The 102777-nt window shown below is 36.3% G+C and overlaps 3 protein-coding genes across 7 annotated transcripts; 1 reads left to right on the top strand and 2 right to left on the bottom strand.

Moving 5' to 3' along the window:
• Nucleotides 1-876: 876 nt before the first annotated feature.
• LOC113494632 (innexin shaking-B) lies at nt 877-56797 on the bottom strand. 5 transcript variants are annotated; one of them, XM_026873069.1, is made up of 5 exons: nt 56618-56797; nt 25804-26492; nt 5726-5945; nt 3431-3554; nt 877-3340 (listed from the first exon to the last, which is right to left on the bottom strand). In XM_026873069.1, exons 2-5 carry the CDS (start codon nt 26173-26175, stop codon nt 2935-2937), a joined length of 1122 nt encoding a protein of 373 aa, XP_026728870.1. In that variant the 5' UTR covers nt 26176-26492; nt 56618-56797; the 3' UTR covers nt 877-2934. The 5 variants fall into 5 exon arrangements, with proteins under 5 accessions (XP_026728870.1, XP_026728869.1, XP_026728867.1 ...); XM_026873068.1 differs by having other exon boundaries at nt 25804-26482; nt 56513-56797; XM_026873066.1 differs by having other exon boundaries at nt 25804-26482; nt 56416-56797.
• A 7956-nt stretch (nt 56798-64753) lies between these two features.
• Nucleotides 64754-67892, bottom strand: LOC113494052 (innexin shaking-B-like). Its single transcript, XM_026872188.1, has 4 exons — nt 67851-67892; nt 66504-66640; nt 65136-65316; nt 64754-64855 (listed from the first exon to the last, which is right to left on the bottom strand). The coding sequence occupies exons 1-4, from the start codon at nt 67890-67892 to the stop codon at nt 64754-64756; spliced, it is 462 nt and encodes a 153-aa protein (XP_026727989.1).
• A 5560-nt stretch (nt 67893-73452) lies between these two features.
• Nucleotides 73453-78252, top strand: LOC113494634. Its single transcript, XM_026873070.1, has 6 exons — nt 73453-74294; nt 76034-76188; nt 76674-76764; nt 77088-77234; nt 77512-77631; nt 77942-78252. The coding sequence occupies exons 1-6, from the start codon at nt 74232-74234 to the stop codon at nt 78170-78172; spliced, it is 807 nt and encodes a 268-aa protein (XP_026728871.1). The 5' UTR covers nt 73453-74231; the 3' UTR covers nt 78173-78252.
• Nucleotides 78253-102777: the final 24525 nt, after the last annotated feature.

The following is a 102777-nucleotide window of genomic DNA, read 5'->3' on the forward strand; positions in this document are numbered from 1 at the left end:
GGGTCACACTAATAGTTGTTCAACGCGGTGATCGTGGTGACCTACTGCACTTGACTAATCAATGCAGGCGACAATTTCAATTAAAAGAAATCTGCAATAACTAATACCTGTTATTTAAACATGGCAAAAAATACCTCAATACGTACGGAATCCTTCCACATTGGCACACACCTGACTGAGCAAAAACAACATTCACTTAGTTTATCAGAGTTTCTGGGTGATCGCATTAAATGTATTGTGGACGTCAATACAGGAGCATCATTGTACCACGCTATGTAAACGAAACATTGGTTCGTTCTCTTACGAGATTATTTGACGAACGTAAAATCACTCTTTTTCTTACTTTCTGATATTATTGCATTAAATTATTCAGTCGTAGAATGAGGCAGCTTTACACCGTGTGTCACGCTAGAACGGGAATAATATTAATTTAGGATGCGGTGGTGCTTGTCCTAAGTCTATTTGACTTTGTGCATGTGACTTGAATTTTTGTGAAACCTCTCGCGACACAAGGATTAATTTCCCTAATGCGGGATTCGTTTTTTTTAATGAATGAAAAGAAAAGAAGTTTGAGCAGCCGTGACAGATTCTTGAAGACTTTGTGAAGAAAAAAATTAATGAATACTTTTATTTCTCTAAGTATTAAAAAATCTTATAAACTGAACAGTTTATCTGTGAGATCATTGAGTCTCTAAATTTAGTCATATCATCTTGCGAATCAACTGGGACCTCATGATCAATGTCCCTTTACTTAAATATCTGAACCGGCGGCCATAAAAACTTATACCTACACAATTTCCTCTTATCCTGAAAATACAACGAGGAACGAGAATATGACAGCTACAGGATAAGTTAAGGTAAAAGATAAACTCATAATAATTTTCAATATTATTTATTCGATATCTCCCATGGTAACTCTCGTCTGTCGTAACATTTCGCTATAAATAATTACGTTTTGGCACAATATTTGGCATAGTTCACTAAGTACCGAGGTCAGTTGTTACTGTAGCCCGTATTCAGCGAAACTGTTGCAAGGAACGAGGATTTTCTAATCCTTAATAATTTACGATTTTGCGTCTTAATACAAATTGGATAAGGTAGATTTACGTTATACGTAGGTAATAAAGTGGTAAGTTACTAAAGTATTGGGATACAATACGATACGAGGATCGGAAACTGAATACGGGCGAAGTAGGTACGCTTCATAATGAAAAATGCAGCCACTCGCGGCTTCGACAACTTATTGGCAAATATAATACAACTTTACAATCAAACAACCTTTTTACATGTACAATATTTAAGTGTCTACTTAAGATGCGATCTCCACAAATGTTCAATAATAATAAAATGCTCTGATTATAATTTTAACAACGACCTGTCAGATGACATTTTCAATCATGTAAAAAATTATTTCTCGCAAGATTAAAAACATTTTATATCTAACCGTTATATATATAACCGTACCTATATACCAGTTTAATCATAAGAATTATGTTCAAAAAATACCAAACAACTTGGATTATATTTGATTTAATAAATAAAACTGAAAATAGAATTAATATTTGTGGAGATAAACATCTTAGATCAGCGAAGCCGAAACGATTTTCTAATTTCTCACGAACACAAAGAATGATTGTAACAATTATTAAACAATTTAGCCTAATTCTAGGCAAATTAATTTCTCTAAATATTAACAAGCTTGCAAGATTACAGAAACCTCTATCAGTTTGAACAAGTAATGTTTTTGTAAATCTGCAAGCAAGCAAATTATGTTTTAATTACAAAATTAAACCAGGATTTTAAAGTTTAAATCATATTAGACCTCTAAAATTCTAGTTTAATTTCTAAAATTAAAATATTAATAAGTTTTAACAATCGAAAAATCATAAGAATTCAGTCGCCTCATTATAAACTCAAGTCCGAGACACAAATAACATTTAATTACAATCTGTGAACAGTCGCGTCATTCCCCATGGGCACGTGTGGCAGTGTGGCAGTGTGGTTCATGTCATAACATTGTTTCATTTGAGCGCTACGTAGGTGTGGCCATCGTTCGTTTACTAGGAAACCGTCAGATTCATGTATTTTTAATTTTCAGCCAATGAAGAAATGTAACCTAGTCACTATTCCATGACTTGCAAATAGAGATTAAAGTAGTATTGCGTCCAATGCAATATAAAGGAAATGGCTATTCATTATTGTCGCTAATGTATAGTATTGTAAATAAAAGTTATTAAGAATGATTACGTTTAAAATGTTCTATATTTCGTTCGTTAATGTCTTTTGACACGCAAAAGCTACGTCATTGTCAAGTGGTGGTCCTCGCGGCGGCGGCAGCGCGCTCGCGGCTGACCGGACATACACCGATATTACTCGATCCCCCTAAAGAACAGATCGTTCCAACTAGTTAAATATCTCAATTACAACTACACTATAATACTTAATTGCTTTATTAATTATTGCTTTAATTTTTTTGGTCTGTTAAATCCTTGGCGAGTGAATCGTGTAAAAATGTATGTATAAAGTGTGCTCACCGAGTGCTTACCATCAGTATCTTACAACAGCTAAAGTAAAAAAAAACGAAGCGTCGATTAACAGATTACTACGAGCAGCGAAACTATGAGTAAAATAGATCTAAAAAGTATACTAGTACTAACGGGGTAGCCGTCGATGTTAACTATTAGAAGGCCTTCGATAGGATTCGTCCTGAGATCACGTTCTTAAAGATTAAGTACAAACTATTATTGCATGTTTAGAATTGCACTGTTACGATTTCGATCAAAAAGTATCGATAAAAGTAGTCTTTACACTGGTTAGTATTGTCCTGGTGGGGGTACTGCAGCGGGCGGCCACGCGGGCGGCTCACACGGGCGGCTCCATGTCGCGCTGCAGCGACGTCAGTCACGTGTGGAACACCCAGCCCGGCACCGGAGGTCACGCGTCCGGCACGCCGTGGATGTGGTGCTGGTAGTTGTGGTTCAGCTTGTTCGCGAACTCGTGCATGATGTCGCGGAAGATCACCGAGTCCAGGTTCTCGCCGAGGATGTACAGCAGGTACCAGTCGCCCATCTTGCTGCGCCGCACGATCGTGTCGACGTTGTCGCGCCGCACGAGCCGGAAGCGCATGCGCATCATGTACACGCGCATGCGCGGCGAGAAGATGATGACGACCCGGTAGATGAGGGTGACGAACGTGAGGATGCCGAGGATAACGAACCAGAACCACAGGAACACGTATATCTTCTCGTTGACCACGTTGAGCGGCAAGATGCAGAGCGCGTCGTGCCGCTCCACCTCGCCCGACGACCCGAACTTGTTGAACAGCGTGCACTTCACCATCCTGCAGAGAACGAAATCATAAATAATATCATACATTTGCATGCATCTCTCAACAAGATTCTCTATGTTAAGAATGTTCTATGTTTGTTACCTTGGAAATATGTAAATCATAGGATCTATGCGGTCCTCCTGATCTGACTCCATGTAGGCGATGACGTCCAGCCCGAAGGTCAGGAACTCTCCGTCGAAGAAACGGTTCATCAGGAACATTTGCCCTGGAAACAAATATAAACATACTTTAATTTTCTAAATATCATTTATGAGGCAAAAACGAAAATTCGAAATCTCAGACTATTAAAATTCGTTTTAGTACAAGATTTGCAGAGATAAAAAAATCACAAACTTTAAATAATGCTTTCAAATTTCAAACTCAAATTGTGTTACATCCAACCAAAAACAGTCTCACTGTATCATTACCATCAAAAACTACATCACATAATCAATAAATCTCTCAAGCAACAATTCTAAACATAAGACACCTACGTATAACGTAATACCATCAATATTGTACGCCGGGTCAAAAGAGCCACGCGACTTTATTTTTTATAGCAGCCTGTGCACAGGTCAAGTGTACACGGGCGCGCGGACGCCGGGGATATAAAACCGGCATTGTGCTGTAAACCTTAGTTTATGTCCGTTTTAATTCAATATGTTATGATTTACAATCGGTGCGGCAGGACCGCGCGTCACACGACAAGCCATTACAGAAGAACTGCTCATAGCAACACTTTTTTGATACCTATTTACTATTATTTGTTTAAATTTTTTATTGTAAGTAACTTGACTAGAGGGTCAAGACGATGTAAAAGCGCTTTAGCAGCGCTACAGTCACGAGTGGGAAATTTCAAAAATATGTATGGAAATGTAATTTCTAAGTTCATTCGATAAATGACTTGGCTCTGGTTTGTTACTTCAGTACGTTTTAGCGATTTAACCTATATTTCGGATGTGTAAAAACAAGCTATTGATGTGGTTCTTAAATTAATTACATAATTTAATAGTCGCTTCTTAAAAGTTAGGCACAAGGCACGTAACATTCTCAGTCAATAATATTATTTTGGTCAAAACAGATAATATTCAAATATCAGTGTTTTCGTTTACGATTTTAGTAATATTAAAGTGTGTGAGCCTTCTGCGGTATAATGACAGTGTGTCATTGTGGTCGGTTCGCGATTCAGATCGTGCGCGCCACAGATGCGCGCCTGATATATCAGTTAGGACATGTTTAGGTCCCACGGGGGCCCCGAAACTAGTGGTACTTGACCATACACATGAATATATATGATTTTGAGACTTACAAAAACATACACGCGCATACACCTACGCAATTCATAGGTGTTGCCTGTTATCAAAAAGTAAATTGATAATAACGATTGAACTCACACATTTTTTGTGCTTACATTGCAAACGCTGACTGATTTCTACAAGATAGATAGAAGGCAGATAGATAGATAGACAGGTATAAATTATAACTTATATCTTCTAACCACGCGGGCGAAGTCGCGGGCAACATCTAGTTATTGATATTCCTTCTTGCGACTATCAATGAGATCAGCGATAAGTGATAGCAGCGCCACGTCAACACTACTTGTTGTTGTTGAGGTTCAGAAACGTCACTGGCCGTCATCACCGTGTATTTTATATCTTCGTCTTATATGAAGTTTTATTTAGTCGATAGTCGAGACTGGCAGCACTGTAGTTTTACATTAAAACAGCTCATCTTTGACATTGAATTTAGTTAACGAAGGACAATCACTGTTCAATTGTTTATATTATACTTTGACCACTGCTTGTCTGACCCTTTTAATCTCCGACTGTCTGGCCCCACACGGGGAGACCGCGCGCACAGCATTATTTCCCTTGCGGCCTACTTAGTTTTTGTTATTGGAAACGCGACAGGAAGCGAAAGTTAATAGCTGTTATAAGTTTAGAATTACAACTAATCTTAAAATTAAAAAGTCGTCTGTGTTTTTAACGGAGTGTCGACTTAAAAAGTTTATTATACTGTGAAATAGAATAACGTACATATCTCATTTCATTTAATAAAAATATCTAACAATATTATTTATTTAATGTATCTTATTTATAACACAAATGGGGGAGTACTCAAGAATGGCGCCCAACAGGGGCCACCCTGTAACACTAAAAAAATAAACTATATTTAAACTGTAATAAATACGTAATTTTAACAAAATTTATTATACTTTTAACCGAGTTAAATAGTTGTAAAGGCTGAGTGACTCAGAAGACATTCTGAAGTAAACTTGTCGTTCTTCAGCGCGACGCCATCGCATTACGAGTTTCAGAGCTAGAAAGTCTTTACTTACGGTCCCTACGAATCTACGAACAACATTCACTTATCGATAGCATTTCGTGTAGCACTCACCTATAACATTGACAAGAGCAAGGCCTTCGCAGAGGTAGTACCGGTACGCCCACCAGTTGTGGTACCTCAGGTTCTCCCACAGGTAGTCCAGGATCAGCTTCTTCTTCGTCTTCTTCTCGATCTCGGTGCAGACTCCCACATCCAGGTCCATCATCAGAGCCCGGATCTTGCCCCCCTCCCACGACTTCCAAAGCCAACGGGGAGCGTAGAATAACATTGCCTGAAACAAATGCAGCATGTTAGACCTTTTTGTTTTTCGGAAGGCCCGTGAGATCACTATTTCGTCGTGCTTTCGTAGTTTCGGATTTCATCGGAGTCCGTCCCGCCAGGCTATGAGAGTAAGGAAAGTAAGAGTGCATCTGTGTTGGCGCAAAAGGATATGCTATGTAATATGTCCTGCAGAGATGGCTAGTGTCCAATACAGCAGCCACCGTGGCCAAAATCGGTCAGGAGGACATTACTGCCATTATTGTTAATACTTTGACCATGCTGCTGTGGTGTGGACAACATAAATTAAAAGAGCCAAAGTAAGTGAACCAGAGTACTATTGTACGTTCACATTCGCTACTTGGAAAAATAATTCTTCCGTATCATAATCAACAAACAAACTAGTGAATGCAGCCTCCTTCGTTAGATAAGGCCTTAAAAAGAAGTCAGCCAAACAAAATCAGTATAAGAGATATTTTTCTCCATTTCAACAAAAATATTACTTATCTAACAGATCGACATCAAGTTATCATAACAGAGAGAAACAAACTGACAATACCAATTTCAATATCATTCGAACTAGCTAAGTTCTAAAACACGACGTTTACAACTACTTTCAAATTTTACAACCAACTTAATTAACTGAAACGGTAGATCAATTTAAACTTTACTGTTTAGAACTTAGAGTTTAAACTTTCGAAGTTAGGAACGATAAGGCGTGAGTCACAATGAGTACAATCTTTTAAATGTATGGCAATAAAAGTGTGTATAAATGGAAGCTAAAACGAGCAGACGTTAGAATGTTCGTATCAACCTGTAGTATGGTGGAGCAATGTTTAGTGCTGCTGCCGTAATAAATGCAATTGCAAAAATACATATCGGAATGTTCTGTTAGGGCTGTCGCTGTTCTAAAATCTTAATATTTTAGGAATAGAAAATTGTATTAATTATATTTTGTTTACGACCATGACATCTCATCATCGGCCTAGCCTTTTCCCTACTATATTGGGGTCGGCTTCCAGTCTAACCGGATTCAGCTAGGTACCAGTGTTTTACAAGGAGCGACTGTCTATCTGACCTCTTCAACCCAGTTAACTAGGCAACACGATACCCCTTGGTTAGACTGGTTATCAGACTTTTTCAAGCTTCTGACTACCTCTAACGACTGTCAAAGATGTAGGAATAGCAACCGGGACCTACAATTTAACGTGCCCTCCGAAACACGGAGGAACTCGTTATGACAGAGATGTTCACCCATCTGCGGACCAACCGCGGCAAGCATAGCTTTTCCTGTGGTCGATTCACTTATGCGGTTATAGCTTAGCCACGAGCTCCTCGACAATGTACGCAAATTTAGAAAAGGAGCAAAAAAAATACACCTTTACAAATCATTTTGCAACTGCATATTCATCAAAATCTTTACTTCGAAGTGTCCATTGCATATTACAAAATTGACTTTTAAGTATTCTAAAACTATTAAAAACTTAATCTAATAACTTTCAGTGGGCAGCCCTGGACATACGTCAATAAATTCATCTGGCTAGACAGTATCGTAAATGGTTTATAGCCATCAGATATTATAGCTTTCAACGCAACTCCGCTCCCGCGAGACGCCGCACTGACAGATCTCATAACACTCATGTTTATATAAATAACAGATTGACGTTTATCGGGTGACGAACTAGATGGCGCTAGTAGATGCACTACAACTATTTAATATATTAGTACTACTAGTTTCAGCTGCCCGCTGGTGTCACGTAGAACATAAATTCGATGTGTTTCAATACATGGTTTGGAAAGCCTTTGCTTCGTTACTAATGCAATGCGATCGTGTCTACTAGCTTTTTAAGGAAAACACATTTAATGTGAGAGTAAGGGTTCTGTGAACCACTTATGGATTTGAGATCTGTGTTAAGATATGCTGCAGGTATTCGTTGTGATAGGTGACCATTTATCAGATCTAGCTCACGCAGTTCATACATTTATGTAGATGATTCTGTACATAAATAGCACCTACTCAAAATTTAAGTAGCTCATATTTAGACGCTTTGTATTTTACTGCACATACAGACGATACGATTTACGGGTAATCTCATGACCGTATCACCTACAAAAGCATAGATTTCGATCTCGTCGTAAACCGCGTATCGCGCACTCCGTTAAGCTAATTAACTTGATCGAAAACATCGTACTACTCAAAGCGGATACTTCGAAAACAATCAACAAGGCGTAAACGTAACTTGCATAAATTGCATTGCAGTGTCGTGTGCTAGTGCAGAGTGCAGACTAGTTGAGAAGCGTTCGTCCTGCATAATGCAGGGTTACGATCCTGTGTGCACGTAGCACATAAATTGGACATGTTCGATACTCGCCCAGCCTCCGTATTATCTATTCAATGGCCGCTCCCGAAATAAGTGAGCTTTGAGGTGTTTGCTGCGAGCCTCTGTAGCACGCTGTCGATGTAGTTTGTAAATGTTAATGGCGTGATAAATGTCGTTTATTTGGCTGTTTTTTTAATTTGTTTCCGCATTAGCATGTTTTTAGCTTTGCCTGGTTTTAAGACAAATGTTGCCATGTGAAATATTCGTGGTAATTGGGTTGCAAAACATTCAGGCTGTATTGAGAACCTCTTTCTGTTTTATTTCGATATCGTTTGGAAAACATTAAAATTACACTTATTTAGAGCATGTAGAATGAATACCAGATTAAAATACGGCATCTTTCTAAAGTAAGTATTACCCATGTAGAAAATACAAAATTCACTTATAAGCTCATAACAATTGTTTGCATGAATAAAACTGGCAGAAAAATTGCTCTATAAATCTTAAACGGTCCTTAACTGGAATACTCTCGTTCACGTCCAGTGTCCGAATAATTTACGGTAACACCGGGCCGCGATATCGCCAGTGTGTTTATGACCTAACGATTGACCACGCGCCCATTCGTCGTGCGGAATCGCCCGCAAATCGCCGCAGTGTGCCCCTGGCTTTACTGTCGTTATAAATGGCACGCCCAATTTATGAGTGTCGTTCACAATTGAAAGATTTTTTTCAATAAAATTTTGACTATTTTATTTATGTTGAAACATATGTCGGGCTTTTATTACTGGATTTAAGTATCTAGTTATTCGTTGATATGTAAAGTAGTCAATTACAATGAATGTGATTTAGACAGGTATTATTCACATTGTTGAAATGTGTACCAACAGGAGTTATTCAAGTATTTTTATCGAATTTTTAACATCTTTCTCAGTTCGCCGATAGGGTATCACAGTTCGAAAGGGGCTGAGCAGATATGTATGAGGAGGATTTTAAGGTTATCCCTACCATCAGATATTTTAATATCGTAAATATTTTGATTGAAAGTTTTATTTGCCGACCCTAACATAGTCCGTAAATGGCTTGGCAGGTGACTGTTTGAGACTTTATGGTTATCTCTACAAGCTTTATCTATAGATGCCTGTTTATGGAAAAACTTAAATATATTCTCTCAAACTGTTATTTCTGTAGTTCATACTAAGCTTGTCCAAGAGTCCGAGTGTACCTAATACCTACCATTGTCTTTCGAACGACATTTACACTCGACATGTGTGTTGCTCATCACTACAGAAGTACAAGTGAGAACAATATACGCAGTATACGCATGTCATTAACGTGTGCCGGATATCTAAAGCCAGGAAGACGTAACTCACTCGCGCGGTCATTACGCTTATTATAATTACTTGGAGAGGGAATAGTGATTTTTCGGACTTCATTTCCGATGCTTCTATGTATCCGATGTTCTTTTTTTAGGAGTGTTCAGTCTTGCTGTTGCGGTGGTTTTGCAAATATTAAAATTTAAGTGATATGCACAAAGAAGCGTCAGACTCAAAAGAAGCCTACATCACATATATAATTTTTTCTCCCATATGAAGTTCGAATTGTGTTTTTCCTTTTTTGTTTTAGTTTCCAGATAGTACAATAATTATAATCAAATAGAAAATAAATTAAAGAGGAAACTAAAATAAAATAAGCCGATCAAAAGTATATTCAAAAAATAATATAGCAAATGATACCTAATACGTCACTCTAACCATTTTTACTCTATGCCATATACCTATACTTTAAATTATTTAAGTTTGGAAACGTGCCTGAAGAATCAGATGTTTTCTTTCGCATTAGCTAGAATTTTAGTTATTTTTTCGACGAGTGGTCAACCACAAAGTGTGCCGGTCCAGATACAAATTGCTAGTTTTATTGTCTCGGCGCTAACGTGCGTTCCTGCGTTCAGAATGTGCGGATATAATGTTTGCCAGTTATGTAAAGATTTAGAGTAAATTAAAATTACCTACATTTATATCTCAAACTGTTGTGTTTAGTTCAACTTATCAGCTAAGTATGTCCATAAATGGTTTTATATTGTAACACACTTTCCTTCCATACCAAAAAGGCCAGGCATGTAAGGACTATCAGACGATTCCTCTTTCAAGTTAAACAATCACAATAAGACAAGATTTAACTCTTTAACATCATCATCACCAGTCTAGCTTTTCCCCAACCATTTTGCGGCCGTCCTCCAGTCAAAAAGAAAACTGCCACCTAAGTGCTAGTGTTTGAGTATCTGCCTTTCGAAACACGGAGGAACTCTTAATGGCGTAGATAGTCACCCATCCGTGGACCGACCGTACCAAGTGTAGCTCGATCTGTGATCTATCAACTTGTGTAGTTGTAGCATACCCACTATATTTAAGTATGTCACTTATAATGTTATTTAATTCTTATTATTTTCAGTTCTCTTAAACATTTTCTCGGGTAAGTACTTCAGCTGCGATGTTCAGTGAAGTGGTCTCAATTTAAAGCTTAAGATGTAGCCCGCGCCGTGTTCCTGGGCTAGCGCTTATCTCTATCGCCACAGACGAGTGCGCGCGCGCGTGATCAGCTGTGAACAGATTGGCATATAATACTTGTTGCGTTATGTTCTACACCTTTTAAATGTCTTAGACTTTTATTTTGGTATAGAGATGTGTATTAATTGATGTTTGTTGGGAAGTCGTTGTAAGTTAGGAGGTATTTTTTGGATGGGGAATCGTAAAATCTCTTCTTCAGCTTTGGGTTGCACGGAAGGGAAAGCCAGGCTTTTTCTGACTTAAACCCACTTTCAGGTCTCCTTCGTAAACAGGGTTTATATAAGAGATGAAAACTTTCGTAAAATTCTAGAAAAATATTTTAGAATGATACACCATATAAGGCAGTAATGTTGGAAAAGATGTTCCTCTTTATCATCCAAATCCTTCCGTATTTAACTTGCAATTTCTAGCTACATGAGTTCCGAAAATAGGACGAGCACTTAAAAACATAACAAGTTAAATTAAAACACAAGATTGAAACAAAACAAAGACAATCCTTCAACGCAAATCACACGTAATACTAATTCGTAGCCCTTTCAGCAAGAGTAAACACTCCGAGAACAAGATTGTTATAACACTTCATAATTAGCTCGGGTTACAACAGATTAGGGTTTAGCGAAGACAGACAGGTCCAAGATCACAGCTGAGTCACTTGGCACGCGGTGACAGCGCGCAAGTCAGCGGCGGAACGAGATTCCCATAATATGTAAGATGTTTGAAACCAGCAGAAATTATTAATTAAGCCCGATAATGAATAAAAATATATTAAGCGATTCAGTGTAAGTGATTACTTAAGGATTTGTCTGACTGTTTAAAGACTCTTTAAAGTACCTAAGTCTGTTGCAGTGGTTGAAGCGGACGGGACACTACATATTGTAGAGCAGCGTTTTCATAAGGTTCCGACCCAGGAAACAGAACTTTATAACTGAGGCATCGCTGTCTGTCGGTGTCAGTTCTATGCCTTATGAACCGTTGCTAGCTAGACAGTTGACATTATATGTATTTCTGTTGCCGCTTCTGTTGGACGGAGGCAGGTTATTGAATTAATAAAAATAAATCGCGCATAGGTTAAAATTTTTAACGATTACTGAATAAATCGCGTTGTATGAAATCCCAAAGGATTACAGAATTTTTTTCTGACATAGTTGTTTGGCACAACAAACGTTCCAATTTCAATAAAGCTTTAAAATGTGAACACAAATCAGCAAATAGTTAAACACACTACAACGGAAACAATTGCTAATTAAGATTTAAAAATAAATTCATTGCATTGTTTGTAAACTAAACAAATAATCAAACTAGTTGCCAAATTATTTCCGCTAGTATTTCATGGCTTGTGCCTGTTTCCCACGGCGGGCATACGTAGTTCGGTCGTGACTATTCCACGGTCACAAACAAAATGGCTTATGAAATATATTACCCATTAATGACTACAACACTATAGTTTCATTTGACTGTTAAACGTGTTATTTTGAATTTTCAACCGCCAAAACACATGAGTCCATTTCTTGAATGTTGGTAATGAATTTTGTTAAAACCTTGACAGCCATGTTAAACACGTTTGAATTTCAAATTCATATTTAACTTTTTTAATATTGTAAAGCGTGTATCTTGACAACTTTTGTTTTTACGTCATCACTGGGATTTGTTAAAAGATTTATTGCTTAATTTATTATTAAAGTAATATCACACCCACGCTCCGATTGTTACAAAAATATTAGAGTTTTAAGAGTTAATAAATAATCTTGAATAGGTTCAAAATTATGTTGTTGCCATTATATAAAGGCAAAGAGAATGAATATATAGTCCCATTTATATGAAATTAAAGGGAGATTTTTTATTTCCCTTAGAAATATCGTCAAACCGATAAATTCACGTTTAAATCTAGAATGTAAATCAAGCGATATTGGTTTCATCTTGACGATACGTTTACACGAGGGATTTGTTTAAAAATTAAGTCATGCTTCTCAACAGAAATATATTGTAAAGTTAAGCAGACTAGAACAAAAAATCAATAAATAGTTAAGGGCCTAAAGGCCTCTTACAAAAAAAACTGTAAGTAAGGCAAATACAATTATTATGAAATCAAAGAGGTAAAAACAAAAACGTTTTTAATCAAACATTTTTCCACAAATGAGAATACGTTAAATCCTAAATAGATTTGTGATGCATCGATCATCGCGGCTACACACAGGCAGGCTATCGCGACCGACACGCGTGATTTATGCCGCTGGCTGTACGCTGTCCAGTTGTCTCCCGCTTCCGCACTGACAGCGCGGGAAAAAAATATAAATGTCATTTATGTCATGACACCATTTTCTTTTTGTTAACTTGATAACTATTGTTTTGTTTTGTGTTTATTTTATTATGTTATGTGTAACTATAAGTGTAAAGCGTCTTCTTTTAGTCACTAGTAGCTAGTGCTTTCAAAAAGTGGGTAAGGTTGTCATTGAATTCTAGTAGAGAGAGAAGAATTCTATGTTTTTTTAATATTAAAAAAGAAAAGAGAAGGAAGAGGAAATCTATCCTTGTCCTGCGACATAAGGATTAATTTATTGAAAAGTACTTGATGTGTATTACTACCTATATTTCTCTTTTGTAAGTTTTCAACCGAACATAGTTAGCCCTCACACAAGCGCAGTTCCCACGAACAAACGCTAACCAGTAACAAATAATATTGTTTATCGCTTCATTACAATTTGGCTCCGCACGACTACTACGTTACTATGTTAACCAAACTCTTGCATAATTACTATTCGGTAAGACTTGGAACAATGCTTTTTAGGCAAGCGGGCAGCGTAAGGTAAATAAGGTCTGACCTGAGTTCCGCGCGGCTTTCTAAATTAGATGCAGTAAATAGGCTAATTTAATTAGCAATGTTTGCGTGCGTGAAGGGACGTTAGCTCTCGTTACAAATCGTGAATGAATCGTATCATTGTGGTATTGGCAACGTTGTTTTATTGCCCGTGATATAGATGTATTGTATTTGAAGTCAATAATAACAGATCTATTTCATTGATGATTGTATTTATAAGATTTTTGTGGTATAAAGATTGATGCCTAAATATCATAAAAGTTGACATAAGTCTTCGTAAAACGGTGATACATAAATTGTACGCCTTACGTAAGAAGATCTCAAAACTCGCATAAAATACATTACAATATGTGTACAAAACAAATTAAAGAAATACAAAAACCGGACGAGGATTCTGTTATCATTAAAATATCGCAAAATAAATATCAGGTACATTTCAACACTGGCAACACATAATTTAAACCACGCCCACCGCACACGACTGCTCAGCCATCAATAAGTAAAATAATGTTTGAAAAGTTTAAATAAACAAATACATATATTTTTATCGTAATTGCAAACAAACTGACAATAATATAATCAGAAACAATAAATCTGACTTGTGGAGTAAACGTTGCGAGCGGACGGATGCACCGAGGATGTTATACAAACAGCGCGTAATCATTATGTATTTGTGGTGCTTTTACGAGATATTCTGCGACTAATGTGTTGATGGGTGGGCGACGTAGTAAACTTTTAATCTGTACAAAAATAAAGCTAACTGACATGCCACCGTATTTAGGAAACTAAAGGGGTCAGAAACATACATTTTGAACGAGGGGTCTTTTTACAAAACTAGGGAAATGTTTATTGCATATACACCCTTAAATGGGGGTAAAGTAAGTATTAAGTTTGTTTGATTTTTTAAGTCATACCAATGAATCTTTATGGTTGGTATTCATCTTCCCATCGAAGAAGGATAAAACTAACCATGCTAATACCTATATTTAAATTATAAGTATTTTATAAAATGGGTAAACGCCTTTTAAAAAGCTGCAACCTTTACTTAACGTGCAGCCGACTCTGTCATTAGAAATAGTCGGAAAAATCCAGTTTACCGGTTTCAAAATAAGGCTGTGTGGATAATTGTGTGACCTACCTTGGATTGGCTCTCTAATCAGCTAAAACACGACACGGCGGCTTTTAAGCTTTCTTTATTTTTGACACGTAGTCAAACGGGAAAATAGACAATTTGATGATTCAAATGCTTTAAATTTCTTGCGAAAAACAAACTAGCGAATTAATATTTAGCGAAAACATGCTCTAAAGTATAATTAGGAGCGATATTACATAAAATAATCTTCAACATTATGTAAAGTTGTCATAATGCCTGTGGATTACAATAACATTTGCCTCGAGCGGGGTCGAATCCGTGACCCTTTTTAGAAGGTCAAATACTAAGACACGGAGCCAATTGGGTCGAATCACAACATGTGACAAATGACTACGTTTGTTTTTAATGAATTGAGAACTTTTTAGAACGTTTCACAGCTTCTTGTCGGTACCCTAGCCTCTGAGAGGTAACCTATACAGTATTATAAAATAAAAACATTATAAGTATTCATAGTCACTTGATTAATTTCGTTTAATTTAATAAACGCGGTATAGATTGCTGGCTCGCCACACGCCGTACATACATGTGTAGATGTGAGCGCTGCAGTTTATTACGTCCATTAGAAAACCAACATAAATAACGTCGCACACGAGACTAGAATCCAATTATTTAGCAGCATTATCGCGATTCTAGCCAAACCTCGCCGCATTGGCAACAATATACTCCATATTTTAGCCATCATGCCCCAGTATGATAGCAGCGGTGCCCGCGGGACCGGGTTCTAATCCGGGGAGTGCTCATGCATTATGCGGACGATTGCGCGTATCGCCTGCAAGGTTTCCTGCATTAAAAGCTTCTTATCTGTAGTAATAAACAGACGTTTTGATTAGTTTCAGAGTTTAAGTGATATTGTTCGGTTTGGGAGTGAGCTATATTAGGCAGGGCTTAGCAGGGCTTGTGTGGCCTGCGTTCAAACGTGAACTAATGATTAGTCACGGCCATTGGTCATGATTCATTGCGAGCTCGAAATACTAATATGCTTCATCGATTTGACAAAGTCCTCCTTAACTAAGTAGCATTTAAAAATGGCAAGTCTATTCCACGTTACTTATTGAAGTCAATTTTGTTCATTTAAACGCTTTCTATCATTTTTAATGTTTGTAGAAAATACACTAGTCTAAGATTGCCGCTTATTTCAAACGTCCTTTTAGAAGTTATACATGACATAACGGTTTACTACGGCGATCCCGCCGCCGACACATCAACTCTTCATTAAGGTCTCGTTGTGTTTAAAAAACCGACTTCAAATTTGTTTCAGTATTGCGTTTTTTGTAAAACTTTGTAAGTGCCCTTGAACATTTTTTTTTTCGAAATAGTTTTTATAACCTTTGTAGTGAGTACAGGCGTGATAATATGTTGTGTGATGACGTAAACAATGCTTAGATATGCTATAGCAACAATTGCGGTTAATCTGCTGTTATTTATTGAAGAGTTCCCCCGATTTCTACAAGATCCAGTAACTGTCAGGCCCTTGCCTCAAGCGCACGCTTGTTTGTTTAAAGAGATAATTCCAGTTGCAATTTAAAACTTTTCGATCATGTTCACTTGCGCTAGTTGTGGTTCCGAGCACACCGACGGCCCGATCTGTAGTGGCTGCAATCAACACTATGACTATCAATGCGCTGGAGTCACTGAAGTTGGTTACCGAAGACTCGGTGATAGTAGGAAGAACGCTTGGCGCTGCCCAAAATGTAAGTCAACATCCCCTTCTCTGCCTGTATCTCCCCAGCCTAGCCAGCTCGACAAAATGCAGGAACAGCTCAACAAGATTGCCCTTGACCTGGCTCCATTGGCTGCGTTGGTTGCAGACGTGAAATCCATCAAACTGGAGCTCTCCGGGCTCAAGGACTCCATTGAGATGGCCCACGACTCAATAAACGGTTTCTCCGAAAAAGTAAAGTCTCTCGAGTCAAAGGTAATCACGATGGAGAAAATGGCGGGTCAAATACCAATACTCCAGGAGGGAATTGACAGGTTAAACCGAGAATCGCGTGACAGAGACCAATGGGCAAGAGCTAATAATGCCGAGATCAAAGGAATACCGCAGAAAAAAGATGAAAATTTGTATGATATAGCACAGAAGATCGGAAACCTTTGCAACATCTCTATACGAAGGGAGGACATAAATTATATTGCACGTATACCAACTCGCATCTCCAACGTAGATAAGCCGATCGTAGTTGCTTTTAACAGTCGCTATACCAAGGAGGAATTCGTGGCTTCTGCGCGCAATAGTAAATTGCTGAACATATCCAATCTAGGATTTTCTTCGGCTGCCAACTTCTACGTCAATGACCATTTAACTCCCAGCAATAAGTCACTTCTAAACAAGGCAAAAGCCCTTGCGAAAGAAAATAATTTTAAATATATTTGGGTAAAACACTGCAAGATCATGGCAAAAAGGTCGGACACTGCGTCTACATTTTTTATAAAATGCGAGGAAGACCTTTTAAAAATTGCAAATCATCAACTGTAGTCATCTCACATCTATTTAGAACACTTGTGCACAGTTTGAGAACCATGTTTAACCTCTTTATAACTTTTAATATTCACCTTTACTTAACGTTTCGAGTGATTCACAACAGATTAGTCGAACAACCATTTGACCGTAGTCATCTACTGCAGCGCACGCAATTTACCACTCACTCGCGCGTATTGTACCGCGACATAGGTGCCATTGTTGCTTGCGCCCGCGTCACCGCAAACTCGAGCCGCTTATCTGGCGAATGTATTTTACTATTTACCGTCGTTTTTAAAAGTTATTGTTCGGTTCGTGTAGCAACTTATTTAATTCTACCTTTCTTGCGCATACTTTTTCTAATGCTTACGTTAATTATTGGTTGTGGTGTTATATTTAAATTATATCGTTATTTAGAACGTCATTCTAGCATAATTACTCACTACTCCTCTCTCGGGGCGATTTCTATCAATCTATACATAATTGCGCGTAGGCTTACAATCCTTTTATTAGCTTTTAATCTTTTAAATTTTTTCGTCTATAAAAATGGCCTCATTTGAATTATATTATCAAAATACGCGGGGTTTGCGAACAAAGACAAATATATTCAAACGTAATGTATTCTTAAATTCTTATGACATCATCGCGATAACAGAAACCTGGTTATTGGACAGTATAAGCGACTCTGAACTGATTGGTAGTGAGTACTATGTCCGTATGGATTGAGGAGCCACTTTCGATTTAAAAAGGAAGCTCGCCCCCTTATTTAGTAGGAAAGTAAATAATTTTGTAGACCGAATTCTGAAATTTGTAGTATAATATGTCTAAAGTTATGTAACTGTGAATGTGGCTCCTCAATCCAAACATCTGAATTGAGGAGCCACCTGAAACACGGAAAGTATTCCATGTATATTTTTGAAAATTTTGTATCATTTAGTAGCAATTGTGTATAGTGTCTACTAAAAATTTGAGCCCAGTACTGTTTATATTCAAGAATATAAAAATTAAATTTCAAAAATGAATCATCCTAGTTTAATTCATATAACATGGTCACCCTAAATAGCGAATTCGTAAGGAATATTTAGAAGTGATTTGTTTTTCAGATACCGAACATATACAATGTTGATCTGTGCATATGTATTTAGTAGACCGTTTATACTAAATGTTAGTGTCTCTGGTATTTTATTCCGTTTTGATCTCAGGTAGGTACAGTCAATTATTTATTATGCAGACGTCACGATTGAGGAGCCAAATGAAATGCATTTATTTATTAAATTCGCTCAGTCTACTACTTTGTCCATATACTACAAATTCGAACACACTTACTACTAAATGTCTTTAGAGTGGAATATAAATTGACCAATAACTTTCATGGCAATTCATGCTCTTGTGTATAGATCGAGGAGCCACATTTAAAAGTATTGTATATTCTTGAATATAAACAGTACTGGGCTCAAATTTTTAGTAGACACTATACACAATTGCTACTAAATGATACAAAATTTTCAAAAATATACATGGAATACTTTCCGTGTTTCAGGTGGCTCCTCAATTCAGATGTTTGGATTGAGGAGCCACATTCACAGTTACATAACTTTAGACATATTATACTACAAATTTCAGAATTCGGTCTACAAAATTATTGATTTCCCTACTAAATAAGGGGGCGAGCTTCCTTTTTAAATCGAAAGTGGCTCCTCAATCCATACGGACATGTGAGTACTTAGTTTGGCGTAGGGACAGAGATTACAGTAAAACTAAACAAACCTTAGGAGGTGGTGTGATGGTGGCCGTGCGACGAGAACTATCGGCTGAAGTTCGTTCCGACTGGTCGTCACCAGCCGAAGATCTCTGGGTTACAATTAGTTTAAAAAAGAAGAACCGCACTGTACATAAGATAAACATTTGTGTTATTTACCTTTGCAAGCAAAATTTGGGGAACACCTACGAGACACAACTGCGATCCTTTTCTGATAGTCTCTCACTTATTGTTAACTCAAACCCCGATGACACCTTCATAGTACTAGGGGATTTTAATATGCCCAATGTAGAATGGTCAAGTATTGGTAACTGTTTACAACCCTCAGGTATAACGGGTGAATCCCAAACATACTTTTTTGACATTCTTTCTGAGTGCAACTTAATTCAGTACAATAATTGTTGTAACAAATCCAAGGGAAGAATTTTGGACTTAGTTTTATCAAATGTTAATTTAAGTATTAGTGCCTGTCCCAGCCCTTTTGTTCCGGAAGATGACCATCATAAATCTCTTGATATCGTACTGAGACACCACTTTGAGTTACCATTAAAACCTTATCCCCGATTGAAATGGTATTATGAATCTGGGGACTACGACCGTATTAATACGTTACTGGACGAGCACTCATGGGAAGACAACTTGCTTGGCAACTCTCTAGACGATGCAGTTGATTTATTTTATAAATACCTTCAGAGTTTAATTACTAAGTATATACCTCACAAAACTATTTATCCTTCAAGCTACCCACCATGGTATAACTCAAGTTTGAAAAAAATACTTAAGGAAAAATACAAATACCTTCGTAAATACCGCATTTATGGCAACACATCAGACTACAATTCTTATATACTACTTCGCGCCAGAGCTAAAGCAATTGAGGAAGATTGCTATATGTTGTACATAACCAGAACTGAAGCCTCCATTATAAAAAATCCAAAAATGTTTTGGTCCTTCATAAAATCCAACAAAAAGGGCGCTAACACTATCCCCTCCAATATGTCTTTTGAGGGTCGTTGTTGTAACACAAATGATGAAGTTGGTGACGCTTTTGCGTCCTACTTCCAGTCCAACTTCCTTTCCGCTTCAGACCGAAATTTTTCTACCCCGTATCCAGTCAATGCATATACTGACTCTGCACTAAACATAGGCAAAATCACAATAGATCCAAATCACCTGCTTAGGCACTTAGAATCTTTAGATCTCACAAAAGGCGCCGGTCCCGACAACGTACCGCCACTATTTATCGTCAAGTGTGCCAAAGCACTAGTTAAGCCTCTGACGATTATTTTCACGCGCTCTGTTACGGAAGGAACTGTCCCCAGTATATGGAAGTTTGCGTATGTAACACCTGTATACAAGAATGGAATTAAGAGTGACATCAAAAACTACAGACCTATATCCAAACTGTGCCTCTTTGGTAAAATACTTGAACGCATCATTTACACGCAAGTTTACAGCACTTTTTCTGCAACATTTATTCCGCAACAGCACGGCTTTCTTAAAAACCGTTCGACTACTACCAACCTGCTGTCCTTTATCGACTTCACTACAGCAAGTATGGACGATGGAGGACAGGTGGATTGTGTTTTCACAGACTACAGTAAATGCTTTGACCGTATTGACCATAATATTCTTTTACAAAAAATTCTCTGCGCAGGTATTCATGGTAATTTATATCGTTGGATAACATCTTATATAAAAAATCGTTCCCAGGCTGTTGTGGTCAATGGCGTTGTGTCGAAGCGGTATTGTGTCCCCTCAGGAGTACCCCAAGGATCGCTTCTCGGTCCCTTGTTGTTTAACATCTTTATAAATGACATCCACACTTGCTTTCAGAATTCATTATTCCTGCTTTACGCAGACGACATGAAGATTTTTAAACGCATAGATAATGTCGGAGACTGTTACTATTTACAACAGGATCTTAAGAGACTAGAAAATTATTGTAAGATAAACAATTTGGAACTCAACGTGTCTAAATGTTACACAATCTCATTTACTCGCAAAGCCAACATCACGACCCACATATATTCTTTAAAGAATGACCAGCTGAAAAGAGTAGACTATATACGAGATTTAGGTGTTATACATGATTCCAAACTGACCTATGAGAAGCACATAGATCAGATAGTAAATAAAGCTTACAAGGCCATGGGGTTCTTAAAAAGGTCTTGTTCTCAGTTTAAAGATCCCAAAATAATTAAAATATTATATTGCTCCTTTGTTCGTAGCTCACTTGAGTACAGTTCGCAGGTTTGGAATCCAATGTATGACATCTATACCTCTAGACTGGAATCTGATCAACGAAACTTTACGCGATACTTGCAGCACAAGTGCAAAACCTATGACCCTAATTATGAGTTGAGATGCAAAAGATACCATTTACTACCTCTTGAGGAGAGAAGAAAAATATCAGACATCTCTCTCCTCGTCAAATTAGCACAATCTTATATCGACGCCCCGCAACTTATCTCCAAGATTAACTTACGCGCTCCTACTAGATCTGCTAGAACACCCTTCCTGCTTCTTAGCGTACCCCGTTGCTACACGAACTACAGACAGAATTCGTTCTTTGTAAGATGCGCAAAGTCTTATAATAAGCTCATCAACTTTTCTGAACTGGACTTATTCGTTACTAAGCCTCATGTATTTAATCGATTTCTAACAAAACATTGGTTCGACAACTGTTGTATCTTGCGCTAGTAATATCATAGTGTAAATGTTTATTGTTTTTTATGTACTAAAATACTAAATAAGTTTATAGTTTATATCCTTTTCTCTTTCAAGCATGCTCTTTATAGATACTTAAATGCGAAAACATGTAATTGGTTAATAGTTCCCTAATTTGTTGTTTTTGTAAGCTGTTAAAACTGTATGTTTTCCAAACCTAATAAAATAAAATAATAAAATAAAAAAATCCCATCATCAGATATTGAAATGGGACCACACGGGAAGCACAAGCTTTCAAATAAAAAAAAAATCATCATCATCATCATCATTTGAGTATAAACTTGCCTCATGAAAAGTACTAAAAAATATAGTTTTAGAGGTAGAGGCTCGTGAAAACACAGCATGTGAGTGTAGCGAGTAAGTCAGGTATTTTAATTAACATTATAACGTAGTGGTGGCCGCGACATCGTTAAGACGTGACCCCACATAATGAGACCCACTCGGTGATAAGCTAGGAGCACCTCTCCGATACAAGTACTTACTCAAGTTATAGACTCTATCTAGATAATTTGGACAGATTTCATTATTTACACTAGAAAGGAATTATGAAGACAATTGTATCATCTTTTCACAGTTGCTAAATATAGTTAAGAAGTAAGTTTTCACAGAGGATTGCAACTTGCTTTTAATACATATATTAAGATACATATGATGCCTTCTTAATTAACACTAGAATAAACATTATTATTAATTAAAGATCTTTCTCTAAGAGTAGGGAAAGAAAAATTCTTTTTTTTAACAAATTATACAAGAATTTAACTTTAGATTTTTTCGTCTGCCGTGTCGTTTTTTAATACATCAACCGTATGAAAGAAGTCGAATTCAACGTAGGCAACTTTCTATAAATACGTACAACGCTATAAAATCAAAGTAGAATAAAATATTTTGACGAACTAATAAATAATTTGATGGACATGTGTAGTACACACGTCTGGTAAGTCTGGTATGTTTCTGGTTTAGTATAAATATTCTGAGCATTGCTCTACGCGTCACAATATTAGCGATACCGGCAATACTTGGAAACTTTTCTTATTTCAACGATGATACCTGCTTCGTTATGACGTCATAAAGCTGTTCTTCCAAGTTTTACTAATAAATGGTGATATAATTGTGGAGACTAATTCACTCTGTTTTACCAAAACAATTTCTCAAGCCAAGACTACTTAGTAGCCTATTTTACAAGCTTTTTGGAAGATTCCAATTATTTTACAAAGTAATTATTAAGATTAACAGCAGCAGTGTAGCATTTGACTTGTATTTATAAATAATAATAAATAAATAAATAAATAAATAAATGCGGACAACATCACATACATTGTTCTGAACCCAAAGTAAGTTGCTAAAGCACTTGTGTTATGGAATTCAGATACAACGAAGGTACCACAAACACCCAGACCCGAGAAAATGTACAAATGTGAATTTTTACATTGACCCGACCGGGGATCGAACCCGGGACCTCAAGCTAGCGACACCTTGAAACCGGTGCGTACGCCACTCGACCACGGAGGTCGTCGATACAACATTAACTTTCATAAAACTTTAAATTTATGCTAACTTTAATAAGTAGTTTAATAAATAACGTACCCAACACAGACCAACAGTAAAAACGTTAGTCCTAAATACAGGCCTTATCGCGTTACATTTCAAAAGTTCCCAAATAGTGCAGAACTCGCTTCCATTCGGATAAACATGCCATTATTTAGCTTAATAAAGTGAAAATTAGGTCGGTCTGGTGGAGGGGGGCCGAGGGTTCAAGGAGAGGGGGGGTAATGTCTGTGTCGGGATGATAATCAACCGATATTAACAGCTACTTGAGTGAGCTCTTACATTTTTATTCTGATGATCTGTTTAGGGGGCTGTTTCGGTGCTGCGATTAATCGTCGAGATTTGTCGCGGCAAGCATCTATGATGATAAGAATAGCACGTTTATATTAAGTAGTGTAAATGCTAATACCTACTGTCTCCCGATCGTATCATTGCGCATGTCGTAGTTATGCGCAAAACCCGTAACTGCAGCCTCGCTGTCTGCTGGCAGGTCGGTTGACCTTCGGTCTGTCCATCACACACCAGTTGGTATCTTATGAACTGTTATAGCTAGGTAGATTATATTTTGACAGGTGATGTGCTGTCATAACAAAAGATACTAAAAATCACAATCGAGGGTCAGCAATACTTAGTATAATCATGAATTTGGTGGGTGAAACTGTTTTTCCTTAAATTATTTTACCGGAACACTCATTGTTTTAATTTAGGATTCAAAATTGTTTTTAGTGAATCACTTATTTAATTAAAAAGCATCGCGACAAGTCGCAACAGTGAAACTATAGGGTTGTCGCGAGTCGCTGGCGACATTACCATGTTGCTGATATTTGCATACATTAGCTGTCCATTCGAGCCAGCCCTAATAAAAACACAGCGATTTGCCAACGTTACACAATACTCCCCCAGACCTCTCGATATTTAATGTACACAGTTATATTTTACTAAATATTTGTTTGTTTTACTAAAGATACTTGTATTAGGTTTTAAACCCAATGGAATATTGAATTACTAGGGTTTCTTTTCGGATTGATATACCTATATACAGTTAGCGTGGCGCAGGCTTTTGCTGACTCATATGACCTTTAATAATATTATGAGCTGAAGATTTTAAGTCTCATTAACTACTGTTCCAATTTCAAAAATTCTTTCAATTTTAGGTAGCTCCTTTACTGCGAAAGTAGGATATAATATTGTCATGCTAAGATTAAAAGGAGCAGAACAGCAAGGAAATATCCAATCTAAAACTATTTTTCCGATCTACGTTTTCATAGCCAGGCGGACGAAGTCGCGCCCAACAGCTAGTAATTTAAATATATTGCTTTTCAGTAAACTAACAACTATTAATTCGTAATACAGTGATATAAATCTCAAATCACAAGGACAACCTTTTGCCGTACATATATTGGAACCTGCAACCTTAAGTACGCAAATCCGTCCAGAAAATTGCTGCGCCGCTTCTACCCTACCCCATGATCTCGGTCAGTGTAACTCGGTTAGTTATTTAAGGTGTATTTGAACCCAGTTTAGAGCCAAACGTCCGAGTTATCTAACTAAAGCCATAATTACCTACGGAAGGATTAAAAGATTAAACTCCCTGTCAAAGATTATGTAGATTAACTTAACAAGCACATGATAATGGCCCGGTTAATTATTACCGTCATAGTTAACTCCTAGTTTATAATGTTAACATAAATATAATTTATTATGAGAGATAAGTGTCTACCTCAAAATCTTAACTTTAAAATCTAATGGTTATGTTATAATCTTAAATAAAGTTTATGTTTTTTATCGTCTATTAAAGTGTATTTTTCTTAGCCCTTAATGGCAGACGGTGAAATATTGTACAAACAACCGACAAGCTTGCCTTGTTGTAGAAAATAAAATATTACAAACTGCTCTTCACAGTTATTATAAAAAGAGAGCGCTCTATGCACCTCGGAAATTAAACGGAATGATAATAATAAATATTAAAGACATAATGGCAATGCGATATGCGTGTCATGTAAAAGTTAAAGAAAGACAATTCTATTGTTTAAGCTAGTAGATTTTTCGTTAGCCGCACTATACAAGTACGAACACATATCATTAAAAGTAAATAAAACAAAGCCTGACCGACGGATCCGTTGTACGACCACACAAGTATGACAGACAGTGTATAAATTATCCAAAATATTTTCATTACTCCGAATTCCGGATTAGTGATTAACGACCGGGTTTAAACGCTCGTTAAACACCAAAAAATAATAAAGAATAAATATATTGTGAAACGGGTCGCTGGCAACATTAACAGTGTGCTCTACTAATTATAGTGTGCTTGTTTTGCTTGTGCTTTGTTTATGCGCTTGCGCATCTACGTGTTGCGACATCGATACACCGACAGGTTTTCTACATCAAATCGAATCGCTGAACGATTTAGTAATCCCAAATTATGAAATGCTGCAGTAACTTGTGTAGTGGTAGAATATGAATACATTTTTTGAAATCAGTCAGAAGTAAGTATGATATAACTTCACTAATTCTTAGACTCACCTGAAAAAATAGGCAAAAACACACCCATTGGTAGTACTTGTATATTTTCCTGTCACTCATGTCTTCCTTGCCCTTCTCCCTGCTGTTGCCGATGCCGGGGTAGGGCACCTCCACGCCCACCTTCTTGTTGAAGAAGCTCTTGAGCGTGTAGGTGGAGTGGATCCAGCAGTACGTGTTGAGCACGTCCTCGGGGATGTCCTTGGTGTGGATGCAGTCGATGGGGTTGCCCACGTACTGCCTCGTCGTCACTATCAGGCTAAACGAGATTAGCAAGATGACGGTGATGGAGTAGTGCAATCGAAATACCGGCGAGTCGATGTGTACATAGTTCACTTTAATGAGATTCTTCAATCCGCGAAAAACGTCTAACATTTTAAACGCTTGACCTTATCGTCCGTGTGTCTGTGTTCACTAACATTATTTATTGTTTCGAAGCACCAAGATTCACTATTTATAACGTAAGGCACTGGTTAGTGTGGCAGTGTGATGTCCTCGCGGCCAGTCATGCCACTGCGAGTGTCCTCTCACGTTGGGATAACTTTTTTGGTATTTTGATGAACTTGAGCAGTGACAGCGCTTGGCTCATGTTTTCTTCGTTTCATGGTATGTGCAGTCAGCGTGCGCGCGCTCTCCGAGCCGGGCCTCGCGCTGCGCTCATCTAGTCCCGGTGATGCCGGAGCTGCGTAACGCTTGGGAAATTAATCTCCGAGGAATTAACGTAAACTAGATTATCAGGTCAGATGCTCTCGCATAAATTTATGAGTTCACACGTCGGCGATCCGGCCGAAGCACCCGCGCTGCGTAGCGGTGTGTACGATAAACTAATTGGTGTAGGAAACTGATGAAAAATATTTAAACTATGAGCTTAAATAGAACTAGTGTATTCCCTGCAGCTTAATTTATGTCCTATGACTCAACATTGGAGGTACGGCGGCCAAGCCGGCGGGAGTGACTAACGGCAATATTATGATAACAGTTGGATAAACTTGCCCGACACCTGATGTGAGTTACATGAACATTTATATATTTATTAGCGTTGGCAATACCCGGCGTAAACTCTCGTGTTATATTTGCTCGAGCCCGAATTTCATCAGAACGGTCGCGGCGCTTATTTCAACAATTCTAGAGATATTCTTATTTCGTGATCTTACAACAATGACAGTCTTGGAGGGAGTGAATGTTTCTAAGAAGTCTATTTGTTGAGTCCGCCCGATTTATGGGCCAGCCTCGGTTCAAGGCTCGGTTTGTCACAAACTGGGTCTCGTCAGAGATGTTTGTCTTAAATGATAATATTTACACGTAAAATTTTAAGAGCTCCTTTGAAATATTATATTTAGTAGCCATTGTTCTAAGATGATTCAGTTCCGTCTCACGGCCACTGAAATTTCGGACCGGACGGGCACACAAAGTGACATTCCTACGTGCATCATTGCCTTAATTCTCAATGTATGTAATTAAAAGTATTTTCAGACTTTATCAAAAGAAATGATTAATAAATGTTAAATTGGCAACATTAAAAACAAGCTTACGTAACGTCACTTTGACAGATGATTGCGCGCGAAAACACATACGTCATTTAATTGTTTCATAACCTTAAATCTTTTAATACGTGCGTTACATTTAATGATGGCTTTATTTTATATTACGATGTCCATAACACTGAATAGATATTGTTGAAAGAACAAAGCGAAGCTCGATGCTTAAAAGCTTTACAAGAGCACATCAAAGGATTAGAGAGCTGCGGTTTTAAGTGTGATTTATTGATTTTTTACAAATGTCTTTATTGTATCTGTCTATTCTAATACGCTTATAGCATAAACATTATTAATGATTGTGTATGAAGGTTTTATGTTGATAGAACGTGTTACTGATGTCGTGTTAGTTCTCGATGCGGTGTTGTCCACACGTAGTTGCATCGTGTACCGTCTGCATTGCCGTGCAAATAAACCGGGTTTGCTGAAACTATAATATGCGCACTATATTTTATATGGGCTTTAAACATGTGCTTATGCGTGTGTATGTAGGTACTACTTATGATTACAAAAACTATAATTTTAACACTGAAATGTTAGTTCCATAGATTATCAGATTTAGAAAGGTATTATTGAAAAAAATACAAGACAAAATAAGGTATAGGTTGACGTGTAGATAAATATAGATGCTCAACTCGTAAATCAGTAATTAGGAGCCGCGCTCCCAAACAGATGATTATCATAAAATCTCCCAAGCATATTTAATACCCCATATTCGCAAATCGGACTTCATACAATAATACAGATGGCGGTGAGTCGTTCAAAAACAAATTAATTCACCTCATTAAATTCGTTTAACAGTTAGCAGACGGATATAATGACTGTGATTTATCGATCGCTAATCTGTGCAACATAAAATAATATTGCCATTATAAATAATAATTCAAGGACCATCTATTTGTCAAAATTAAGTGGTCAAAATCTGGCAATCTTGTAGGGTTGCCAGTGTTATTCGGGAAATCGTAATTTATGTATTACACACTGCATCCTTAGCAGTTTGGCAAAGTCACGAAATGTTACAAATTTGCTGAAATATTTCTAGTGCTGCGTGTTCTCCTGACATCCGTGCGGTTCCTTGCGCGGCTAATGTGAAAAGAATTATACAAGCAACACTGAATTCTGTTCCGAATGCATTCTGTTGTGGCATTTTCTTTTGCAATTTTTAAAAGTGTTTGTTTTTTGTAATTACGCTGCTCGTGGTTAAACTTCCTCGAGTTTGTATTCGCCATTTGGGTTATTTTTCGAGTAATTTATTTTAATTAGAAGCTTATCTAAATGGTAATTGGCATTGTTCTGACATCAATTAATAAAGACAGACAAACAATTGAAACACGAGTGCTAACATTTTAAAATTACGTTCGATATTCCGAAATGAGAGAAATAAAGTGCGGCACGGAACATAAATCAGATCAATTTATACTTCCAGTAAAGAGGCAATATATATTTGTTTAATAGTTTTTTGATGTGTGTAAGTAATTGATACAGGCATATTAAAGCGTATTCGAATGGTACTCTTATTCAAAAGTATTGGTGGCTAGCCCTAACCGCTCCGTTAACGATCTTCCTAATTTACGGCGAGCTCTTCAAAGGGAACGACGTCTTCCGTTCAGTAATATATATTTTTTTAATTTTCTTCTGTCATAGTTTATGGTTCATCGTATATTTTTGTGTAATCAACGGTTTCGGGTCAAGGCCGAGTCTAAATCGGGCAGGAAACAGACGCGGGCGCACAATCACTTCGGCAAACTTCGTCAACGCTCGGCTGATGCACGCCGGTAATAATATGTGTCATTTGTGACATGTAACAGATTTTTTTCGAAGGCGGAAATTCCGCTCTTCTTGTTTTCCATGTAGACAATACCAGTTTTTTAGTTACAAATATATAAATAGCATTTGTTAACGTATGCTTTAATTTATGATTTTCAAACAATTTTGTAAGGTTCGGTTATAGATTTTGGATCGGAATACGATGTAGTAAACGCGTGTGTAAACCACAAATTAACTCTATTTGATAATCTAAACCGTTATGTTAAACTTTAATTTTTAAATCCCTGTTTCATATACGCTTCATTTGATTTTGCTCCACTATGTTTGGCATTACTTAAAGCTTCCGTTGATGTTTCCGCTGCGTAAACTTTGATAATGTCGTTGTACAAAACTTGCTTATCAAAAGCTAACAAAAACTGCTGGTTGAAAAATAAAGGAATGAAATGAGTGCTGGCAATATTTGTATATTTTCTCCATTGCCTCGAGGCTTGTCGCTCCGGAACCGGGTCCCGGTGAAGACGAGCAAAGATCAGCTAATTAGCAAAGCTTCACATCTTTGGAGAAAAGTTCACAACTGGGGAACTTGGGTTCCGTAGTTATTGTCATGAATGAACATTTGACCTTCGTACATGTTTTGTATCGAGTTTCAAAAATAAATGTGAATAAAATCTTTTTGCGAGTGAAAGACTTTCGGATTAACTGTTTGGGTTTGTAAGTTCTTGTTATTTTCGAGATGTATAGACCATGATTGTTAGAAAGTGATTACTATTAATTTATATGTATATAATTAGGTAGAAAGAGTGTAAACATACGAGACGATATACGTAAGAGTCGCATTAACTGGTCTTCAACAATTAACAATTTAATTATTATTATTAAATAAACTCGTTAATAATACAGTAAGTCAGAATTTACACTATCATAAATCCATAATCGTGAAGTCGGTATATCTTTTATTATCTACCCAAAACAATATAAAAAAACAACTGATTTATAACATAGTTATGACAATCTTTTTAACAAAGCCGATACAAATAGTTCCGCTGTATTTATCCGCCGCATGTAATGTGACATCGTGTTGGCAGCGCGTGCGCACCACACATTTATACGTGTATTATTCATTCACAAGCACTGTATATTTAGTGCTACGTTTGGGTACAGTCAGCAATCGCGATTGATCAAGTGTCAGTAATTTTATGAAAAAAACAGTGTGTCTTAGACTTTCGAAACTCAGGATGCCATACTATAAAAAAAGAAATTTGTTAAAACCATATTCCATATAGTCTAGCTATAGCTGTTCATGAGAAACAGCTTGGCGACGGATGGTCAAACAGCGGAGCCTTAGTTTTGTGTGAAAATATGTTTTTGACTAGGCCAAGTGTTAGACTCAGTCTTATTGTATTTTATTGTATGCGTTTAACATTGAAATGAAATGTAATTAGCTTCTCCTCAAGAAATATGATTGTAGTTGTGAAAGCAAGACCGCACTAGGTACGTACGTAGGTACGGCGTCTTCCTTTTACAATAGGGATGACGACTGGGTATAAAAGGAAAAAATCTAAGTAGTCCCTCAGTTAGATAATTGAAAAGTATGAGACACGCATTTTTTCCTTTTTCAGAAAAACTAGAATTGACAAAGATTAACTGCTTTGAAGTTTAGGAGAGGGAGCTTGTGACGTAACGATATGGTAAAATTTATACACAATCGTGACGTCACGCGTAAATTTCATTCACTGTAATTTGGTCAATTTTTGTTTGCGGGACAAATAAAAAAATACGTATCCATTATTATACAGAAGTCTACAAAACTACTGCAAAAAAAATTGTCGTCATCCCTAATGGAACTAAATAACTTTAAGAGATAATGTTAATAAAGACCTGTAGTTCTTGTTATAATCTGACTTTGTTATCGGACTTCTGTATCTGACTGTACGTACTTACTGTCACGTGGGTGTAAGCCGACGGTGCGTACGATTTATTTTGTGCGTTTGTCAAATGAGCATGCGTAAGCGCACATGTATTTCTTAAATACTAATGGGAGATTCGTGTGTCTGTTTTTCTTTTGATATGTTTTCTACTAGTGATAGGTGTGACAAATCAGGGCAAAATGTAGATTGTAAAAGATTTAACATAAATAAAGTACTTAAGGATTAGAAGATTTTGTTTTAATTTCACGTTCACGAATCGAGAGTATATACCTATATTTTATACGTAGTGCAATGTTTAAAGTCCAATAAAAGTGCATTGAGCCATCTTAAAAAGTTTAACAAACTCAAAACTTCATAGACGGCATCCATCACGAGACAAAAGCTTTCCTTTCGCCATCGATTCCAACTCGGTTCAAAGGGAAAACTCTACAATATTTCACAAAACAACTATGGAGGTAGTAATTTTACATTTGTATTGCCATAAAATGCTATCTCCATACTTTTTCTACGTCTGACGTCCGGTGTCAACGACATTGAAACAGGAATAAATTCTTTTTCATTGAATTGTTTCGGGAGTTCGATTTTTGAATCATATTTTTTCTCGTCTGAATAGCTTTTCGGGTTTTGAAATACGAATTTATTATGCCAGTGGTTATTGAACAGAATTTTTTTGCTTATTAATATTCACTATAGGTAGGTATTTTCGTAAATTTCGTTTTTTTCGTAGTATTTTCGTTTTTCTTAAGTTACCTACAGATTTAAACGAAAATTATTCTGACTACCCAATTCTCTTTAGCCTCTAACACATTTTAATAACCTAACGGACTTTAACGCAACATGTTACTTTTTTAACTTATCGATTGACTTTAAAATACATTAGGAGAAACTTTAAAGTATTCTAATACCCAAATGGCCCCTTTCCCCCCCTCCCTCTCACATCAATGTTCGATTGCTCACAAATGTTCGGTCCGCGTTGCTCCCATCGAGTCTTTGCACTTTCAGTTTATTTACGTCCGCATGCTGCACAAATGGCAGATAAAAGTGTTCGTTGCTATTATTTTGATGTTTATGGCGCATTCCCATTGTTTATGTCGATAACGTACGAGGAGAAATAAATTATGAATTATTTTTTGGTATTTTCAATTTAAGCTGCGTTCAAATTGAACTGAGTTGATGTATATAGCATTGTGTGATTTTACTGCTTCTTGTAAATGTTAATAATAATTATCGTTGCTTTTCTGCCACTTCATCAAGTTTTTGAGTAGGTAGTTCAGAAAACATTGCAGTGTAAATATAAAATAGAGGAATCACAATTTATTTTGGTAATCCAGAAATAAATATTATTTTAAAAGCACTCACTTCTTCACACATTTTAAATTTCGAAGTAGGTTACTAATTCAAACCTCAAACCACTTCACCTAATTTAAAAAAGTAATAATCATAGACTAAACTGCTTATTTCTTTGGCGCCATAATCGTCAATAAAACCACTTTTATTTGATATCACATCCGGAAACCTTAGCAATACTCATTAGAATTCAGCTCTCTACATATTTTTAATATGTTACAACTTCCTTCGCACGCGATTAAACTTTTATTATACCGATGCGATGTGTAAGTGTTATAAAAGTTATGTTTTGATACACACTCGGTGTTTGATCAAAACAGTTGTTAATGAAAACTTCTTTGAATTTTACTCTTTGGCGGGAATTTCCTCGAATTTCGTTATTAGAAGTAGATTTGCAAATGTGGCATTAATTATGACGGCTTCAATGTTTATTTTTTTTGCTTATTGCTGAATTCATAACGAGAACGAATACAAAATTCAATGAACTTGTTGAGGTATGATGATCTAAGTAATATTTATTTTATTAGTGTTCAGAAAGGTAAGTCATTTTCACATTTGGGTATACGACTATCACCAGTAAGTTGCAAGTTACTAAACTGTGCCTACGTCTTTACCGACAGATGATGTTATTGGCCCATACTTCCATAAAATTAACCGTATTTTATTCACAACCAACGTTTTTTAAAGTAGGAGATATACAATCAACTCTATTCAATTTTGTCATATTGATACTCACGTATTGATACGACAATAAAGTACTGTAAGCTAAATAAATGAAAAACAATTATCCCGTTACCTTGTAATACTAAAAGTAATGTCCGTTACCACACAGATGATTGATCAGAATATTTTTTCAGCAAACTACACCCTCGGGACCGAAATACAGCGGTTTTATGAAATTATTACTGCTCTGGTTTTTACCGAATTATTTAGTGTTATTGTCATACTCCTGGTTTAATGGGTAATGGATATGTAATGTTCTTTTTACCGCAATACGTTTTACCAGTAAATGTAAATTACCAAACTTTAATGTAACTTGTCGTAAGGTGTAATTCACTTTTTGGTAAGTTTGTGTAACTGAAATTTATTGTTCATTTTTTTGTGTACATAAATACAAAGTACGTGACGTGACGACCACGACCACTCTGGCAAGAGTGTAACGACAAGAAAGAAGAAGAAGAAATACAAAGTATGTGTGTCGTTTATTAATTTAATAAAGTTTGATCGCCTGACAAGCTGCCCAAACGATCTGACGCGGCTAGGTCGAATTGAACCGATATTTTATCCTAACTAATATAAATGTGAAAGTGTGGATTAAATCTTATTTATCTGATTTAATCTTAATCACGCAAAAACGGCTGAACGGATGTGGATGTAATTTGGCATGCATTTAACCTTTGATCTGAAAAAGAACATAGGCTACCTTTTATCTCGATTTCTTAAGTAGTTAAAAGGAGAAAATTTAAAAGATGTGTAAAACAAAAATAAGTCTATATTATCTTTTAACCACGCGGATGAAGTCGCGGGCAACAAATAGTACTTAAATCATTATGTGAAACCAAAGTTGCTATATTAATTTATCACTTCATGCTATAAGGTTTCAACTAAACTTAAATGTTAGCCATATTTACTTGTATGATGATACAAACACGACATCGCCGTGTATCAGTGGGCACGCGCGCCGCGGCTCGGGTATAAATATTTATTGTATTGATTCTGTACTGTTATACTCTAGACTGTTACACCGATCATTTCGGATGTAAATCATATCAGTACCAAACTTTGAGTTCAGTAATAATATCAATTAACTTATATTGGGATATTGTTGGGATATCATTTAGAGCGAGACCCGTTAAACGTAACAGTTTGCTGGCTTGTGTTTTAAAGAGCTTCTTACGGGATTTAAAACAACCATGGTGCAAAGTTGTATCCTTCAAAATATACCAACAATTTTCTGGCTCTTATATAGTATACAATACCAACAATCTTTGATTGCTATCAGCGAATACCTCGTTTACAACAACTTTTTGCTAAATGACGTTCTTGATGACGTCTATTAGTCCGTTCATTAAAAACTACAGGTTTCTAAAACAATTGACATCAATAAAATCGTTCAAGTATTTGTAGTACATAACAATTCTCCCTACCCCTCCCTACTTCTATCATTTATAAACGTACCAAAGTTCAAATTTATACCTACTTATCGATACTCCTTGCTACTATGTCACCACTAATGACAAAATAAGGCGGCTCTCGTCATGCGGAAACTTTCGCCCACATTTTCGTCCAGGAACGAGTCCAAGGCCAAAATAAAACAATCCCCGTTCCCAAATGTGATGCGATGTTTATTGACAGTTAGTTTTTATGACGCGTCACCCGGGGGCCAGCGATATAAGTGATTAGATGTGACGATAATTAGATAAAATGTTGGCTTGTCAACAAATCTTTATGTAAACGGGAGTGTACAAATTGAGAGTTAATGGCAGCGGGATGTTTGCGGAGGGAAAACAGGCTTACTGATAATAAATGCAGCTACTTTAAGTATTTATCAGCCTTTTTACTTGTTTATCTGATGAGCTTGTCAAGGCTTATAAAGTTATGTAAAATTTCATTACAATTTTAATTTTAACTCAATAAGACATCGTTCGTAAAAGTAAGGATTCCCCGTTTTAGTAGTTATTCTTTTTTATGTTTTCTCTTTTTAATGGCCCGCATTGTCAGAAAATAATAATTTTTGTATCATATACTATCTATAGCTATCACTAACCACCACTTTCTATAGCTTGTTACTCGGTCTAGTTCACAGGTCGTTGTTCTCTAATATTACTGTCAGTGATTGACTGCTGAATGATTCCGTGTTCAGACATGTTGCGACTGCTCCTGTCACCTGTCAGTCACGGGAACTTGGCACTTGGCTGGTTGCGACTTGTCTTGTCTGTTACACCAGTGTATCAGTTACTGTACCTTCGACAAATGAGTAGTTGACGGATGATGTGCCGCCATGCCGGTAGCGTGGAATGGTGAGACTTGGTGTTATTTTAAATGAGTTTGTTGAGAGTTCAAGCAGTATGACCTAATGCTCGAGCCTTCCCTGTATGGGAAGAGGATATTCTTAGGCTGTTGTTATCATTTATATATTTATACACAACAGGATTGAAGTTCATAAAGTGCATAAAGTACAAAATCGCAGGAGTCAAAAAAATGATTTTCGCCACCATCAATATTAAGTAAAGGAAAATAGCCAAACATTTTATCGTGCTCATCTATTTGCAACCCTCTTTACAACCATCTGAAGATAAATAAACATCGCTAAAGTGCAGTAAAACGAAACTAAACACCCATCAAAGATTACATGAATAAAAAATAACAGTTTATGATCCTTAACGTACGTCAAACGGTAGGAAGCTAAAATAAAATGTACCGAGTGTAAGTGTCTGGTCTCTGGAGCGCTTCCAGGGGCAGCACGATATGATCGGGAGCGGACTTCAGTCATGCTCCATAGAGAACGTGATAAATGAGTGAGTAAATAGATAAGGAAATGTTCCGGAATTTTGATGCGTTTATGAAATGCAAAAAGGTCAAGGAGATTTGAATTGCAATGATACCATCTCCAGGTAAATTAACGTTAAGGGGGACCTCCAGGCCTACCAGGCTAGCGGAATTGCCCGAAATGGCCCCAGTACCTGAAGGGAAAAGGCAGAAACATGAGTAGGTTTAGTCAATAGAAGTCTAAAATTCCCTACAATTTGAAAGGAATCATTTATTTATTTATTTATTTATGATTATAAATCCTGGGACAATTCAAAACTTGAACATTTGCAGTAAAAGATGAAAAAAAAAATCTTTAAAAGTAATAAGACATGTTTTATTGCCTAAAATGCCAACTGATTAAACTGGTCTATCTTTCTAGTTAGCATATCCAATTAGCCCTAAAAAACGCAGACATTTTTGGATCGAAACGAATAAAACCGAAATGCAACATAAAACAGAACCTAAATGAAATAAGTTTTGTGATTCATGAACCAGAGAGAGGTAAAACACATAAAGATTACAAACGATGTTCAACCAAATGTTGCATTTTTCTGACTGAAATGGATTCTGGAAATTACAGTAACAACAGCACCTGCATTTTTGTGTGAATCACAGCATTATTTAAAATCACCAGACACCTCAGTTTCCGCTTGCCAGGCAGTGAGTAACGGCTCCTTGTTCCTACATGCCATCCCGGATTTACGAGTATTTTTGGAGAATTAATCAGACAGATCCAACATAAGCTAAATATAGAAGAACACATGCCCTCGAGATGGTCGGAATTAAACTGCCTTACCTTTGGATATCAATTTCAAACGATAAATATTTTGAAACTCCAAATTAATTGTACATAAATTGTCTGGTAACTTGTTAGTGATGAAAACTAACAATTAATTTAAGAAAATAGTCACAATTAGTGTGACAAAACTGACATCGTTTTGCTTGAGAAATTCCATAAATTATTCCAATTTGAATGACAAGTTTCCTTCTGATTACATCAATTACAGGAAAATTATAGTTGTTATTGCTGCGGACTACAATAAATTGCGTTAACCAAATCTAATGAGCGCCATAACTCGTAGGAGAAATAATAAACAAGTTTAAATAAGATGGAAGAAGGTAATGATGATTCATGACGGATTGATGATGGATGACTACTGAATCATGAAGTACTCAAATACGCCACGTTTTCCTTAAAAATGTAAGTGGAACATCAGAAAGGTTAAAAGTGTCCGTGATGCACAGCTGACGTGGGCTAATGGTTTAAGAAGTAGTCGAGTGCACTAGTGCAACAAATATATTATTAGTTTGGTTTGATTCATAATTTGTTCTAAGAACTACTTATTCCAAACGCACAATCATTGATTCATTTAGTTTAATAATCATCAATGGTTTAGTTAACAAACTTGTACCTATTGAAAACTTAATTAGATAGATCCAAATGACGAAAAATATATTTTCAATAATTTCCATTTATTGCACATCAAGACAGTTCCAGAATTGAAATTAAAAACCCTTGTACTATTAAATATTCGAAAATACATCAATAACAACACAAAAACATGTCTCAATTTGTTTGTTTACGTAGGAAGCAATGACAGTGAGGTGACAATCGATAGTTGTCGTAAGGAGCACTCGTAGGGCCTCGCGTATTACACGGAAGACGGACGGAACATTAAGTCGTTTGTAATGCAGCCGTGTCTGTCTGAGCACCAGACGTAAGCGCCTAATACAAGCGTAATGTACTTATTCTAGAGTTACCCTAGGGGAATACTGTCTTTCGCGGTAGTTTGCATCGCGTTCCCGTGATCTCGGGTACAAGGGAAGGGTGAAGCACTTGGTTTTAGCCGGTAGGAGTCCAGCACATCTTTCCGCCTTCCCCAGGGCGGAGAAAGTCCATGAGGATTTCCCCGGGTAAAAAAGGGAAATACTGTCTAGTAGGAGACTGGTCTAAGGATGATGATGGTCATGAGCTAAAATAATATGTGAAGTAAACTATGGATGTGGTATCATGTTGAGCAGGTTAAGAGAATGTTGCATGACAAAATGATTATAATGAGACGCCTTTAGCAGTATTCATCAAATTACCGAGTCAGAAACACATAAGCTGCATGGTTACAGATTTTGTATTATATCTTTTTCCAATCAAATTCAATGCAGATATTTCAATCTATCATACAATGTTGATGGCTTCTGGGGGCCTACCGTCACGTCAATAAGCAATATTTTTAAGGGTGTGTCCTTAACGACATTAGGATGTACACGCGTTTTAAGATATGGTAGGAGACCTCTGGTTTGATACCAGTGTGTTTACTATATTTTTATAATAACTATCGTGAGACTGATTCATTATTAAATGATGTAACGGTTTACTCACGCGTATTTTTCGGGGTAGCCCGACTAGTTTCGGACCCAACCGGAGTCCTTAATCATGGGCAGACGCGGCGGGATCGCGAGTTCGACTCGTACATCATTTAATAGTGTGTTTACTTTTTCTAAAGAAACTAAAGACGTAATTGACCATTCAGCTAGTATGCCTAATGGCATACAAACGCGGAATAAACATCTCACAAACAAATAGTAATGAATGCTGCGCTGGCGCCGTCTCTTTGAACCGTGTTTATTTGAACACTCGACGAGTGACACTGTAAAGAGTTTCGGTTCTATCCAAAGTTGGAGTGTCTGGAGTTCAATGGTGAAGGCCGGAGTACTGAATGCTTACGTTTATGTTACCCTGGTACTCGCGAGAGAATTTTTGTTAAGTTTAAGAGGGCAAAAATATTTCCCAGTATTTACTATTTTTTTCCATTAGTATAAAGAAAATTTTCAGTGAAATGTTATGGCTATTTGATATATTTCTTCATTTCTTTTTAGTTATAACGTTTTACTACATAGAAATCGATCACTATAATTTTAGCCACTCCACTTGCCATATACTCCCGAGGCCCGTACCGCCGGATTCGGCTACAACAAGCAGGCACCCACAACACGCCGGCTATTTTAGCAACTGGGGTAGTTCAATGCACTACAATACCAAAGATTTTAAACTCGCGCAGATATATGTCTGAAATCCGTTGATATCTGGCAACACTGGCATAGATACAGGCGAGTGATCCGCTGCCAACTCCGGCCAATCGATCAACGATCCGATACAATGCACGCCTCACGGATTGATACGAATTGTGAAATTTCAAAGCTGTGACGTAACGGGTTATGATAAGTACTCGTATACACCGGCTTTAGGTTTGACGTCAAACAGATACGATGGCTTGAGAAGGCTGCGGCTTAGTGTTTACTGGAGCATGCACAATATAACAACTACAATGGCTTTATTCGACGTCTGTAGTCTAAGCGTTTGATATATTTTAGCGAGACTGAACTTTATCACTTTGGATATGCGATGAATAAACTAGTATTTTTTTAACAAACTTTCTTGAAAATCATTCGATATGACAAAAGCACTCTTAAACTTTATATCCAGTAGAGAATAATGATTATATTAAGACCTACTTATCAATAGTAGACGAAAACAGTTCGTTAAATATGTAAACTTTACGTGTAAGGTATACCGTTTGATAAATATTACACATTTACACATTTAATATCACTGTATGCAAATCTAGAAGTCAAGCATGAAGTGTGTGCAAAATGATAAATAAATAAAATAAATAATAAACTAAAATATCAATAAGTATTTTAATACCATTCATAAAATTATCCAACCGACCATGATTAACTACATAGGTACACACAGTGTTGTATTTTAGAACAAAATAGACCACTTCGTTTTGAGAGCATGCCAAATAATACCGTATAGAGTAAAGTCACATGAAATGAGGTCATTAACAGACGTTTATATTCGTATAACATATCACTATACTAGGTAAGTATAAAAGGCATAGTTGTCAAATATCATCAATCATATTGTATTGACGTAGCCGGGATCGCCCGCGGTTGCGTACGCGCCGCGCTAGAATTAGCACACAAGTGGGTTAATACCCGCAGTTTTTAAGCCACGAACCAGACAGTGTGTTGTACTGTAGCAGATGTACCAGGTCACCAGGTGGCAGGCCTCCCTTACCTACCTTTAATAGTACCCGATGACAGAGAGCAAGAAGGCTAACGTTTACACGATTGAAGTCAATCAGGGCCAGACTGTAGACGTGACGTCACTAACATTATAATGGATTCTGACTGCGCCTACAGAAATAGGCGTTTCTAATATAATTTTGACGTTTATACGTTTAACACGTGTGTAGTGCATCTCTACCTATATTGGCAAGTTCACAATTCTTAATTGTATGATCTGATGAAAGCAGTATGAAATAATACGCCTACACTAACTTTACAGCACGCAACGCAAAACTTACGTATTGTTTTAAGATGGCCAATTCACGAAAGCAATACTTTTATCGAAAGATTTAGTCTTATCATAAAACCTCCAACGTTTCTTATTTGAGTTCTGAGACCACCCAGAAAATAAAACGTCCGCTATTAAAATATCATAATTAAATTACTTTCATGTAATGCTCAACTCTTAAACATCAAACAAACACATTTAAAATGCCAAATGCGATCTCCATTACCGACAACTTCCTGAGATGAAAATCACCGACAGCCTAATTCTTCGATTAAAAACTATTTTCTAACTACGTTCCGTGGCATAATGAGGTGTAAATCTCATTGAACCTCTGTGGTCCAATATGAACGGATACATGAATGTCTAGGTTCATCCTCTAATCGTTTGTGTATCGTTTGGCGCGTGAGTTACAGCATCACGCTTCTTTTCATCTGCCCACGCGACTGACTGTACTCCCACTGAACGTGAGGCAATTGCTTTGAAGGATACTGGGTACAGATGATAATGAAAGTCGTTGAAGATTCTATATTATGTAACTATAAGTTTGATAGGTGTTATTTCAATTAGCAAATAAGTCTGTGTCACTCTGAATGTCGTAATTTCATCGCAACTATGCAATCCATTTCGATTTCAGATAGAAAACATAGAAGCTGTCTGAGATGTTTGGATCGGGTCACGTGACCAGAAATCGCTGAGAGGTTTTAAAGAAAAAATGGAAAGTCTTTGATCAGCTATAGGACCGAGCACAGAATTCACAATAATATATTAGTATGCAAGTGGGTAGTATAGTAGACAATATGTATCTGGAACCGCCGCAATAGAAATACGTCTTGCCAATGTAAAAAAGTTGAAAAACTAATTAAAACTAAAAGAATATCTTTTAAAATAACACAAAAGCTTTTTTCTTCTAATAGCTTGTTACAAACAAATGATTATACAGTTGTAGTTGTTTACATTTTTCGTTGTCCTCGTCGTCGAGTCGCTGTTGAGTAAGGTTGGGTATAATTTGCATTAGAATTGGGTTAATAGTAACGAGTGAAGTGATGACACTTTGCTCTGGTCGGCTGCTAATGTCGGACATAACGTCCATTCATTAATTACAATGTCGGCTTGTCTTAGAAAATATTGTGTTTGTTTAAAGCGACAGACGAATCGCATTAATTACGTATACATTTTACTTAAACGATTTGAATGTGTTCGTTTCTATTTTTAACATAGCAACAAAACTATTAGCGAGATAAAATAAACGTTATACCGCATTTTACACCCACTAACCAACCGATAAGACCTTAATATCCGCTCGAAAGACAACAAAACTGCAGATTAACATACGAATTATAAACTTTACCTTAACGAGAGCCCCCACTCACACTCACACACATACACAGACGTACGTCGATCAGTACGGAGTCTACAAGACGTAGGAAGCTTATAATTTTTTAACCTTCCATTATACGGCGCGATAGTTCGGCAGACCCATCTGAATAATGTAATCCTATCATGTCTGCTCAGGCGGGAAGCCCGCGGCTCTCAATGTTTTACAACATATTTTTTAATATCGAAGTAGTGGATTGTGGATACGCCTGCATCGATGTTTTGCGCAAATCAAATGTTTGATCTAGTTGTATGCTGCAACTGTATTGGGATTTTGTTTGTAAAAAGTGCAAAAATATATTTATTTAACACGTTTATTTATGAGATAAAAGTATATCAATATGTGTTCATCGTAATGTAATAAAACGCAGAATGTGCGTGCCATTGTATTTAATAATGAAGCTATACCACTAATTTGGTGTTTGAAATTCTTTTACTACCTACATAAACATACCTATAACATTCGGTAGCGATGCGTCAAGTATTTAATATCGTACTAATGACATCATTTCCATTCTGCCTAAACGATTCCTCGATCATTGACCGCACACAGACCGAGCCGATTCCCACATTATAAAGTTAAAAACTTAGCTTTATGTACAAATAATTTCCCTCAAATGATAAAACTAATAGAACTATCTCCCGATCAGGTATATAATGTTTATACGTTTAGATAAATTATGCCAACTCATAAACAAAACGGCCATTCGAAAAGAATTCATCATGTATAATGTAAACTGACCCAGATCGGAGAACATCGGAGACTGAGAAACGAACGTTACAATTACATATTTATAAACAAACGAATGTTGTAAAAGAAAATAATAATATTTGTGTCCCAGTGGCGGGAGCGTGCTGCTGGATTAGGACTACCTGTTTAAAATTAGTTAATTGATGATGAAAAACGCCAGTTGTTCGTTTTACATCTACAAATCATTCTGGCTGAGATTTGTTTCAATATTACAGAATGGCTGATTTCTTTTTCACTATTTTCTTTTGCCTTAGATATAGATGAGAACTTTCACAGGGAAACCAAAGACTCTGGGCCCGAATTCTGCTATTTACAACAGCCGATGAATGAACGAAATTCAGTGTAGGACGGTATACAATTAACTTCCGATTGTATTAGCAAAATGCTTAAGAGAATAGGAATAATTTCATCGGCCATTGTAAAATAGCAGATTCGGGGCCCAGTAGTCTGACAACATAAGTGTCATTTGACGCGGGACTAGGAACAAGTGCGTAGGGGGTACAAGACTAAAGCCATCGCGTATCGAGGACTTGTGTTACCTATACCCGTCTACAAAAGATCTGAGGAAATATTTATCTGGAATGTTGATCCAATTAAGATTTTTACTGTAAAAACGTAATGTGAGGCAACATTACAACAAATGTAAACATGCGTCTACCGGCTTTTACTGATAAAGCCGTAAAACAAATGTATTTATTTTAACGTTAAACAGTTATTTCAGAAAAAATAACATACAAATTGAAACTAGTACTTTCGAGCACATAATATTCATGCAAGTTCTAAAATTTCAAACGAAATCCATAATGTGGATTGTAAAATCTAAATTGGTACCATCTATCATAACATTTATTTATTTGAACATCGCGAACAAATACACAGATTTTATTTTAAGTACAGTTCTATGCAAAGGTGGTTGTTCGAGTTATTTGGTGTTTCGCGGAAAACTAGCAAACGTGAAATAACGTAAAATCTCTTCAGCAAAACTGATAACCTTTCTAATTTTTAAGTTAAACCGAATTCTATTTTCTTTTGTTATTTGGTGACTAGTCTAGAAGAAATCTCAGGTTTGTCTGCAAGTTTAGATCTTTATCGTTATTATAACTTTAATGAGGCAGAATCATAATTATTTAAGAGCGCTTTACTCAAATTATCGGGATCACCCGACTAGTTCAACTCGCGACAACGCCGTCGCGATTAATAAGCTTCGGTAAAACAATTAGAAGCAGGCCTTTAAGCAGGCTTTTATTGCAAGTACTAACATCGCTTAGGCCTTACAAACGGGAGCTAGGAATAAAATAAGTTCGCTAATGTGTTTGTGGTGAGGCGAACGCTCTTACCGCAAACATATTAACGCACTCAATAAGTTTTGCAGTAACTTTTTTAAATAGTCGCAGGACTCCAGGAAGGTATCTTCAGAAGATCTTTTAAAGAGGTTTTATGTTTTTGTACCTCTTTGGATTCCTGCAGATTAATAAGCAATTTAATTAAGATTTGACTGTTATGTTTGTTTTTTTTGCCAATATCGTTTTCACGAATTTTCCTGATGTTCCCTACATAGTAAAGAGACGGGCGTTTTTTCTTTAATTGTGTAGAGTGTCCACTTTCTCAATTTGAATGCAATAACTAACCTAACCTAACAACTGATTGCTTTCAGCAGATTCTTTCGCTTCCTTGGCTTACGTATTACATATTTATAGTTTTAATTAGTAATTAGAACTCGTATTATACACACTCGTGTTGATAGACATAGATAGGATTACACGAGAGTCAATCAAACAACACCCTTATCACATGCATAGTTATGAACACCCTCTAACTTAAGAGAACCCAGGGAACATCGGACTAATACTGGAGTGCTCCACTCCTCCTGCCAGGATTGGGCCCTTTCATCAGAGCGCTGTGAACTACCGCGAGATGTAACAGCAGTCGACTTAACCTAACCCAACGGAGGTACCGAGCACACCTTCACGAAACCATTACATTCCCGTGATAAACCTCGAATGCCAAGTTCGCCCCGAAATAATTCTTTTGTACAAATAAACACCACGCTAGCACAGCGTTAACCTGGCTGAGGTAATTACATTGCTGTTACCTATATTTACATTTATTTATTCGACTCGGGCCATTCTCCGCCCGTTTGCGAGTAAGGCGCGTAAAAATATAGGTGTTGCTAGTTTTAAAAATAGTATTTAGTGATGTATATATCGGTGAGGAAGCGAACGTTACAACACCAATTTGTTGGTATCTGCGGGTTTCAAGAGTTTATAAACATTTTGTATCGGAGTGTGATTTTTTACAATAATTACAGTCCGTGGCTGTTGATTACATTTATTGCCGTGTATTTCCATCAGAAGGTTAACAGGCTGATACTTGGGATTGCTCGTTTACAAAACTAAGGTAACCGTTTAGAGGTTATATATTTCCTCATTCCTAAGAAATAATTTTAATTTCGGGACACCTCGTGTTGGTTAGGTGAATACCTTAAATTATAATTAAATATAATTGTTATATGTATAGACCCCTATGTCTGGCAGAGCAAACCCAATTTTAGCATCGAAAACTAAACAAGTTCAAAACGTAGTATTACGTAGATAGTATATCATATATATTTTTAGTAACGTCATTCTATTAATAAACGTACTAACCGCGGCGTGAAATAGTTTAAAAGTATATGTAAGAAAGTATTAAACTAATTACATTAAAACTGCAGAAATTGGTTAAGTATCGTCACTTTAAACTGTTAAGTTCAACTTTAGTTTTGACTGTTAAAAGACGGAGAAACTGCTCACATTAATTCTATTCTAGAAGAAACAATACAGACATTATTGTCTATAGTCTATAGAAGAAATATCACTTTTCACAATAAAATTTATGAAAACAAAACGACCTCATTTCAAAAGACATCACTAATTCATATTCAACTTTAACAGTTTATTTGATTGATAAATGCTAGCAATATATCTCAACGTATAAAAAAACCTCACTTGCGACTACTAAACACTTAACAAATGACAGCTATTAAAACATGGCCGCCAAACTTGTCAGTGACAAGAATAATAAAACTGAATGTGTCGTTATAACACTTAAATCCGTCTCCATTCAGCCAACGATTTTAATTATAAAGCTTAAAAACACTGTTACACTTAAAAAGGGTATTTATTTTAGTAGCTACAGAAATGAGAAAGACTTTTATGTCAAAAAGAAAAAATACTGTTGACATTTTTGTGATGATATCAGAATGTCTTGTTGAACGAATGAATGAATGAGCGATAAAGATCATTCAAAAGGTGAACCGATATATGGTGTGTTTTGGGTGAAAAGAACTATGAGGCGACCGCGTCAGTTTGTAATGAAAGTATTCGAAAAATGAACGAGGAAACTGTTTGGTGATATTAATGGTAAAAATATGTGTTTAATTTTGTATATTTATTAGCCTATGTTGCTATGCTTCCTAAATTTATTTCTGCCGACGACTAACCAGTCAGACTAAAGCTATGTTTTGACGAAGAAAAAGGGGAAAAGGTACCAACGACTCTTTTATTGAAGTACTTTTAACTCTTCTACCATTTAGTTCAGAACTAAAATGTCTGCAAATATAGAAAACTGCAGTTTAATGGCAAGTTATAAATACAAGTGGGTAACCGGAGTCTGAAATTGAAGCGAGCGGGAAGTCAATTTTCTAAAACCGTTCTGTCTGAAGCCGACGCTGTACATCCGAGCTTCAAAAAGAAAACTTTCACCATAATCTAGCCTCAAAGTGGAACATTTTCAACTTTTGAATATATTATTGAGCTCGTTTAAAACATGTTTATCCACTCTCTCCTGTATGATATCGAAAGAGAATATCTATTATACATATATATAACTCTATTATACAATGCTAAATCAGCCTGCATCCATAAGATCAGACTTGGTTCCTTTATTTGCTCTCCTTTCCAATCATACAAATGGAATGTTAAGTTTACTATTTGAATCAAAGAACAGACACATCATTTGCAAACTATGAGCTAATAAAATAACTAAAATATTTGGATACTAAGAACTAACCACTTAATAAATAATTAACGCGAGCACTAACTCCGAAATAGCTGTTCCATGAACCGCTAATAAGATGAATAGCGATACGAACGATTACAAACTTTGAGCATCCGCTCCGGAGGCAAATACTAATTGAACATTTAAAAAATGATCCCACCCAGTAGCGATACGTCTAGAACGAAATACTTCACTTGTTTATTTAAGTCGAGCACTCGAGCATATTTTGCTAATTCATTTTCCTATTTCTTTGCCACATTAACGAGCTGCCAGAACTGCCAGCGAAATGTCATCGGCAAACATTTTTGACAGCAAACAAAGAAGAGGACGAAAATCAATAGAAGTTAGCAACACTGGAAACTATTTTGAATGTATACCGGGCTTTGAACCGTCCTATAAATCTGTGGAGCCGTTCCGTTGTGATTGGGAACGTTCATCTAAACATTTGCATCTATATTTTCATAATAATATTCTGGAGCAATAAGCACTTGTACGTTGGTTATGCAGAACCGCAGATGATTCAACATTCTAATGTTGACAATACATAAAACCCTTAATTTAGTAGTTTGGTAATTTATTATTCATTCATTTATGTACCAACAAAGGCTGTAATCATGAAAATAAAATTAAGCATGAAACTCATCAGTCCTGCGTACTCTTTCAAGTATATGAAATCAATTTAGTATTCATACTAAAAATGAAATAAATATTCAATTCAAAGCAATAACATTTGTCTGCAAGACGGAGATTACCTAAGTTCTCAGGTGAGTTTTGACACATCTATAGTTGATATCTCGATCAATAAGTACAGTCCATCTATCAAAGGTTGAGATTGAGGAGTTGGGTTTATTTGCTCTCAAACACGTGCCGTTATGAAGTTTGCTCAGGACTGGCCGACTGAGGGATGTGTCAGGACACTAATACTTCAGGTGCTCTATGCCACATTTATTATTGCAGGTACGTTAGATTTCAATAGTAAATCTCTATTGGACCTGACTGTAAATACCAGAAATGTTGTTGGAAGAAATGTAGTTTCTTTTAAGAATTATCTGATGCGGTTTAACGGTTAAGTACTTACTCTAAATCTTTCTTAAAAAAAGACCCTTATTACTCGTCGGCTTTATGAACTGGGTGGGATAGATACAAATGTTTTTTATAATTATAATGAAATTTCACAGGTGATGCACTTCTGTTACTTAATTTCTGTTTCTGCCGCTATAACAACGAAAACACAGTTTCGCGTGTCCGATTCGAGCTTGACCGGTTTTATACCTACCTACCAGTAAAGATAGGACGGTCAGATACAGAGCGCTTAGTCATACCTTCGAACGGGACTTCGAACGAAACAAAATAAACTTTCATGTGTCATATTACCTTATTTTAATTTATTTCTATTCGGTTTAAATGAAAATGTTAAATACTTCACGTGAGGAATAAAAAGCTATTGACTCTATCGCTCTACATTCGGCCCACCGAGTGATTCGTTATTTTCCCCGCAGTCTTAGGCTAGAGTTTTATAGTTCTCTGATGACGTCCAACGCTCACACGTCCCCGGTATCATCCAAACCATCACTTACAGCTCATCAACAAATGCAACTCACCTTGATACAAAAAAACAAACCCAACATATTTGTTTAAACAATTATTTGATTAATAATATAGAGGCGAGTGTAAACGGCCCGCAACACTGGCTACATTTATAAATACATATAATAAACTTCCTACTGCCAAAATAGACTGGTGTAGCGATACAAACTGAGTTACCGATACATGGAGTACGCAAGCCGACTCTATCATTGACTAGAATTGAAAAAATAAACGGAATCATTCGCTGATACGATTTACGATTGTAAATAATTATAATACCGAGCGTAAGTATCCGCCCCAAGGTCCAGTATCTGGTATTCTTTTTGTTAATCATTTATTTTGTACGGCCACCACTACCAGGAACATATTAGAATTGACAACCGCTATAGATACAGTGCAAACATTCACCGCGGCCACGAATGATTGCGGGCTATCGATTTGTTTCCGCGCTATTGCTGGCTCGGTGCGGCCTTCCGCTGCTGGTCTTGAAGAAACGCCGCAATGGGGTATGAAAGTGATTCGCTATCTGTTTTAGTATTGGCTAGGTATGTGAGAGTTAATAGCATAGTGTTGGTAGATAGCGTCAACGCGTGAAGTCTGCGTCATTGCGTAGGTTTTGTTTGCATTTTATTAATTAGTAAAATTGTTAAATAGAATTATTCTGAGTTCCTATATTACAAAAAATATTGCACGTAGACAAGATCTAAGTTTCAAATAAATTATCTTACGATCACCCTTATTACATTTTCATCCCGAAGACGGAAAGTATCCTAATCTCTATACACTAAATTAACTGTGAAATTTTACAATTATTTTTCTTTTTATTATCAACTTTTACTCCCCGACCAACGTTAAAAAATATTGGTACAAAATATTTTTTCGTGTATCAGCGCACGTCGTACAACGAGCCAGCGCGCCCGCTCAGGCAGACGCCGCCGATAATATTATGTCCGTTACCGACACCTGCTCAGGTGCAAGCCATGCATTATGTATTTATATATCACACTTTATGCCACTTCCGACACTAAAATCTAAGTAAACTTTAATCTGCTATGTTAGCAATATCTGTTTATCTCAAACAGGAATGTTTGGATTGAATTGGATGTAATTGGTGCGAATATTGTGGAAAGTATTAGACCCATCCAATTAAGGTTTGGTCTTCAAGAAATTCAAATTAATATTTAAAAGTTTTATTCTGTTTCGTCACCCTTCGGGACAATGAATTAAAGAAATAAATATTTTCTTAGTTTTTTTTTCTGTATATATTATAACAATTAAATATTAATAACAATTTCAAACAGTAATTTCAGCTCATATAAAATCTAAATCTCATTTCAAATTGATCCCTTATTCACTCAGTGTCGGTCTATCAAAACCATGTTGAGGTCGCCTGATTTGATATCTGACCTGACCTATAAAAATACAGGTGAGTGTCTTAGTTTAAAATAAGAACACTTACTGGGACTTGACAAAGGCTCAGCTGATTGGAATAGCTGATATCCTTACAGATGCGCCCAGAGATAACGCGTCATGCGTCGCAAAAATTAATTTGATGACCTCGGGAACAGGGGAAGGAACATTTGATGATTTTATTGGATTGAAACGGGTGTTGAACCCGGTATTGATGTATTTTCAAACGGTGTTTCACGCAAACGTTTTAACAAAAATAGTGTGAAATGTTTTATGAGAGTAATAATTTCAACAATAGGGTTAATCATTTTTTTGGCGCGGTGAAGTGTGACGTACTTGTCAAATACGCGGGGCGATGGTAGCCAGAAATCGCAAAAGACGCCTTTGTCCAGAACAGGGATCTAAGACAGGCTATATAAAAAAGATGGTCAGTAACTAAACTAAAAAAAAAACACTCTACTCTGTTGGCTTCAAATCACAGTCGTAGCCATATATTTTTCATCTCAGTGTTACTCAGATTGCAAGTAACATTGATCCACATTTCAGAAACATGTCTCTAAGAGTTTGCCTTAAACCTACGAACAATAGTTTTATTAACTTAAAATGCAAAAGCTAACAATACCTGACCTTCTATCAAAAAATGTTCATACGTATTTGAAATACATTCTGATCGTAATACGGTAGTTTAACATTTCAACTTCAGGAAAACTTCAAAACATACTTTCTTTAGAAAAGAACTTCGACAAAACTACTAACCAATCACCATTAACACGGGAGGGGAACCCATTAGGAATTTCTTAATACAAACAATTTGTAATTGTCAGTAATAGAAAGCGTTACAACAACAAAACTATAAATAAAAAATAAAATGTCTGTCTGAATGGCTGCGGCACATTTGCCCGCGTATTTTGAGAGCACGCCGATCAATTAAGATCGTTCCGTCGACCCCACGCGGATGTACCAACGAGCTTTGACTTCAAACAGGTAAAAAATAATATATAAACTATTTCATAAGTGTTTTAAAGTAACTATATGCAATGAGAAATTTAGTGAATATCGCCTTACGATTCAATAAAACAATTCACAGGTAAAGCTTCAAAAACTATCGGTGAAGGAAAACATTGTGAGATAAGCACCTCATCTGATTTTTTCAGGTTTGTACAAAGCATTGTGCGAGGTTCACGACCGGCTTAAACCCTCTGCAGAAGGCCTACGTGAAGAAGTAAAAGAAAACAAATTAGAGAGAGAGAATTAGGAATCAAATTTTAAAATTTTGACAAAATCTGTTGGTAATTGCAAAAGACAGATAGACCAGATAGAAAAGTTTTTAGCGTTTCAACATGATTAAGATAAAATGGATCAAAAGAAGAGTAAGTAGTTTATGTGTCAATAGAATAATGTAATGAGTTCGTAAATAATTTAAAGAGTTTATTTCAGGTGATTTCGTAAAATTTCTGAATTTAATAAAGTAAATTATTACAACAATGTAAGATAGGATCAAAGCGGCATGAAGATGTCATATGCGTTGTCTTTTCAACGCTGCACAACACTAAACTATTTTCATCGTACTTCAAAGGTATAAAACACAAACATATTAGTTGTGAAGCAAAAACACGAAAATTAACAAGTTTTTGTCTTAAAACTTTCTAGAACAAATGCAACACGATTCTCAGTAACCTGAATTATCATATAGATAAGTTTTCACCTCACAAAAGTACTCATGAATATATTAGAAGCAAACATACTGAACCGAAACAAAAACATAACGGTGTTGTTCCAAACAGTCGTATTGAGTATCCTACAGTGTGGGGCTCATAAAAGGTCATGGTTATACCGCTATAGGAGCTATATCCCCTTTTAAAATAAGTTGTAGTTGTGGAAAAGAGATGCCGCACTACGCCGTGTAGGATGTTGTCTTGCTCTTACAACTGCAATAGTCTGGTGGCATCTAAACGATGTTGCTGGGGGCCCATGGTAGCCATCTTACTTTTGTCTCTTTATTTATTGTAGATCACTGGATCATAGATGGCTTGAACAGTAAGATTCTATGGCATATTATGTAGAAGTTTGGCTATTCATGAAATTCGAAACTGATCTTCGTATAATTTGCGAGTGCCATAAGTTGTGTGCTCTTATGAGTATTATTTTTTCTAGGATAACGTTAGTCCTTATATAATTTCAAAAAAACGTGTGTTTATTTGCAAAGATATTTTCTAATTTGCCGGAGGAAATCGAAAATCGTGGAAAATTAGAAGAATTACAAACGGTCATTAATATTTTGTGTTAAAAATCACGTGATCACATCTACAATTCTCAATGACGTTAAAAACCAATGACGTTTCTGGAGGTTAGGTTAGACAGGTAATACAATATTTTTGTTACTTCGAAGCAGGGAAATAGTAATTAAACATTACAGTTTTACTAACAGTAGCTAGTTACCTACATATGTACGAACAGGCACCTGTATACTGACCCATTAAAGGAATATATCTATCTCACTCTAAATAAACGTCAAAGTTTACTTTCCCAGCAGCAGTTTGTATTTTTTTCAAACGAACTGGCCAATAAAAACGTTTTTACAACAGACAGCGCTGCGCGAGCGCATGTCTAACTATCAACTCGGTTTATTGGTGTTGAATAAAAATATAGACATAGGTAAGGCTGGGGATAGGTAGAGTTTACAAAAAACAGTATTAGAATACCTTTCGTGATGGGATTCATATTCATTTATTAATTTATAACAGTTTACTGCCGCGTAAACGACGCCTCGTCAGTTCATGATGAAGAAGTCCGTTTGGTTTCGAAACTACTCGGGCTGTTCCAATAAATACACGTGAGTAAACGCGCATGAATCTGCCTTACGAAAGTTACTTATACGGAATTTTAAGCAGTTGTTATTATTTTTATTGTAATGTGTAATTCTACTGAAAAGCTATCGAAATGGAAATGGAAATTGATTTCATTGGAATTTTATCGTTAATACAATCTTTTTTGATTATGAATTATTCTAAATTCCATGTTTCCCAAAATATTTTTTTCGTTTTAAAATAAACAAAAAATACTATTTTATACCAGTTCAGAATAAATGCACTAGTATACAGCATTATCGTCATATTATTTTACCGCTTTAAAACTAAACAGTAACATTAAAATTAGTTCTACACTATTTACTAGTGCCAGTAGTACCGTACTGTGTTCTAGGCACTTAGTCAGTTGACACTATTCCATTCCGTAAATACGTTTCGGGGAAGCACTAGTTTGTATCGTGACACGTGCGTCGTGCGTTACAATAAATACACACTTTACGCATCGATATTTATGCGCCTGCGCATACTGTAATGAGATGCATGTTTTTTTTGTGTGTTGTTGTTGTCGTTGTCGTGTTTCTGTTTTTTGATTTTGTGTTCGGAGATTTGTGAAAATGATAGAATAAAATTTTAGTCATAGATATAAGAAACTTTGATTTTCTAATCCAGTACCAGGACTGAGATTTTAGAATAATAATGGAACAAGATTTTCACTACGTATGTAATTTTTTTTTATACTTCGCTTATTTCAGAAATGTACAGTAGTAGACAAGTGACTTTAAAATTAAGTGAACACTTATTTTCGTACATATTGCTACAGCACGTAGGCCCTACTGGTTGCGAAGCTATAAATCCAACATTCAACCTTGCTGTCATCGAAATGTCTAATAAATAACACACGAGAAAATTATGCACCTTATACCAAGTGCATAAATCATGTTTTACAATAACATTAATATTTCTTCTTGGTGCATAATTAGGAGCCCTTAAAGTTTTCAACGTAAGTGGTAGTTTAATGTCAGTCATCAATTGCGGGCATCGAGGCATCGCGCGGCCGCCATCAATCCCTAACGAGTGACAGTAGAAAGCGCGGGAAGGCTGGAGGCAAAGATAACGCGCATTCTGCCAAACATCGACCTCTAATAAATATTTTATTACACTTCATTAAATAATTTCAGAGAACTGATTGGTTTTTATGATTTTTTTTTATGAATCTTCACGAATTAGTATTGATTGAGGAATGTTGCAGTATTTTTTGCTACTCTCGAATGAATTATGTCCTCACATACAATATACAACAAATTATTAGTTATTTTCAATGGGTAAAATTTTCAGACCTTAAACAAGCTTTATAGCTATTAATACATGTGGGAATCATCTTAAACTATTTGTATTTGTATTCAATTTCAAGCGCACCAATTAATGTAAGGCAATAAATATCTGAGGGCACGGCAGTGCCCCTGCCAAGTCTCGAGCAAAACGGGCACGGCCGTACCATCTTTTCTCGAAGCGATTCGCGGCTGTTTCGCCCCCCCTGTATCTTCGACGTGGACAAAGCTAGGAGTTTAGCTTTTCGGGGAATAATAGTAGGCATTAGAACAAGCTTAAGTTCGAAATTACATGCCAATTGAATTAATGGTTTAGGAGTTACGGTCGATCAAAGTTACACCATTTTGTCACTCACTGACTCACTGACAGATCATCAAAAATCTAAGGTACTTCTAGCAGACTTAGAAACTTCAAATTTTGCACCAAGATAGGTCCTTAGCCACATATAAAGGAAAAATTATAAAAACATTAAAAAATAATATGCCATAGAAAACAATTTTATATTTGCGGTTTGGCAAGAACATTATGTATGGATTTTGACTGCATTGTTAACTTTGTTCGTTGTTTAAGTACCTATTCAATTGGATGAATACATACATAGAATAGAAAAGAATAATATAAATGTAATACACAGACTATCATTAATACAAATTAATACATAAAATTCATAATTCATTAAATTAATAAAGCTAAATATTGTATGCGCGCTCGATAGATGGCGTTGTACGTGTCTGAATCGCGCTATGGTTTCGTTACAAAGCGCAGTCTAAGTAGTACTTCAGAATAATTCGATAATTTTCATTTGATAGCGCCACCTGTCTATGAAAAACCATTTCGAAACTAAAAAATATTGTAGTGATAATTGATATTCGGAGAACTTTACGTGTTATTTAGTTTAGTTTAGCTATAGTTTGTAAGTTAGTAGATATATATATGCATATATATATAAGTTTAAGCTTGTTTACATTAGAAGTAACGAAGTCTCAGAGAAGAAACAAAAGAGATAGAGATAGAGAATGGGTTCTAAGCAAAGCAGTAGCTGAAGTCCTAGAAATTATGACACCTAAAAAAAAAGAAAGAAATACACTTACAAAAAATAAATGAGATCCCACCAAAAACATTAAATGTAAAAAAATGCCAAGTCTCTCGATGCAGTCTTTCCATCGTAAAAAGTTTTGAGATCTCATAGAAGCCAAGTCCTATTCAAAATATTTTGTAGTTATAAATCAACATTTAGTAATTGTATCAATAGTTTTCTTTATATTATAATTATAGTGACTTGGCAATGAGCACAAATTAAAAGCTGCTTGATGCCTGGAATTATGTGCAAATGTTACTGACGAGACCAGTGATCAGATTATTTGTTATGTGTGAATCATGATGGTCACTACCGACTACATGCTCCAATACAATAATTAAGAATACCTTACGGGCCATCGCTTTATGAAAGTAAATGAATCGAGAGTACACTAAGACTGACTGCCGTTGCCGAAATTCGGTTGGGACGACACGGATAAACCAAAAGAAAATTAATTTTGTGATATTAATGTTTACGCATGCGGTGTGTGTAACTTTCAACTCCTACAAATATGCCGTTTTATTTGTTTCTTCTTGTGCTCATTGCCAAGTCACTATAATTATAATATAAAGAAAACTATTGATACAATTACTAAATGTTGATTTATAACTACAAAATATTTTGAATAGGACTTGGCTTCTATGAGATCTCAAAACTTTTTACGATGGAAAGACTGCATCGAGAGACTTGGCATTTTTTTACATTTAATGTTTTTGGTGGGATAATATTTACGCCATTCCTTTTTTTTCTTTCAAACTTTAATTTTGCGCACTATTGACAATAAAATATATAATCTTTCCGGTAATGCTCCTTATTTTTATAAACGCTTCAATTTTCGGCACTATTATCGTCCAGTTTCTTCAAACATCAGATCGCGCGTACCGCGTACGACGCAGTCTGTACGGACGGTAGGTATAATTAATATAAAAAGGCATGATCTCGATTAGCTGTTTAATGTAGGAGGTACAGTGCAAGACGCCGCCGGCCGCTAGCCACGATATTGGGTCAACATTGTCCAAACGCCTCGGACGATGAACTATGATTATCGGAACGTTTCACAAGTTGTCGTAAATCACAAGCTCACAGGTTCCATCCAGAATGGATCGGGGAACAATTGACTTCTGAAAAACGTTGCATTTGATCTGTTCCAACTGTTTAGCTTTCAAAAACTTACTGGACGAGAGTTTTAAAATATTTGTTTTTATTGTTATTGTTTTTTTTGTGGAGTTTCTTATATTGGTTTATAGAGTTAGCTTGTTATAAAAATCATAAATTATTTAATAATGAAGTTTGAAAATTTAAATAACTTTGAAATTGGATCAATAAGGCAGTGAAAATATTTACACTTTCCCAGGTATAAAAGCGATTAAAAGTTCATGTTTTGTTACTATTCAATGTAAATAAGAGTTTGGTTTTACATCTAGCCGGTACATAAATCAATTTAATAGTACAACACAGTTTACGGAAGAGATCCACAATGTGCGATACATATTTTAATTTTCCGCGCTCTTATTACGAAACTAGAATGTAAACAAATACTAACACACCTTGCTACCCGCGGCCGCACCGCGCGAGTGCATCGTGCGTGAGACTTCATTACAACAACTACTCTAATTTCGGCGTTAATTGTACAAATTCCGCACAGAAACAACTGCGTTACGCTCTACACCAACCAACTAGTTTATCGTACAGTCGAGACCGTTTATAGTTAAATTAAATAGTTTGTAACAAGATAAACGTCGATATATCGTCATAGCAAAATATATCGCAACTCACGTGTTGATACCGAGCACGGGCCACTGATCCAGGTTGCCGCGCGCCCACAGTTTTCAGACACACAATTTTAATGCATGCTTTTTATTTTGTCATTAACCTTCGGGGTGCTCCGGTTTCGAATCGGCAACGTTTTATTTTTGAAACACGGTTACGCGCGGTGATTAGCGGCGAGTCCACGCGTGAACACCGCTCACGCACTCACTGGGCGGCTGGAGGGCCCGCACTGCACCGCCGCACCCACTTAGTATATCGAAAAACTTCAAAAATCCGATACAAAAAAAGTTCGCGTTCCGTTTCCAAAAGTTGCGTCGGCCGCTGTCGGCGGCGCGGGCAGGCGCGGGCGGCGCGCACAGACGTTCGCGGCGACTGGCCGCCTCGCTGAAAAAGCTCCTTACGTTAAATACATACAGGGCGATGTGCATTCTATTTATAAACTTAAGTTGGGCGTGCGGCACGCGCGTGCAGCGCGCCCGCCACTGCCTACATTAACATCATAATATTTGAAGTTATTAGGTCAGCTGATGAAACGTGTTGCGGCACCCCGGCGCGCCCGCGGACTGCACCCGCGCTAATTACCAGCAGCCGCCGCTGAACCTGCAGCCAGTGTTGAACAAGTCCACCACTAACTAGGTGTTATAGTTACACGTTGGAAGGGCTCCAACAATAATAAAGATATGTTACGTTTTATGATGATCGTGAGAACAGCGCTGACGCCGCGGACCGTGCCCGCCTCATACATTTTGTATTTTATTCTATTTACTAAAATAACATCTTTAGTTACAGTGCAAACTATAAAAACGGTAATAAATATTAAGTTCGACATTTGAATTTATTATCGTAAAGCAAAACATACATATTTATATTTTATTGATGGTTTTTCGAGAGCTTTTATTTATGTTAACGTCATAGAGTGTGGTAACTTGTCAAGCGATGTCGGGCGGCGAGTGCGGGTTATGCCGCGGGCACCGGTATGATCTACAAAGTTGTGGAGATTGACAAGACAGGTTGTAACACCGTGTAACAGGCGACGGCGACGGTTCACGTTAACTAGTATTCTTTTAAAACAACACTGATAGACCGTGCGATGACAGGAGATCCAGAATCGTTTGAAGTCTTCCGGACATAAACATCTCGGCACGTGCAACAACTATATTGGACGTGATGAAATTAAAACTGTTCCGACATAATTCTTTTATAAAAAATTGGAGTTTGATATCGTAATTTATTATTTTTACGAGAACCGTGTAAACGATTTGATAAGTTTATGTGAGGCGTGAAACTGTCATACGCTGTTTTTTATTTTCGCCGTATTTTATGATACTAATGTGGACTAACTATCGGGATGTCACCTGAATAGCTGATGTCCGAGATATGTGACGTTTATGGAGAGATATGGAGGACATATATTCTGATATAATTTGTCCTGTATGATGCGGAGTTATAAAATTAATAATTAATTAGTAATACATTTTTAAAATAAAGTTTGTTATTTAAGAGGTATTTGGGCGCTTTTTCTTACGTATTTTGTATTAATTAAAAAGAAAAAGCAATGTGTGGATCATTTTAAAGAGGATCTGAAGTTTAAAAACATATTATATATTAAACTAGCGCCATAAATGTTTAAAATTTTGTTTCGTAAGGTTTCATATTGTTTTCTCTTTACACAACTAAAAATTTAACTGACAAGATTTTTTATGTAGTTTTGGAATAGATGTAAAAATAGAATAAGCATCTAAAAATAATTTTATTGAGCTTTTTTTGTTTGTTTGTTTGTTTGTTTGATATTTTTATTGAAAATTGTATTTAAGGTTTGTTTAACTTATACCCACGGCTATGAATTGCGCATCTGTCAAGAGTGGAAGACTGCACGGCATTCAGGTTTAGTCTGTAAGAGTTTGACACTACTCAGGTGGGTGCCCATTCCATCGCATTATAAAACAAGAACATGTTTATTGATTAACATGTTCCGTCCTTATAAAAACAAATAACAGTAGATAAAGAACTCCAATTATTGTGATGAAACTAAAAATACCGTCGACTAATACGTAAAGTACGTTTCATTTAATCTGGCTTTGGAATTAGACTAGAATCTATACTAATATATAAAGCTGAAGAGTTTGTTTGTTTAAATGCGCTAATCTCAGAAACTACTGGTCCAAATTGAAAAAATCTCTTTGTGTTGAATAGACCATTCATCGAGGAAGGCTTTAGGCTATAAACCATCACGCTGCTACTAATAGGAGCAAAGATACAATGGAAAATGTGAAAAAACAGGGAAGGCATAAATCATAACTTATATCTTCTAACCACTGGGACGAAGTCGCGGGCAACAGCTAGTTAGAGAAAAAATGTATTGAAAATCCAATACACCAGCAAAGACTCATGTAAAAGAAAAATTTACGCTCAAAACTGTATTTGACTTGAAAATATAACCTGTTTGGAAGTAGTTGTGAAGTTTCTCAGGTACTGTAGAGCAATTTCAAAAGTCTCGCTACAACTTCGTAAGCGTTGCACTAAAAACTTCAAGCTGTTTCGTGTAACGCCGCATTATAACAGGGTCCCGGTTGTTCTGACGGATAACCCGGCAGGAATCGTGGTGGAAAATGTATTGAAATGAACTAATGGAAAGTTTGAGATGATTTTTTTGGTAGATGTTTTGGAAAAATAATTATAATTGTAATGCACTTGGCTGGTGTATTAGTAAGAAGAAGTTCATTCCGTTCTAATATGATAAAACGGAATTAAACGGAAAAAAAACGGCGGTATGTCATTTAAACTGTTAAGGTTAGATAGGTAAGACAAAAATTGTTATTTTTTTAGTAAATCGTTGATCTACGAACGATAAGTGTCGATTTATATAAATGTTTACTTCTTCATCAAATCGCTTGTCATACGTTATTAATTGTAACTCGAGAGTATTGTAATTTTTCCGTCACCTCTTTCCAATCACTTTAATCATTCCATCACTTCATTCCTTTGTTTTTTCTCTGTAAATGCCTGTATCCATCCTAAATCCATACCTATCAATGATGCTAATATTGCAGCCACCACAGTATCATTAACAATATTACAATTAGTCACGGTCCCTCCTCATTACCCTAGGAAATAAGATTGATGTTAGGTGCGTCTATATTCGTTCACACATTTAACAAGAAAACTATTATTGTGCAGCAGTTTGTGCAAATCCGTGACTCTATATCGAGCTTCCTATTTAAAGGGCCGTCTACACAGGCGAAGTGACTGTTAAAAATTCATATAAATCTAAAAATGTATTAAAGTTGTTCAAAAAGTGTTTGCTTTGAAGAGTAACAAAATTAAAGGCAATTTTCAAATTCATAACTACACAAAATCAACGATAACAATTGCTTTTTTTTGCTTTTTTATTTGCCTATATGATCATCAAGTCACTGGCTGGTTTTTTTGTTGTTTAGTTTCGTAGTACATGCCTTATATTATAGTCAGCCAATCGAGAACCTTTTATTAGTTTTGTACAAATTAATTAGAGCCAGTAACTTGGTATTTGTATAATAGTACAAAAACAAAAATTGAGCGATTGTCGGTATTTGTTGTTATAGCGGCTCAGATACACATCATCACTGAAATAATTGTCTACCTATTACAATTCATGAGTAAAGTGGTGACAGATTGACGGACAGACACAGGCGGTGAAACGTTAATAACAGGGGTACCGTTTTTACCCTTTGATTTCGGAAACCTAAATTATTAGCGCTACAAAGATTTGTAGCGCTAATAATTTCCTTACACTGCAGTTTATGTAACTGGTAGTTTTTTGGGACTTAACAGCTCATGTAAACGTGTCTTTAGAATTTAACTTGCAGCAATTTATAATGCGGCCGACAGATGGCTCTGTCGCACTGTCAAGTTGCCGTGATAGATAGACATACGTGAGCGACTGAATAATGAGATTTTATTACTGTATTCTAACACAGAATTATCATTAGCGATAGTAAATGAATAGATTTATTTGCAGATATTTTTTTCAAACACACGCGAGAACCGCTGTTATTTTTTAAGACAAATATTTTAATTAAAGTAAGATGCATCGTACGTGAAAATGTCGTGAGGAAATCTGTATTTTCAAAAGATAATCTAACAATTAGGTTATCTTTTACTCAATAGTGGGCAAATCACAGACCAGATTTACAACAATGAATACTTATCTAGTCATTTTTAAAATCAACAGAAACTCAAACGTATAAGAAATCATCTATACAATTATTACGACCGTGTAATACGTGTATACAATCGATAAATCGAGTGATCAAACATTTGATTGGTGGGCTTTATTTTGTTGGCAGTATAACAATTTATTTTCTACATCTCGTCGCAGCCAACTCAGCACGTCTCAAATCTGCTGACGCGCCAAATTCACGAATCGGGGAGATCACACGGAGCTCTTACCGTATATTCTCGTGGCTTTCTAATTAATTAACTGCTAATGTTATCCTGGTACTTGTATTTTCTTAACCTATTGACGGGTGATTTATTTCATCAATATGTGTAGTTGTTAAAAGGTTAAAAAAAAATACCAGACTTTCCATATAGGGAAGGTTAGGGATTGGATTAATCACCACGCTAGTAGGTTAGCACGACTTCAGATTCCAGTATGATGTATCCAGGTCTTTCCTCTCGATATTTTCTTCAAAGTTTGTCAGCAGTGGCTTAGATGCTTAGCTAGGGGCTAGGGGCAGTAGGCTTAATTAAGAAAGTAGAAATTTTTGTAATAGTCGCACTGGTGATTTGCCTGCTCTGGGATCAAGACTGCACCCATTTACACAAATCCATTCAAAAAATATTTTAAGTGAAACTTTTTAATTGGGTAACGTATACTTACTAAACGTTAACGTAAAATTCAAAGCAAAAGACATAGTTAGTCATAACTTCATAAGTCAGTCATAAAAAAACTTTCTATTCACCAAATTGAGTCATCAAACCGCCAATACTTCTTCCCGTAATTACGTAATCAGAGCCACAACTGAACACAAATGTATGTAATTGAGTACAACGGTAGGTATTTCGTCAGCGAGGACATTTTCACGGTAGCGACCCACTTGCGCAGGTGCCGCCGTAAACATGTTAAGATGGACAACGATGTCAAATTTTTAAAAGGACAAGGTATAAGAGGGTAGCGAGAAAGGCAAACCATCTGAAAAGAAGTTAGTCGAGTGGTTGAGAGCCGCGGCACATTCGGATTGCGCGACGTGTTGCGGGTTCTATCTCTACGTAGGCCAAATGTTTCTGTGATCTACGTATGCTTGTGAGTTTGGATGTCGGAGGTTTTTGTGCCTGTGACTGGAATATTTGTGAAACCCTCACATAAGAATTCAAACCTTTAGAGTGGGAGTCGTTTTAAAAAAGTTATAAACTAACTGTATGGTCATTAAGTAAATGTTTAAACTAGCTCTTGATTGTGATTTTCGCATCAATTATGAAAGAAAAAAGGGAGGTTTGGGCCCATTTTTAATATTATCATATTTTCTATATCATACTTTTCTTTTACGAATATAAATTTCCAAATCATTCATGCTGGAGTCAATCATCATCATCAAATTTAAGTGCTGGGTACGTATTATGTCCGTGTATCATTTTCATCTTTCTCTACCTAATGCCATTTATTTTACTTGCTTGTAAGTTGTCACTTCCTGCCTTTTCCTTCTGTTTTTTTATGTACGTTCTTCTTAGTCTGCCTTTTTCTCTTTGAGCCTATCTATCAGTCCTTCTTTTATTTTATATTACTGATAAATTGTCAAGACCAATAAGGTGACTGTTTAAAGCAAGTGCAAATGGTTTAATTCTAAAGGGTTATAAATAACTATAGTGTAGTGCGCTCATAAAGTTGTAGGATTGTAGTAAAAAAAATGCACAGGTACTCTTTGTAAAGATTTTTTTTCTACTCCTGCGTAAAGGAATTTAATTGTTGTGTTTTAGTTAAATTAATTCACCGCTGTCTCCTATAACTCAGGGTCTCCAACATCGGAGCCACGTGCGCGGACAGTAAAGCCGAAACCTCGAGCACATCGTATCGCCGGAGCTCGACGCGGCAACACACGTTAACACACTTACTGATTTACATCCAGATCACTGCTTATTGTGAACGCCGTCTGTCCGTCCGTACGTCAAGTATTAGCATAACGTCAAATATTTACAAAGTCAATGTTGCTCTAGATTATTTATTTTTCTTTTTTTTTGTTGTTTTAGACAAGTAAGGTTAAGTTAATGATATAATAGTTATTTAGCCTCGTTTAAAAACCGAACGAGGAAATTATTACAAGAGCGTTTGACTTTTTGCATGGTTCAGTTTTTCAATCAATTCCAGCAGATCCTGCATTAATTGGTATGAGAATTGTAAAAGATGACCAAGTTTAATTCAAATGTATATGGTCAACTAATAAAGTATCAAATAACAAATATCAACAAAAACTAAGTAATTATAGCCAAGATTTACGAACTTGAGACTGAGGATTGAACCTGCTTCAAAATGGCGATTTAAAAGAAATCAGAACAACTCAGAATTTTCTAGGGTCTGTAAAGTAACGTCAGAGGACCACGGGCGTTTGAAACTCTGATAGTTCTACAACAACAAATCGATTAAAAAAATAACATAGAGGGTGTTGTCAATTCCATTGAGTCGTTCCATAAGTTCTACGCTTGTAAACCTATCACTTTTCTCCTGCCTCTGGAAGCGAAGCCAGGCGCAGGAACTAGTCGCTCGCGTATTCGTGTGATGGTATCGGCGCCGCGTCACCGATCCTTTAGCTTTATCGCCGATTGTTGGACACGCCTCGCCCGCACTAACGACCAACACCATTGGACACTTATAGCGAAATATTAGCACTTCTAGTCATTGTCTATATACAATCTTCGGTATAAAGCTGGCGTTTGACCAATAACGTGGTTAGATAAATTTATCAATTAGTATCATATTTATGAAGGAGGAAAATTTATGTTTTATTGAACGATAAAAATTATATTTCATATTAATACTTTTAAAGTTAGTTATTGATATTTCTGAACATTACCAGTTGCGTTAGGTGATAGCATACCTTATCGATCAATATCAAAGAAATTTTAATGCATTACAGTCAGGTATTCAAAGTAATATGTACATGATTATGGCACATGAATAAGTTAGCGATATTCGCTACTTGCTACGGCGTAGCATTTCGTAGCAACTTGAGAACCTTCAAGTAGCTACGAACTTGATACGAAACTGTTTATAAATTAAGAAAGATATTATAATTTCGATACAATTTTATTACAAGTTAACGCTTTGTAACTTTTTGTAGATATATTACTCGCTAACTATAAAAACGCCTCAAAAATAATTACAGTGAATATGTATTTTTTATCTTTTATATTTGGCCGATGCATGGACAGCGCACTATAGTCAAATGGCGTGCTAACTAATCCCGAGGCCCGCTAAGTAGCCAATTCACGATGACCGCACTGGACCGCTTACCTCTGGCCGCCGGCTAAGTGACGAGAAGCACTTCGCTTTATTACTAGTATATCAATATTATTTCGCAATTTATCTATCATTATCACTGCCTCTTGGAATTAGATTTTCGCTAATGTAAGTACTAAGTAATGGTTTATAGGTTAGGTATAAAGATACGAAATTAACTTATACATTTTATTTTCGTCATAAGCTCTCAATTATTATAAATATTTTTTTATTAAAATCAGAAAGTATTTATTACAAATAGGATTTTTTTCAGGCACTTTTCAAACCTGTCAGCGATGGCTTGTGGATCTAGGTGCGTAATTGAAAAATGCCATTCTAATGGAGAAGAACCGACAAGAAACTCCAAATATGGGAGTGAGCGTCTTTCAGACGCTGCATTGTTAAGCTTATTCAAGTACCTAAAATGTTTTTTTTTTTTTTTTTTTTTTTTTTTTTTAATGTTTTATTATTATCTTAAACATTGAATACATACATGAACTGAGGCAGCTCCGGTAAGTTACGAATGTACTTGTGTTGGAGCTGTCTCGCATCTTCCCGTAAATATTACATAATTACAATGTTGGTACCGATTAACAATGGCAATTCTATTATTTTGTTTTAAATACAAAACTTAAAAGTATTTTAATTTAATATTATTTAAAATGCAAAGGTTATTTTATTTCAATTGAATTACATTTTTTTTTTTTTATGTATATTATTATATTAATATTTCACAACTAAAATTAGAGACTGTATATGTGTGTGTATGGGTGGGTGTATGTGCGGGTGTGTTGTGTGTGTGTGTGTGTGTGTGTGTGTGTGTGTGTGTTGTGTGTGTGAGTGTGCGAGTGTGCGCGCGATTTGTTCTATGCTTTAGCTCATTCTGATAAGGATGTTTTCAGTATCTTCGTACGTTAGTGTATTTAGCCATTTTAGTACTCGTTTTTTACATTCATGTAGCATGAGAGGGTATATCTGAATTTTTGAGTTGAAAAATGAATTGAAAAATGTATTGTGACACTTGGTAACTGATGCAAGTATTTCCACTCAAATGTTAAATGAGGGTATTAATCGTTCCATCCAGCACATCGAAGAAATATCCCTTTGAGTTTTCACAAACCTAGTTCACATTTCCCTAATTAGGATCAACATGGAGATACCTGTCCTACCTGTTCCGCATTGTCTCGATATACTGAATTGATTGATTCACTTTTCTGGTAATTCTGAAAAAAGAACTACATCTACAGGTACTTACCTGGAAAAACAGCGTGAAGGCGACCCACTGGTAGTACTTCCCGTAGCGGCGCGGGCTGGTGCCGGCGCCGCGCACGCCGGGGTACGCGCCCCCCGCGCCCGCCGCGCCCCCCGCCTCGCCCGCCACCGTGAACGTCGAGTGGATCCAGCAGTACGTGTTCAGCACGTCTTCGGGTATATCCCTGGGTACAGCATACAATTATAAGTACTTTTGATGATGGTGATGATGTCCTCCTAGATGTTTCCGTCGACGGCGACGACACCCTGACATATACTGGCAGCTTGGTTTCGATTATGTGCACGTATATGACTTGCGAAACCAAACTTGGCCTTGAACATACTACATAGCGCAGTAGGTAGAGAATAGAATACTTTAAGTACTACTTTAGCATTTTGACGGATGGTTTTTCCCTAAATCACCCTTGAGGTACTTTGAAATGAAAAGGAAGTTGAAGGTTTAAAATACCAGGTCCTAGTTGAAAATTTTGAGCAAAGGCCGCTTCACGTACAGGCAAGTATTGAACATAGATCGCGTCACTTGGTCACTGTTGGTCAATCCAGATTCCAATGCTGTGAGTCTAGGTTTCCTTATAAAATGTAGCCTTTCAGTACAGATTTAATGATTTCAGTCTATTTAAATCGTTATTTCTACATTCAAATAATATAATTATTCATAATTGGCGCTAGAAAGACGAATGACGGAAGTTTGGAGATAACTTACATGAATAGGCCACCTGTCCCAATACATCATGTCCGTTTTAAACGTACCATTATTCTGCAGACAATCTGTTATACCTAAGTAGGTATTTGTCAGAACTGACACCAATTTGTCTCGGTATGAGGAATATTAAGTAACTGAGAATTACTGATGACCAAACAGACTTTCAAAGATATATTAACAAGATCAAAATATTTTCCGCTTAAGATATTCCTCCATCAGTTATTTGAGTTTAATTTACGTATCTTACTGCGATCGCATAAAACTTTGGAGGCGTGTTTGTTTTGAAACGACAACTTTACGCCGTAACTAACTGTCATAATTTAATCCAGTTCTCGTTTAGTTTATGAAGTCAATAAAACGATTCACTGAAAATAATAACGTCCTCTAAAGTTTTGGCTAATGAGTTCATCATCAATATCCCGCCGCTCGACTATTTTCAACCGCAGCGTGTAATTCGCCTCATATTTTATTTTAATAACAATAGAACAGTCATATTACGGAAATATAACGATACGTTTTATTGAAAAATGGCATCATTTTTTTCCGCCTACGCGGCTACAGTCCGGTAGGTCAACATTTCAGACAACGCCATCTATCATTTTACGTGCGAACTACGTGGTCTGCTAGCTAAGCATCGCGTTTCCTCACCTTGTGTGTATGCAGTCTATGGGGTTGCCCACTAGGTGGCGCGTTGTTAGGGCCGCGCTAGCCGCCAATAACGCCGCAGTGGTTGCACCGCAGTGCAGTCGGAATGCTACGGAATCAATCTTCGGGTTCACCCCTTGCTGTGCACGAAAAAATAACATTTATTACCACGACATAAAGTTTCGAAGCAATTTAAAATTTATTGCTTTTTCTGACAAAAATGTTGCAAATTGGAAAAGCACTTCAATTTAACGAGTTCTTATAAATCTGGTTTAGACGAGTAAGGATCGGATAGGCTCAACTTAGCTTAGAGTACCTAGCTTGGTACATGAGAAACATTACGTGCTTAGGTTTTGTGTTAGCAGGTTCGATCCTGATATGGGACACATTCATTCATATGTGAATATGTAAGACAAACACGTGGAAGTGTTACTGCAAATAGTTTTCCGTTAATCAACCGTTTTAATAATAAATCTAACTTTTTTCACCAAGCTCTCCATTAGCTGGAGCATACTATTCAAAATGGTTTTTTGGCTAAAAGGACCAAACTTTTTACATTCTTAGCTAATAAGCTGGTCCTTACACCCTGAATGGCCCTAATGCTTATAATTGCTGCGAGCGGTAGCCGGGTGCAGCAGCGGCCCATAACTCGAGGAACTTATGTAACGCGACGCGATTAGGCCCCCACGCCGCTTCCCTATTTCTATCCCAGTCTTACGTATGTTAATTAGTAACCGCACTACCTAGTTTATGCTAAGTGCTAAACAGATTAGTATTCTAGTACATTTTCCAGCCTGCCCGACGCCCGGCGCTCGTCTGTGCCGCGTGGCCATGCACATACATACTTCATTATTATGACTAATGAGATCATGGAACAAGTACCTGCAAATGGTGTGCTACTGTATTTAATTCTTGTATTTGGGTGCTCATTTGATGCCCCTCGAGAACTCTAATTAGGTATTTAGGTAGGTGGGTAAAGCTAACCAGCTTGTTGAATAAAAGATGATGCGAGGATTGCCACACATTGAAACTTTTTATCGTATGAAGAGTTGTCTGGTTAACCTGTGATTGTGATAATCCATATTTCTTCGTTCACCTACATTTACAAATGCACTATTAAACATCTTAAAAACTTCACCTCAAAAAAGAAACTCAGACTACATTTCTGTTCTTCTCTCTTTCTACAAGTTATCTCTCTATTGGTACTCATATCTCCAAAGCTTAAAATAAACTGTCACTCAGCTAACAACACTTATTTATCTTCCTACATTGACTTACGAGCAAACAATCCAATTGCTGAGAACCGTCTTTCTTCGTAAGTGACTCTACTATTTAGTATCTACTACTTACCCCTCCTGACAGCAGCGCGTAGATGCTGGTGAGGATCTCCATGGGCCTCCGCGGCTGCGGGGCGCGCTCGCGCCGCCGCCACGCGCCCGCGCCCGCGCCCCCGCCGGCCGCGGACACGCCGCCCGAGCGCCCGCCCGCGCACCGACCGCGCCGGCCCCACGATACGCACGAGTCCCTACACAAAACATTACATTACCTACAAGTCAACATCATCAGCTACATAGATACTAAGGGAAATTTCATCACGTACTTAGACTAATCTTGTTAGGTTTTCTTCAAAACCTGACTAGAATCAAATATAGGTGATTATTTGCGTAAATTCAAGTGTGTAATGTCCTGTGCAGTGCGCTCGTTACTTCGTTAAGTAGACTAAGCTTGCAAGGAGACCATAATAGGATAAAGTTATTACGATGTTCTGTAAACTTGTGGAACTAAAGAAGCTTGATATTAATTAGAATTGAATAAAATAAAATTGAATGTGTGTCTTTTTAAAATAAGTATTTAGTTGAAAAACCGTTTTTAAACACTTTGAACGGACTTTTGCTACAGTAGTAAAGAGATATGAGGATTTTATTATATTGACAATTACACTGGGTCCTAGTATAGTTATCACACGTGGTTATTTTGTCTTTTCTATTTATTCTATGTTATGTTACACATGTTTTTACTAATAAATCTTTATCTTTAGCTGTATACAGACAAAGAGCAAGAAAACTTACAAAGGATGACTTAATTTTGTAACTGTTGATTTAAAAAATAACAGTGACTACCAATTTAAGACACAAATATAAAACAACACAAGAATCCTAGGAACAAGTATAATGACAAAGAAATTCAAACTTACTCAAAAACTGAAACTCGCAAAAACAAATTCAGCTCACTACAACAACACAGTGCGTATGAATGAAACAAATCCGATGGCAGAGATGCGCATGCGCCGTGCTAACACGTGTTGCGAACTAAATCTAGATTATTTAGCTGAAAACGACTCAATTGTGTACCTTTGCGCTGTAAAGGTTCGACCACAACTACTACGGGCCTAAGGGAAAAGCTGACGATATAAGAATAGACATTCAATTAATAGAATCTGAAGGTCGAGTTTTGTTGTCTATCGGCATTGTGGAGAAAGAGACGATGTCTTGAGAGATCATTGCCTTTAGTTAAGTTTAGCACTACACTTTGACTAAGGTATACATAAAAGTACTTATGACTAATTGTATCTGAAACTGTTTAAACGTAGTTGTTGTTACATTATCTTCTATGAAGACCTGAAGAACATTTTTAAAGTCACTGGAAACTTTAAATGTGTGAGTATGTATGTCATGTTCTGAGAATAAAACGGCCATTTTAACGGTTTTTTTGGAATCTCGATTCATATCAAACTTGCTCTCGTAATCTTGACCACATATTTGCCTCATTATGAAATAAAAGCTATTGAGTCAACAATATTAAAGAAAAAACTTTGGACGCTCGCCAAATTACCCAAACTTACGTGATAAATGTACTACACAGCGGCTCTTAATTCCAGTTTACGTCTAGAGGTTAATTAAATAAATCCCTTTGTACCGTTTTCATCAAATATTCTTCATTTGTATGAATTATACCAATAACATAATTTTACAAACAGACTTTGTGGACCTAACAGCGGGCCCCGTGGTAGCCCTTTTGTTTTCTTTTCCTGAAGCGATTCGATTGAACTCTCATGCCGAATGATTATTGTTCTTAAAAGCAATAAGCCGTGTGAGCACCACTTTACTAAGTATAGTTCAGTTTTGAGGTGGTTGTCAAACAAATACAGGTGGTCGGCCTTGTCAAACGCTGCCCACGGGTCGGTACTCCGGGAGTGATGTCTGAGCAACTGGTCCCGACTGTTTACAGATCTTTGTCTTTCTTAGTGATTGTGAATCACGTGTATATTTGTAACTCGGTCAAACGTCTGCTGACTTGTATGATACACTTTTCATTGTTAATGGATATTGTGTTTATTTTTAATACCTCGTTAGCGTCCGGTGTGTTCTATTACTGGTTGTATATTTTTTATATCTTTGGCTCGAACTAATTTTATTGCTCACTGATAAAATGTTTGTTAGGTTATGTCTTATTGTATTTATTAGTATTGTGTATGTTTGTTTACGAATGTTTCATTGATGTCGTCTTTTAAACCAAATCTATTTGAGTAATGTGGGCTCCAGTTTTATACTAAAATTCTATAAAGTTAATACTGTGATAAATAGCGAATATTTATCAGGTTAAGTACTCATATTTGTATCTTTAAAAATAACAACATTTTTTTTGTATTTTTATTAAACGTGAAAGTCAAAACAAAAAAAATATTAGTTTTAATTTTTAACTTGCTGTATCTACATCTCGAGTTAACAATGAAACTTTTCGAAAGCACCTTATAGGAGCCTACTCGGAGTAAAACCTTTTTATCATTGATCAGTTCCTAGTTAAGATCAGTACCTTCGACTAGCAATCCTGTGAGCGCGCACTCCTGCGTCGGGGCGGCCGCCGGACGTCTTGCCCATCGGGCGCGCGGGCTGCCCCGCTCAGCGCGAACTCTGCGCCCGCATGCTCACACCGTCTATCACTGCGTTTATAAAAAAAGGAAGCACTTAGTGACAAGGTAAGTTAATTTAAAAGTTTTACTTGATATTGATTCAGTCTATAACGTTGTCAGTGGCTTTTGAGAGTAAGTTTAGTGTATACTAATATAAATCACGCATTTTTTTCTTTATTTGATCTACCAAAAATTGAGTAGATTGCCTTGTTGCCTTAGGTTATTGTTGATTAAAGAAATGTCTGTCTCTAAATTTGGCCATGCATTTATAAACTGCTATAGGTACTTATAAGTTTTATTTTAAGTCCATATTTAAGCTCTTTATTTACAGTAGCTGCTAGTTCCTGATTCCATTTTCAATATATATCTGAAAGTATAAAACTGGTTTCCCACCAACCCTAATTACGCGTAAAATTATCTGCCCGGAACAATCTCAAATCTCCTGGATTTCCTAGTATCCTAGTACCACATGTGATTTACCGCAGTCAGTTAAAATCCTGACTAATCCTTGCTGTCAGATTAAATTACTCTGTCAATCGTCTAAAGATATTAATTTATACATGTTTAAGGAAGTTCCATTAAAATATGGAATTCATTTGAAACTAATAACTTGAAACTAGAATCGATTTATTTAGGGATGTGCTAATGCAACGTGTCAGCCGCAAAATTTCACATTTACTTATTAGTTGCCATTTATTTTGTTATGCATTAAACCCACTGCTATCTAAGTCCGATAAAAATTAAAATATCCTAAGCAATATAAAGAAAACAATATCTCAAAATCTCATCGACCCATCCAGCTCCAGTGAGAAAATTCTAAACATTTTATTTAACCTATAAAAAGAAATGTAACGCATATTTATAATATTTATAGTATGAACACAGAACGTCATGGCGCCGAATAAAAAGTCTTCCATTTATATAATTGATATCGCAATACGTGTAGTACCTACGTGTAGTATGGCAGTGTGTAGTGCAATCCGCGCCGCAGAGTTCTTTAACGATGCATATTGATCGGGAAATATCATTGAATAGGGCGCGGTGCGATGGCTAGCGTTTAGCGGGGACGGTTCTGAACTGGAATAATTATGATTCTTGAATTAATTAAATTTTTACTTGTTACGGATCTAAGGACCAAAACATTATAAAGTTTTTAGAATAGTATGAATTCCGTTTACAAGATTAGCAAAAACTAATGTAGTATGTGTAAATGTTATTTTTTCTGCAACTTTCACATGTCGACCAGACATACTCGGATATAAATGTACGTCTATCTTAAATCAGTCCTTGATCTATAAAACTGTACTGCTACTACTTCTAGCAAATACTATCAAGCGTACTAAAACTCCTCCAACTGCACCAATATCGACACAACACTTTAAGAGTTCAGCATAATTCACAGTTTATTACTGATGTTTCAGCTTTAACAATTCCGATTGAACATGGCCGCTGAACTAAACGTTAATGTGATATATTGGGTTTTAACCATTTCATAGACCGTAAACTCTGATTTATCGGTACTAGCCGTGGCCGAATGACGCGGCCATCACTGTAGCTCAGACACTTCTAAGGAATAATAACTGCACACAAACATACTGACATTTGGTACTTAAAATTTACGTTGAAGTCTGAGGAAGTCTATCTTACGATTAAATAATGTACGATAAGTTCTAAATGCAACATTGTGTTAGTAAAGGTGAATCATTTGACAGTTATACGAAGCGGCTATTTTAACTTTAATATCAATTTCCTTCGTCGTAAAATTGAATGCTGATAACGGATAAAAATATAATTTCAAATAAATCAACAACTGACAAGATTTTGTCGTTCGCTACGGATGATTCCACACTTTCTTCAATTAAACTTTTCAATAAATCACAGAACAAATTAATTGATAACATCTTTCATTTAGACGTGTTCAGCTGGGCGCTGGCCGCCGGCGCGCGCCCGCTGCGATGCCGCGCCGCCCCAAAGTAGTGCCGCAGAAAACTGCGCGGAAATTGAATGGAATTCCATTCCCGGGTGATTCTCACCACGGATAAATTTACAGGACGTGTAGAAACGGGAAACGTGGAAATTTCACGTTTCACTTATCGCCATGTGTGTAATATTAAAGTTTTGTCTAGAACATTTCTGATGTGCCGCGATGCGCGTTAAATTTTATCTTTTCGTTTTACGAGCGCCGTCGAATGTGACAGAAATGTTATTTTTTTGCGTCTGAGTGCCCGTAGCTAGTTGTAGAGTGGCTGTATCTGTTTCCGGAGCTGAAAGCCTTAAGTTAAATAAATTGTTCAAACACGGTTTCCCTACTTGTGTATTTATTTTAGTTTCAAAACTATTCAGATTTATCAAAACAGATGGTTATGCTAGTTTTGCCGCAGTGACTGCATTTAAAAAGATATATTTTTTCAAACGCCTTTTAGAAACTTTACAGCTCATTTGCTCGCTAGCAAGCAAAGCGCTGGTTGTACTTTAGAAATAATAGAAGAAAAAATAAAACTGTACATCTAGTTTTAAACAGTTGAAACTCCGAACACTATTTACTATATAATATTCCGTATTAGTTTTTGTATAACCTACTCCCAAAATAAATACAGCCTATAACTTCATACATACACGAGTAAATTTTATTTATCCACCGAAAAATTGCCATCGAAGAAGGAGTAGACAACTAGGAATATTGCGGGCGCTGGCAATATAACGAATTTCCATAAATTCACGAGCACTGTAGTGGCGTATTGTAAAACGCAATAAATCTTTGGTTTTACGTCAGCTGTAAAAGTGTTGCGACACTCGGATATTTACTGCTAGGCCGATACCACGAGCACGGGCTATGCAATCTTGGGGGCTCTAGGCCTAGTAGTAACAGTAGGAACCTTCCCACTTTTTAAATATGTTACAAGGACTACTGGGTAAAAGTTGAATGACGTATTTTTTATGACTATCAAAGGACCAGTAGTAGTTATTACATCATTAAATTGTATGTGACGATACAGTTCCCACACTTCTCACTAAATTGATTAAGTAGACAGGTGAAATCGCATATTGCTTTTTCTAATCGCTATCTTAACATAACACTTTTTTACTTGTGTTTATGTAAAGTTATTAATTTATGATCTACCTCAAGACATTATTTTCTTTCGGTGTCAAACATTAAAATATTAAAGGGCGATGGCAGGAAATTGAGAAGTTTCACCATTACCTATAACTAAGAGTGGCCAAGTTAATTCTCATGTGGTTTGCCGAAAAACTGCCCCAGTTTTTGCTTTTTTCTTCCGTGAAAAATATTAGAGGAAACTTCGATATTTATGTCTGCATTTGGGAAGTTAACTGCATCTGAGGCAGGTCTCTATTTGAGGCATATAAAGATGAGTGTAAATAACCAATCTCCATAGACTATTTTATAATTTATGTCATTAATGTAAAATGGTACCAGAAAATTAACTGCAAAATCAATTGTCTTCATAAATAATTAAGCTCATTACGGATATCCTCGGCCATATTTGTTTCGGCCCATTAAAATTAACATGTGTATTTAATATTTAGTTTTGACATATATAATAACATTTATACTCACAAGTGATTTAACGCGTCGTACATTTTATGAACAATCTTGAGTTTTACGAGCCGAACATGAACCGGTGCGTTACTCTAAAACTTAACTACGTGCCTCCGGCCATTTTTAAATTCCACCGCCGCCACTAGCGTCTGCGGTCCCTAGTGAATAAAAATACAGCGTTCGTTAGATATTCTCTGTGAAAGTAATTTTTACTGAAAAATAAAATGAGTATAGGCAGTTAAAGTGAATATTGCAGTGGGGAATGGTTGTGTTACTCGCGCTGGTCCTAATGTACGCGGCGGGCGCGGCCGCCAGCAACGCCGAGGTAATCGTAATTGTTTTGTTGCCATTTTGAATTGCAAAACAGCATTCGGAAATTTGGCAACAATACACGTCCTGATAACAGCCGCATACAGATGTAAACGCCGTCAAGATAAAAAAAAACTATACGGTTTTATTTCAGCAGTGTTAAGTTTCACCCTTTGTTGCACTTTATTACGTCTAAAATGTGGTTTTGCATCGCTGCCTTCTAAAAAACATTTATTTATTTTAATCGCTGCGAAATACAGTTGCCTTTGTGTTGCGGAAGCGATACCAATTCAGAACAAAGGGATTTTTTGTTTGTGTATCTGCTGAACAAAGCTTTTGAAATTAAATAATGGTATGGGATATTCACCCGGAGTGCTATATATGGAAATAAAACTGTAGGAAGTAGTAAAAATCGTAGTGTTTTATTTAAATTGGAAAAATAAAACATTTCGCTATTTATATGTGACTGTTGGATACTATGCCAGCGGCAATAGCGACGATATTGTATTGTATTTCAGTAGAAAACAAATATTCAATAGCATTCTATGTCGCTCTGCGTAGTTTGGCAAAAAATATTATCTGCATTTTTTAACAAGCAAAAATTGTCCCATTTTAAAAATATGGACAAAGACACTACTACCAACATATATATAAAACATAAAACAAAGAAAACCACGTCGAATAGCACGAAATACGCCCACTTAATTAGTGAACGTATTCTGACCTTTAAAATAACATATTTGTGTTTTTTGATAGTGATTTAAGGTAAAATATTACCGACAAATTCAGCTTCAATACCACATCAAGGAAACAATTGTAATATTATTGAGCTTCTAACTAATGTATTCGGTTATTAATTAAAGTCATAATCTATTTTTGCGTAACGAATGCACTTTTACCTCTCAGTATATTTACCATGTTTAACTTCTACCAGAACTGATAAATGTTAGCAGAATTAAAACTTTCAAACAAGAAAAGCAAAGTCCGATGGTGTTACCATTAATGAACATATTACATTTTGCTATTCAACTGATGTTCTGTTGTGTGTATCTCGTATTGTTATTTATTTTGTGTATAAAATACGAGTGCGCTAAGATCATACGAGTAATTTCCCGCAGGAGATCCGAAGCCGCGGCAAAGGGCTTTAATACCTTCATAAAATCTGTTGGATCCGTGTGAATCATTGCTCGGTACTTGGATGTTTCTTGTACTACATTTTTCAACTATTACTTATTCTGAAATAGTCAATAGTATCTGTTACTTTTGTTCATTATCTCTTTAAGATTAGCTTGAACAACTAGTCAAGACCTAAAAGGCAATTAACGAAAAAAAGACAAGTTACATTTCTGCAAATGTTGATTTGGAAACACAAAACACGAATGAATATATGGGGCCCACCCTATTCATATTCATATATTTATTTGCATTCCATAATGATACAAAAATAACATATAAATGTATTGTACATAATTTTGACTGGTTTAGAGATCTCTATATTATTAAACAATAATAAAATTTATATACAACCTTCCACTGCCCTTGCAGACATCGGATCTGGCTTTACAAACACTCGATACATTCTCAGGTGTGCTGGTTTCCTCACATTGTTTTCGGGCACTGCCCTAGCAAAGAGTTTTCCAATGTAATATGAATATGAAGACATCAGTGCATGTAGGAAATCGACCTAAGACTGGACAGCCCAACGGCATACCACTTAGCTATCACGATTTCACGAGTGTCTTATGTTCCGTCCAGGCTCACTTTCAAGAGAACCGTCGTCTGGCGAAGGCGATCGTGGAAGCCCTGCAGGACTCCAAGTTCGATGATGAACTCCTCTTTGACTTGAAGAAGGAAAACCAAGTATACCTCAACCGCACCATGTCGCTCGTCATCAAATATATTGTTAAACGGTAACTTTAGAGTATTTAATATTGTTATAAGGAATTAAATGTAAAGAAATCAATACATCATTTCTTGTTCGAAGCTGATGCTGATAAGAAATGTCGACAAAAAAATATCAGGGGTTGTAAATTCCGGTTTAAGTGTATAAAGTAACGCAGAGTATTTTTTGGACTGGCTTTTTGAGGAAAGTACAAGATCCATCTGAGCAAACCTGTGCAATTTCATAAGGCTCAAATAAATAGGTCCACTCGCTGATTCTCTTGTTATTTAACTCTATTTGCATATTTTGATCATTAATAGAAACCGAAACAATGTTACTTCTTCAGCATACATCCCACGACACAACTCGCCAATAATACCTATTCTCTTGAAGTATAAAGCGACTACAAACAATTACTCCGTGCAATTTCCAACATAAAACAATTCAATCTATCCAAGTGAAATCGTTATTTTTTCTCAATCCTTTGCATTTTAAATCCATCGTGCATTTCAGGGAGGTAGACAATTACCGCTCGAGGCGAACCGACGCGATCAGCCGGCGAATTTATTCCTCTCTTATTATGAAGCTCATCGATATTGCCAAGGTACCCGGACTTCTTTTAACTACCTTTTTCAAACAAGAATTCATCAATATTGTGCTTGTTTCAAATTTTTACTTGATTTTGTTTAAGAACTAAAATTTTCTTTCACTTTTCTTGAACAGTCATGTGGATGGGTCTTAGTTGATCGGTTGATATGGATGTCCATCATTTGGCACGAATTCATATACAATAGCTGTCTGTTTAAATTAGTCTGCTAGGTCGCACTATTTAAACATTGTCCTTTAAACAGCTAGCTTCTGGATGTTATGATAAAAAATACGAACCAGCGTTAAAGTAACAAGCGATATATAAAGAATATGTTATAGGACCTTCCCCGCAACACGACGAATCAGAACCGCATCGACACAGCCCACCGCTACTACATGTCAGTGGAGAGTCGCGACATGCACGACCAGATGGCTGATGTGCAGGTGTTTCACGCATGCGCCAGGCTCTACGACATCATGTTCACGGTAAGATCCTGGATACTCTTCGAACTGTTTTATTTATCGCAACTGTCCGTGAGTGTTCAATTATCGGAGGATTTGACGTCTACAACTTCATGATCTGTTACGTCTTTTGTTTGTTTTAGTATTTTTTTCTGAATGACTGTAACTCGTAAGTTTCACCGTGTTTCGTTGTAAGAGGTTTAATAGAGGAATTTGAATACACAGTCATCAAGCTCAGTAGGTTGGGTGATACAGCGACTAATGCTTTTAATTTAATTAATGATTTCGTATTATTTTCCAGGCTCCCAGAATCATAGCACAGCTGGGTAAGCTGGACGACCTAACCCCCAGGATACTGGTCCGTAAGCTCAAAGATATGGAGATCAAACCTGTTCATCTCGGAGTCGCTCTGCTGGTGCAGGCGAGTATTTGACAACTAAACTGCAATTAGAAAATAGATCACTTTTTGATGTGTGTTACATCAAAAAGTAATCTTTAATCCACTGATGCAATGCTGAGCCCATTACGAGGTGTTGCCTATGATCTGCTTTTAGCGCTTTGCATTGTGGTGGGGCAAGACACAAACATAGTATAACGAATAATACCTCTTCATTACTTATGGTATACAACACCCTGTATACTTCTGTCATTGAATACTGCATCACTGTGTGGGTTGTTTAACATGTATGAGTGTAAAACCGAGCTGATAGTGCCCTTTATGTCCATTACAGTACCACCTTCGTAACACGGTGAACTTCTCCATCCGCTCCAAGTCTCTGGACGTGCTGTCGACCAAGCCACAGATGGTGGGCCCTCAGGTCATCGACATGCTAAAGTCCCTCGCCTCCAAGATGCTGCCTGTGGCGGAGCTGCTGGACATCCACCTGGCGCACTCCAGCCCTGCCTTCAAGGACACCTGCCCGGCCACCTGGCTCGGCATAGTCAATAATAAACAGCCTTGATTTAATAATCACGATTTCCCATTTTTTTGCGGAATTCCACTAACCTTTTGTTCTTCCTCTTGGACAGTCTTTGTATTATTCTAATGAAAAAGGACCACAAAATGGGTTGCAAAGATTTTTAATACCTATCCCACTACTTACAAAGCTAGTAGGATTTACACATGCCCATGAATTTTAGGAATGTCCGTTTGTAGGCATGATATTAAACAAACAAGTCCGTGCCAACAGAGCCGGAACGGTCATTATTGTTATCTCTGAAATCAGGGAGACCGTGCCATAGCCAGAGGTCAGTATCTCCATATACACACACACATACGAAACAGGCAGACAGGCTAGCAGGCCGAATACAATTTCAAATTTGATAAACAATTGGGCTTCTGGACTAAGGATTTAAAACCTTTTTTAAATACCGATTTCGTTCACCTGAGCGTAGGCTTTGATTGCTTCACTGAACTAAAAATTAAATCCTTGTATCGCGAGTCGTTACGCAAAAAACTTAAATTCCATCTCCTTCAGAATGTTTATAAAAAAAACATTCATTCATGCCTTGCACCTCCCAATTACATGGCAACATATACCGTCCTTACAATAGCAGATAAATAACATAACTGGTAACATATGCTATATTATAATAAGCAAGAGAGAAACCCTTTTCGGAACCAGCTTATTAATTAGCAGCAATAACCGGGCTGTGTCTGCAGGGGCTGCTAATGGTGGCGGCGATAGCAAGCTCACTTAGCTGTAGCTAGTTACTGTAGCTTCATTTGTATTAATAATAACGATAACAGTTGCTTTCAGAGATGTACAAATTAAGCTAACACTTAGCACTCCTTTAGCCCGCTATTAAATATTTTCTGTGAATGGTTTAGCAATTAACTGAAATGTTTGCCTGGTCGTAATTTTTGGATGGATAATTTAATATCTTTATATAACGTTTTTCAATAAAAACAAGGTTTTTATAGAACACTCTTTTGTCCATCACACACATTTCCAAAAAATAGTGGATACCTACTTATTTCTTATTTTATATCGTGAAAGAATTAGGTGATAGGTACAGTGATTAAAAGTCTCAAGCGACGTCACTTAGGTACCAGTACGCTTTCTACTAGCAAGTGATATTTTAAGTAATTTAAAGATGTGATAAAATAGATTTTGTATATTATTGTCGTGTAGTTTCTTACCCTGCAAGTATACGCATAGGACAATAGCAATGTTTAGGTTAACCATAATTTTAAAGATTTCCTATTTTAAGCTACTCATTATTCATTCCTGGAATTCCCATTCATATGTAGTAGCCGTAGTGAGTACAATGTACGGTGTTGCCAGCCGATAAATCTGCGTTGTCTAATAAAACCCGGGAGTCGATTGTCCCGGCTGTACCCACATACCTACGTATAAATAGATAGCACGCAACCGGCGCACTTGATATTAATATTAGGAAATATAGACTGGAAATAGAAGTATGATTTTTTGTTGGGATTATTAGTACAGTAGGCAGTAGGGTATGGATCACATTTCGTGCAGTGGATGTGATCCCAGTACCAGGTCCTGAGGCTAATGCTTTTTTACGTTCCTCCGAAACGAATGAATCCGTTGGCGTCTATTGGCCGACGACGGTGCCCGCGATTTGTGCGTGTTGAATTGCTATGCATTTCCGCGCACCGACTAAATGCGGTGACGCTGTCCGCTGACGCGGTTCAGGTTTACTCAGTAAGAGTCTGACACTACCCGCTTCCTCCCCCGTGGAAGTGAGTGTCCATGATACCGCAGCTTTAATTAAAAAAAAGTGTATTGATCACTACACATTACCTTAAATATGTGTAGTTTCTTTTTTGTGAATATAAACCATTCTGGGTGGATGGTGATAGTGGATAAACCATACAAAAAAACTAAACCACTTATCGTTGGTATATTGAAATTCGCTCACAAAAAACTATTTGGTCTACAGGCGTGTTGCGGACGCAGATAAAAGAAAATCATTAAAGTGACGTCACTGTCCTATATCGTGATATCGGCGCGCGCGCATCGTTTCCTGCGATTTATGAGCGCCCAGTAGGTAGCATTTGTCCCCAAACAACTGCTTGTTCGCGTATTAAATACGTAATAAAACATAGTTATAGCGAACATTGTATTTTAAGATATCGTAAAATATGCGCGGGAGTCGATTTTGTTCCACCTTGTTATTTGTCAACATTTTCTTTTACAAATTTTCTTCGAAAATTATATTATTAGTTAAACGACTTATGTTTTAACAACCGCGACGAATGGTGGATGCTTCATTTTTCAAGAATTATTAGTCATTTTATATTTTGACTTTTTTAAATTACAATTTAAACGTAAATGAAAAATATCTGAGCAAATTTAACAAGACAAGTCGTATTGAAAAAACAATGTTTTTTGTATTTGCTGTAATATGACGTATGCAATTAAGTATTGCTGTGATCTAGGAATGCTTTTTCTTAGTCTGGGTATTTGTGCAAGTGACTTGAAGATTTGTAAAACCCTCGGGACACGAGGTTTCAATAACTTAGTGCGATACTACAACATAAAAAAAAACTTAAAAACCTTATCATTCCTTCTCGTTAACCCACTATACAATAGAATGCTGTTTTTCACACGTCGCATTGACAAAATTGACTTTAACTATAATTAGGGTTGATTTCGAAGTGCGATTTAATCGTTACATCATCGCTGTTCCGCGTGCCGACTACGTTGTTATCTTCAATGTTATTTGTTCGCTGACCAGACAAACCTGATTATGGCTCTCATAAAGCAAAATAAAACATATTTGCCCCTCCCGGGGTAAGCGGACACTCAGCAGAACCAAACTTCACCCCGTTTGTACATTTTTGATGACATCTGTTTGTTTTTGTATCATGGTGTCGAGTTCACCTTTAAATGATGATAGACTCTGTCTGTCTCGCTTCCTCCTATGTCGTTAGAGAGGATAGAAGTTTTGATATCGTATAAGTACGAGAATATTTAGGTCAAAGCATGTTTCAGTTCATGTTGGTGCATTATAATTTCAAATTATCTTTAGATGCATCATATCATTCATTAGTTTATGTACATCGCTTCACAACATACTAATTGTCTATTAGAGACTTCGATTACAGTAGATATTTTTTACTTTCGTAAATAAGTGGGCAAAGCTGCGGGAAACAGATAATTAACATTTAGTTTTTTGACAATAATGATATTCATTAAATATTAAAATAAATAGTCAAAACAAAAAGATGTTCATAACACACGAAACAACATGTCTTACAAATAAGACGAGCTACCCTCTGACAATCAAGAAAAATAGAATAAAACATGTAGCGGTGGACGGGTTAGGGCGCACCCGGGCGTATACATATGTATGGCTCATTCCATCACGCGCCCGTCCGGTCATCCTCGGTTGATGGGCACGGGTCACAGATGTCTGACATGTAAGGAACGTGCTGGATGAGGCAAGGAATACGAAATATTTAGAAGGTAGTTGGGAAGTCAATTTGGAGCTTTCTACTGCTTTTATGAACTTTTTTGAGAACACTTTGGAGTTTTCAAAACCATATAAATTTTCTTTACAGCTATTTTAGCTATTGAAAATTTAGTTACTATGAATCTTAAAAAATACCTTTTAATAATATCGCATTTTAACGAGGAAACCACGAAATTCGAGAAATAAAATATGAATTTTCAAAACTAAACAAAACATATTTCTTCCTCCATAAATCACACAGCAAAATAACAAATAATCTTCCAAGTACGCTAAGTTTATCCCCGAACCACGCCCTACCACTTCCAGTTCCCTAGATCTGTGAGCGACCCGTCTTATCTGCCGTCTATTCGCTGCTAAGTGTCTCGAAAATTGCTATTAAATAATATTCCGGACGATGAGCGATGTAACGGAGGCCGTAACCGAGCCAGTGGCGTGTGAGGCACGAGATATACACGGTCCGGGTATTGACGGATTGGCAACAAAAGTACCAGGAACACAGATATAAGGAGTTACTTGTACTGTGTTCATTTGACCCTACGTCAGAGGGGCAGTGAATCACGAATAGAAACTTTTTTAGACGCTAATAAAGTTTCCTCGGTGGGAGTTTTAGTAAACGATGTCATCCATGTGTATGGTTATGTACGGTCTAGTAAAGTGCTAAAACATGACAGGACATTAGTCTATCGTTTTAAATATGCTTAGTTGAAATTGCTTCAAAATAACGGGTCAAAATAAAATAATATGCTTCTTAGGTGAATAGGCAATCGCCACCCTTTCGTAATCTATACATATAATAAAATTGTAGAAAAGTGATTTCTGTACATTGAAAAAAAAATAAAAAAATATAGCAGGGGTTATTGTTATGTCGATGTCGAACCCAAAAATGTAATTAACTTTTTTTTTGTCTGTTTGTCTGTTTGTCTGTTTGTCTGTTTGTCTGTTTGTCTGTTCACGCTAAACTCAGAAACGGCTGATCCGAGTTGGATTCCGTTTTCACGAATACATTGTGGTATGCTTCAGTTATGTTTTAGTGTTTGTTTCATGTCAATCGGTTCATAAATAAAAAAGTTATGTGAAATTAAAGAATCACGTCGAACACTATTCTATGCTTATACATACATAGGCACCATAATCTCCGCAACTATTTGACGGATTTGGTTGAAATTTTGTACCGACATATTTAAGAGCCTGGCGCAACATAAAGACTACTTTTTACCGCGGGAAAACATCAACACACATTTTCCCATGGGAATCGGTAGTTTATTGTTTTTTAACGCCTGTTTCGGTCAACGAACGACGTCGATCATTGTTACTAGATAGGTAAATTACAATCATTAATAGAATATGTTATAGCTACTTATTACCTTGTAATCGACTGGATTACCATGGGAAAAAAAATAAAAGGGCTCATCTAAATTCTTTCTACTTAAGTTAGTTTAGGCTGATATCATAAACTATAAGAATAATTTACCGAGGGAAATCATAATACTCCCATGGGAATTAACAAACATTTTTCTTTTACGGCTGAAGGTAGTTTATAAGCTGTTGAATTTTAAGAATCATGTCGAACAGATTCCTTCCAGTTTCCCGTGGGTCTGAGATGTTATCCCGCGGTAAAAAGTAACATAAGTGTTGTTATTTCCAAGCCTAAACTAACTGTTTGCCAAATTTCATCCATATCCGTTCAGTAGTAGTAGCTAAAAAATAGCCTATGCAGTGTAATGGACTAACAAGATGCTGTCTTTGTCTACATGTCAAATTGAAACAACCTTTATACATTTTAGCATGATCGTGTAAGCAGCCTCAATAAAGCCTAAACAGCTGAGATGTGTATGATCTGTTCATGAATGATAGACACTCTTTAAAATGACATTTCCAGTGTGGCAGGTTTTTAATTCCAAATAAATAGTGATGTGTTAGAATCGACTTTATTACAACCAAAAGTTAGTCGAGCTTACATTTTTTTTATTAAATATCGAATTGACTTTATAGAAAAACATATTTAATTTACGATAATGAATTCTAAACCGATAATTTTTATTTAACTTCTCTATAAAGATATTTATTATTAAGACTGGATTACAATGAGAAGAAAATTAAAAGGGCTCATCTAAATTCTTTCTACTTAAGTTAGTTTAGGCTGATATCATAAACTATAAGAATAATTGACCCAAACATCTGATACTGTTTGGGGCCCTCTAGATTCATAAAACGTGGAAGTATATAAAAATCAAACTCAAAATGTAAAAACAAATAGCTTCAAAAGAATTTTATAACAAAGCTTAAAACAAAAAAGGCGCTTTTTTTTAAATGTTGCGTTACATTTTTGCGATGATCGTTATTATTAAACTTTATTGTTTTTCATATCTTGAAAATTACGCTGACAAAGTCGCGGGCAACAGCTAGTCTCAAATAAGTAAAAAAATATATCTAGGATCACGGCTAAGAAATCCAATTCAAAAGTTTACTTTTTCAACTTCCCACAACTTGACAGCCAACAACTCTGTCTCTATCTAAAGACTTTGAAGACAAAACTCCACAAAAACCGCAATATTTGATAATCAACAAGGGTTCCAACACGAAACACACAACTCCCGAAGGGTTAAGTGAGTACTGTTAACAAATCAATTACAGTTACCCGGGAATGGCCGGGCCGGGTATAAAGCCACCTATTCTCCGCAACAAATAAGCTCCGAAGATTTATGCGTGTTGTCCTCCACGACCCGGGAAAGATCTCGCGGCCCAGTGGCCCCGGGATAAAAATCCCGCACCTTATATCAAGGTATTAAGCGCTCAGCGCTCGAATGTTAAAAAGTAGGGGATTACATTGAATAAATATAGATAGCGTTAGTTAGGCGAAAAAAGTTGCGACAGTTTTTTTGGGATCTACTTTTTAACTACGTAAGCCGAAGTTACATCTAAATACCTTTATATATATCCTGTTTATTTTCTGTCTACATTTTCAATAGAACACAATATCGAGTTAACGTCATTGTATTAAATTATAATACAGAAAAATATCTTGAGGTGAAAAGGATATTTCTTGAGTTTTGTAATGCGCGTGTTAAAAATACATTCGTTATCTGCCCTGCCATACGTTACGGGCATAACATTCGCCCGTCATTCATCCGTACGCACAAGTATCGTAAAACACGTCAAACCCCAACACATAATACCTCATTTCTACCCACACCTCTTGCCCAATAACTCAGGCACTCCCTATAAATCTCTCCCCAATCCCGGGATCCTTGAAGACAGCCAGACAGCATGTAGTAAGTAAAAACAATAAATTTTATAGCCGGAGGGCAGCGGTCGATTCAGTTTGCCGTCAGATTAATTCTGCAGTTAAATTGTAAATGAGACGCGGAATCCCGTACAGCCCGGGATTTACGTCGCATCCCAGATTTATTCATCCCGCCTTGTTCTAGCCCACTTCAGTGGGACTACTCTAGCTAACGAACGCGGCTGAATGAATTTGTGCTGAGTGACAACCGATCTCTTTGCTTATTCGTTATGTAGCGTCAGTTGGCTTGACTGTGTATGTGTACGTTTTCGTATGATCAGTGAAAGACGTGGTAAATAAATTTACATTTGTAATACATAGACTTTAAATTAGTACATAATGGTAATAAATATTAGTAAGTAAATAAATCAAGATTGTAAATTGAGTTTAAGGGAATGAATGTTCCCAGTAATAAATAGTTTCCGTTACAAGAGCACCCTTTGTCCGCCATTCTTTCCCGGCAGTGTTATCAGACGTGCGACGAACTACACCGAAACTCGACCAACCCCCTTGAAAACTTCATCATGTGAGCATTTATCTACACAAGCCATTGTATGAGGCAACAATGCAGTTTGCTTCAAACCAAACTGTCAGAGCTTCCTGCAGATAGGCACTGCGGTGCGGCACGACGCGGCACGACGCGGCGCGGGGTGGTCACGCGACTGCAGCAAGATCTATGGCCTGCCAGAAACGTTCTATCACGAAAACTACTTGGTTCAGCCTCGTCTGAAATATTTATGTCTCAGAATTTTGACTGGTACTCATTTGAATTTGTAACGGTGTATCGCGGTAGTTGACAAAAGTATTTTCATTATTTAAACTGCGAGGAAGAAGTTTTTATTTCCCGTTTTTGCTAGATTTAATGACATTAAAAGTTTGAGTGTGTCAGTTAGGGACTGCTTGGTGAAGTTATGGGCTCGCGGTGTGGAAGACATTACTTGAGCGGTTTGTCGCCATTCTCCCGTCGTCATTTGGGACGGGAAGTAAGCGTCACCATTAAAACGACACAACTTTAGAAACAAATTAATGACCGCTCATTTGTCACTACCTCTATTTCTAAATCAGCACCTTGGCTTTTATCACCATCCGCTTTGCGTGTTAACATATAAAATCATTTCAAATAGACTGCTTACGACTTTACTACAAAGCTCGTTATACATATTTATATTTGCAACTTTTATAGATTAACTATTCTAACATACTTTTTTGTTTTCCGGTGTAAAACGAGAATGACTTAAATCCACGCCGAGGGCATGTCATGTCACATACGTCGGACTTCCACCGTCTAAAAACACCCCAAGTCCTTTCTACAGAATTGTAGTCGAGATACATTTCTACAGGCAATCGTGTTAATAGAATGACTCTTTGTTATCTTAGTCACGTGACGTAACAGTACTGTAGAAAGATTAAAACAGTAAGAAGATTTAAAAACTATCAAAATGACGCTGGTCTAAGAACATAGGACGAAAACCGAGTCACAAAATGCTGTATACAGACTACAAAACAGAAACTCCAGAGTAACGAGTTACAAATATATCTAACACAGAACGTCGACGTGTCACAGTGCACGTATCAAGTTTATGTCGAGCCCTGCAAGGAAATAAATAGGAAATTGTTTATTGTGCACAGAAATAACATTTCTTCCCACTTTATGAAGTTTTCGCGTTTTATGGAGCCCGGGTGTCGGTGGCGGGGAATCGATTTTAAATTGTGATTTCTTAGATTTGTGTTTGTTTGTGTTTAGATGTGATCTTGATTTTATCTTTCACAACAAAAAACAGTGACTTTTATATTCCTAAACGGGACCTTAAATTGACTTGTAAAGACAAAAAAAAATCTCACCGTATTCAGCTAGAAGAATTGTCAAGGATGAGTCATGGCTTTGTTCACGTGCTGCAAAACTATATTGCATGTTTAAATGGTAAAGAATTAAAATTTTGAAAATGGTTAAGATCTGCAAATTAGAACAATAGGGATGATGACAATTTTCTTTTGCAGTGTCCGTCTTGTAGTTTTTTGTATAATAATAGATACGTATTTTTTAATTTGTCAAGCAAACATAAATTGACCAAATTACAGTGTATGAAACTTACGCGTGTCGTCACAATTGAGTATAAATTTTACTCTATCGTTACGTCACAAGCCCCCTCTCCTAAACTTTAAAGCAGTTAATCTTTGTCAATTCTAGTTTTTCTGAAAAAGGAAAAGATATGTGTCTTATACTTTTCAATTATCTAACTGAGGGACTAATGAGATTTTTTTCTTTTTATACCCAGTCATCATCCCTATTACATTAAATCATACCGACCAAATCGAAGACGAGGGTAAGACCTCTTTTTTGAAGTTAGTTAAAAATCATAGCATCCTTTATCTTTTTCTTGTAACCAAATCCGGATTTAGTCCCTTGTAAAGTAAATTATTTAAGTTAACTATGGTGCACTTCCTGGCTTCAGCGCTTCGCCTGCGGTTTTGCATTGTAAATTTCGTCTTAAAGACTCCTTGGATGGTGCAATTAAATTATAGCAGCACTAGTAATAATATTATTCTGTAGCAGAATAGGATGAGAGATAAGAAAACTGTAGGCTTAGTGGATTTATGAGATATATCTTTTTGCTTTACTTTTGCGAAAAGAAACGGACTTGAGTAGTGCAAGAAAATATTTTTTTTGCTGTAAAAAGTTAACCAATTTTAGAATATTACATGAGGAACTAACACTATATTTTATCATTAATTATAATTCACGATATTTTAAAACCATATAAGACAAAACTAATAAATACAAGATATAAAAATTATATACCTATACTATTTACAAAGCATCAAAAAGAAATCTTCATCTCACCCAAAGTCGGGAAAACTACTTTTTATTGAGTGTGAAAATCATATCCGATTCAGATAAACCGCTCCAACGTTATTGAGTCCCAAATACCATTAACCATTCAATAATTAGCAGTAAGTTACAGAAAAAATACATGTAAAACAAATGCCGACCGTTTTGTATCGTGCCTACTAGGTAATACTCGTAAGTCGTCATAAAGTATCAGGGTAGTACAATTTGTTGGAACGGGCAACAAGCGGAACAGCGGAGAGCTTTCAAATGAACATGTCAACACCTGCGACACATAGGTTAGGACAGATTAGGACTAGATCAAACTATTACGATTACTTCATTTATTCTACGACTGGTGACAACAGTTATCATAGCTGATTGCGATGTCTTTTTCTAAATAATAATAAATAATAAATAATAAATCCTGGGACAACTCACACACGGTTATCTGATCCCAAGCTAAGCAGAGCTTGTGTTATGGCAACCAGACAACTGATAAACTTACTTATATATTTCTAAATACATACATATTATAGATAAATTACACCCAGACACCAGAACAAATGATCATGCTCATCACACAACATTTATCCTGGGCGGGAATCGAACCCACGACCTCCGGTATAGCAGTCAGGGTCACTAACCACTAGACCAACAGGCCCGTCAAAAGTAAATATTTGCAAAATTACGTCGAACTATAGGCCTTTAAAAATATTTTAACATGGATGGCCAAGCGGTATAGGTCAAAACTCAAAATTTCTGCGGTGAAGCAGGTTCAATCGCTGCGTAGGATAAGCACTAATTGTGTAAACCATGAATGCTTGTTCTGAGTCTGGGTGTAGTTCTGCATGTGATTTGAATGTTTGTGATACCCTCGCGACACAGGGATCAAATTTTTAAGAGCTGAAGTATTTACTTTAAAAAACTCAGTATTACAGATTAGATAAAGACATTGAGGGGTTGAGTAAATAGCAAAAGAAAGAAATAGGATTAATTTGTAATCGATGCTTTGGCTCCATTTTAAAATGTCATCATTAGTCAATAAAACTGAAGCGTTTACTACAAGAGATATAAATCCATTCTCCAAGTCATTAAACTTTATACTTATAAACGGAAACCAGTAAAATGTTTAAAGTTTGGGAACACGCGTGTATACCGTTTATTTGAATTAAAAAGTTGTGACTTTTATAATACATTCGAGTATAATGTGTTTTACAGTACATTGGCGTCGGTTAAAGTTTTGCCGCATCGCTGAGCGGCGCCAACTTCATTTGGTTTTTGTATCTAGACCTAGCTCGGGTCCAGTATATTTAAATTGCGAGGAGTAATTTAAATGTTCGTTCTTCGAGAATATAAGTAACGGGTCGGTTAAAATAAGTTGTATTTTTGTTAGTAGCCAAAGTAGATAAAAGTTGTCATCTGGCTTTTAAGTATAAAATTCTCAACTTGTATTGTAATGTCTTCCAAGTTAAATTGATCATAATCGTACTAACTTTGAATCCTTTTCACATGGACCAATTATGAAAGCAAAGATACTGAGACACAACAACAAACTATGCAGACTAATCTACCTAAAGCCCTTGCATTACCAATAACACCGAAAAACAAGTTATACAAAAAAAAACTCATTCCCTTTCTGTCTTGGTACGCCGTTACAACATCTTTATGTACTATCTAACATGACAAAGAGGCAATGAAAATAAAACAAAGCAATAGAACATTTATTATCGCATAATTACGGTGTTAACAAACAATTATTCTGGCTTTGGATGTGGTGAATATTCATCCGGGGCTTTTACCACGGAGTTATTGCTGCTTCCCCCGAATAAAACGCGAAAACCAATGCCTGCCATAAATTATTGCGAAAAAAACAAGTTTTGCTTGTTTATTGAGATTTATGGAGTACGTTAATAAATGAACTCGAACAACTGAGAAGCAGACAAACTTCTCATGCAGTAATATGATTAGAAACATGTGCATGAGCTTCATTTGTTTATGGGAAATATTTTTTTGTTTGTTTTCGAGTTGATGACACAATACTGGTCGCAGTCGCAGATGTCATTCAATTGTAAGTCGCCATTATATGTTATGCTGTCTCTATCACTTTTGCAGAGAAATGCAGCATCAAATCGGCTGCGATAAAGAATTATCGACATTGTTAAAAGTAACGTAGATCTGGGCCCGATTCTGCTATTTTACAATGTCCGATGAATGAATGGCAATTGGATTAAATTTGAAATTATTCCTATTCTCTTAAGCATTTTGAAAATACAATAATTGGAAGTTAATTGTATTGACCTTGGGTGTACCGTCCCGTACTGAATTTCCAATTATTGTGCAGGAAAAAATACAAAAAATTACATTTTGAGCCAATTTTCATTCATTCATCGGCCCTTGTAAATAGCAGAATTGGGGCCCTGATATTTAAAAACATTTTCAACCGACCTTGTCAAGGAGGAGGATGTCAATTCGTTTGAATTTTCTTTTTCTTTTGTTACTTCTGAACTTCGTACTGGTTTTTTTTCGTTTAATGTGATGCAGCTGTCATTCGGTTCCCCAAAACTTCATCATGTTTAGTAGTTTTTTATTTGAAGTCGAATCACGTGTCGTCAGAAGTAGCAAACGAACGAAACATTATCAAACCTCAAGGGCACATACCAACCAACTATATATAAAACTATTATACATGTATATATGTCTGTACCTATAACCTTTTATTCACTCATATAGATAACAGCCTCGCTTGCCTTTTCCATAACAAATGGAGGTCATTATACAATATTTATACAATTCGCAACAACAAATCTATTTAAAAGCCTCATAAATTGTATTGATATCAATAATTAAAGATATAAATCAGAAACTAATAGGGTTTGTTTATCGTAATGGCTAATGAAACACTTGAGTTGATGAATAGCGTGTGTTATAATGTCGGTGCCTACTGTCAATGTCATAGCCTATGACCCTTGCGGAATTAGGGCGAGTTTAAATGCGGCATACATAAATTGTTACTATATTCTTATGTTGTTGTGGAAGTAGTCTTAGGCGGAAATTTTCTCTGTGAATGTATCTAATACTTGATACAATAATTTGTCTTGCCAAAGTTGCATGTAAATCTTTCATGAGTAAAATGTAGGATATTTTTTAGCATTTTGATAGCAGTGTGTTTTACGATTGATATTAAGTTTTTGAAAAAAAGAATTTTCAAAATGAGACTTTACCCCTCAAAATTATCATTACCTGATCAAAATTCTTATTTAAGTCTCCAGAATAGACTGGTCGAGTCAATTGAGTCCAAAGCGCGAAGAAAGGTAAGTTTAAAACAATAATAATAAAATCATTAACTTTTATTTTCAAGATTTTTCCACACGATACTCTCCGCTACGCCTTCAGCTCATCTGATAGCGAACCATTCCATCCTTAATTTATGTAGGCACCAGTCGTCGGAACTGTTGACGCATGACCTGCCTCATGAGCCCCTCACAGAATAATCTCTGCGACGTTCCTACAGGACCTATAAAGATGGCTCGTCCAGATAACACATCCATGATCAGCAGATTCTCTGCCAAAAATGTCGGAAAACGAAAGTGAGAATCTAATTTTACTACGCTATAAATATGTTTATAATAATAAAAAAGCTTATCTTGTGTTAATGTGTTGTAGTGTCATAAAAAGTTTGACCGATGCACTACCGGTTTTTAACTTTTATTGACTAACAGATAAAGGAAATTTTCTGATAAATTGTTTCTTTTTTTAATACCTACGTTACTGATAAAAAAATACAATTTGAAAAACTTCAGATTTATTTTTCAATCGAAACATGTGCAGAACAGTATATAATCCTGCACAGTGCACTATTTCACAAAGCACTTCCTACATTTTAAAACGCCGACCTCCTTGACAAAGACTCACTTGTCACTACAACATAATTATTTTAAGTTGATTTAACCTACAAAACCCTCCTATCAATACAACCCAGGCAATAATTATGTGCACTTTACACAGATGTTCGGTGGACAGGACCTCGCGTCCAGCATGCAATGTCCTCTAATAAATCGTGCACGTATTCCAGATTTATAGTAACACAGCGTCCGGGCAATCGTACCTAATATGTCATTGTTACTTACGCGACGCGATTATCACGCACAATATATTTTGATAAATGCATGTGTAACTTGACTTTAATGTATCACGTAGTAATTTATAGTTTTAACACGAATTGTAGAGCGAAATCACGTGTGGTTATTGACAATTTTGAAATAGCAATGCGCGTACTGTAAACACATTTTCAATGTCCATAATTGTCGTTTAAGTCATAAGTGTAAACACGTTTTTTTTTTCGGGTGTTAGACTTAAATATCAAAAAGATTTATGAGTAATAACACATGAGCGGTAAAAGCGAAAAAGGGTTTAATTAAACCCATAGCTTTTTTTTCTTTTTAACCAAAGCCGTTGTGTCCTTAAGCCTTAATAACCTGAAAATAAAATATTATATCTTTATAACAATCTAGAACAGTATACGGCGCCAAAACAAAACATATTAATACATTTGGTCCTAGTCTGTACCAATCTAAAGCCTACTACATCTCGCTGTCAACACATAGCTAGCTCCAGCATTAACACAAGTACGTTTGTATTTCAGTCCTGTCTGTCTGTCTGTACCCGCCGTCTTCTTTGTTGAATTAAGCTTTAAGCTGTACTTAGCCCGCGAAGTTTCTGGCTAGAATTGTAAATGAGTTTACACTGAGATCACTTAAATACAGCTGCATTTCTTATTTATGAAATTTATTTTAATTCCAGCTTTTGTTTGGGTTAGTAAGTTATTTTTTTCTGAGTATTTAAAATTCAAATTTATTAAAACTGTACTGGGAAATATCATTAAATAGTTTATTATATGAAAAACAAGTGTTTGAATTTGGACTACCTAACTGTTAAAACGCACTTCGTTAATTATATTATCTGTGCAGAGGACAGTTTGGTGACGCACAATAATATTTATAATATTAAAACCCGACCGAAGATAGCAATAGGCTTGTCTGCCCACATAGATAATTCCATTACGCTCGGAATGTGGGTGGACCAGCAGAACACCGCGCCGCCCTCAACGTTAAGGATTTAAGGCCACGACTCAAAAATATAACCTTATTTTTTCGCAAAATATAACAAGTTTATCCTTCTTGGGCATCCTCAGGTGCAGGTAATTTTATTTAATACGGCTTGTATGGCAGAAATAACGACATTAAGGCAGGCCGGCGTAACTTAATTAGGCGGCCTGCTCTCTGCGCCGCGGCTAATGAAACGATGGGTGCGCCATAATTTGGCCGCTGTCGATTGTGAGACTCCTTTACTGCGATAATTTCCTTGAAGATTTATACTGCGGCTGGAGTGTACGTGCAGCCAATCTGCTGGTTTAGAGATTGTATTTTTAACTGTACGGGTTTAGTTTAGTAAGTTTACTGTCTCACCTAAAATAGTAATTTTATTGATATTGTAATCAATGGAATTTCGCGGGTATTATTGATTGATAGCAATGGAGCTTTTGGATAAAATTATCGAAATCGAATTACAAGTAAAACAATAAAACCCATCTGTTACTCAGTAAAACTTGTCAGTGCAACTAGAGTAATTATTGTAACGTTTTAAACGTGACAGGAAAACAGCCTATTTGAAATAAAAACTTATGATTTTAATTTTGAGTATGTCCTTATCAACCGCGCTTTTAAAATAGTAAACGAATCGTATGCAAAATAAGGTATGCCAGTAATAGCTACTGTTGACGGGGTGAATAGAGAATATTGTTTTTTTAAGGGGTCGCATACTTTTGTTTACATAAAAATACTTAATGACAATAAAATTATTTTATGAAATGCTTGCGAATTTTCATATAATCATTATAATTTGTCTTGTTACACGTCCAAATCTCAATACAAACTGTTTCTATCCACCCTGTTTTACCATACCCAAAATATTTCAAACATCTGTCAACTCGTGAACAATAGTAAACTTAGCTTATCAAGAGCACGAGACTGCAGGCATGCAGTATCGTGCAGACATTTGAGCTGTCTGCCTTATAGCTCCTACCTACCCATGCGTACCAATGTTAAATAACATCACCCCTCTATCCCTCGGGGCCGGGCAGAGCGGTAAAGACGTCATGGTTGTGATTTTAAAAGAAGCCTTCGCTACTCGCATTTTATATTTTGTTAAACCCTGCAGGACTTTATAAAATATTGTGGAGAATAATGTTAGGTATATTATATTTACACATACACTCATGTTTACGCAAATAAAGGAATCTAAATTACGGTTTCTAATATTTCTCTTTTCTAAAATCGTCATGTTTATCTATCGTATATCTGTAGTTTTTGTAATTCCATTTTTTTTCTAATTTTCATTGGTATCGTTTCATTCGCATTTGAAGTAAATATGTGTTACTGTTTTTTTTTACATTAAAAGTCTATTTAAGTACTTTAAAAATAACACATCTGTTTCACTTTACCATTCTTCGATAACTCTGTCACGCAACATTTTAAAAGTACCCTCTTATATTTTTAGTATATTATAATCATCCCCTCCCCATATGGGGTCCAATCCATCACCGCGAACTCTACTTACCCAGTTTTGAGTGATGTGATGATTTACTGGCATTGCTTGTAACGTGTTATAATAAGGTCCTAGTGATAGTGGGTGTCAAGAGGGGGATAATCGTTAATCCTATTACGGATACGGCTAATTAAATTATTTATGGCATACTCCATTACAACGTGGACTGGAAACATACAAAAAAAAACTAAATTCATTGTAATATTTTGTCATGTTTCTATTTTCGGAGTTAATATTGTGTGTTTAACTTGACTTTGATCGGATTACAAGTTCAAGTTCGAAAGATTTAATTTCATTTAAACCAATTACCAGGCGCTTATGAAACGTCAATACTTTAGTGGTCGGTGTTCAAGCGGCTGTCGGACTAGCGAGCAGTTTGGAAGCCTCGACCCAATAGGATTCCCCCATCCCTGAAGACTAAGTACAGTGACCGTGACTGTCTATTGATTATACAAAACATTTTGCATATATGTAAACATAGGTTTATGTATAATGAGAAAACAAAACATATGTTTATAACTGAATTCATATTAACATTCATTCAACGTTATGGCCAAGATAAATACAGGAAAAAAGGGTATTTCAGTACCATATCAAGTGAAAATCTGGGCCTCCGTCGTCAGCAAAGAAAACAACATAACTTAATATTTCTATTGCATTTTGGAAAAGGGAAAAACGCGTTCTAAATGTAGCGAAAGGAAAGGTAGCCTCTTGCCTTTGACTTGCCGTACCTTTCGTATTTTATTGGAACATAACCGTAATTTGTAAACAATTGTTATACATTGCTTGCTGTATGTGGATAATGTTTGTGAAGTTTATCACTAGTAGGTAATGGAGATAATGTCAGTAGGAACACTCATGTATGTAATACTCATGATTATTACTAGATCAAGGGTGTTCATATTCGCTAGAGAATTTGCACACGCATGAACGGTACTACGATATTTTAGTATGAGGCTTACTTTTTCATTATTTTTATAAACAGATATTTTTTTATAATTATTTTAATAATGCAATTTCTTACTATCCTAAAAATATATTTCGTTTTACTACATTTGATAACCTACTGTTATAGTTATTTCAAGCTTAGGCACCTAAAATACAAAAGTACATTTATTGCGTATCCAAACCAATCCGACCTGACACACCGACTAGTGTTAACTAACCAATCAAAAACACGCAACACGATCAAAAGAGTGCCGAAGTGTTAATTAAAACAAATTCAAACATCTATAAAAAGGCGATAGGACCCATGAACGCTGCTGATAAAGCTAACGAACTCTTTAATGAGGCCGGGAGTACCCCGCGCGCATTAACCCCCCGGAGGCGCTCCAAGAACAAGTGCTGTAAAAACTTGTATCGTTCCTGATGCATTATGTATGGACGTTTGGGCTCGCCATCCCGGAAACGGCGGCTATCAATTATGTCCGCCGTTTGATTTGTTGCGATTTGCGAATGTCATGTCGGACGACGACGTTTGTTGTGTCATGTTCGTATGAGGGAAATTGGACGTTTCGGGCAAACTTTTTCAGGACAATAACTGCATATATGGATATTTTGGCTTTCCTCGTCCTTTACAAAACCTATCACAGCGCCTACAGTAACACAGCTCTTATTTTGACACAAACTTGAGGATAAATTTATTTAATACTTAATTCACTTAAACTTTGTTTTTGTTTAAGTAGAAATTTCAAAATCTTTTCAAATCCCCTGTATTCTTTTCATTTACCTACTCACAATATTATCGTTACAATATACGAATTAAATAACACTCCTTGTTAAAAGCAAGCAACTACGACATATTTTGCAACGCGGTGTCAGTAGTATTTACTGCACTATTTACTATGTATTTTTATTAAATGACCCATAAAATAATTCGTCTAGCAACAAACAGTTTATGAAGTAGTAAAACAACCAATAAGAAAAAAACTTACATCGGCGCTTAGCGACAAGTTTTCACACACAACAAACAGAAGCACCAGAGAACAGTCTCGCCGAGCCATGGCGGACAACGTATTTATCAGAACCAACCATTTATCACAACACCGGCCGAGGGGACATTTGTTACGAAATGTCAAAACTAAAATAGAATTCACTTGTTTGTGTCCAAACACAGCGCCACGTGCGCTCCACCGCGGAGACCGCTCATATCTGACGCCTGGCTTACCTTATTACATGAAAACGAACAAAAAAACACCACCTCACATATTTACACACATTATCTAACACCCATTTGTACATAAATTAATGCAAAATCAATGAAACACAAACAGTCGCTTTGATGTTTCATGTTACGTCGAACGGCATTTAATTCTCAAATAAGTCTTTTAAACTGGGCCAAAGCAGTTTATTTAGTAAATGACACAATTGACTGTAGAACATGGCTTTTAGCGTTTGATTTATAATGTCGGTACACCCTTATTTGTTGGGAAAACTTTGCTAGCTGTTAGCGAATGCAGCAATGTGACAATAAAATCAATATCGCGCCGGAGTCATTAATTATGTTATATCTGTGTTACATGAACGCACCTGAAGCGAAAGCGCGGGAGGCTCATCCGTCAAACGCGAGTGTCGCGCGAGCACGCCGCTATTCACCGGCACTCGTTTACAAATCCATATCATTGTCACCAGCAACACTCGCGTTAACTTTGACACTTTTAAAACGAAAACTCATTTAGTATGATAGGTGTGAGACGTGGGGAAGGTGTCGCCGGCGCGCGTAGGTGCCGACCAGCTCGCGAAATGTTGTCGGATGGACTGGAACGGGCCGCGGCGAGTCGCGCATTTTTCTATTCTATACGTTTGTTCTCCACTCAATCGTGTCATATCATATGCGGTGGACATTGGGCGCTGCTATTTTTAATTGACCCTATATCGTTATAAATATAGTGTGAGAATATTGCTCTGTGCTGAAAACAATCGAAGAAAATCAAAAAGCTTTATGAGTTGTAAAAATTGTTTCGTCTTGTTTGTGTCTTTGATCTGTAAATTGGCAAGCAACTGTGTAGTAACTACATTTTTATAGTTTCGGTTCCACTAGACAAATACATGTACGTATAGTACGACTTTAAAAGTCTAGACGGCCCTCGTGATGTTGAAATTCAATTTTAAATTGATATGCGGATAATATTACCGCGAAATCTGCTCCAGGGTTCTGAATTTAGTTAGAAATTTATAAAATACCGTATGCAGTTAAAAACGTTTAGGCGATTTACTGAAAATTTAAAATAATTAAACAAACTTTGTTAGTGCTAATTGTGTAGGCATTATGTAAGGATATTAGACATGCGAATTTCAGTTTCAAAAGTTTGTCGTTAGAGGAAAAAACCAGGCTTACACTCATTAGCATTTAACACGATCTGAACAATAAAGAAACATTGATATATCCCTGAATAGATAAAATCCCGAATTTATACGTATAACAGTTAAAATTCAATAGCCATTTTGTTCAATAGTTATCACTTTTAAGTTTTAAACTATGTTTTCGTAACTACAAGTTCAAAAACATCGTTTTAAGCAAATCTCGCGTCACAAAGGGCACCGCTAAGGGAAACAGCTCGTAAAATTTGAGTTGAGCCATTGTGTCTGTGTGTTGATGAGTCAGACGCAAACACCGCGACCCACTGAGTATAGGCCCAAAAAAAAGAGAAATGTTATGTAAATGTTTATAGGTAGAACCGTATATTTTTGATTCTTTTGCCTCATAGCTACGAAACTGGCAAACCGTTTGTGATATTGTTTTAGTATGGATAGTTTAAGTATTAATCGTAGCTATAAATACTAGAAGAAACCGCTTAATTGCGAGTTGCATTCTATACTCGTTTACGTTACACTTTTAACTTCAATTTTTAGTTTTAGTATATTTTTTTGTTATAGCAGCAAGAAAAGACAGGATTACGTCCACACACCCTCACAGTTTGTATTGAATGCATCCATTATTTAAATAGAATTTGTCCTTATTTTACGGCAAATTGACGTGATTTGTCGAGTGGAGATGGTTGAAGGCATGGACAGTAACTTGGCTACTATTCGTCTCTATTTTAATTACCTATTTTGTGCAGTACCTATCTAGTTATTTTCATTAGTGCATTCAATTTGAAAACTAAGACTATTTTAGAAATATTCCGTGTTCTTTACTGTATTCAAAATCAGAAACTGGATCTATATTACCCCGGATCTAAGGCAAGTGCAACCGCGGGCAAAAGCTAGTTACTTAATAAACAACAGCTGTTTATATTATGTGGTACATTCACACAGTGTATACAAAACTGTTTGTTATTGGATTTCGTATGTTAATGTTTGCTTACCGGACTCCGATAATCTCACTGACACTAATTACCGATATTTATAACCGCCATGTATTTATACGGTTTTATGCGAGACTTGGATGCAGGTGTGACGTCACTGATAGACCAAACTGAAATAATAATGATGCATTATGTCATTAATGTATCATGGGAAATTGACATGCGAGATTTTTGGATTCTTGTTTTTTTTATATTCAGAGATGCGTACTGCGTAATTGTGTTAATAGTAAAATATGTTAAACAAATTTTCAAAATAAACAAAAATAAGGATACTTAAAAAATGCCAATTCAAGTATTTTTTTAAGTTCGAAAATATTACATTTTGGACTGTTCAGTAAGTGATTAATAAAATCGTTATTTTTTTAACTTTCGTCAAATTTCAAGTAAGCATATACAGAGTGAGGCAACTCCATTTTTTTGTTTTAAGCGCTATCCTTATATTATACCCAAATCATCTTTAAAAAATTGCTAGCTTTGATAAATGCAAAATTATCAAATGTTGCAACGGTTTACTCACGCGTATTTATCGGGAGTGCCCAACATATTTTCGACTAGTTCGACTCGCGACCCCGCCGTTCAGCTCATCCGAAACTAGTCGATAGTTACTATAAAAAAATACAAAATTATTACAACTTTTGACGTCAAAACAGCCAAGCCTTTACGGATTTAGGTTCGAACCCGTAACCTCGAGCTCCAAACCCATCGATGTCTACCAACAAACATTCCCAACAACATGTTGTGTAACATGTTTACAACATAATGTTAACCAATAGCCGTCTATATTTAGTTTAATGACGTAAAAATCGTCGTCCGCTTTCAATACGTAGTTATATAGGTTTATATAGTGCGTGTGCGCCGGTCGGGACCGCGATCCAGTGACTGAGGTGAACTGTACACCTGCAGAGCATACTCGCTTCAGTTTTAAAAAGTATATCTTGTGAAAACTTAGTGATTTCTGTTTCCGTATTTGGTTGAACTTAGAGTTTGATTTTTTAGATTAAATAAATTTGATGAATCTATTATAATTTTTTTATATACTTTTTAACTTTAGGTAATCCCTGTATTTTGTTTAAAGTTTATTTTTGTAACTGGACATGAGTAAAGGTTTAGATAAAATAGGCTTGTAAAAAAATATACAACTCTGCGTCCAGTTTGTCGTTCCTGTGTACATTTATTTCAGGTACACGTATCGAGGCATCGAACTATAACTAGTGGCGCTGAATTACACGCGTATTGCGAACGTAAAACATTTGGAACTACACGCACATTACGAACACAATAATATTATGTTCTGGCGAAATTTATTGATGGACTAAAGTCACGTCTCCGGTTTACGCTTTAAATGCATTTGTAATTCAAAATTCAGAGCGATTTCTAATACAGTTCATATGAGGAACATATGTATTTACAAAGGATTTATAGTTGTAACTAGCTTTTCGCCCGCGGCTTCGCCCGCGTCGAGGTCGATTATATCGTGTTTCCAAAAGTACGTGATAAAAACTATCCTATATTCTTTCTCAAGGGTCAACTCTATCTCTGTACCAAATTTCAATAAAATCAGTTCAGTGGTTTAGACGTGAAAGCGTAACAGACGGAGTTACTTTCGCATTTATAATATTAGTAGGGGTGAGAATTTGTTTATTAAAGTAGATGTCTGAAACAATGTAATAGCCGCGATATTGATGCCGTATCGTTTTTGCGATTTACCTCGTAAATTTTATCTATTAATCCAGGTCATATTTTCAACACTATTATTAAAAAAGGGCAGATTTTTTAGTTTAAAGAATGACCAAATACATGCAAGTTTATGATTAAAAAATGTAACTGTTTAATTGTAACGAAAATAGTCAATGTTTAACCTAACCTATTTACGCAAAATGCCATCAAATTATTCTCCAACTGTATTTATAAAGTTACTCGTTCAATGCGCATCCTTATTATCCCCTTCTCAAACTGTTTCTATGTGTGCGTGAGTGGCATGTATGAAACGAGGGGCGTACAGCGGGGCTGCCACGTCACGTGTTGTGGGGCACTAGCTACCAGGCGAGCAGGAACCAACAGGAGTCAATGTGTACCGCGTGTGTTTATCACCACGCATGTCCCCCAAACAAGGTAAGTACACTTTGTTGCTACACTGCTCAAATAAAAGAGGGCGTCTTGGGATAATTAACTTTATTGTTGCCGGCGCTACTTTAATATTTAGCATACAATTTTTGCTGTAGTCTACATAGCCGCAGAAAAACAAAGTGTTTTTCTATTGGTTTTTGCATTTTTGTTATGATGATTTGCCGGTTTATTTTTACACCTCCAAACAATGTGCATAAGTTGCCGCAACCTTTTGTTGGAATAAAACTTATAAAAAAAAACAGAATTGAAGTCTAGTATAACGACAACTGAGAATAATATCGAATTGTGACACGAGTAAAAACATTTGGAAGTACACCATCCATTTCAAAGTAAAAAATAGAGAGGTTTCAATTTTTTTATTTTTAACTTCCTTCAATTAGGATTGACGATTTTACAATCCTTTTTCAGACAAATCAATAAAAAATATTTACTAATCATGAAGTTCATGCAAAATTTAAGTAGTATCTAAATTGGACCGCGTTTAACTAATAAAGGAAAGAGCGCCCTCTATTTAAAAACTGTGTAAACTATGAAAAGCGGGATGGAGACACTAAAGCCGAGAACACGTGTTAAAGGGCATTGGGTACTAAGACACCAGGAGTCACTAGGAGTCTCGCGTTGCACCCTAAATCGATATTCCAACGAGTTACAGCTACGTCACAGAAACTTTAAAGCTGTGTGCGAAACATCAATGAAACCCCACACATAGACATCGCTTGCAGTATTGCATTTAGCTTATCTGTGTGTGCGTTTTGTCTGGCAAATAAATATTAAAAAGCTTGTGACACACGCGAAACGGGGACGAGCCGTAAATTTAAAATACTGACCTAACAAAATCAAATAAAATGTGTTTTGATAAGAATTTGTAAATGAGTGGGTTAAACGGTTTCAGAAATTAATTCGTCTGTAGATTTTTTTTTTTTATTCTCATGATTTAAATCTTTAACAAGACTGAGATTTTGTGTGCGTTAGTTAGTAAACCATGCTACGTTTTCCGTCGTAGCTCGTAGCTGCAGCCATAGAAGCCTGGCTACGTAAGTACCGTAGTAATAGTTTTAACGAAGTTCATTACTTCAAGTAAATTCCATTTAATTAAAAATCTGTTTTCTAACAAAAAAAATTTACATCACGCAATTTTTAACATTAAAATTAAAAATATTATTTATTCCATCGTCAAACTACCGGGCAATGTGTGATCAGGGCCCAAGCCACGTGTTTTTAAACATTGGGTACTAGGGCAACAGAAGCAGGCAAGAGGTAAGAACCATATCTCTCTACCTACCCCTTAGTACATACGTACAGGGTGCATAGTTAGGGGTGAGATGGACCACTGTCCATGTGACTGGAATTGACAAGGTCAAGTATAAATGGCACTGGCTTTTTTTTTATAAGGGACGAAATACATGTCTCGAATATAGTAGTTTTCATATCACACAATATTATATAACATTAATATATTGTAAAAATAATTTCAGTAAATTATCATTAATCGTAAATAATGGCTGGTAGGTTTTTAAACGCTTTTTATTAGCTTCACTTGTATGTTTGTTGGTAACCGACTTCTTTGGGCGCGATTTTGACCCACTTTAAACGGCCAGATTTCGTTCAAACTTTGTAGATTTATTGAGGACCGATGACAATACACTAATTTGATAAAATTATTTCATTTTTTTTAATTTGTAAAATATGATTTTTGTTAATTTATATATTTATTTTTTCGATTGTAAAGCACTCTCTGATGCTTCGCATCATGAGTCGTGCAATAGTTTAAAAACAAGCTATTATAAATAATTCAAACTAAAAAGTAGAAAATAAATAATAGTTTAAAAAAACTAAAAAACACGCTTTTTATTGAAAACTGAACTAAACAATAGAAAATAAATTTAAATGAATTTAAATTAAGAAAATAGTGTTAAAAATTTGAATGAATAAAATTAATAATAGTGTGATAAAAAAAATATATTATCGAAA

This window comes from Trichoplusia ni, chromosome 5, assembly GCF_003590095.1.
Source record: "Trichoplusia ni isolate ovarian cell line Hi5 chromosome 5, tn1, whole genome shotgun sequence".
NCBI lineage: Eukaryota > Metazoa > Arthropoda > Insecta > Lepidoptera > Noctuidae > Trichoplusia > Trichoplusia ni.

Excerpts from the sequence above, each read along its gene's own strand:
- LOC113494632 (XM_026873069.1), bottom strand. The coding sequence starts at position 26,175 with ATGTTAGACGTTTTTCGCGGATTGAAGAATCTCATTAAAGTGAACTAT. Across the intron at positions 3,555-5,725 it reads TGCTCTTGTCAATGTTATAG|GGCAAATGTTCCTGATGAAC; the intron begins GTGAGTGCTACA and ends ATTTGTTTCCAG. Across the intron at positions 3,341-3,430 it reads ATGATTTACATATTTCCAAG|GATGGTGAAGTGCACGCTGT; the intron begins GTAACAAACATA and ends CGTTCTCTGCAG.
- LOC113494052 (XM_026872188.1), bottom strand. The coding sequence starts at position 67,892 with ATGGAGATCCTCACCAGCATCTACGCGCTGCTGTCAGGAGGG. Across the intron at positions 66,641-67,850 it reads ACGCGCTGCTGTCAGGAGGG|CAAGGGGTGAACCCGAAGAT; the intron begins GTAAGTAGTAGA and ends TTTCGTGCACAG. Across the intron at positions 65,317-66,503 it reads ATAGACTGCATACACACAAG|GGATATACCCGAAGACGTGC; the intron begins GTGAGGAAACGC and ends TGCTGTACCCAG.
- LOC113494634 (XM_026873070.1), top strand. The coding sequence starts at position 74,232 with ATGGTTGTGTTACTCGCGCTGGTCCTAATGTACGCGGCGGGCGCGGCC. Across the intron at positions 74,295-76,033 it reads CGGCCGCCAGCAACGCCGAG|GCTCACTTTCAAGAGAACCG; the intron begins GTAATCGTAATT and ends TGTTCCGTCCAG. Across the intron at positions 76,189-76,673 it reads ATCAAATATATTGTTAAACG|GGAGGTAGACAATTACCGCT; the intron begins GTAACTTTAGAG and ends CGTGCATTTCAG.